This window comes from Coregonus clupeaformis, unplaced genomic scaffold, assembly GCF_020615455.1.
Source record: "Coregonus clupeaformis isolate EN_2021a unplaced genomic scaffold, ASM2061545v1 scaf0175, whole genome shotgun sequence".
NCBI lineage: Eukaryota > Metazoa > Chordata > Actinopteri > Salmoniformes > Salmonidae > Coregonus > Coregonus clupeaformis.
Window position 1 is genome coordinate 206,539 of NW_025533630.1, and position 124,963 is coordinate 331,501.

Below are 124,963 nucleotides of genomic sequence, written 5' to 3' on the forward strand. Positions count from 1 at the left end.
CTTGTCCTCCTTTTGTTCGACTGATTCCTTACATCTTCTCCTGCTTCGACACAATCTTGAAAGTTTCTCCAAATGCTCATTTGCACCAGCATAAATAGTTATTTGAGAGATAAAAGCAAACATGTTTGTTTTTAGTTTTTTCTTCGGATAAATCCCCAAAGGCATTTATGAGCACTTTGGTAATAAGTACCAGAGAAGGATGTAGCCGAAGCCGGAGCCGAGAGATGCTTTGATGTGCTCTTAGATTAAGTGAAGTATACAGCGATGTCTCCAAAAATACATACTGGATATACACTGAGCACAACTCAACCATTCCTCTCTGTTGGTCCTTCCTCTATGGTCCCAAAAGTGTGAAGCATGAAAGACCGACTGGCCGTCTGTGCGCTCCATGGTAGCTGGAGACTAGTACAGACCTCGTCAACTAGTTCTGACAGACCAATCCCCAAAGAAAAGCCAAACCGAAGACGGTCTTGTGGGAGAGATCTTTTTCTAACTTGTTTTCTCCCTACAGAAATGTATCCCAACAAAATATAACTCAACTTTACAGTAAAAGATGGGCTCAGAGCGATACTTCTCATGTTGCTCCGCTTAAAAGAGATTCATCAACTAGCCAAAGCTCTGAGGAGAAACACTGCACGAATGTACTCTTACATTACCAATGTTTTGAGATCCAGCCATTACCACCAACACTTACAGAACAGACCTGGGCCCCTAGACACACAACGTCTCAGAGTAGGAGTTCTGTTCTAGGAACAGTTTTGCCTTTAATGAATAAGATTATATGGACAGATCGTAGATCATTACTCCTGCTCTGAGACACTTTTGTGGACACAGGCCCTGGTCTCAGTCTCCAGGGTGAATCGTTTTATTTAGGAGGATTTTTTGATGTTTTATTATTCTTAATTTTCACCTAATTTACAAGGGAGGTCTGTTCTGGTCATCCTTTCCTACCCAAACAGCACTGGTGCGTATGTTTACCTGTCATGTAGAGTTTGATAACAAACAGGCTTGTGAGAACACGATAGGCAGGACTACACTTTTTAGACTCGCTTGAGTAGGAAAAATATACAGTAGCCTACACTGTAGTCTATCACAAAACACAAGACAGACATTTTCTTGTAGAAACACCCTTTTGGATTTGTCTCATTTACCAATGTAAGCCAATGTAAGCCTACACTGGCTGGCACCGAGTGTTACTGCTTTGATTCCCCCAATGCTGTGCATTTTGTATTTGTTTAGAGTGTTAATGAAAGGTTGCAACACAATTCCAACATAAACAAAGCATGTGATTCCAACATACTGCAGCAGCACACACAATGAGAAGAACCCTATAGAGATAGACTCTGGTTCATTACTGACCTCTAGTGGAGGTTTTAGATATAGCATGTTAATCTGGGGTACTAAGTAATAGGGAAGACTAGGACAAAATGAAACACCCGATTGGATTTGTTATTTTACTCTTAACACTGATTTGATTCATTTGTTCTCTGTCTGTGATTTCACTTGTCTTGACAGAGTGGTGTTCTTCTATCAGAGTTGCTCTCAGAATCCTGCTGAACATCTCTTGATTTCATTCTCACTTCACCCCATGGAGAATGTCTGAAAAAAAAGCAGTGTAGTTCAACCCTGGTTCTGAAGACACACTGGGTTTGCAGATTTAGTTCCAGCCCTACTAGAGGCCTTGATAATAATTAATTAAATGTGATGCGTTCGTGCTGAGCTAGAACAAAACAGTGGAAGTCCCCAGGACCAGGATGGAAGAACGAATATCCCCATATACCTACAGTGTTTATGTCAATGGTGGGCTATGTTCTATTGTTAGTGTAACTGCTTTCTCAACAATGACCCCTTTACCAAAACAATAAGCCAAAAAACAACCCCAAATCATTGGCTTCCACCCACCACACTTCTTCACTATCTATCCAAGTTCATCATCTATCTACCCGAGCTCAATTAACAGTAGCTCTACATACCACACACAGCCGCCTGCCTTTCCATGGTGTGAATTATTTAGCTGTGAATTATTAATAAATAATAACAAAGGACTCGCGGGAGACGCGGGCGGTCAATTAGTCGAGGAGCAGAGTGAGCGCGAGCAGCGGGGGGCACCGCGCACTAGGGGCAGAGCAAGGGGATCTTCAACACTGATCTGAACAGCGTCTCTCTGCGCCTCATCATTATCACCACTGCCCGTCAGACATAATTACCTCTGCAGCCCGCGCTCCATCTCAATGTCGGTGTCTCTCGACTTCAAACAGCAGCCCGTCCCTCGATCTCATAGCTCTATCCTGACTGGCACTGACGCTTTGACATCCCTCCATTTTCTCCTCCTCCTTCTTCTCGCTCTCTCTTTTTTTTTTCCTGTGTGTCTCTTTTACTGCCGATTGATTCGGTGTCAGTGTTTTTGTTTTTCGTGCTTTGCCGCGTGTCGCCCTCTCTCTCTCTGTGTGTGTGTGCGTCTGGCCCCCCCTCGATCCGCCCTCTGTCGTCTCTCTTTGATAATTAATAAGAATTTGACTATCGTAGTTCTCTGTGATATTCCACAAGCCTTTGATGTCTCCCACCTCAGCTGCCCCTTTCTAGATATAATTAGACATTTCTGTGTTCACTCGCTGTGTGTGCGTGTATGTGTGCATGCGTTAGTGGGCATTTGTTTGTTTGTTTGTGTGTGTGTGTGTGTGTGTGTGCAGATAACTAATTTCAACCTTTCAAAATGTAAACCCTGTCATTTGATTTTAATTGCATATTTGCTGTGAAGCCACAGCATTAGTGATCGTTCACTGCCACATTTACATCCATTAGAATTATGGAAGATAGTTTATTATTCAATTAACGTTGTCCTTTAATGTGTTGGCTCTAATGTATCCAAACTAAGAAAAACATCCCTCTGTAATAGGACTTTAGAATACAGTGTTTTTCTGCTGAAAAGGAGGAGTATTTTATTTCACACCATCACTCACTTAACTTGTTAGCTATAGTGTTAAGAAATAAGAACACATTGGACACTGATTTTCCACGTTTCAATTGATGCAATAACATGCCATATATGATTATGGGAAGTAAGGAGCAATGAGGAGAGGAAACCACTAGATGGAGCTAAATATACACGTGCAAGTGGGTTTATTAATGTAGTGCCTGCAGATCCAATTTTTCTGGACCCCTCTTCCCGAAGCTTCTGCGGGATTCTCTACTTAATGCACAGTCTCTGCTCTATGTGTAGAGAACCGGCTACTCTGGCGAATGGTGCTGTTCAATAATGTTAGATCAAAGCTGAATCAATGTCTGCAAGATCACATAATGAGAGCATTCTACATATTAGAACCTAATATAACAGGGTAGTATAACGTTACTGTAAGACAAAACCACCACCTAATTTCTTATAAGATTTTAGGATGATTGTGAAAATGGTCGAATTTTTCTATAATATGGCCACAACTCAACAGCACCCGCCACTAGGCAAAGTATGTGCTTTGATTGAAACTAAACACAGGTAGGCTATGTTACAGATTGTTTTCGCCTTCTGCTCTAATGATGCATTCATAACCAAGTGGGAAGGTGGTATTTACCACATAGGACTGGGAAAAATCCATCTGAACGGCCCTCTTACTGGTAATTATTAGTGGGGAACTCATCTAACATCCTTGAGCTCCGACTTCTCCCACATGCTGAACACTGACGTCACGTATTAAGGAAATTACCTGGATAACAGCATTTTTGGCAGTTAAATGCAACAACAAAACATTATTTATAAAGAGCAATCTATTAATAAGGTTTTTGAACACTATCATTTGTTTGTGAGCATGATAGCTGTACTTTTTAATTTGTGGTTGACGCAACTTCAGCCAATCGGCATTTCTCAATTAGTTCAAAGCACATGAATGCATCCAACTTGTACTTACGACTTCACAACTGGTAATTACCACCTTCCCACTTAGTTACGAATGCAGCATAACATTCGCTCAATGTACATCATTCTAAACAACACTGTAGGCTATTTCGAAACAACACTGTATAACTCAACAAGATCTAAATCAGGGATGGGCAACTCCAGTCCTCAGGGGCCGGAGTGGTGTCAAACTTTTTCCACATCCCTAGCAAACACAGCCGATTGAACTAATTGCATTCTAAACTGAAGATCATGATAAGTTGATTATTGGAGTCATGTGTGTTAGCTGGGGCTGGGGCTGGGGCAAAAGTGTGACACCAATCAGGCCCCCGAGGACTGGAGTTGTCCATCCCTGATCTAAATGCATATCCCCATTGAAACTGATTGAGATCAAATGGTTGGTATGCAGATGTATTATCGTTCACGATTGACAGTGAGAATATGAAGGGAGGGTGACCACAAAAATGTGTGTGTAAAGTAGAGGTAAAGAACACGTGCACAGAACTTGATTCAGAACTTCATCTCTAGGGAAAAGGGAACAGCATGGGCGGGACGCGGTGGGAAGGTACGGTTACCTACGGATACGCAGCCTCAGCCGTTTGTATCAATAATACATTCATTATATTGTCATGTTTATCTGTGTCCACAAGACGTCACTGTAGGCTTCGAACCCGTTTTAAATGGTGGGGAAGCTAAATAACTGGCATATTCACTACGCGAGGTATTCATTTGTCGTATTACCAATTGGGCTATACGCATGATGGCTAATTTCAAGCATCATAATATAACTGTTGAAATGTTGTGGCGACCCCTCACTCAGGGCAGGTGGGGCAGAGCACCACATTTTAAGCTAAAAAAACAAAAAATTATATAATTTTGAGTGTTTGATGTTATTTTGTCATTAATATGTGTCGCATATCAGTTTGCAAACAATGTAAAAAAAAAAAAAAATACGTAAAAACATGATGCATACAAAAATAGTATATTTTTTGCTTTCTTGAGTAAGGCAGCTCCAAAATGAAAGGGTTTCAGCTTAGCTCAGTGCTTTCTGTGGTGGTGGGGCAGCCAGTGGAAAATATGGAGCATAGGTGTTGGTAACGTTCTCTAGTAGCGCCGTGATTGGCTCAGTGTTCTGTCACTCACTGGACACTATGTCCCCGCCAAATCTAAGGGTAGAGCTCGAAAATTCAAGCCCCTTGGGTGCTGCCATAGAGTTACATTAGAAGTGCCCATCCAAGAAGGCCTGTATTAAGATAAAATTACGTAAATCAGCAATCTACAGTGCAGCTTTGATTGGACTGATCATGTTAACATCCTACTTTCAAAATCTTAGTAGCAGTATATCATGAATCATGCCGACAATTTATAGCAAATCCAATCCTGTCATATGAAGGAAATAATGAACTAGCTTGGGCATAAATATATCAGCCTTTGGGCATAAAGACAAGCAAGTTGGAAATCGTAATTAACAATGAGTGGTTTGGAATGAATCAGTGGCTGAACCCCAATAATACCATTTTGAATGCTATTCAGTGGAGTTGCTGTGTGGTCCTAAATCTGATTAAGGGATTTTTCCAAGCTTAAAATGATAAACATTCAATGTTGGCCATGCTGTCAATGAAGTATGATTTAAAGCGTTTTCAAAACAACTGTTAACGGAATTGCGAATCTGATTGGAGTTCAAGACAACTCTTGAAATCGGGAAAGAACTAGCTCTGACTGGGAAAATACGTTTTGTAGTGTACCCAACTCAAAATCTAAATCCGGAACTCTGGCTCTTTCTAGAGCTACGACGAAGATTCACTGACTTCCATCATGTTTAGACCTTGGTTTTTCAGAGTTCTAGAATAGTCTTGAAAGCACCAGAATCAGAGAATGCCAGACTTTAGATGACAAAGTTTGATGACAAAATTTGCCTATGAAGGAGCCACCACCTTCCTGTTCAAGTGAGCACAGCAGCCAACAAGGTGATTCCAAAAATGTCGTGAAGTGTTGCTGCATAAATGATGTAATAACATGCCAGGGAGATATGTATACTGTAGCCAAGGTTAGTAATATTCTTAAGTGTATGTTGTGTAGTAAGCGTTAATACCTATGTGCCCTTACTAATTTATATATATTTTCCCTAATTTCATAGTTTGACTAGTGCACATAACAACCCGTTTTAGAGAAATTTAATCATCAATGTAAGAGTTTATTGTCTGGGTTTACATGCCCCATTTATTTATCCTATTTGCTCTGACTCTGTGTACAGGAGAATACTGCAAGAACGGCCCATGTTCTGAATTCTGTAGCTGTACATTTCAAAAGTGCTGAAATAAATAGTGATATTGACTACACGCCTGTCCTAGCATAATAATGTTTAATTGAAATTATGGATTGCCTCTTATCCGCTGTGTCCCCTTTATGCCATAGTTTGTACATCTCCAATTGGGTTGGGTAGAAATCATATTTATTTAAGCAAGCTAAACTAATACTGCATATTTTTTAAAGGGAGTAATTTAGAACTGTTTAGTTGTAAACAAGGCTCAGCGCTGATAGCCAGGTGTAGCAGTGGTAAGGTGTTGGGACTACAGTTGGGACTCTGCTGCTGGGACAGACTGCAGGCCCCAATAGTTTAGGGCACCATTTGTCACCGTTATAGTGCAATTACTGTATTGTTTAGTGTTGTGTTGTGTAGTGGCAAGGTTGGCATGTATCCCACATTGTTTATTTTTTTGCCCTAATTAAGATTTACATGCTAAAATCAGCACTGTATAAGGGACATGATAACAATTTAAGCATCATAAATATAAATGTTAAAATGTTTTATGAATGCATGAAATGTAATTCTTTTCAATATTGAATACATTTAATAGGCTCACATTATTGTCAAATATATATATTCCCCTTAATGTAGTGAACTGCTGACTATTGGCCTCTTGAATAGTAATGCAATTATATAGAAGAAGAAAAACACTGGGATTTACACTGTTCCCTCTCAAAGCAAGCTAACAAATTATAATTAAAAAATGGTTTTGAAATGGTTAAATCTTGCTGTCTGTCTGGCTTCAAAATGCGCAGTCAGGACGCCAGCATATGTTGGGAATCTGAAATATTGTGTTGGGTATTTAGGATGAGAAACGCATATTACAACCTAAAGGTGATATAAATGTATTTGATTTCAGGCCTTCTGTGATGGTTTCTGAAATAAACAGCACTGGAAATGGAATTGCAGTGCTGAACGAGTTTATAAGGTGGAACAGAATCACCATGGCTTCAGGGATTGGCCATTGGCCGTGTATCCCATTACTCTTCCTGGCCATTCCTCTCATCAGTGGACCCTGATTGCCATATAACCCATCATGTCAACGACCAGTGGTTACCTGGCTATAACACAACGTTCCTTGAGAACCATATGTTTTGGTAAGGGTGAGAGAGGCTCAATATCTGCTCACGACAACAGAGATTTATTTCACAGTATCACACAATTTTATTTATTTTGTTTAACCCTTATTTAACTAGGCAGCCAGTTAAGAACAAATTTTGTATTTTTCATAATGACGTCCTACCAAAGGCGCGCCTCGCGGAGGAATATAAGATAAAAATATAGGACAAAACACACATCACGACAAGAGAGACACCACAACACTACATAAAGAGAGACACCACAACACTACATAAAGAGAGACCTAAGACAACAACATAGCATGGCAGCAACACATGACAACACAACATGGTAGCAACACCACATGACAACAACATGATAGCAACACAACATGGCAGCAACACAAAACATGGTACGAACATTATTGGGCACAGACAACAGCACAAAGGCAAGAAGGTAGAGACAACAATACGTCACGCGAAGCAGCCACAACTGTCAGTAAGATTGTCCATGATTGAGTCTTTGAATGAAGAGAGATGGAGATAAAACTGTCCTTGGAGTGGTTTTTACAGCCTGCTCCAGTCACTAGCTGCAGCGAACTGAAAAGAGGAGCCACCGGGGATGTGTGTGAGGGGGGGTTGGCAGAATGTGACTGGCAGAACTGGGTGGTTAAAGGGGGAGGATGATAGGTGCAGTAGGTATCCTTGTGATAGGGGGAGTGAGGCCTAAGAGGGTTATATAAATAAGCATTAACCAGTGGGTATACAGAGATGACCAGCTATAGAGGAGTATAGAGTGCAGGATGTGTCTCATAATGAGCAATGGTGGCAAAATCTGATGGCCGAATGGTAAAGAACATTTGCCGCCGAGAGCACTCCTTACTTGGCCGGCCCATAAATTACGCCTTGTAATTCTGCAGGATGGCCATCTGAATAAGGGTTAGTTTGGCAGCTGAGGTGAAAGAGAGCGAACACATAGAGGAAACCAAGTCTAGATTTAACCTTAGCCTGCAGCTTTGATATGTGTGAGAGAAGCACAGGTACGTCTAACCACATACTCCCGAGTACATGAGGTGACTACCCTCAGTTTCTAAACCCTCAGAGGTAGTAATCACACCGGTGTGAGAGGTATTTTCTGCACAAACCACATGACATCTCTTGTTTGATACAGAACAAGGTTAAGGGTAGAGGACACTAAGCAAAGCACAGACGTCACCACAGAATCCGGGAGCTGCAGCTTAATATAAGACTGTATAATCTGCATGTAAAATGGATGAGCTAGCCTTACTGCCTGTGCCATGTTGTTGATGTAAATTGAGAAGAGCGTGGGGCCTAGGATCTCGCCTTGGGGTACTTCCTCAGGACAGGCAGGCTGAGACAGCACATGTTCTGACTTTATACACTGCACTCTTTTGAGAAAGGTAGTTAGCAAAACCAGGCCAAAGAACCCTCAGAGACACCAATACTCCATAGCCGGCCCACAAGAATGGAAATTGTTCACCGTGATCAAAAGCTTTGGCCAAATCAATAAAAATAGCATCACAACATTGCTTAGAATCAAGGGTGCAATGGTGACACTATTTAGGACCTTAAGGTTGCAATGACAAATCCATAACCTGAGCGGAAACAAGATTGCATACCAGAGAGAATACTATAGACATCAAGAAAGCCAGTCAGTTGATCATTGACAAGTTTTTCCAACACTTTGATAAACAGGGCAAAATATAAATTGGCCTATGACAGTTAGGATCAGCTTGATGTCCCCCTTTTAAATAAAGAGACCACAGTGGCTGCCTTCAATAATGGGAACCTCCCCAGAGAGGAGAGTGATGAGAAGGAGTCAGGCGCAGGAGGGCAATCACCGAATACAGAGTTTATTCCGTCTCTATTGCTGCTGCGCTGGAGAGCGACAACAAATTGCAGCAACAGGAACACCCACCCCGAATACAAGGTAGAGCAGCTCCACCGAGCTACACTCAACTACATAAATCAATCACCCACAAGGACAAGGGGGCAGAGGAACACGTATACACGGACTCAATGAGGGATAAGAAACTGTGTGTGTAATTGACAAGACAAGACAAATGGAATGATGATAAATGGAATGCAGTGGCTAGCAAGCTGGGAGACGCACTAAGCCTCCCAACAAGGAGGAGGCAGCCTCAGAAGTCGGACAGAGAGACAATAAAAGTAGAGACAGGCTTGGTGATGATAGGGCTGCAACCTTAAAGAAGATAGGATTCAAACCAGGACTGGAGCCGCCCTGTTCCCGGAGAAGCTTCCGTCCTGTAAATGTGCTCTTGCTCCAACTCTAATCTAGCACACCTGATTCTAATAATTAGCAGGTTGATAAGAGGAATCAGGTTAGTAACACCAGGGTTGGAGGGAAACTCTGACAAGGTAGCCTCCAGGAACAGGGTTGGCTGAACCTAGCTAAACCATCTGACCCAGATGTTTTTTTAAATAAGTTTAAGGAGCCTTCAGCACCTCAGACTCAGTGACTGGCCTGCAGGAGAAACTTTGTAGGCGGCGCAGGAAGGGAGCGCCGGGGCTAGCGCATTAAAGGTGGAGATGGGAAATGTTGACAGGCAAAATGAGGACACAGAAATAAAACAGGAATCCTGACTTAATGACGTGGTGATTAAAGAGCTCAGCCATGTGCTCCTTTGTCAGAAAATAACACATCATCAACAATAATAGACATGGGCAAATGGGAGGAGGAGGGTTTTTGTGAATTTCTTGGGGTTAGGACCCACAGAGAGAGAACTGGTCTTTAGTACAGGTGTTTACTGACTAGACATTACGAACACAGGCTGCAAAACAGTACTCACTAAGGTCACAGAAAACACCAGACTGATACCTAGGCACACTTATTTGTGAGTGGAATATGGAGTAGCTTTTTCTGGGTGTTTGTAGTCATAATTTTTTGTGGACTGGTAATAAGTCATTGGTTTTTAGGATGGTCAGGTGGTTTAAGTGCATGTGCCTGTTTAGGTCACCTAGCAGGACAAATTCAGCCTAGTGTAAGGGTTGCAAGTAGGGAGGTAGGGTAAGGCTTGTGCTGATGGAGGACGATAACACCCAGCAACAGTCAACAAATAACTATTTGAAAGTTTAACGCTTAAAACCAGCAAATCAAATTGTTTGGGGACAGACTTGGTGGAGACAACCGAGCACTGAAGGTGTTCCTTGGTAAAGATTGCCACTCCAGAAAGGTTAACATCAGTGTTCAAAACACTCTTTCTTAACCACTTCTCAGTAATGACCAACACATCTGGATTGGAGCCAACCCACACTTCAATGATCAATTTGAGGTGATTTGAGTGTAAAGGCAGAAAACCCAGGCTTTTAGAGAGACCAGGAATCAGTGTAGTTAGATATCAGAGCACATGTCAGAATTGGGGCTAGCAACAGTAGAGATGGGCTAGGTGTAATGCACATTTCCAGATATCATCAGCAGTAACACAAGCACGGCAGAGGACAAGGAGAGCTCTGCAGTGTTGATTTTTATGACATTTGAATGTGATAGATGGAATAAGACTGATATTGCACAACAATTCATCAGGTAACAAGAATAAGCGAGAGGTGGTTAGAATAGGATAACTTGTTATATAGTGTTAAGAACACTTTGGACACATATTTTGCATTTCAATTGATGCAATAACATGATCTATAATCATTCAAGTAAGCATTAATGAGAGAAGAGACCAATAGATGGCGCTATAAATGTAAACAAGTGGGTTTATCAAATATATTATATATTGTAATGCTTATCTGTGTCACAAGATGTCACTGGTAGGCTTGGAAACTTATTTTATTAATATGGGGAAGCAATATATGACTGCACTACGCATGAGGTGTTATTTGCTCAAGTCTATTACACCAAGCTTACATGCATGATGGCTAACTTCAAGCATCATAATAAAACTGTTAAAATGTTTATAGCATCGGAAAAGCACTTCTTTCTATCACTGAATACATTTATTGTGGCTATTCATTTGTGGTTAGGCTATTTACAGTAAATAAATTAAATAGATCAATCTTCCCCATTTGAGGTTCAGGCAATTGAGGTGCTAGCATAATATCGCATAAAAGAAGAAACAGTTCATGGTCACTCCAGTTAAGTCTTTACGATTAGTCTTTACAAGTCTTTATGATACAAATGCACCTCCACATTCAAGTAAACAATATCCATCCTTTCAGGCCTAAAACGATTCTGATGTCTGCAGTGGTGGGAATGTGATTTAAGTTTAGATAATGCAGGATGGTCTTGACAGCCTTCACAATGATACATCTCACACGCCTATTGACATCAAGCAGAAATCACATCAACTGAGTTTTATAAGGCCTTATTTGGACCGATTTCCCAACAACAACAAACTCATTAACTGCAGTGGGCTAAATCACAGTCACACAGAATGATTCTACTGTGAAACAAAAGTATAACCACACATGGTTGCAAGTATTTTTTTAAAGAACACACCTTTAGCATGTCAGATATAGAGCTGAAATGTATTACATTTGAGTTTGATCCCAATATTAAACTATATAATCATAGATAATTGAAATATAAATAAAATTGCTTTGACATAGAAACACCGGATTTTCATCTGTTGTTTTTTTAATAATCGCTATTACCTCATGGAATTAACAAAAATATTAAATAACATTCTGCCCATGAGGCCACTAGAGGGCGCTTTTTGGTCATTGACTGCAGGGAAGGGCCACAATAATGTTGTGATATCAGAGTTCATAATAAAAACGTCAATGTTTGCTGAGGCTGAGCACATTCTCCCACTCTGCCCACTTACTCTATATATAAATTGGACAGTGAACAGCTGGGCAGACAGCGCACAGCAGGCCGACCATGGTGCGCTGGCCCCACCTCTCACATTACTTTCTGTAGGTGTCCCAAATGGCACCATACTCCCTATGTAGTGAACTGCTTTTGACCAGGGCCCTGGAATAGTAGTGCACTATATAGGGAATGTGGTGCCATTTGGGATGAACCTCTCTCTCACACACACTCTCTGTCTCTCAAGGCAAGGTAATGAATGATGGTTTAGAGCTGAAATGGTCGTTAATATCAAATTGAAATCCCTTGTCTGGCTTCAGAATGCACAGTCAGACAACATATGTTGGGAATCTGAACATTGTGTTAGGCGATTAGGATGAGAAACGATCTATTACTGACCCCATGCCTAAAGGGTGGTATCATTTCATTTGATTTCAGGCCTTCCGGGATGGTTTCAGTCAGTACACTGAAATGGAATGCAGGTTGATTGAGTTTCCTATAAGGTGGAATAGAATCACTATAGCCTAGGATACAGAGTGTATCCATTACATAATTACTGTTTCTCTCATCGCACCACGCTTAACCCAACTTGTCAGTTCAGTTCAGTGATTGTAAAGGGATAGATTATATATGAGGCAGGAGAGGAAGCTTCTTGTACTTTGTGTATGACATGTTTTCTTTTTGCCTCTTTTCTAAGCCTTTCTAGTTTACAATCTGGGAGAGTAGCCTATCTCCAGAGTGTCTCTGGTCCTGTTTTTTAACTGCTGACTGAGCTCAATAGAGAGAGAAAAATATTTGTTGCCTTGTGATTCCTTTGTGAGGGATAAAAATAAGCTTGGTGGGCCTCCCGAGTGGTGCAGCGGTCTAAGGCACTGCATCGCAGTGCTAAAGGTGTCACTACAGACCCGGGTTCGATCCTGGGCTGTATCACAACCGGCCGTGATCGGGAGTCCCATGGGCCGCACACAATTGGCCCAGCGTCGTCCAGTTTAGGGGAGGGTCGGCCGGGGCGACGGCTCATCGCGCCTTAGCGACTACTTGTGCCTGCAGGCTGACCTCGGCTGTGTGCTGAACAGTGTTTCCTCCCGACACATTGGTGCGGGGCTGGCTTCCGGGTTAAGCGGGCGGTGTTAAGAAGCACAGTTTGAGGGTATGTTTGGAGATGATGACTCCGACCATGCCTCCCGAGTCTTTTTGGGACGGTAGCGATGACACAAGATCGAAAAAGGGGTAAAAAGTACAGGTAATAATGTGGTTGTTTTTTTACTGGGCACCGTAAATTTAATACTATTTGATAACAAGTGATAGACTGAATGTATTTGTCCTACTGGGCGTGTCAACTGCTCCTCATTTGCATACAGTATGTTCCAATTAATTTAAAGAAGTTCTCCATAGCATCAACTGCTGCTGGTCCTGAAGGTGAGTATCTGTCTGATAAATGACATCACAAAATAATTTGTAATAAGCCTACATTCTAGGTATAGAGATTGCATTAGCTACACACACATACACTTCTTGCCTTCACGCTCCACACATAACATACACACAAACACACTAACACATACACCGTGATGGTAAATATTCATGAAGCACCTGCAGTGGCTGGGATCAACAGCTGCAAGTAACTTGCCCAGTCTCTACAGGCTGGCTGTGCGCAGCAGATTGCCAATTTTGTACCACCTGACCAGATGGATGACGATATTAATAGTTCATATAGCTGGGCTTGCAAATGACTCTGATATTGACAAACACACACACACACACACACACACACAGAGAGAGAGAGAGAGAGAGAGAGAGAGAGAGAGAGAGAGAGAGAGAGAGAGAGAGAGAGAGAGAGAGAGAGAGAGAGATACCTTTTTGTTGGGTAATTTATATTATCCCAGCAGGTTTGAAATATGTATTTTATACAGTTGAAGTGGAAGTTTACGTACACTTAGCCAAATACATTTAAACTCAGATTTTCACAATTCTGACATTTAATCCTAGTAAATTCCGTTAATATTGCAGGATCACCACTTCATTTTGGGAAAGAATAAGTGAGAGAATGATTTATTTTAGCTTTTATTTTTTTAACTACATTCCCAGTGGGTCAGAAGTTTACATACACACAATTAGTATTTGCAGAAATGCCTTAAACTGTTTAACTTGGGTAAACGTCGTGTCTTCCCACAATGGGTGAATTTACCATCTCCTGACAGGTGTAACTGAGTCAGGCTCTAGGGCCTCCTTGCTCGCACATGCTTTTTCAGTTCTGCCTACAGATTTTCTATAGGATTGAGGTCAGGGCTTGTGATGGCCACTACAATATCTTGACTTTGTTGTCCCTAAGCCATTTTTCCACAACTTTGGAAGAATGCTTGGGGGTGTCATTTGGAAGACCCATTTGCTAATTAAGCTTTAACTTCCTGACTGATGTCTTGAGATGTTGCATCAACATATCCACACACTTTCTCTTCCCATGATGCCATCTATTTTGTGAAGTGCACCAGTCCCTCTGGCAGAATTCCCACAGCATGATGCTGCCCCACTCCTTTTCCTCCAAACATAGATAATAAATATGAAAAACTGTTTAGATTTTGTTTATAGACCAGAGGACATTTCACAAAAAGTAGATCTTTGTCCCCATGTGCAGTTGCAAACCAGTCTGTCGTTTTTTATGGCGGTTTGGAGCAGTGGCTTTTCCCCTATTTGAGCCACCTTTCAGGTTAAGCTAATATAGGACCTGCTTTACTGTGATATAGATATTTTTGTACGGTTTCCCTTGGCATCTTCACAAGGTATTTGCTGTTGTTTGGGATTGATTTGCACTTTTTGCACCAAAGAATGTTATTAGGAGAAGAACCTTCCTTCCGGGATGGGTATGACGTTGGGTGTGGTCCCATGGTGTTTATACTTGCATACTATTGTTTGTACAGATGAACGTGGTACCTTCAGTTTTAATTTACATGCCGTATGGCCTATCGTTGATCACTCAGACGTCCACCAATGGGAAGAGAATAAATCAGCACGCCCGCTCTGCTTGTCACTGATCGCGTATTGCCGGGAGGAAATGGTGGTCGCTGCGTTCGGTTGAAGTAGGCCCTATCTTCTTATCATCTCATCCGCCCTCGGTCTGTTTACACGCAAAACAGTGTTGTTAACTGAATACGATACGAAGATCCTGCGTGTAGGCAGATTTTCTACAAGTGGTTCTACTGCTCAGCATGCCAGAGCGCATGGATCAATTTGACAACGATGGCTTCTGCTGCGAATGGTCGCCAAACCCTGGCTGGAGTTTTCGGATGTACTAAACAGTTCCACTTCAGCACTTCAAACAACCTGGATCTCCGGTGAAATTACTGTATACGGTAAACTGAAACTACTGTGTGGGAGTAGTGAAAGGAGAGAGCTGCCGCTGTTGCAATAGTTATAGATGGGAGGTGGTGTATGTGTAAATATCCAAACTAGTGTTTTGTCTTTTCACAAGTTTGTAATAGTGGTCTGTTATATTGTCGCCCTGCACTGCACATGCTCTGTTGGTTTGAGAAACCGGTTGTAGAGTTCAATGAACTATCAACAGAGATTGTTGAGATGAGGGGCAGGATGTTTCAAATATGTGTGTTAGCATTCCAGTGAAGAACACTAGATAGTAACAGAGTTAGGATCCTTCAATCAATCAATAGGCTCACTCGTTCATTTTTAATCATGAAAATATATATTAGATAAGACAGTGGATGTATGTATATATGGATGATGAGAGGTTTTTATTATTCATCACGTCTAGACATGTTGTTAAATGAGGAATAAATAACCTTCCTCTCTCGGAATATAGTAGTGAAACTGAATGCAGAAGACAGGTGTGTGATGACACACACACGCATCAACACTTTAATTGAATCATTCTCTCGATCGCTCTCCCTCTGTCCTATTTTTCCCTCTTGGCATCACTCTCCTTAGCTTCAAATTACTGCACTAAAGTGCCACCTCTAGCACATTATATCAGGGGGCTCATCCTATGCGTAATTACAAATCACATAAGAACTTCAGTCTAGGTTAATTATAATCCTAACTAGAATGTCAGGCATCTACATCACACAGTGTTGGCATGACAACAATGCATGAATAACAATATGTAGTCTATTGTGGTAGGCTAGTGGTGTCTGACACTAATGACATTCTTCTCCAAGTTAATGAAGATTGCAATGTGAAGTGTGTGAAACCTCATCTGTATGTGAGATTAATATAATCATCATGCATTACTGAGCAAACTGTGTGTGTGTGGTGCGCATGCCTGCCTGCGCATGTCTGGCCTTCCTTCCCCTCCTGACTGGATGGCAGACCATTTTATTTACTGTGCTGTCATAGCACGTGCAACATCGTACTGTCTGTCACCTCAAATTTGTCTCTCACCCAGTAAGAATTTACAGTGCTATGACTTTTTGCATATTTGTATGAATGTTTAGATTTAATCAGAATCTCCAATATTAGATAAAGGACATAAGTGACAAATAACACAACAAATACATATTTATTTCATAAAACGTTAGTAATTTCACGCCCCTGTGAAAGACTGCCCCCTTACACTCAACAGCTGGCTGTGCCACCTTAGCTGCAATGACCTAACCAAATGCTTCCTGTAGTTGTTGATCAGCCTCAAGTAGCTGTGGAGCAATTTTGCCCACTCCTCCATGCAGAACTGCTTTAACTCAGAGACATGTGTTTAAGCACAGTATAAACACATCGTTTAAAGTCCTGAGGACATCTAATGGGATTAAGGGATTTTGATAGGCATTCCAAAACTTCCAATTTGTTGCATTTAGCAATTTTCATGTAGACTTGATTGTGTGGTTTGGATATTGTTTGCTGCATGACCCAGCTGCGCTTCAGCTTTCCAGCTCACAGATGTAGCTGGTTGACATTCTCCTGTAGAATTCTGATACAGAGCAGAATTCATGGTTCCTTCAATTAAGGCAAGTACCCAGGTCTGAGGCAGTAGATCCCCAGCAAAACCAACACACCACTGACACTGAGTGCTGACTTGCATGATATGTTACTGTGGAATGCAGAGATCGGGTTTCGCCAGGCATTATGGAACCATGTATCCAAAAGAGATAATTTTGAATATCTGTCATAGAACGTTTTTCCAAGAGTTTGATGAGATCATCCAGGTGCGTTTTGGAAAACTTGAGTCAACGTTGGACGAGATGGGTCCCATTATGCCTGGCGGAAACCAAACCCCTGCATTCCACAGTAAGAACATCATACCAAAGGTCAAGTATGGTGGTGGTGTGATGGTTTGGGGATGATCACCAACTGCAGGAAGCATTTGCTGGAGTTATTGCAGCTAAAGGTGGCACAACCAGTTATTGAGTGTGGGAATAAATTACTTTTTCACACAGGGAATTGGGTGTTGCATAACATGTTTATGAAATAAATATGTAATTGTTGTGCTAATTGATCACTTATGTTCCCTTTATCTAATATTAGGTTTTGGCTGAAGATCTGATAACATTCAGTATCACAAATATGCAAAAAGTAGAGAAAATTAAAGGGGGCAAATATTTTCATAGCACTGTATGTCAGAAATCATTCATAGGCTAAGTTGTGGCAAACTCATGATGGGTACAGGAAAATTTGAGTATTAATAGTAGCCTAAACCTATCACATGTTACATTGAACTGGGTGAATGGAATATGAATGACAGTAATCCAATATGCGTAACAGAAATAAGGCCATGCTCAGGGAAAAAATAAAAAATCGCCCTCCTCATCTTTAAACGGTATGACGGCCATGGTGTAAGATGAAGGGAGGAAACAGGTTAAAGAAGGAATTTAAGGTGAGATAATTGAAACATGGATTAGGTAATGCGGTGCATTCAGATGGTGAATGGGCAAGACAAAAGATTAAAGTGCCTTTGAAGAACGACACCGGTTTGTAAGTGAAATGCAAAGTTGCTGGGTTTATACATTTCCGTTGTATCAAGAATGGTCCACCACCCAAAGGACATCCAGCTAAATTGACACAACTGCTGGAATGAAACATTGGAGTCAACATGGGCCGGCATCCCTGTGGAACGCATACAACACCTTTGATTGGAGGCTATTCTGAGGGAAAATGCGGTAAAGAATCAATATAGAAGTGTACTAATGTGATAGTACAATTACCCCACGTTGTCTACACAGCACCACACATCACTGTCAGCCAGAATGGAAGGGGAGTTGAGTTTTAAAGTACACGTAACGACTATCACCATGAGAACATCTGGGTGGATTTTGATATCAGTGAATGCAGTTCATTGGAGTGGGGAAGGTTGGCACAGAAGCAACAACAGGACACTGATAGAACATGTATTGGTTGTCACGCAGCACCTCCCTCCCAGACACCGACAGACGCACACACAGTGTTTTATCTGCTCCTGACAGGCCTCTTGTCTGATGAGCCAGTGTGTAACTAAACGTGAGGCTTTTATCCATCTAGAGCCGTGCATTGAGGGAATTACTGGAGCCAGTCGGCCCAACTACCAGACCTGACTGGCTGCCACATCGTTTGTAGGGTGTGGAACCGTATGCATAATTAATGCTTGGATAAGCTTATTTACTATTATGTATTGATTTATTTGTCACTTTGTACTGCACAGAACACCAGAAGAATGATCACTGAATTATTATAATGTTTGTTTATGTGTCAATTAATCCCGTAAGGGATGGGTTGCCAACTGGTGATTTGACACGAAAATAAAATGTAATTCATTCATACATCAAGTCTTCAATGGACTAGACGGGTAGTAGCTTATACGTGTCCTCTTTCTCTAAACATATCCACCAACTGAATAGGATCCCTGATGCAATCTTCATTAATGGAACGCAGACTCTCACCTTAGAGTGGTGAGTATTAAAAGAGTTTAAAAGAGGATTTGAGAGGATATAGTTAATAAGGGAGGTTATAATATTTAGAGCTTGGTTTGGGAACGTTGATGTAATTTCACAAAAGCTGCATTCTGTCTGTGACCCAGAAGTGCATTATTAGCTACTGCAGTAAACGGATGGAGTGTTTTGTTAATGAAAACCCCTCTGGCTATTTTGAACTGTATGTATTAGTCATTGTGGCTTGCATGATTCCAGACTGGCTGATATACATCTCTATCTGCCTTTGTGAAATAAGAGCACTTTGGTTTGACTTCCAGAAAGCCAACACAGGGTCGCCGCTGACTTGGGCCGAGCTGAGGAGCAACGGGGTTATAATTTCAACATGTATGAACCATACATCAAATATGTGCTGTATGTCCTTTCAATATGTCTAAATGTAGGGATAAGTAACAGTAACAGTAGGAGGCTAGGAGCTTGGTTCTACTCAGCTCCCCTCTCTCTCTCGTCGTCTCTCTTCTCTCTCTCTCTCTCTCTCTGTCTCTGCCCTCTCTCTCTCTCTCTCTCTGGTCTCTCTCTCTCTCTCTCCCCCTCGTCTCTCTCTGGCCCCTCTCTCTCTCTCTCCCCCTCTCGTCTCTCCTCCGGCCCCTCTCCGGCCCTCCTCTCCGCCCTTCCCCCCCCCCCCCCGGGGTTCTCGTCTCTCTCGTGTCCTCTGTCTCTCTCTCTGTCTGTCTCTGTAATGCATTTCAAAAGGCATTATTGACATGGAAAGTGTTACCACATTGCCAAAGCAAATATATAGACGCATATCAAATCAATGATGACTCAGATGGATAATAATAGGATAAATAATAATATCAACGAGTAACAAATTAACAGGACAAAACAGTAAGAAATGAATGAGACAACAATTAAATAGTGAGAAAGACAGCTAGCAATGTTATCATGGGTGTGGCAATAGTTACATATTTTGCAGGTACATGGCACAGAGGTGTCTCTCTCAGCACACCCTACACTGCAAACAATGTGGTGGTTTAGCAACACAGGTACATTTCACTACAGAACAATAGAGTATTGGGAGGTATGCAATGGGTATAAAACCACACAACACTCATCCATCTGTCATTATTATAGCCATCCATGCTGCCTTTTAACCATTTGCCTGAGGGTGAAGTATATTCACACTTTTATCACACCTAATCATGGCTACCCGGACTATTTGCACTGCCCCCCACCCCACCCCATCCTTTACGCTGCTGCTATCATAATTTATGATAGTACTTTAATCAACGCGTTACCATATTACTAAACTAGCGGTGCCCCCCTGCACATTGACTCTGCACCACCCCGCTCACGTTATTTTAATTTACTTTTTTTTTTTCAACACTTTTTTGTTTTATTCTACCTTTTTTATTAAAAAATAAATGCACTGTTGGTTAAGGGCTAAGTAAGCATTTCACTGTAATGTCTGCAACTGTTGTATTATGATGGCTAATAAGATTTGATTTGGATTTGACACCTCAATTGGATAAAATCAGCTGTTGTATAGTGGTCTGTCATTTGTGGGTTACGGTATATAGCCACTGCACTCCTATACTTGGTTTATGACCAGGGCCTATTGGGAATGGACTCCTGATTTAATGGACACATCCTCCAAACAGGAGAATGGAGTGTAATTTCACTCATTGGCCTTAACTGCTGGCCCACAACAACAACAAACCGTGAGGATGGTAATGATGATGTTATTAATCTGTACAATTTGTGCTTATTTTGAAAAAGAATTTCCTACGGCCCTTCCTTTCTCCATAGATCTTCTTGTTTTTTTATTATTTACCTTTTCTTCCCAATTGAAGTTATAGTTTGTCAATCGCCTGCAACTCCACAAGATCGGAGAGGCGACAGTCGAGAGCCATGCGTCCTCCGAAACACAACCCTGCCAAGTCACTCTGTTGGACACTGCTCGCTTAACCCGAAGCCAGCCGCACTAAGCCGTGTCGGAAGAAACACCGCCCAGCTGGCGACCGGGTACGGCAGGCGCCCGGCCCGGCCACAAGGAGTCGCGAGATGATGGGACAAGGAAATCCCGGCCGGCCAAACCCTCCTTAACTCGACGATGGGCCACCAGGTGTGCCCCATGGGTCTCCCCGGTCACGGCCGATTGTGACACAGCCTGGGATCGAACTCCGGGTCTGTAGTGATGCTCTCAACACTGCGGTGGTGGCGGCGCCTTAGACCTGGGCTGCACCACTCGGGATACCTCCCTTTCCTAATTTAATAATTGACTATTCAAAACAAGTTTGTGACAGATAAAAGTTTGCGGTTGTCCTAAGACATACAATGGAATCATTTTGACGGGCCTGAAAAAGACATGAAGGACCTGATAAAGATAATTGGAATGCTTATCTTCTGCTAGGTTCTCCATCTCAGTGCCTCAGAACTATCTTTATCACCCTCTTATCAAGCAACCATTCCATTTTCTAAACCTATTATGGCTGTATTGGTAGAGGAGGTTGGTGCAAGGAGCTATAGGAGGACGCAAGCCTAATTGTAACTGCTGGAATGGAATAAATGGAACAGAGTCAAATGTGGCTTCTAGATGTTTGGTTTTACTTTGTTGCCCAGTACAGATGGAATGATGTACTGGTTAGCCACCCAGTAGTGTGAGAGTGTGTGTGTACATGTGAGCTTCAGGCCCACGAGTATGCAGATCAAGAACTAGCCAGCTCACTGTCACTAATTCACCTCCAGCTAAAACCAGACTTGTCAGAACTCAACAGTTGTAGCATCCAGCCTTATCTCCACACTCAATGTAACCATCATTGCTTTCTTCAGTCTGACACAGCCTCCTAGTCAAGTGTCATCCTGCTATTCCATTTGTGTAAACATAATTGTTTTGCTCAGGTCTGCACCACTAACTTCAATCACTTAGTCTTAAATGCTTTTGTTAACGGCCTGTTCTGCAAACTGCTTCAAAACGTCGGTTAACTGCCTTCTAGTAACAGAAAATCCATAACAAACTATTAGTCTAGGCTTAATTCATCACACCCTGGATTTTACAATACCTAGGAATCAATGTCCGCTTAGGAGACTTCTTTTCATTAATATTCATCCAGAGGATAATTATTATGAGTAGATGTGTAAATACACTCCTATTACCTATTTAGTGGTACTACTTGACCAGGCCTCAATGTTTAGCAGTAGGAAGATGGATGGTGGGACACCACTGGAGGTGCAGAGGCTTACATGTCTACTGTGCTCCCATTCTGGGTGTGTCAATACCATCTCTGTGACTGCATCACTACTTGTCTTTGTGAGAGGTGTTGAACGTGACCGAACTGTCTGTCTGGAACAGCTAACACACAGCTCAGACACCACATACCCCCACAAGACATGCCACCAGGGGTTATCACAGTCCCTAAGTCCAGAAACAGACTCTGGGAACCGCACAGTACTACATAGAGCCATGACTACATGGAACTCCTTAAGTAAAGTAACTCAGAGCAGTAAAATCAGATTAAAAAACAGATAAAACAACAACTCACTGCACAACGCAGACTGTGAAGAGACACACACACACACACACACACACTGTGATATTGTTGTATTGTGGATTTTATATTGTAGTATTATATAAGATCTATCTGAGTGGTGCAGTGGTTAAGGCGCGTATCGCAGTGCTAACTGGTGTCACTAGAGATCCTGGTTCAAACTAGCCTCAATGAAGGCCGCGACGGTGAGGCCCATGGGGTGGCACAATTGCTCCCAGCGCGCCCAGGGTAGGGGAGGGAACAGCCGGCAGGGATGTAGCCCAGTTGATAGGGGCGCTTGCAACGCCAGGGTTGTGGGTTGAACCACCGTGGGGCCAGTATAAAAATAATATATATATATATATGGGTGTATTCACTAACTGTAAGTCGCCTCCGATAAGAGCCGTCTGCTAAATGACCAAAATGTAAATGTGAATGTGACAGTAAAACTGGAGTGGTGATATCCCCCTGAGAGGCTATTTGCTGCCAGTTTCATAGGATTTCAGTCCCAGTATCCGGGTAGAGGCTCAGCAATCTACGAGAGATTCTCTCAGACAAATGGAGTTCAAGAGTTGAAAGGAAATGTTTCTGCCTTTTTAGAAGTTTTTACCTTGTGAATTAAAAGATGGCAAAATGTGGGGTTTGCCTTGTATATTCTAAACCTTCAGCACAGAACGGTACACTGGTAGCAAAGACGAACAGATATAGTTAGCCTACAAAATAAATAGAAATTACAACAGCCGTGACATGCAACATACTATTTTCAGGCAAATGTAAGTAGGCTTGAAGTGTTATGTGATAAATTTAATGTATGATTTTTAATACGCCAATTAAACGACGTGACGATCCACTGCTGACAGCACGAGAGGTGATCAAGATACACACTGAAATTAAATACTAATGTTTGCCTACCAAATATCTTATAGCGTGTTACTATCTAAGATGTGCCAAATACATTTTCTCCAGCTCAGGTCCAGCTATGCATTTGGTTTGCTAACTTGCTAGCTATAGTGGCCAGCTTGCAAGATCACCCTGTGCTATAGAAGTTCACAAATCCCTCTCTTCAAAAAGTTGGCTAACCAAGTACCCAACAGAGACGAATGTTATTGCCTCAGTGTCAGATTGCCGTCCGGGTTGCTCTGTCTGATGTTTGGGTTATTGGTTGGTACGCGTAGGGCACCTCCAATTTTGGGGAGCTACGCACCGAATCCTTTATAAAACAAGGTACTGGCCCGATTCGGCCAAATGGCACAAAAAGGTTGATCAAAGCGACGAAGGATTGAATAGCAATGTTAAGCTTATTTCACACTAGTTGGAACCATGCGTGAGCAGTAGACCTGTTTGAGTTTGAACGCAGTAGTTCATGTCAAATGAGTGGTTCTTACGGCCATAAATCCTGAAAAGTAATGGAATTTTTAAGCATGATTTTTAAATATACTGAATAAAAATATAAAGGCTGATGCAACACTTCAAAGAAATTATGGAGTTACAGTTATAAAGGAATAATCATTTGTAATAAACGCATTAGGCCCTAATCTTTACGATTGGGCAGGGAACCTCTCCTCAGACCATCCCGCAGGGTGAGAAGAAGCCGATGGAGGTTGGGCCGGTGGTTACACGTGGTCTGCGTAAGTCAGAGGTCGGTTGAATACTGCCACCCCCCAAAACGACGTTGGAGGCAGCTTATGGTAGAGAAATGAACATTAAATTATCTGGCAACAGCTCTAGTGGACATTCCTGCAGTCAGCATGCCAGCTCCTCAGATTCCTATGAATCTGTGTTGTGTGACAAAACTGCACAGTTTAGTGGCATCATTGTCCCTTGGCACAAGGTGAACTCTGTAAATGATCATGCTGTTTAATCAGCCTTGATATGCCACACCTGTCAGGTTGATGGATTATCTTGGCAAAGGAGAAATGCTCACTAACAGGGATGTAAACAAATTTGTGCACACAATTTGAGAGAAATAAGCTTGCATAAGTGGATCATTTCGGGGATCTTTTATTTCAGCCTCATGAAACATGGGACCAACGCTTACATGTTGTGTTTTATAATTTTTGTTCAGTATACAGTAATCACTTAAAAATCTACATGTAGCCATGACCACATTGTAGCCTAAACTTCCGCTGCTCAACAGGACCTGATAAGCAGTGGTTTTAAGGGCTGATAAAAAGCCTGCAACCAGTAGCTCTCCAGATGGAGGGTTGATTTCATGTGTTTTATAAAGCAGCCTAACAGTGCAGGTTATTCCCACTTTGTGGAGTTAAGTGCTTGATCAATGTGGCACAATGACAGGAGATGGCAGGCCAGGCCCACATGTGACTATGAGAGACTAGCATCCTTCTAGTGTCAATACCACATTTATGTTGACATTTTCATGGAGGCTACATGGAGACGCCTACCAATATTGGTCATGGAAATTTGGTTAAAGGTATGGAGAAGTCAGTGAAATTCCATCGTAAAAATGTATGAACTTAACAGTGAATAATCAGAGGTCTCTATAGCATAATGAATTTTGGGAATATCTGAGAACATAGTCTAATGCAGGGCTTTCAAACTCGTTTGATGGGGGTACGGTATAAAGTTGAACTAAACTCATAAGGCAGTTATGTATATTTTCAAGAATCAATGGGTAATATCATTTAATTTATAAATCCAAAAAATGAAAGTAGCAACTGCAGATTGACGTTAACTATGATATCTAACTATTAATGGAACAACGACGAATATATTGTGAGGAGTGTGCACTGTGACACACGTCAATGACTCAATAAAGCTTTCACCCTGCACCTAATCAATTCCAGTTAGTCCTGTAAGACTGAATCAATGATTTAAGGGTGAGGAGTAATGAGTCTGCTCCAATTCCGTTTCAAATGATTGGCCAAATAAGGATAGAATCAGATTGAGACTCATCAGGTTCCCTCATACATGTAATCTTATTAATTATGATCTAAAAGTGAACTGATCCGAGATCAGAACTCCTGCTCTGAGACGCTGTGGTCTTTTTAAAACCAGAGTAACTTGGTGCTCTGTAGAGACCTTTATGTTCTGTCACCAATGGATGGACATTACTGTCGAGATTCAACTGACAGTTCTTATTATGCAGGTTGGTGGTTTGTGTTAAACACTGTTTAGCCTAACACTAAGGAGTTAAAAAGCCAAAGCTGGTTGTCGCACTATTAGAATGGAACCTTTCTGCTGGGAAAGTGATAAATAAAGTGTGTGGATTTGTAATACACTTTGGAATTAATCCAAACTGTTTTATAGAAGATCTTGGAACGCAGGCAAGATTATGGACAAGTATGCACACTGTTCTACAATGGTTATTTTATGCTCTCATATATTATGCTACCAACTGACTGACAGTCAGAATATACCTCAGATTACTTCAGGATAAAACACTGAAAAAATGCTGTATTTCTGCCTGTAGCTGTCATTGTGTGAGGTATGGACTGGCCATCCAATATGCAGTTACACATTTTAAGAGGATTCTCCTGAAAGAATATATATTTGTGAAAAACAAAAAAGTGATCTCTCTCTCAGTTTTTAAAGGAATAATTGACAGTGACATCATCAATGTGCTGAAGTATTTTATATATGTGTGGTTTTGGTAAGAAATGGTGAGCTGTTACGAAACCCACTTATCTAGGCTTAACTAACAGCCAGTTATTCACCACCCACTTACCCACCTCTATTCCTAACACACACTTAAGCATATTGTTGATCTACTCTGCATTTCAATGAATACTTGAATACAGCAGCTGGCCCTTAGCTACTGCAGCCGTTGTCTTAACAGTAACACCCATATAAAGAGTCATTCAAAACAATGAACTGCTCCAAATAGTATCAAAACCGAATTCAGACCAATGTGTAACATGTCTGTTGCAGGCATGTTGAGGAATAAAACCCTCTAGAAGCTCCAGCTCTCTCTCTCTCATTTTTGCTTTATCACCATGTCTCTGAAGGATGCAGAACACCCATTGAGTATGGGAAGGCCAGATATCCCTCACCACCCCATCTTCATGGGTTTTCTTTTTCCTTATGTTTGTTTCCTGGTTCCATAAATTCCCACACAACGCCTGTCCAATCGTTGGCCCTCCCTCCCTCTTCTCTCTCTGCTCCCCTCTCTCTGCTCCTTCCCCCCCTCTCTGCCCCCCCCCTCTTTCTGCCATAAGCCCCCACTCAGGCTGCCTGTCCAATCGTGACACCCTCCCCCCTCTTTCCCTCCCCTTTCCTCTAAGAGAATGTTGTCGAAAGGAAAGAGAAACAAATGCCTGATGCAAATCACTTACAGTCAGTGCAATGGGGAACTCAGTCACATGATGACAGCAGCCAGTAATTTGGTTTCTCCATCCATCTGTTTTTCATCCCTGGTCCCTGGAACTGTTTATTACATGGGAACCATTCAGGAAGGTAAATAGGTGCTTATATTTGGCCTGTTTCTACACGTGCAAATGTATAACCTGTACAGTGTGTGAACAAATGGAAATGTAATTTTTGCATATCACACTTCCTGAGACGCCCTTGAGTGGGCCTGCTGTCAGGGATCAGCCACTAATGACAGCAATCCTGGAGCAATTAGGGTTAAGTGCCTTGCTCAAGGGGCAGATCGACTAATGCTTTTTTTTTTCTTCACCTAGTCAGCTCAGGGATTTGAACTAGCTAGGGGCTGTCCCAACAACCAAAAAAATTGCTTTTTCTTTTCTCACAATCTATTTAGGAGATGTTAAAACGGGATTTTTATATAGAAATCAGTTTTAATCAAATCAACTATATGCACTGAGCTTGTCTGATGCTTTAAGCACACTGTTTGATTAAATAATTAAGATACACAAATGATAGAGGAGTCGACCACTGATTTGATTTGCCGCCTGGATCAGACTTGCTGCGCTTGTGTTAAAAAACAAAAAGACAGCTAGGCACTGTGACTAGCACCTGCTGTCTCTTCTCCCTACAAAGTACCACCACAGAACATCAACAAAAATTATCGCATCGTCCATGTTGTTGAAGCTGGCACATAATTACAGCCATTTCTGACTGAAAAAGTTATGTTATAAATCCCTAAAAGGAAAAAATCTATTAACTCCTTCTCTCTCTTTACGTGACATATGTATGCATTGCATGCACGTGATCAATAGGGTATCTCTAATTTTATAGCATATCATAACTACATAAATAGTCTGGTTATATAACAAACTCTGAACACTGTAACACATGTGACAGCAAATGGATGCATAAGACTTGGGTGCTCTTAGATTGAGCAAAGATAATTTTTCTGAACATTAGGAAACATGTAAACAACACTAATTATTTGACTAGAGAGTTGTTGTAATGGTTTTTTTGTGCTTTATTACAGCAAAAGACTAAAAACAGTTGCATTGATCAGAATTTCAATGGAGCGGTTAGATTTATTGTCTACGCTAATTATTATTAAATTTGTATTACATTTCATTTAAACTAAAAATGTTGGATTGCATTTCAAATAATGAATGACTCGTATGCTGTGTAATGACATTAACGTATCAAATGATTGATTGATATAGTAGCCTATATTAGTATTGAAATATTATTATTAATTATTATATATTATTATATTATTATTATAAAATATAGCCTAAATAAGTTAATATGTATTAAGACTAAAGAGGATGCGCCTAGGCTATAGCTAGGATGGTGGATTTGCATAAGGCTACATAAAAACCACTAATGTAATTTACTTATGATTATAATGATGAACTATAACAATAAGAAGGAGATCAAGAAAAAGAGGGTTATTATTAATATAAATACACTGAACAAAAAAAAAAATATAAAGGCAACCATTTCAAAGATTTTACTGAGTTACAGTTATATAAGGAAATCATAATTTAAATTCAAGGTATTATGGATTTCACATGACCGGGAATACAGATATGCATCTGCTGGTCACAGGTACTGAAAGTAGGGGTGGATCAGAAAACCACGTATTATCTGATGTGAATACCAGTTGCCTCATGCAGCGTGACACATCTCCTTCGGGGCATAGAGTTGATCAGACTGTTGATTGTGGCTCAGTTCAATCCTCTTCAATGGCTGTATGGTTGCTTGATATTGATGGAACTGAAACAACTGGCCATCCAGAGATCCCAAACATGCTCAAATGGGTGATATCTGGTGAGTATGTGCAGGCCATGGAAGAACTGGGACATTTTCTGAAGCACAGGATTTGTGTACAGATCAAGGGGCCGTGCATTATCCTGTTGGAAACATGAGGATGGCTATGGATTAATGGGACGACAATGGGCCCAGGATCTCTGTCATGGCATTCTGTGCATTCTAATTGCTATCAATAAAATGCAATTGCATTAGTTGTCCGTGAGTTTATGCCTGCCCATACCATAACCCCACCACTCACCATGTGTGGGGCACTCCCTATTCACAACTTTGCATCAGCAAATCCACGTGGGTCTGCGGTTGTGAGGCCGGTTGGAATACTGCCAAATTCCTCACAAAATGACATTGAGGGGTGTATATGGTGGAGAAATTAACATGAAATTCTCTGGCAGTAGCATGCTATCTGGCACACTTCTTCAATCCTGAGACATCTGTGGCATTGTGTTGTGACAAAACTGCACATTTTTACAGTGGCCTTTTATTGTCCCCTGCACAAGGTGCTGTTAATCAGCTTTCTGATATGCCACACCTGTCAGGTGGATGGATTATCTTGGCAAAGGAGAAATGCTCACCAACAGAGATGTAAATAAATTTGTGCACACAATTTGAGACAAGCGTGTTGTGCGAATGGAACATTTCTAATTATTTTATTTCCAGCTCATGAAACATGGGACCAACACTTTACATGTTAAGTGCTTTTTATAGTTAGTGTATAATGTTGGAAATTTGGAAACAGTGTTAACAATACTAAATAATACCAGAGAGGTTGGTTAATGTAAAGAATAATAATAGTAAAAAGCCTTTTATTAGCAGCATAGCAAAGATAAAAACAGACACATCTAGAAATAGGGTTGCATGTGAGGTTGAACACGGAGTCAGTAGGCTATTAAACAAACAGTCAAACAGGCAACAGAAGTGTCGTCTTATTTGTTTATATAGTTAGGCTATTGATTATAGACGTAATTTGTGGTTTTTCTTTTCTCACTTTCTTAGACAATTAAGACAAGGGCTGCTTCTCGTTCCTAACTCCGCCCTCTACCCGCCACATTGCTCTGCACACCAACATACTGGTTAACCTTTTTATTATGCCACAGCAACATGGTCTAGGAAAAGGTGCCAATTAAACAAGCACTGATGTTTCAGAACCGCGGCACTCCCTGTCCAACGCGGGAGAAAGCAGACGAAGCAAATAGTTGACCATGTTTTATGTAATATAACCATATACAATTTCAGTATCACATGTCTTAGTGATGGACTACACAATGGATCAGTCACTCAAAGACAGGCGTCAATCAGACAGGTGTCTTGTACACCATGATTTATTTCTCATATAAATTTTGCTACTGCTCTACTAAGAAATCTCTGTCCACTAACAGCCTATCATAACAATTGACCAGTGCAAATGGGGTTAGCCTTGTGAACTAGCAACCTTTTTGGTTACTGGCTCCAATGCGCCAACCGCCAGGGGCTACCTAGCTGTTAGATAGTCTTTGTTTCCCTGGGCCGTGTCAGCTGCACCCATAAACATAACCCCCCCCCTTCTGGTCATTGATCAATCAGTCAGGGCTGGGTGGACCCAGGCTGGCTGGGCTGCATTGGGTTTCTGAATTCAATCCAAATCGGCCCACAGTCCCTAGTAATGTACCACCTAGACACACACACATGTGTCAGGGCTGGGGTGGGGGTGACCCAGACTGGGCACACTATTGGTCTGTTGGCGCTGAATTCCAACTAAACACCAAGCCCCTACCCTTTAGGCACTCCTGTAGATTGGAAAGGATTTGATAGGTTTAAGCCAAAATGCAATTGTTAAATCATTCCTTCTTGATAGGTTGGTATGTTGTTTACACTATCAGAGATGTTCAAATCTACAGGAGAGCCTATTGGGGAAAAGTGGCAAATGCACTCATTCAGAATTCAGCATGAGATGGTGTTCGAGCCCTGGGTGGCGGTGGCACAGTGGGGGGTGGGTACTGAAACAGAGCTCCCATGCAGGGCCCCCAGCACGAGGCCATAGCTCAGCCTGTGACAGGAGCCATATTAACTGGGTCTGGTCCTGTCTGCCTGCCTGGGTGTTGGGCCTAGGCGGCCGGTCACTGGGGGAAATTAACCAGCCAGAATGTGACTGTCTGTCACCAATCAATCACCATGATGTCCCCTGATCAACACTAGGGGATATGGTCACATTACTAAGGAGGAAAGGACAGTGTATCACCAAAGCTGCTGTAATGGAACCTCTGCAAACCAACTGTATTTTCTAGGCCTGGAATCCAAACTGATAGTGGTGAAACAGCGTATATCACTTGAACTCCAGGTTGACCGGGGATACACTTGAAGGAGGAAAGGACAATTTATCATGATGCATGATTGTGTCTGGACTCTGAGAACCAACCACACTCCTGCAAAATTAATATAGTTCCTCTGTCCCATCATGCAATCTGTTTTGAGATAAGGAAATCAGTATTTTGGAGATAAGAAATGAGAGCTGGAGTGAATATAGAAAATTGAGAAATAACTGCTGTGTGGCTAATAGCTCTGTTCCCTTGAAGGAGTCACAAAATGTGAATGTAAATGGAGGCCAGGGGGATGTGGTTGCAGCAGTTACCTCACACCGACATTGATTGATGAGGGAGGCAGTGGAGAGGGGGCAATTTGTGTGTTTTGATTTCACAGGGTGCTAGGATGTGGGGAAGAGTGCAGGTCCAATTGAACGCCGCTGATGGAGTGTGCCTCTGTTTTGAATTGCACATGACTCGGGTTCGAGGTAAATGAGTGTTCCCATGTTTAGATGTAAGTGAGGATAGCCTGTGGCTTTATTTGTTGATTCCTGATTTTCAGACATGAAGAGAAATGATCTTGTTGTGCAGCCATTGTTGAGGTATTAGATTTGTGTAGTTTCCCTATCACACTGAGGTTATAAATGTTATACTGCAAGACTCTGCTTTGACCTCTGAATCATGGTCATCCATCCTCCTTCAGGAGAAAGTGCAAGGTGTAAATTGAAATGTATTGACAGTATATTGACATGGGCATTCAATCTAACCCTGTCCCAGATCTGTTTGTGCTGCCATACTAACTCCTACTATGGTCATTGTAGACCAACTCTCTTCTTAACAAGCATATGTGCTATACAGAGATGGGACCAGACTACATTCCAACCCCAGGTGCTTGGCTGGGAAGTGGGAAACGCACTGGATTATTCATACTATAGCTCTAAATGAAGCAAAACATTCTGCCACCCCATTGAAATATGAAGGGAATACTGTATTACGGTATTCATTTTATAGCACTGACAGGACCGCGATAGTTTGTAACCCATTGATATATGAAGGGGAATACTGTTTCACGGTATTCATATCATAGCACTTAGTTCAACATGACAGCTTTTCATATCCCATTAGATGTTTTGTATGATGGGAACAGTGCAACATGGCATTAAACCTGACTGCTTACATATTTCCAGGTGTTAGCTGTGTCAGCGGTTAACCACTACTCACTATGTAATGACGGATCTTCACCCCAGAGATAAATTGCTTCTGCCTCCGAGTTTGACGTCTTATCATGCACATTTCATATGTATAAAACACACACACACAACAGACAAAGGCATGCACATACACGCGCACACACACACACACACACACACACACACACACACACACACACACACACACAGACAAACACAGTGACAAACACAATAGACAAATGCGCACACACACACCACAGTCACGTGCGGGCACACAAACAATAGGTTTAGTCAAATTACTGGTCAAATAAAATAATGATTCTGATGAAAATATGGTGGGGTTCTTATCAAACTAATGTTTTTGCATATTTTCACTGTGGAACCTGTCTATGTTCAGGTGGTTCTAGTGTTTTCAATCAGGAACCCTGTCTATGTTAGGGGGTTCTAGTATTTTCACTGTGGAACCTGTCTATGTTCAGGGGGTTCTAGTGTTTTCAATGTGGAACCTGTCTATGTTCAGGGGGGTTCTAGTGTTTTCACTGTGGAACCCATAAGTTCAGGGGGGTTCTAGTGTTTGCACTGTGGAACCTGTCTATGTTCAGGGGCTCCCAGTGGTTTCACTGTGGAACCTGTCTATGTTCAGGGGGTTCTAGTGTTTTCACTGTGGAACCTGTCTATGTTATTAGGTGTTTTCACTGTGGAACCTTGTCTATGTTCAGGGGGTTCTAGTATTTTCACTGTGGAACCTGTCTATGTTCAGGGGCTCTAGGGTTTTCTTACTGTGGAACCTGTCTATGTTCAGGGGGGTTCTATTTTACAGGAACTTGGGTCTGTGTTCAGGGGGTTCCCAGTGTTTTCAACGTGAACCTGTCTGATGTTAGGGCTCCTAGGGTTTCTACTGTGTAGTCCTGTATGTTCAGGGGGGTTCTAGTGTTTCCACTGTGGAACCTGTTCATGTTCAGGGGGTTCTAGAGTTTTCACTGTGGAACCTGTCTATGTTCAGGGGGTTCTAGTGTTTTAATCAGGAACTCTGTCTATGTTCAGGGGGTCTTTGTGTTTCTCACTGTGGAACCTGTCTCATGTTCAGGGGGTTTCTAGTATTTTCACTGTGGAACCTGTCTATGCTCAGGGGGCTCTAGTGTTTTCACTGTGGAACCTGTCTATGTTCAGGGGTTCTAGTGTTTTCACTGTGGAACCGTGTCTATGTTCAGGGGGTTAATTCACTGTGGAACCTGTCTATGTCTGTGGGGTTTAGGCAGTATTCACTGTGGAACCTGTCTATGTTCAGAGGGGTTCTAATATTTTCACTGTGGAACCTGTCTATGTTCAGGGGGTTCTAGTGCTTGAGCCCAGGCCGATATTGGGGCCCGCCTTTGTAGGCCCACCATGTAGGCCCGCGACGCTTTATATATATCATTTATAATTTTGGAACTCAGTCGGGGTCTCAATTTACTAGATCTTCCGCTCAAGTACTGTATTACTTCATACCCATCCTTATATGCAATATAATGAGTTTGAAACTAACAGCCAGTAGAGTTGTGTTTCTACCGAAACCATTGTTTACTGATTTGCGAATCCACTCATATTGAATTGGATTACGATTGATTAGAATTTGGACAGTTAACTAGTAGGGCTGATGATGCCAGTATCAGTCGTGATACTCGTTAGTATCACGCGGCAAATACTCCCGAGCTGCCAAAGAAAGGGGTTCAAGGCACTGCATCGCAGTGCTGGAGGTATCACTACAGACCCGGGCTTGATCCCAGGCTGTGTCACAACCGCCATGACCGAGTCCTATAGGCGGCGAACAATTGGCCCAAAGTCGGGGTTTGGGGAGGGTTAGGCCGGGGGTGCATTTAGGACTCCTGTATGGGGGGCGCTGCAGGCTGACTGGGCCGCAAGTTGTACAGCGTTTCTCCGACACATTGGTGCGCTGGCTTCCGGGTTGGCAGTGCGGCTTGGCAGGGTTGTGTTTTGGAGGACGTGATGGTTCGACCAGCCTCTCCCTTAGTCCACTTCACGCAAGGAAATCGGATTTAACTCCTTTAGGAAAACAGCCCTAATGTTAGAAACAAACATCATAATGTTGTATCAGAGTCACATTTTATTTATTTTCCAAGCTATAGCACACAATATATTATGCCTACAGCAGGGGTTTTAAGGACCTTCGTGTTTATTTTGCCATGGGAAATATATAGATTTGCCGGCCCTAGTAACTGTAACGGTATATTTAGAAAAGTAACCTACCCTGCTTATTGCTGGAGCCTGCCCCACTTAAGGCCTGGATGTCTCTCGCCTCATCAGTGTTTCCTGCCTTCTCACTTGGGTTGTGCACAACCACTGGTGCGTAAGTCTACAGATCCCCCCTTTCCTCTGGCGGATCCCCTGTCCTTTCCTCTGTGCAGTGTTTGGACCCATAGCTATAGCATGTATGGATGGATAGTACTCCTCTCTTTTAATGTGATATTGATTGGCTGATACAAGGACCGCCTAGGACACGAAAACCAGACACATTGTCAGGTCCCTGGATGTCACTGGGCTGCTGAGACAAGACTGCCAGATCCGCTCAACCACCAAGACTCCTTTTACATTTAAATAACAGAGACAGAATCAATTTTGACAAAATCAATTTTTCACTATTAAGTATTCTTCACCATTCTTTAAGCTCCTAATGCTGACGTATATGGGTCAGAAAGTAGTGTTAATTTTAGTGTAGTAGATATTGAATTTATCACTTTAAAGTCACTATGATGTCACACTTTAGGCTTCTTCTAATAAGAAAGGAATGTTTTATAATTTGAATAGTTTTTTTGCATTTGATCACATTAAAGTAACTCAATGCAAACATGCTTCTTATAGGCTTAATTCAAGGGGGCCCAACTTGTTGTTGCTGGCCAGAAGGTAGTGTTTATATGTTACTTCAGGGCATCGTTGGTAAACCCTCCAAGTCTCTTGTATAGGATGGAGTATTTCATTTGAATGGTGTGGAGGCAGGTAATTAATCATTAATTCAACAGTTATGACCTAAACTTTGATTCACCTCCCTCTACATTTAACACAAACCAGTTTTACCCACTGTGGTTGTGCGTAGAACATGTACAAGAGGGGAGTTCGTGGGTGAATGCATGTGTATAAGGATCACAATACCTCTTGGGAGTTGTGTGGTATAATTTGTAGTACATACAGAATTCTTAACACACTCACTCACACACACACACACACATTCACACACATTTATACAAGTGCTTCAATTATACACACACACACACATTTACACTATTACTCTATCGTCTTATCTTACAGCTTTTCATTGCTTCCAGGTCCAGTGCCAGCAACATATTCTCAACCATTAAACTTACTACGCCAAATCATTGTATATTCAGCAACAGATTAGTAGGGGATGAATGATGAATCCGTAATAGGGGCGCTGATATGGAAATGGGAAAACCTTGAGGCTTTAGCACCATTCTGTGTTATTTCTACATTCAAGTAATACTAGTGTTATGATCTAGCCTGGTTGACCAGACTGAATACGCTGCGCTCACCATTGACAAAATCACCCTTCAGTCTGGTTTTGATAAGTCTCTGTGGCTTCGTGTCATGTGTGAGGATTGCATGTGAGAGCCAACTTTGGCTCATTACTCAGTGAAGATTGGATAGTGATGGTGAGAGGGAAATGATTGTGCATATTAACACGGAACAGTTTCATCTTCCATCCAAGCCAAGAAGGTAGCTGAATACAAATGGAGAAATGTTGCGTCAGCAGAAAGTTTGACATGTAGTCTGTGTAAAAGTCAGTTGGCTGTAGGCTGTATCTGTGGTTGTTAATTAATGACAGCAAGATAGGCTATTTAAGGTAGTTATAATGATACAGGGTCTTGGAAATGAGATTCTGGAAATATGTCCTTATATATATATCTCAATGTTTATATCACGCAGTATCTCAGTAAAAGGACTTTACTGCAATGTGGCTGCATAATTTTTTTTATAATCGAAAGAAACGTTGTCTCCAGACGCCGCCTGGGACAAAGAGATGGTATGAAGAATAGAAGCTGGTCGTTTGCTGACTCTAATTTTTATCATGTAGAACTTCAAATGTTTGTCTTTCTGTCTTTGGAGCATGATAGTTTGCCAAGGGATGGCTTCTGGTGATTTCTGTGATATTGAGCTGATAAGCCACTAAGACATTCTGTTTTCTTTGCAATCCCCATGTATAGAAGATCTACAGAGTTCCTAAAGGATGTTCTGGTGCCCTCGGGCTGTTCAAAATGTAGAATGGAGACTCTTTTTGCTGATTTTAATGTGATTTGTTTTTCTTAAATGTACAGTATTTGTCATTTTATATATTTGTGTTTTGTAAATTGTGAATGCAGGGCTTCCTTGTGAAGGAGACCTTGGCCTGAATGGGACTCCCTGTTAAAAATAAAGGTAAAATAAATACCTCTTCTGTAATGTGTTCTCTCTCTCATTTCAGATCCATCCCAGACAGCCCAGTGGATATGTCCTCCCAAGTGGTCTTTCTGCAGTACCCTAGCACCCTCTAGTGGTTACGAACTGTCACAGTACACCTTTCCTAGAACTAATGCATTACTCTGGCTGCCTTGACTTTACACACAGTGTATTTTATTCTAAAGTACAGCCTTTGATGAATGGCTTTAGAATTGTAATCTTGGTAGACTGTTCATATCACTATTAATAATAAACACAGAGTTACTGCGACAATCCATATTTGTGCATGCAATGAGCTCAGTTATGTGGCAAAACGGTGAGAATGAGCTTGCAGTACCATTTCTAAACACAAGGCCATTAACTGCCCATTTGACCTGGTGTTTTTCTCTGTCTCCGGTCTAGATGTGTGGTTGCGAGTATAAACATGGACGTCCGGTGCTGTGGCCGCTACGCCTCCAGGCAGGAGCGCTTGTCTGTTTTTCCTCAGGCCCATGTTGATGACTGTAGGAGACCTCATCCCACGACCTACAGAGAGAAGACCCGGGAGTCACCTCTGCCTCCGTGCTCAGCCAAGGGTAGGCGTACACACACACTTGTAGACACACACAAATGTGCACAATGGCCCGGATTCATAAAGCATTTTAGAGTAGGAGTGCCTATCTAGGATCAGTTTAGCCTTTTTAGATAATAACAAATATGATTTTAATGGACAGGGCAGAACTGATCCTAGATCAGCACTCCTACTCTGGAGAGATACTTTATGAATATGGTCCTGTGTGTGTGTGTGTTCTGTAGACACCGCCTCTGTAGACACCGACTCTGTAGACACTCGCCTCTATAGACACCGGCTCTGTGAACCACCTCTGTAGACACCGCCTCTGTAGACACCGCCTCTGTAGACACCGCCTCTGTAGGACACCACCTCTGTAGACACCGCCTCTGTAGACACCGCCTCTGGACACCGCCTCTGTAGACACCGCCTCTGTAGACACCGCCTCAGACACCGCCTCTGTAGACACCGCCTATATACCGCCTCTGTGGACACCGCCTCTGTAGACACCGCCTCTGTAGACACCGCCTCTGTAGACACCGCCTCTGTAGACACCGCCTCTGTGGACCCCTGACCGCCTCTCTGTAGACACCGCCTCAGTAGACACCGCCTCTATAGACACCGCCTCTGTAGACACCACCTCTGTAGACACCACCTTTGTAGACACCGCTCTGTAGACACCACCTCTGTGAGACACCACCTCTGTAGACACCACCTCTGTAGACACCACCTCTGTAGACACCACCTCTGTAGACACCGCCTCTGTAGACATTGCTTCTGTAGACTCCACCTCTATAGACACCGCCTCTGTGGACACCACTCTCTGTAGACACCACCTCTGTAGACACCACCTCTATAGACACCGCCTCTGTAGACACCGCACTCTGTGAGACACCGCCTCTGTAGACACCACCTCTGTAGACACCACCTCTATAGACACCACCTCTGTAGAGACTATCCATCTGTGATCCTCCTGTCCTCAGATGGAACGCGGTGGCTAACACCACCTCTATGGACACTCTCCTGGACAAAGACTTCCAGCTCCTCTCAATGATGCTGTATACAACGTTTCCACTCCCCTGAAAGATAAAGCAACTATTTCCCAAAGCATAGGAAGTTTAAACACTTTAAGAGATCATGATGATATAATAATATATGCCATTTTAGCAGCTGCTTTATCAGAGTGACTTAGTCATGCGTGTATACATTTTAAGTATGGCGGTCCCGGGAATCAAACCCACTATCCTGGGGTGGCAAGCACCATGCTCTACCAACTGAGCTACAGAGGACCATGATGATGATGATATCAATTGATCTTTATCAGTCATTCTAAAAAGAAACATCATTAGTCATTTGAGTATCAGCATGATCCTCCTCCTCATCATCAACCTCCAGTCTGAGGTGGAATTGGTGGAATAGTGATGCATGTTCCCAAAGTGTAATCATTTTGACATGAGTTCCCAAAGTGCCTGTATTGTAATGAATTCCACCCATGTTCTGCTGTGTCCAGAGGCGTCCAGTGTGTCCAGTGAGCATGTGGCGGACGTGGAGGACATGAAGCACATGGTGCAGCTGCTCCCTCTTGGCCCTCCACCTGCCTGACCACCACCTGCTGAAGGAGAGGCGGCTGATGGAGAGACTGGATGAACTCAAACAGGACCTCTCACCTCTGGAAGAGGTACTGGAGGAGGGGAGCACTTCTGACTCAGTGTCTCTCTTGTTCTTTCTCTTTCATTCCGTCTGTCTCTTCTCTCGCTCTTTTATTTCTCTTTCTCTCTCTTGAATAGTCTTGTCTCATCTCTCTCGTCTCTGTGTAACTCCTATTACCTACTCCCTTTGGTCGACAACCATAAAGCTGTCTCGGTAAACCTTCAAAGATAAGAGATTGCGTGAGTGCGAGAGCCTGTTTTAGGATATCACTAGTAACCTCTGTCATCCCATCGATTCCCTATACAGGTGAAGGCACAGCTAGCGCGCAGTGCAGAGTTCCAACTCCTCCAGGACTCTGTGGACAGGTGTGGCCCTGCTGTCTGTGCAGGGGTGGGGCCTTGGCCTGGCTCACCTGGTGGGTGTACTCCTGGGACGTCATGGAGAGCCCGTCACCTACTTCTTACCTACTGCACCGGCATCGGAGTCTTCGCCTACTATGTCCTCCCCAAGCAGGTATAGGCCAGGGAATCTAACCATGCTATGTCCTCACCAAGCAGGTATAGTACAGGAACCTAACCATGCTATGTCCTCACCAAGCAGGTATAGTACAGGAACCTAACCATGCTATGTCCTCACCAAGCAGGTATAGTACAGGAACCTAACACAAGTCTATGTCCTCACCAAGCAGGTATAGTACAGGGAACCTAACCATGCAATGTCCCTCACCAAGCAGGTATAGTACAGGAACCTAACCATGCTATGTCCTCACCAAGCAGGTATAGTACAGGAACCTAACCATGCAATGTCCTCAACAAGCAGGTATAGTGACAGGGAACCTAACCATGCAATGTCCTCACCAAGCAAGTATAGTCATGATAACCATGCTATGTCCCTCACCAAGCAGGTATAGTACAGGAATCTAACCATGCTATGTCCTCACCAAGCAGGTATAGTACAGAATCTAACCATGCTATGTCCTCACCAAGCAGGTATAGTACAGGAATCTAACCATGCTATGTCCTCACCAAGCAGGTATAGTACAGGAAATCCTAACCATGCTATGTCCTCAACAAGCAGGTGTACACTGTCTCAAAACAAGTAGCCAAGGCAATGTCTCCCCCTTGTGTACACAAAGAGTACTGTGCACTACAGGGCACTTTGAACAAGAGGCTTTCATTTTCATTTCAGTCACGCTGGTCTCTTTACAATAACTTAGAGCTGTCAGAGTAGTCAAGTGCCCATATTGTGACCTACTCCTCCATTGCCATACACTGTACAGTATGAAGGATTTATTGGGGTTAAATTCTAACTTTAGATAACTGTGTGCAGCTCAAACCTCTACATTGATGTCAATGGTAGATGTAATCAAAACACAGGTGATATGCACTTAGAAGTGTAACAGAGGAAATGTCCACTATGTCTGCCCTCTTGTGGCTGCAATGTGTACTGCAATGTGTATAGGATGCACTGTATGGAAGAAGCCCCCAGGTATTGATGACACGGAGAGTCTGGCCAATAAACCATCCAGTTCGTCCCAAACAGCACCTGTGTCCTACGTCCATATTATTTTGTAAATTCTATCATCAAAGTACAGTAAGAACTGTATAAGCATCCATGCTACAACAAGAAGGCTGGCACACACCAACCTTCCTCTATTACAGCTGCTAGGTGCATCACCTGTCTTTTTGATCAAATCTCTAATGACATCGGTGCATGATTTACGTAGAGGTTCGAGTTGCACACAGTTATCTCAAGTTAGAATTCAAACCTGATACTTATGAGCAGAAGTGATACACAAGTCAGTATGTACTAGATGGATCAAGGTGGTTGTGTTCAGCTGGATCAAGGTGGTTGTGTTCAGATGGATCAAGGTGGTTGTGTTCAGATGGATCATGGTGGTTGTGTTCAGATGGATCATGGTGGTTGTGTTCAGATGGATCAAGGTGGTTGTGTTCAGATGGATCATGGTGGTTGTGTTCAGATGGATCATGGTGGTTGTGTTCTTTTGCTCTGTAGGATTATGTCTATCCAGACGCCAAGACAGGCAGTTCCTGTATTCTTCCGCAAGGGTGCCAACAAGGGAGCGCTTCAACGTGCAGAAGTACAATGATCTGAGAGAGTTGGCTTCGGTACTTTGCTATACTTATACAAGGCACTGCAGAAGTGTCTGATCACTGCTTAATGGACTTTCCACTGATGTATTGAGTCTATACGGGGCTTCTGCTGATTGTGTGTGTCATCCTTAGGTGGAAAGAAGATTTGAGACGTCTAAGGAATCAACCGCACTTCAGCTCCCTGTAGAACAGATCAGCGCAAGCCATGAGGAGTAACCACACACACACCGTGTCAAACTGAAGGACTACTGAGCAGCAGCACTTCTACGCCATTTCTTCCCGTTTATTTTGATAATTGTGCCTTTTTCTTACTAACCCTGCAGATCATTCTAGAGTTTTGGTTTACACTGTTTACAGTCTTGGAAGTGATACCGAAGTCATTTGGAGTAATATAAGTATTGAAAGAAATATCATATGAGAAAGCATTTTCCTGAATACTAATCATATTTTTTTCTGCAATCATGGCGTTGCAGGTAATTCAATATAGTAGCTAGTGTCATTTCTTATAGAAGAGCAAAGTTCTGAATATGAAATAGGTAATGACGTGTGTGTGTGTGTATATAATGAGATTATCCATTCCTAATGTTTACAAAGATTAAGAGAACTGAGACGAATTCACAAATTCAATTTCATTATTTTATTGCACCTCAATTGACTTTAATTTCAATCATAAAAACCCTAAACATATTTCAAGTTTTACAACTGTAATTGTATAAATGAGAGATTCTAATTCAATAGGAGCCCCCCGCACCTCTCCAAATGCTAGTAGTGCAATCCCCATCTCCCAAAAGCTCAGAGCCAAATTTCCCTGGTAGACCACATAACAAGAAAAGTATCTTACCAACGGTGAATAAAATGGTCCCCGTGTTCTTATACACCTCAGAAATAGAAACATGAATTGGTGTCCAGCACTCAGGTTTACATACAAATAAGCAAGTACCTCGTGCATTGTCATTGCTTTATTAAATATCTCCAAGTGACTAACAATGATAAAAGATTTTTTTAAAACATGAGATCGTTGATTGGTACCCTGAGTTGTCTTTTCTGAGCTTATAGATGCCCACACTAGCATATTTTCTGGCTGAAGAATATGCCTGTAGTCATGTGGTAAAAAAAGAAGATTGGTACTGTTAAAAGTTGTACAAAATGAGGCAGCAGGTAGCCTAACGGTTAGAGCCGTGCGCCAGCAATCGGAGTGAGTTTCAATCCTGGGCCCAATGTGTAATTAACCAATAAAGTGATCTTAAGATGAAAACAGTTGTCAAATACCCTCAATAAAAAAGAACAATGGTAAAAAGCTTTTTTTTAAAAATATATATAGTTAATTAAAAAGGCCATTGATTTGAATTCCAAATGATGGCACTACCATAGTGGCAGTAAACAATGTATATGACTTCTTTGGTCTTCCTGAGTCAGTAGTAGTACAGTGGATCATGTGACCAAACTTGAAGCGTTTACTTAACGTCTTTGAAACACTAGACACTTGACTCCCTGAGACACTTTAATAATAATAATATGCCATTTAGCAGATGCTTTTATCCGCGACTTACAGTCATGTGTGTGCATACATTTTAGGTATGGGTGGTCGGGATTGAACCCACTACCCTGGCGTTACAAGCGCCATGCACTACCAATTGAGCTACCACTTTCCATACTGGAGTTGTTTGTTCACATTTAGCGTGCCACTTTAAAAAACATGCAAAGCTAAATTTGAGTTGTAAAGGCTAAGCACATCAAAGTACATAAATAGGAAACAACACAAATTCCCTTTTTGACAGAGCAAACTCAGAGGTCTAAGTGGGAGAGGCAACATATTTGAGGCACGTCATCGTTAGCTTTAGGCCCAGATTCACTCATCTTTTGCAAAGTTTTCACCAGTTTTTTCCCAAATGGAATGAAACATTAAGGACAGGAGCAGGAGACTGCATCGGCAATGGAGGACCCGCAGCTGTGGAAGTCTAACGTTCATCCTGTCGACTACAGAGGACCAGATGGGGGGCATGGAGGTAAGGGGTTTGGTCCCTGCCTTGAAGTTGGAGGTTGTGGGTTCAATCCATATCTCTTGTGGCTTGATTGACAGTCTCTGTAACTGTTGATGTCAAACATACAAAGAGAAGCGCTTCAAGTGAAGGATTTGGGGTTAAATCCCAGCCTTGCAACCAAGAGGTTAGTGGGTTCAATCCTCATCTCTTGTGATTTGAGTGTACGTTTCCCCAATGTCGATGTCAAACATACGAAGAGATGTGTTTAAAGTGTGAAGCTATCGGTGGCACAGATTGTAAGGCTTGTGCCGTGAGATTGTGGGTTTGATCCCAGTCACTTAAGTGTGGTTCCGTTGACACTGTAGTGGTTGGAGGACTGATGGGGGGTTAATACCTGGGGTTCCCATTCCTTACCAGGCCAGTGGTTCTGGGAAAAATCCTCAAGAAAGATTTGTATTTCAAGAGAGGACAGTCTACTTTTTTCCAGGGATTTTCCCCAAAACCACTGCTGAGGAACCATGGCAGGGGACCCCAGGATCTAACAGCCCCAGCTTAATGCACACTTTGTACCAACGCCACCATTCTCCTGCCATCTTGATGTGGCAGCCACTCCTAGTGGCCTTGACTCGCTCTGCAGCAGAGTCCCTGTTGTCCACACAACCATGCTTCAGAGTCATGCAGTAGGTTCAAACCTACAACCCTGTGCTTTTTGGGTGAGATCCACAGACTCCTTCACAATATTAACCCTTCTCTTAGTAATTTTTTTTGAAAGCACGAGATGAGAATCGAACCCACAACCTGTCGGCTGCAAGACAGGGATTCAACCCCAGAGCCACTGCCTTCTTCATGCCAAGGATATATCTCTTCCCCCTATATTTGACATCGGACAGTTTTGGAAACCATCAAGTTATGAGGTTAGAACCATCATCAACTTGTGCAACACTGCCAAAGGCTGTATCACATGGCTCTGGGACTGAGGAAGTGATTAAGTAGGGCAGAAGTATTTATATGGTAGGAACCAACATCCTCTTGGTTGCAAGGAAGGCATTCAACCCCAGAGCCACCCAGCTCCTTAACACAATCAGCACTTTTCTTCCCATGTTGGACAACGCAGTTGCAGAAACTTGCACAAGAGATGAGAATCAAACCCACAACCTCTTGGATGCAAAATAGGGATTTAACCCCAGAGCCACTGCCTCCTTCAAACAATTTGCAAATGTCTTTGTATATTTGACACAGATAGTTGAGGTAAACAAATCAAGCCCAGGGAACCATTACTCAATGATAAGAATTAGCAGTATTTCTCTCAAGAGAAAGGCCTAAAGGCACTGGTGTTGCAAAAATCATTTACTGAGAATCCCCTCTCAACAAATAGCTATCGACAGACAGAGAATAAAAGTCATTTTAAATGTTAATGCTCAACTCTTTTACCTGCCCTGCAGGTCATTCCCCATGACCTCAGTCGGCTACCAACAGGAAAAAGCCTGAAGCCGATCAGCCAAGCAGGTTTCCACCAGTATAGTACGTGCTTTGTTTTAGGGTCAGGTTTGCCACCACAGAATGTGTAGTTAAATAGCACTACAAACACAATCATCAGCATATGACAAGACCTATTTGGTTTCATAGGGAAGAAGATTAGAATAAAGGAAAATGCACAGCTTGATTTGTGCATTTCATGATCCTCAAGACAAAAATCTAAATAATCTAGACAAAAGTTTAACAAAAAGAACAACCAGACATTATAGTCAAGGACACCCTTCTCCCCAAAAACGACAGCAAGATTCCAGCAAGATTCAGTACCACCGTTCTCCCAAAAACATTAAAAACAACTACAGCAAGATTCAGGAATGACGTAGTAGCTGCCCAGTGGATGGAACCCTTACTGCTTCTTGGGTCCGAAGTAGAGCTTCTTGGTGAGCATGAGGCGAAGCAGGGACCTGTTTCTTCCCGTGGCGGTCCGTTCGTTAAATTCCCGACGCTCCTCATGGACACCTTCCTGTTGACCAGGGTCAGGAGCTCCGTGAACTCCAGGGAATCCCCGAACTTGCAAACGGCCCCACACAGGTCCTGGATGTACCCAGGAGCCATTGATCGATCTCGCGGTGGGAATAGTAACCTGCACAAACACACAGGGGAGACAGGGAACAAGTATGTCGTTAGATCTGAATTCCATTAATCCAAGTGAGAAGCAAAAACATAATCAAGTGATCAAACGCCATAACACTAACACAAGGAAGCAGTTATTTTGGATATTGTCTAAACAGCAGTAACTATATACAAGTTACAGTAAGAAGGAGTTGGGTACAAAATAGTAACTGAGTCTGTTGATAAGGAATTAAAATAATGAATGTATGTCTTTATTCTCTCTGCATCACTGGCCTATGCATCTATCCTCGTACAACCACAATTTTTATAGTATTTATTTTGGTTTTCGGTAATGGACTATCTCCTGTGCCATGTCTTCCGCACCTTCAGCCACAGAGTAGCACATGATGAAGTCAGCGCCAGCAGGGAGGGTGTAGACCACCCCAGCGTCCACCACCACCTCGTTGGTCTTTCGACTTCGCTGTCCACCACGTCCATGGGGGGTCACTGGTTCTTCATGTTTCTCCCCCACGGACGCCTGTCGGTGTCAATCAAATCAGAAACATAAAACTGTCAAACACGTCCAATTAATAGGATGGTCGTGTTATATAGAATTTGTTTTGATTTAGCAGTATATATTTTTGGTTGTGTGGATTTCAAATGTTTACAAATAGAATGGAAAATAAGATAGTATGGCGTCTGAGGAAGATTTGCCTTCACCGCCCCCCACGCATCAGATATAGGTCTAGTGAGTCAACAGTACTGAATGTAAAGGGTTTCCATCTAAAATGGTTATATTCAAAGGCATCATCTGACTGTTTACCTGCAGTATGAAGATCTTAGGCTTGCCCACCAGGCTCTTACACTTGTCTCTCCTTTGAACAGGGCAGTGATGTCCTGGATGGAGATCTTGTTGTCTGCAAGCATAGACATAGTTGCTTTCTCCGTGGCTCAGAAAGACGCTACACGAAGCAGTCTGCATCTGCATGGTTGTCCTCAGCAGCTATAGAGTATCAGACGATGATTTATTATTCTGAAGTATAGATACAGACTGTGACTGATACACTGGTGGAATGAATGTTAAGCTGATTATTTGAGGTGGTATCGAATGACTTGAAGTGCTGCCCTCACTGATTTTATCCAGAACTTCCTCCACCTTCGATTATCATAGGGCCCTGCACTTCAAAGTTCAAGTCCCGAAATCTGAATCAGAAAAAATCAAGTGTCAAACATGTTTAGGCATGAACTTTTAAACAATTACATCAGCACTACAGTTGACTGAACCGGTCTATAGGGAGTTAGGAAGCACGGTCAATAATCTGATGCCATGTATACCTTTTGACCAGGTTGTAGCCGGTCAGCATTGGTCCCGTTGCGGTCAGGCATCCCCCAGACGCCAGAAGAAGCGCTCCTGGTTGAAAATGAGAGCCATGCCTCGCCTGCTTGTGGTCCATCTTATACTCCTCCGCAGGGTCCAGAGAAAGAACTGCTGAAAGAAAAAACCATGCTCCACTGTAAATACCATTTACCTTGTTATAGTGGGTGTAGCTGAATGAGAGACATTTGTTAACAGAAAGTGTCGATTTCTATCTGTTACCACAAAAAATGAGAACTATCTGTTCACTTCAACTGCCAACATACATGAACTTATTTCAAACACATGTTTATTACATTCAAGTCATTTATAACAACGTAATAAGTAATATTATTACTAATAGTTACCTGGAGAAATACCCATCTGTTTCTGTAAGGTTCTCACTAGGACCTGATGAAGAGATAGATGTTCAGATTGCATGTTCCTTTCTCTATGACAATCTTGCATGAATTTTTCTTTTATGACTTCTCAAAGCCCTCTCGTGGTTTTACAGCTTTCTGATATCTCAAAACTCCAGCAGGTTCGATGAAAATAGTCTCCAATGCTTTGGGATCAGATGTATTTTCAGGGGTCTATTGTTGCTTCTGCAAACCAAAGGTTTGTGAATTAGTAGCCTAGCCTACAACTCTGGGGTTAAGCAGCCATTGTTAAATAAACACCCAGTCCTGGTGGTTTTCAACAGGCTAGTTACAGGTGTTAAGACCAGTAGACCTGCTGTTGCAGGTGTGGGGGAAAGCAGGATTTGGACTATTCTTCCAATTGAGGACAGGGAAAAAGGTGAAAAGTCTGGAGTTCCATTTCCTTATGTTCCTTGTGTTAAGGGTTATTTTTGTGAGCACAAGAGGAGGGTAAATGTTTTGATTCGGGTGATTGCTGAGTGCAAACGCCAAATGGACAACAATTGAACTGCAGGTTTGTGTTAATCATTACATAATTAGCGTGTACTTTGAGTTACGTAAAAAAGGCAATTTCATGAGATAAGGTAGTTTCGTTATGGAACAGTACCTCAAACAGTCTTTCTGTTTTGGTTTTGAATGTACGTTAGCATATGTCTCTACAAGCATTGAGCACCTAGACCTACCTAACCTGATATTGCCCGTATGTACTCACCTGTCCCTCGGTGCTGTTTTGCTGTCTTTTTCAACGCTCCCTGTGACCAAAATCACATATGAGACAACACAGCAAGATTTGACAGAATCCAGTGAAACAAGTATTTTCACTGATAACATTGACTTAACACCTGATATAAAATCAGGTTACGTTAATTGAAGTCTGTGGTCTGTGCTTATCTGACAGTAACCATAGTCCCCAGGCTATTGCGTAGTGTCTAGCAACGCGATTCATCTGACAGTGAACAACAAACTTGGCTACTGTAACAGCGTACAAACAGAGACAGATAATACGGACATACACCTTATAAAGTTAAAGGGATAAATGGAGGGGAAATGGGAATCCCGACATATCATTCAGCATGTGATTTATTATTATTTTGTTCACTTTCTTTTTCCCAGGGAGGTCCGAACTGTCTTCTGAGATTTCTTTCATATTTGTCTTATATGAATTGATGACCCAACTTACATTAAACCAGCAAGACTACTACATACATACTATAAGTTAAAATATGACTTTTTATTACCTTTAGTAGTCTTCATTCCCTGGACACGACATGGTTGCGGTCTATACTCCCTTTGAACATGTACACGCAAGTGAATAATCGCTTCTCCTTTACTAACGCTGATGGGATGAGGAAACTTCCCGCCCGTTTTAAGCTGATTGGCTGAACTCCACATAAACGGGGATACAATTGGCAACTAGGCATGTCAGTCACGCGTTGCTCGTTACGACTTCCGTATAATACCACATTGTAGCCATTGAGGACCGTATAACAGAGTCAAATATATACTGAACAAAAATATAAACGCAACATGCAACAATTTCAACGATTTTACTGAGTTACAGTTCAAGGAAATCAGTCAATTGAAATAAATTCATTAGGGCCTAATCTATGGATTTCACATGACTGGGCAGGGGCGCAGCCATTGGTGGGCCTGGGAGGGCACACAGGCCCACCCACTGGGGGGAGCCAGGCACAGCCAATCAGACAGAGTTTTCTGAGCTGTCTGGGTGGCTGGTCTCAGACGATCCTTCAGGCGAAGAAGCCGGATGTGGAGGTCCTGGGCTGGTGTGGTTACACGTAGTCTGCGGTTGTGAGGCCGGTTGGACATACTGCCAAATTCTCTAAAACGACGTTGGAGGCAGTTTATGGTAGAGAAATTAGACATTAAATTATCTGGCAAAAGCTCTGGTGGACATTCCTACAGTCAACATGCCAATTGCACACTCCTTCAAAACTTGAGACATCTGTGACATTGTGTTCTGTGACAAAACTGCACATTTTAGAGTGGCCTTTTATTGTCTCCAGCACAAGGTGCACCTGTGTAATGATCTGCTGTTTAATCAGCTCTCGATATGCCACACCTGTCAAGTGGATGGATTATCTTGGCAAAGGGGGATCTGCTCACTAACAGGGATGTAAACAAATGTATGCAAAAAGATGAGTGAAATAAGCTTTTTGTGTGTATGGAACCTTTCCAGGGATCTTTTATTTCAGCTCATGAAACATGGGACCAATGCTTTACATGTTGCGTTTATATTTTTGTTCAGTATAATATAAAACATGTTTCAGGGTGTGGCATTATACAGAGGGATACTGTAAAAACAAAATGCATGTTTGCATATGTCTGTGAATGAGGCAAGCTCAATACATGTCAAATGTCAGCTCATAGATCACGCTTGACATCAATTTGCATGTGCACTGCAGGAGTCTCTCTGGCTGTCAATGTAGGGTTTACACCCCATGTACATGACAGCCTCAAACAGCAGGGTTGTAGTATTCTCACCTGTATAAAGAGAGACATGGTAGATCATCAACCTGAGTAGATCATGTTGTTTGTCACGTACACAGTTTACAGCAGGTATAAAAGGTGCAGCGAAATGCTTCTGTGCTAGCTCCCTCAACATTGCAGTACAATAATCAATCATCAATATCAATAATAAGTTAATCAAAAATTACAAGTAATAGAAGAGGGTAGTACACATAGTAATATGGATGAGTTGTATGATCTTCCACACCCAGCAAGTTGTTAGCCTGGTTAAACCAGACTGAAGGCTGCACTTACCAGTGAAGTGAAACAATTGACAATTGTGAGCGCAGAGTTCAGTATGATTTAACCAGGCTACAAGATGGTGTACACATTATTGAATTAACTGTGAGGAATGCTTGAGTAAAGTCCTGCTCTGTGTTCAACACTGGGAGCATGTCAATACATGAATCAGGTTGTGTTCAACAGACAAACTACCTGGAGTTCTCTGATAAGAAACACTCATTTTCATATTCCGTTGTAAAACGTTTTCTGTTGCATGCCCTAATGAACATAACCCAGGTGCTATCTTACCTTGGACACTCTGGGCAAGTCCCAACATCTTCTGTAATCTCCTACAGATGGTCTCCAGGCATTCCGGGAACTCATCGTCACAGTCGTGTTTATCACGGTTATAGGTGTCATAGCAATGGTCGTGCTGGTTATAGAACTTGGTCAAGGACGGGATGTCAATGTCAACTTAGAGTGACAAAAGAGATAGCCATTAGATCAATGCTCACAAATATTAATGCAATATATAATATGACAGGTGTAATCAAATCAAATCAAAATGTATTTGTCACATATGCTGAATACAACAGGTGTAGACCTTAACGTGAAATGTTTACTTACAAGCCCTTAACCAACAATGTCATTTTAAGAAAATAGAGTTAAGAAATGATTTAATAAAACAAACAAACCAAAATAATAATAATAATAATAATAACAACAATGTGTGGGGGTACAGGTTAGTTCGAGGTAATTTGTACATGTAGGTAGGGGTAAAGTGACTATGCACATATAATAAACAGCAAGTAGCAGCAGTGTAAAAATAAAGATAGCCCTATTTGGTAAAAGACAAAGTCCATATTATGGGTAGAACAGCTCAAATGTACATTTAAATTTTCGTCATTTAGCAGACGCTCTTATCCAGAGCGACTTACAACATTGGTGCATTCACCTTATGATAGCCAGTGGGATAACCACTTTACATTTATTATTATTATTATTATTTTATTTTTTGGGGGTGGGATAAGGGGGTAGAAGGATTACTTTATCCTATCCCAGGTATTCCTTAAAGAGGTGGGGTTTCAAGTGTCTCCGGAAGGTGGTGAGTGACTCCGCTGTCCTGGGTCGTGAGGAGCTTGTTCCACCATTATAAGCAAATAAGCAAAGAGAAACGATAGTCCATCATTACTTTAAAACATGATGAAACTGGCTCTCATCAGGACCGCTACATGAAAGGAAGACCCAGAGTTACCTCTGAGTTACCAGCCACAGAAATTGCAGCCCAAATAATTGCTTCACGGAGTTCAAGTAACAGACACATCTTAACATCAACTGTTCAGAGGAGACTGTGTAAATCAGGCCTTCATGGTCGAATTGCTGCAAAGAAACCACAACTAAAGGACTGTCAGTAATTTATTTAGAATTCAGGCACACTTAACCAGCATGGCTACCACAGCATTCTGCAGCAATACGCCATCCCATCTGGTTTGCTCTTAGTGGGACTATCATTTGTTTTTCAACAGGACAATGACCCAACACATCTCCAGGTTGTGTAAGGGCTATTTGACCAAGAACGAGAGTCGACGGGTGCTACATCAGATGACCTGGCCTCCATAATCACCTGACCACAACCCAATTGAGATGGTTTGGGATTAGTTGGACCGCAGAGTGGAAAAGCAGCCAACAAGTGCTCAGCATATGTTGGAACTCCTTCAAGACTGTTGGAAAAGCATTCCAGGTGAAGCTGGTTGAGGAATGCCAAGAGTGTGCAAAGCTGTTATCAAAGGAAAGGGTGGCTACTTTGAAGAATCTAAAATCTAAAATATATTTTGATTTGTTTAACACTTTTTGGTTACTACATGATTCCATATATGTTATTTCATAGTTTTGATGTCTTCACTATTATTCTACAATGTAGAAAATAGTAAAAAATAAAGAAAAACCCTTGAATGAGTAGGTGTGTCCAAACTTTTGACTGGTAGTGTATAATATGACAGGTGTAATAACATTCCTATAAACAGTGGTCTTTCGTTCCGTAAGTTCTAGACCTCAGCTGAATCTGGCAATGAATGGTGTGGCTGTTGAACAAGTAGAGGACAATAAATTACTTGGTGTTACCTAAATTGTAAACTGTCTTGGTCAAAACATAAAGATTCAAAGGTTGTAAAGATGGGGCGAGGTCTGCCCGTAAAAGAGATGCTCTGTTTTTTTGACACCACACTCCACAAAGCAAGTCCTGCAGGCTCTAGTTTTATCTTATCTTGATTATTGTCCACGATTATTGTCCACGGGGCCCGTGTAGCTCAGTTGGTAGAGCATGGCGCTTGCAACGCCAGGTTGTGGGTTCGATGTGCTGCAAAGAAAGACATCTTGCTCTTCATTGTGATCAGAGGGCTAATATTAATACTCTGCATGCCAGTCTCTCTTGGCTAAGAGTTGAGGAAAGACTGACTGAGTCACTTCTTCTTTTTATAAGAAACAATGTGTTGGAAATTCCAAATTGTTTGCATAATCAACTTACACACAGCACTGACAAAGCTCACACTTACCCCACCAGACATGCTACCAGGGGTCTTTTCACAGTCCCCGGGTCCAGAACAAATTCAAGAAAACGTACAATATTATACAGAAATGAGTGCATGGAACTCCCTTCCATCTTATATAGAGCAAGTGAACAGCAAACCTGATTTAAAAAAACAAATAAAGCAACACCTGATGGCACAACGCCTCTCTCCCCATGTTGTGTGTATGAACTGAAATGTATGTAACTGATAGATGCACACACACACACACACTACATGTTAATGTTTTTAAATGTATGTAAATTGTAAAAGTATTTTGTCTGTAATGTCTTTTCTCGTTATGTGTCGGACCCCAGTAAGACTAGCTGTCGCCATTGGCTTCGGCTAATGGGGATCCTAATAAATTTAAAAAACGAATCAAAATTCCTGGTCCTGAAGCGCCGCACGCTGTAGCTATACATTATAGTGTGTGCAAGATTCACTGTCTGAAACACAGGTCTCCGCTAATCATCAAAACCATGAGGGTTTTGTCACAGCCCAGCACTCTCTGACACAGCTGATAATCAAGACCATGACTTGCTGAATCAGGAGTGTTAGTGCTGGGCTGGGACAACAGCCTGCACACACTGCGCCCCCTCAGGACTAATAGGGAAGACCACTGCTATAGATCAAAGTCAGACATGACACTAGCTCACCTGGACTCCGAAGAGGGGCGTCCCACATCCATTGGGTGGGGATGGTTTGTAACCATGCCAGGGTTCTGGTTTGTAACCTGCAAGGAAACAGCAAAGGTAGAGGTGTTCTGAGTTATCCCACCTTCTTTTATCTTGTTGAGAGAGATAACCTGTTCAGAGAGACTACAGATAGTGTTAGGTCGCACTGTACCAGTTTAATGTTTACAACCCAAGATAGCTAAAGTGGTGCTCATCTTTTTGTATGTGGATCATAATCACTTTCACAAGGGTGGCAACCATCCTCCAGGATAGCTACTGTGTGTGCAGGCTTTTGCTCAATCCTGGTCTAACCACATTGTAGCCTAAACAAGAGCTGCTCAACAAGACCTTGATAAGCAGACTTGGGTGTTTCGGGGCTGGATCAAAAGCAAAGCCTGCACACACAGGAGCTCTTCAGATGGAGGGTTGACCACTAACAGTGCAGTTCTACTTTGTGGGGGTTAAGTGCCTTGATCAAGGGCACAATGACAGGAGGTGGTAGGTTTACATGGGATCAGAAACAGCACTCCGGTTAACCAGAAGTAAAATTCTCTCGCGAAAACGTGTAATTTCCTGTTTACTTCTGGGGGATTACCTTTGTGGAAAGGAAGGAAGCGAAATCCGAGAGGAAGAGGCGAAGCGAGAGGACCAACTCGGCCAGAGATCTGTCTTCTCCAGCAGGTGGCGGTTTTGTTTCATTCGCTCACCAAGCGAGAGTTTTGTATGGAGGTCAATGAGAGTGTCGAATTTGGTTTTAAAAAATAATGGAATGGCTTATTTGCTACGTGAGGTTTATTTGATCTTATAGAAGTTTCGTAATGCATAGGTTGTTACGGAGTGTACTGATATAAGTAGGACACGTGACATCAGGGCAACTTTGAGAAACAACACTTTATAATGGAGTTGTTTCGAGATGTCAATGCATATTCATGATAATGAGGCTAGTAGGCTTGCATAGCATATCTCTCTGTTGAATACAGGCGGTTGAAGTCTACAACCCTCATCGAATATTCAAAAAGTATTAAAATAATTAGATGTATCCACCAATCTAAATAAAGGATAGACAGGAGCTAGACAGCCCACCGTGCAGCTTTGTGGGTCAACGACTCCCATTGTTAGGGAGGAGAGACAAGTAGGCTATCTTGTCAGTATATCCATCATCTTTGGCGAAGTCTCGTCTCGCAAACGGAAACTTGGCCAAAACCCTCCTTCTGCTAATTTCGCCCGTGTTTATCATGGCCAAAAAAGCATTTTTTTCTTTTACGATACAAACTATTTTGCTTTTGTGGCTGTTGAATCTAGTGGAAACCGTTTATCATCCGCACAGGGGCTTGAAAACCACTGCATCAGTTAAAGCAGTAGAAACAATAACATTTACATTGACATTTTAGTCATTTAGCAGACGCTCTTATCCAGAGCGATTTACAGTTAGTGAGTGCATACATTTTCATAACAAAGCGGTTGTCGGTAAAAAGCTGAAGGGATGGGGCTGGAGAAATGTAACCACTCTCAAAATCATAGACAGAGCTATGGATGCAAGGGACTGATCAGCCATTATATCAAAAGTATAGTTTAACCATGTTTTGAGGCTGTAGTAGGCTATTTGTTTAAATTTTATTTGATTACAAACATTGTAGTAAAACACGTTTTTGTAACTGGGGTTCTGATGTTGTATGCCAGTTGAACTAAGTTCGCGAGGCATTTATAAATTATAGCCTATTCTTCAAGAATCAATGGGTACATATCATTAATTTATAAATCAAAAATGGATGTAACTGCTGATTGTCACTTTATGCACCGCCTTCGCTCAATCCTGGCAGCATGATCAATCGTCCAGAAACATGCATAGGCCTACATCTCTTTTCCGTGAAATATATTTTTGCATTTTCAAACTAGTTTTCATTGTGAAGGCAGATGCTTTTTTATATCAAAAGCAATCACCTTTGCATGTGAAAACACAGAATCGTACTCATTACTCCACGTGCTAATTACGTCGACCTAGCGGTGGGTTTTGAAGCGGGCATGTCTCTCGCCCGGTTCCAAACAAACGCAATCAACTTTCACCCGATGCAAAACACGCCAATCCGGGCGCCCGGGCAGATTAATTGAATCCCCTCAATGCTGCTCATAATCGCATAATCCTACATGAGCCTGACAGACTCTCGCCGTTTCATCTGTCCACAAGAATCTGTCCCCGAGAGATTATGGTCTGGTCTCAATGAAATAGAGTAGGCTGCCTATGCATGGGCAGAGAATCAAGTGGCAGTCATTTTTTTCAAGAAAATTACATTAAATATGATTAGACTACAGTTTACTAGTGTCTGTAAATAAATATACTATTGATAATGGAAAGAAGTGGATGGCACTCAACCAACGTTAGTCAAGGTGCAATAAATAAATAAAATGATTGAAAAGGAAAAAGGCGTAACGCGCGCATAGGTTACCATTATTTTCAATCAATATGAATTACCCATTTATTTGTCTCCGCCTGCAAATCGTCCTCCTAAAAGGTAGGCTATATCCTATATACAAAACGTAGTGAAAATAAGTTCAAGAGAACGCAAGTGCTCTCAACGTTCTTGCTGCCTCAAATTCAGTAGCCTTACATGCGAAGTAGAGTAGATTTTAGCCTATGCATGGGCGGATAAACACGGGGCAGTTATCTTTCGAAGGCAATGTACTTCCTAAATATGAGTTGGCTATAGTTTACTACATTGCCTAGAAATATATATTGATCATCCATGTGTCACTGTCTGAAAATCGTCCCACTCCTAAAAGGTAGGCTATAAAACGTAGCTCAAGAGAAAGTGCAAGTGTCCCCAACTGTCTCTCAAACTGCTTCTAGTTTATTGGCTGATATAGCACAGTAATACCGATAGCCTAATATAATGGGCCACTTGAAAATCTCTTGAAATTCAACCTATTTCTTGGGTTATTTTTACACATTTTATATTGCTTATATAGGGCGCAAAATTGCTGCGACCATGGCTGGCAATGAGTGCGTCGCATTCGCCGAAAATAATTTTGCTGGACTTCGGTTGGGTTCGGGACCAGTTCTTGCGGTTGCGGGTGGGACTCGGACAGAAAGCCAGCGGATGTGGTGTAAAAAGCTGCGGGTGCGAGCGGATGCGGGCTGAATTAGTCAGTCCCGTGCAGACCTCTATTGCAGGGCGTGACAATGGGCCAGTTCGTTTTGCATGGTACGATGACCCGGGCGAGTGAAGATTTCAGTGAAGGACCATTGGAATAGTCTAAAATATTTAAACTCCTCCCCCCTGAGGCACCGGGCCATGCAAAACGAACGCCCACATTATCAACGCTATTTATACATATTTGGACATTATACAGAGGGATACCATAAAAACAAAATGCATATTTGTGTATGCCTGTGAATGAGGCAAGCTCAACAAAGGTCAAACTACAATACAAAAATAAAAGAAGCTGGGGTTTTCCAAACATTTGATTTACCTACAACATAACATTTTACATTTACATTTTAGTCATTTGAGACGCTCTTATCCAGAGCGATTTACAGTTAGTGAGTGCATACATTATTATTATTATTTTAGTAAAAAAAAAAAATCGTACCCCCTGTGGGAATCGGAACCCACAACCCTGGCGTTGCAAACGCCATGCTCTATCAACTGAGCTACATCCCTGCCGGTGATTCCCTCCCCTAACCTGGACCAATTGTGCGCCACCCCACGGGTCTCAGGTCAGGACCAGCTATGACAGAGCCTGGATTCGAACCAGGATCTCTAGTGGCACAGCTAGCAATGCAATGCAGTGCCTTAGACCACTGCACCACTCGGGAGGCCACAGGGTCAACACTCCATAGTGGCTCCATCAACAGGTAAACATGCCTATTTACACATTCAATATAAATAATTATAAAGTAACCAAAACAATACAATTACTGGGCAATATAATGTAGCCATTACCCTTATCACTGTATGATTATGTGCTTGTAGTCATACATTTGTCTTTCAATTTCTTCTTACCTTTTATAAACATTCATATTCGCTCTCTTAATTGATACTCCATATAATGTGTAGCAGAACAAACAAATTACATACACAACAACCACTAAACAACCTTTGCATAGGAGAACAATTCTACAAAATTATCAGCTCATAGATCCCTCTTGACTTCAAATTTGCATATGCAGGAGTCTCTCTGGCTGTCCATGTAGGGTTTACACCCCATGTGCATGACAGCCTCAAACAGCAGGGTCACAGTATTCTCACACGCTGTAGAGAGAGACATGGAAACACGAGTAGATCATGTTATACAGACATATGAACACACAGAAAAAACGAATCAAAATCAGTTTTTATTTGTCACGTGAACTGTTTCCAGCAGGTGAATGAATGCAAAAAAAAATTGGGTCAAATCACCAGTTGGCAACCATCCCTTATGGGATTAATTGACACATAAACAAACATTACAATAATTCACTGTGGTAATTAAATGATAATTCTTCTTCCGGTGTTCTCTGCATTATGCATCGCATAAAGAGTGAAAAAAATGTAAGGTAAAAAAATCAATACATAATAGTAAATAAGGTTATTCAAACAATTATATCCCTAGAGCAGTAAAATAATATACATACATACACACACACTGTATACTGATAGCAGGTATAAAAGGTGCAGCGAAATGCTTGTGCTAGCTCCTCAACATTGCAGTACTATAATTAAGCAATAAGGCCCGAGGGGGTGTGGTATATAGCCAATATACCACGGCTAAGGGCTGTTTTTACACACTGACGCAACACAGAGTGCCTGGATACAGCCCTTAGCCATGGTATATTGGCAATATACCACAAACACCCGAGCTACCTTATTGTTATTATAAACTGGTTACCAACGTAATTAGAGCAGTAAAAATACAAGTTCTCATACCTGTGGTATACGGTATGATATACTACTGGCTTTCAGCCAATCAGCATTCAGGGCTCGAACCACCCAGTTTATCATCAATAATAAGACTCAAGTCAAAATTACAAGTAATAGAAGACGTAGTACACATAGTAATATGGATGAGTTGTATGATTTTCCCCACCAGCAAGATTGTTAGCCTGGTTAAACCAGACTGAATGCTGCACTTACCAGTGAAGTGAAACAATTGACAATTGTGAGCGCAGAGTTCAGTATGATTTAACCAGGCTACAAGATGGTGTACACATTATTGAATTAAATGTGAGGAATGCTTGACACTGGGAGCATGTCAATACATGAATCAGGGTGGTGTTCATTAGGCAACACACGGGAGAAAACAGACAAACACTCGTCGTGTTCGTTTGTAAAACGTTTTCTGTTGCATGCCCTAATGAACATAACCCAGGTGCCATCTTACCTTGGACACTCTGGGCCCAGTCCCAACATCTTCTGTAATCTCCTACAGATGGTCTCCAGGCATTCCTGGAACTCATCGTCACAGTCGTGTTTATCACGGTTACAGGTGTCATGGCAGCGGTCGTGCTGGTTACAGCACTTGGTCAGGGACGGGATGCCGATGTCAAACTGTAGAGTAGACAAAAGAGATGGCCATTAGATCAATGCTCACAAATATTAAATGCAATATATGACAGGTGTAATCACATTCCTATAAACAGTGAGTCGCTGTACAGGGTCGCCACACTACTATGGCTGACCCTGTAACACAACACATTTCATTGCACCTATCCGAGTGTGCAGGGAAATTCCTGGTCCTGAAGATCCACAGCTATAGCTTATACACTATAATGTGTGCAGGCTTCACTGTCTGAAACACAGGTCTCCGCTAAACATAAAAACCATGAATTGCTTAATCAGGAGTGTTAGTGCTGGGCTGGGACAACAGCCTGCACACACTGCGCCCCCTCAGGACTAATAGGGAAGACCACTGCTATAGATCGAAGTCAGACAGGACACTAGCTCACCTGGACTCCGAAGAGGGCGTCCCACATCCATTGGGTGGGGGTGGTTTGTAACCAGGCCGGGTTCTGGTTTGTAACCTGCAAGGAAAGAGCAAAGGTAGAGGTGTTCTGAGTTCTTCTTTATCTTGTTGAGAGAGATAACCTGTTCAGAGGCTACATAGTGTGTTGGGGATCGCACTGTACCAGTTTAATGGTTTACAACTCAAAATACATACGGTGGTTCTTATCTCCTTTGTTTGTGGAACATTAATCACTTTTAACTGTGCTTTTGAGTAAACGGCTTGTCTGCATAATAAGCAATGAGCAAAGTAGTTATGGCCATGTTTATTTCCACTACCAACAATGATTTACGTGTGTGTAGCCTGAGAGAGACCTTACCATCGCTGCATTCATAGTGACACAATCCATCATGACCTCAAATAAGTCCAGAGCAACGTTGAGGTAGTTGTCAATGTTATGGATCCCATTGCGAATGGTTTTTAATGTCATTCGCCAGTCAGGTGTTTCTGGTTCAGGTTCCTTACTACAGGAAGACACACAGCTCAGAAATCCATAGGAACACAGTAAGCCCACGAGAAAAACCGAGATGCAACTGTTATGATGCATGACGACAGCACCGGATGCTAGAAAATAGTTGCAATTGGTCGGCATGTGACTCCAAAGTTAAATGACTCGACCAAACGTCGGTGAAAATCATTTCACACTTTCCCAAATGTTGTTTCAATATAAATCCTATTCGACGTCAACTGATCCGCTGTCATAGAATTCCCCTTTCCGGGTTGTGGGAGTAGTCACATGACAGCAATACGCCTATCAGTGACAACATTTACATTTGCACTTGTAGTACACGTGGTCACTCATAACGCATCAATGTTCAAAGTTCATGCATGCCAGCGATACCAAATGTATGTTCATGACTGATTTGATGTTTTTTTTAAACTGAGAAATTGACTTGGTTTCTGTTTTAAGGCAATATTAAATCAATAAAAGTGATTTTCACTGTAGGCCTATACTCTATGTAGTTTGCTACGGATTCTTCAGAAAACAAACCACACTACAATTCACATGTGGATTTACAGGAAAAAAACAGCAAATTACCCATTCTAGTAGACTTGTTCAGTTGCATTGCAGTTTTATGGATCACAGTACCGACCTGTTTGGGTACCAAGCTGGAGCATGTAGCCATAGAAATCCATGTCAACACATCTTTGACCAGCCTCATAAATATGGTGAGGCCATATTGGGTTGAGAATAAGGCCTCCTGCAAAATGAAAGTGAAACTGTATACAAACTACTAATAGAGTAAGGGATCTGTATGCCAGGAGACTATTCAGGTGTGGAAAGCACAGGCCTACACAGTCTGAAAGAGTGCTAATATAAAACATTTAAAAAGATGCAATATCCAGTCTACTGTTTAACCTGCACTACTATGCCATCTGCTTCATAGCAAAATTGCACACGCTCTTGTGCTTGGAACAAATTAAAACTGCTTCTGGTAACAATTTATCGTTTATTCAAATGATTAGTCGAGCAATGAAGAAAAAACCTTGTTTTTCTACTTAAATAACTTTCAAAACATTCAAAATGAAAAATGTACAACTTGATGAAGAAGAATAAGTGAGTTTAGATGTCCGTTTGATTATGGTTCCAACTTCACATTTTTCCCAGGCCAACAAAGTTCTCGAGTGAGACTGTGGTCATTTCTTCATCTGCGGAATGAACTTCAAGGTCCATGGAACTCTACACAAGGTTCCACTGTGGTAGCTAGGAAGCATTCTCTGGGTTCCTCACGATATTAGCACTGCTAATGTATGGATTGGAAGGAGGGCAGCATCTCCAGATGAGCCTAAACATCTTGTTAAGTCAAGCAGGTGAAGTAGTTATCTAAAGTGAAGAAGATTGTGATTTGCTTGTTACAGCAGAATGCTTGGCGCCTCAATACTCAGAGGCACCACCACGATGCCTTCTGCTTTTACCGTCAGTGTTCATTTCCAGAGTGGGTTCTTATTTCCGGAAAACACAAAAAGACAAGCAAAGAAAGAAGAGAAAAAGAGGTTGTGGTTCTCAAGTGTTTTGGGAGGTTGGTTGATCTATTGTTCAGTCGGTTCATTGAGATGCAGCAAGGCAGCTCCCAGGGAGGAGGGGGTGAGGAGGATGGAAGGACGGTACTGGGGGAGAGACAACTTAGAACTTCAACAGTAAGGCTAATCATTTTTATATATTTTTTCTCCTTTCCATCTCCATGGTTTTTCCTTAAAAAAAAAACATTTACATACATATATCTATTCATATATCTCCTCTAGCGTTCTGTGGGAGCCTGCGGGCGTCGGGCGGGCTCAGCCCCCCTGAACAGGTCATTTAGTCTGTCCAGCTCCCTGCAGTTATCCATGGTCATCAGCTCAGCTTTCTTACGCAGGCGGTCGTCCCTGTAGACCTTAGCAGCGTACATCAAGTCAGTTTCTGAGAGAGAAGGGGAGATGAACAGAGAAGAGTCAGTCAATATCAACCATATCACACTAAGCTACTTTGAGGGGAAAGCTTTCGTCAAAATAGAATGAAATGAATGCGTGTTTGTAGGGGTAGTTGTATTGCATCACATGGGGCTTATTTGATTGAAGTCATCACTGTAATTATACCCTGCGGGGGGTGACGGGGTGCGTGCTACACCACTGCTTTTAACTATAAGTTAAGTATAACTATAAAAAAAATCTAAGATGTGTCAAATAAATGATCAAGCTCAGGGCTCCAGCTATGCATTTGGTTTGCTAACTAAGTGGCTAGATGTCAAGATAAAGCTTCTTGGTTACAGCAGAGACATTCAATCTCCTCCTGGATCAAGATCCCTGTTGCCTAAATTGTTTATTGCACCCTCCCCATCATAAAAAAAATACTTCTGGTAATACCGTATACCCCGGTATGGTACAGGAAACGGTATGACGGTATGAAAATCTGGACACCGCCCAACTCTAATAAGACTCTTACTCGTCTGCCTCTCCTTCCAGCAGTTGTTTCTGACATTAGACACGTAGTCCTCCTCCACGTTCTTCTCCAGCTTCTGCAGATTGGAGCCCTTGTACTCGGACTTGAAGTCTCTGTTGACGTAGTAATCTACACGCAGGTTCTCGGTCTGCCGTTTCACCGTCTGCCCTGTGGACCTGGAGAGGACAGGCATCAGTCAGGTTACATGTCGCTGTTCTGAGAACAGCTAGATCCACAGCTCTTTTCATGCATCATATCTTTATACCAGGTGAAGAGAGGAGGCTATGGGCATGATCATACACACACCGAAATGTTTCAGTACTTTACTGAAGGTAAAGGTGTGTCCGTTACATACAGCATGCATCACTATTTGACAGTATTTTTCAGCACTGAGTGTGTGGAGCAGTGGTCCAGAATAAAAGGTTTGTGTCGTGTTCAGCTGGGAGAAAACATTTTGAAAAGGAGTGGTACCACCGAAATGCGTGATGTGTCCAATAGGAACACAGATTTTTGTTTTCCGTTGCAAAACCTTTAAGTACCGTGAGCCATACTGAACACGACCTAGTGTGTGTGTGTGTGTGTGTGTACGTACGGTCTGGAGTAGAGGCTGTAGGGGGTGTGGACACCATCAGTTGGCTCAGGATGGACACCAGGATCAGTACAACGATGGGTATCAGCTGGATAAACATGGAGAACCCTCCCTGGACAACAACACATTACAAATCATTAAACATATCAGTAAACATACACTATTTTGTCCTCTAGCTCAGTTGGTGGAGCATGGCGCTTGCAACGCCAGGATAGTGAGTTTGATTCCCGGGACCACTTATATGTAAAATGTATGCACGCATGACTAAGCCGCTCGGATAAAAGTGTCTGCTGAATGGCATATATTACTATTTAATATGTAAAGACATGTACTGTCCTGTTAGTAACTTTGCACTTTTCCTGCTTTCCTTGCATCACACTGAAATTAACTAGAGCTCATCCCAGTCAAGACTGGAAGAGTTGTGTCCTTCACAAAATTAGAGCCTGCAATATGCTGCCGAGACTCCCATAGCTGTAGAAGGGGGTCTGCTGGGGAAATCTGACCTGAAGTTATCCCCAGACTCACTAGGTATTATATTGACAGTCACAGTATTCAGCTGGCAGTGCAGATGCCAGACATACGTACCTCTCCCCTCTCCTCTGCTCTCTCCGTCTTTGGTCCGTCTGCTGGCTGTATCGTGCCCTGCCGTTGGTGAATGTGTGGGCAGCCGCTGTGGAGAGGAGTACCCGGTTAGTGACTCTGCTAAGACTTGCAATACAATACTAATTTAATAAGCGTTCATGTTTGAGCAAGACAATTGTATTTAATTAATGTAATGAATTAAGACTTGTTTATTAAAACATTGGAGACAAACTCTGGAACCCCGTAATGAAATTAACTTCAGGTGTATGTGTGTCTCTTACAAGAGGGGAATCCTCCTCCGAAGAACATGTTGAAGAGGTCCTCGGGAGTGATGTCAGCCTCGAAGCCTCGGTGGAAGTCAAACCCTTGGCCGTGGGCGTGGCCAGGGCTGGTAGGCTCCTCTGCTCCCGTGAGGTCATACTGCTTTCTCTTGTCCGTGTTGCTGAGCACGGCATACGCGTTGCCGATCTCTGTTAGAACCACAACGACACACCCTCGTGTCAATAAGTGTCACACTAAATCAGAGAAAAAGGACACCAGACATTGGCTCGGTTCCGACGCCCCATTTTACACTGATCTGCAAACTTCACATCGGGGAATCCCAAAGAGACCCAGACATGGAAACTCTGCCAGTCCTCCAATTAAATTAATGGCAGGTCAAATTAATGCTGCTAACAATGCTGTGGGGGGAGACCCGGTCCGATCAGTGAGGGGAAGCAGAAGAAAAGTAATTTTTAAGCTACTTTATTAACCTGAGCTGATAAAGCGTGAGTGAGAGAGCGGCGAGAGAACAGTGCCGCTCTAGCAGGCGGGAGAGGGGAGGGAGAGACAGCAACCAACCAAGCAGACTCGCTATAGAAGACTAATAGCTGCCATTGCTAGGTTATTTATCATCAAATATGAGTGCGTAGTGCCTGTCTTGACTGCATCAAACCGGGAGAAGCAAGTTAAGCTAGCTAACGTTAGCTAGCTAGGCTAACTGAGGCTGCAGTGCATGCACTTTCTGATCCTACAGTTACAAACAACTCCATTCAGAATATTAAGTAGCAGCCTGCCTACCTGTTGGTACTCGGTCATTGTAGCCTATCCTTCTCCTTTAGCTCCATTATTTTAATACCATTCGATTAGATAGCTCCTAACTTTAGCCTCGTGAGGCTCATGATCTCTCTCTCTCACACACACACACACACACACACACACACACACACACACACACACGAGACCCATGTCAATCATATCCGACCTGATACATTATTTAGAATTCTAGGTCCCGGAATCGGGTCTTGGGTACAGGTGGCTCTACACTACAGCTAAATGAGTGATTAGCCCCGCACTCAAAAACAATCCATGCAAAACATCTTACTTTTGAAGGCCTCTGTGGCTCCGGGGGCTTGGTTTTTGTCTGGGTGGAACTTTAGCGCTAGTTTCCTGTAGGCTTTCTTCAGCTCCTCCTCATTGGCCTCCTTACTGATGCCCAGGACTTCATAGTAATCCTTACACCGCTTTATCCTGGAGGAGAGATTGTAATAAACTATGGTGCTAGTAGTCCTAACACATCTTTATCCTTTAAGAGGTTACAGTGGGTCTGATTCATCAGGGCTATATTACACATGTAGCATACAGATATAGGCCTAGTTTATTACAATGCAGTGGATCTGATTCATCATGAGGGTTGTAGCACACAAATCAAATTTCGCCCAAGAGCAGGACAACAACCTCTAATGGATATTTTTAGCTTCAAGAACTAGCATTTGGAAAGTTTAATCAAAAGACCGTACAGTATGAAGATAGGCAGAAACTGCTTCTCCAATAGAAATCCTTGATCACACTTGTAGGTGATGTCATGGCGACGTTGGCTAGCTAAGCTCATGTGCAGAAACACGTCATCGGGTCTAGCCGGTTGCCTCGCGCGAACTGTGCATGTGCAGGCCGTCAAATCAAAAGGCACTCCTTCGATATAAAGTAGTTTTTGGCCGAAAATGTGTACATTTGTCACTTTCACAATGTTGGAGTAATAACATGGTCAACTACTTAAGACATTGTCTCAAATCTAGGTTGTGCCTTTAGATTTGAGAAAACGAACAACTAAGGAAGAATTTTCATTTCTGGTCTGTTGGTCTGTTTCGCAAGCGTTCCCGGAAGTCTCGCGATGTTGCGCCTCTGGGGCTGCGTTTCAATCTCAAAGTAGACCGCCCTCGGCCCCAAACCCTCAGCCCTTGAATGACGTTTTACATCGTCACATCCGAGTGTACCTTAAATGTCCTTTGCCCAAGCGAGGGCGAGTGATGATCGGAGAGGCAACGTCCTTGGTGGGAATTTTGAAGTTGAGCTTAAAAAACAACCAACCTAAAGCTATTAAATGTACCTAGTAAACTAACGTATCTTTTATAGTTTGGTCATTTATTCCAATACATTTCAGAATTCCAAAAAATATGTTTATGTATTTAGCTACGTTTTATAGGCTCCTCACTATGAGACTAAGCCAATTTGCCAATGCTAAAATCAATATATATATATATATATATATATATATATATATATATATATATATATATATATATATAAGCAAGCTAGCTTCATACTTTTTTTCTGACATGCCAAAAATGTAGCCTTGATAAAATTGGACACTTTGCAGCCACAGAGTTTGACATGTGACTACAGATTGAATTGTGGGTCATTTCAACCCCCACAAGTGACCAACATTGTTCACTCGCTCCCTCGAGCTAAATCGAGGGCTCAACGTTAGTGAATTGGACCTCCCCTTAAGATGGCAATCAAACTGCATCCGGTTTCAACAGGATTCCCCCGAGGGAAAGTGGCTAGAGCAAGGGCTGAGGGGTTTGAAAACTGTGCTCCTGGAGCACCATTTGAAACCACAAGAGGGCAAATCAACACTCGTGGCAGAACAGAGTAGGAGAGTTCAAACGCAATACACCGAGTCGATTGCATGACCTGCAGAAGAGATTGCCTCCAGTCTCAAGGATAACCACCTGAGATACTTGCCAGACATGTTACATTAGCATTCAATTAGAATAATCAAATATATAAACAATAAAATATGCTCTCGGATGTCACTCAGTGTACCTTTCAATTGAGGTTAAACCCTACGCTGCATGTAAGCCTGTTTTAACCCAAAATACAGGTTAGCCTCTGAACATATAAACAAATACAGCATCCTAGTAAACTAACATACTATCTGTCTAACGCTCTTCACTATGGGACTAGAAGTTGGTCAGGCCTACCAAGAACTATGTGAGTGTTGCCATAGCGAGATGTGTCACAGCTCTCTTTTGTCTCTCTCAGTCCCTCTCCCTTCCCCTCTCTCACTGGCCTCATGGGCACCTTGCCAAGTCCCAGAGGTTCCCATAGCGATAGCTGGGTGTGTAGAACACTGCGGAGACTGCAGTGTCCTCATTGAGCAGTTGAATAACGGTCCACACACACACACCATCAATGGGGCAAAGCCAACCACAACAAGCCATCCAAACAGCTCTGCCATGAAAGACTCGCATACAAATACACAGATAACTCTTCCGCTGTCATTAGCTAAGCAAACACTGCAAACCCAACTGCAAAATGTTGAGCTGAGTAAGTGTTTCAACAGCAGCCTTCTCCCATAGAACAGTAGAGAGAAGTTTAGCCTGAGTACACCACACTAGACTGGGGGATTATGAGTGCTACTGTAGGTCAACTGCAGGGTTAATTAAACGCAACATAAAGATGTTAGAGCAAACAAACATGGAGCCCAATAGAACCATCTAACTACAGTCAAACGACCTCGCTAGGGGAAGGTGGTGGAGGCCTAGGCTACACTTGGCCCAATATTAGAAACACTTCTGTTCACCAGAGACATCAGTCGCTCGGAGCTCCCAGTCCCAGCCACCTCCCTGGCCTATGGGGACAGCAGTGATGCAACAGTGACACAGAAAGAGATGTGTTAAACAAGAACTCTCAGGGGAGATCATTCTAGAACCCCTCCCCCAAGGTTGGTATGACCCAGTGTCCAACAATAATCAGTGTCCGTGTCCAAAGACCCATACTAGCTTACTACATACTATTTAGCACGTACCGTTTAGTAAAAAGTGTGCCACAGCCGCAACGCAGTAGCGGCTCCTGATTGGGTGGGGCAGGCCGAATGCGGGTGGCTTTTTCCAAATTCAACAGACATGCATCACATTAACCAGCCTGATAATAGTTCATTTCCAATTTGATTAATTTCTCTAAACAGGAATGGAGTTGTAGGCCTACTCAGGCTGGTTATAGGCAGACTATCACATTCAACCTATATCATAGTAGACCATGTAGCCCAGGGGTGTCAAACTCATTCCATGGAGGGCCTAGTGTCTGCTGGTTTTTGGTTTTTCCTTTCAATTAAGACCTAGACAACCAGGTGAGGGAGTTCCTTACTAATCAGTGACCTTAATTCATCAATTAAGTACAAGGGAGGAGTGAAAACCGTTTCCCATACAATAATCTGTACTCTTAATTGTTAGTTCCCCCCTCAAAAAAAGTTTGTTTTGGGCGACTCTCCACTGACCCAGACTTTGAATACCACTTCTTTAAACCAGGATGGTCATCTGAACACAATGGATCGGAGTTACATCACTTGCCTTTATATAATCCCCAGCAGGGATCTCCAACAGGTCGATCAGTAGCTGCAGCCCACCTATGAGTAGCTACGCCAAACAATTCTGAAAGTACATGCAATTTTCACGTGTTCCACCGCCAACTGTCATAAACAAATCTCACAAGTATCAGACACCACAAGCTCCCAGCTACTATTTAACCAACGCCAATATTGACATTATCCCACCCCCGGCTAGCCACTATTGGCTTAATTATTTTTTAAATTAAATGTCTGCCAATTAATTTCCAGCAATATTGCCTGTGTGGTGCCGTTTGTTTATCACTCAGTGTGTAGCCATTTGATGTGATATGATTTTTAAATGTTTTTTTAATGTATGCACTCACTAACTAAGTCGCTATGGATAAGAGCGTCTGCTAAATGACTAAAATGTAAACGTTGTGTCGTGCAGAAGAACAGCCCTTAGCCGTGGTATATTAACCATATACCACACCCCCTCGGGTCTTATTGCTTAATTATTTTACCAGGTATATTGACAGAAAACATACTGCACTACTTTCTCTTGTACACTAAGGACCCGGGGAAGAGTCACAGGGGAGAGGAGAAGAATGGGCCTATTTGAAAGCTCAAAAATAAGTTGAAGCATGCCATACGTTGATTTTTTTTAAAAAGTAGCCCTAATGCTAGAAAAAGGTTATAGACCTCTAATCCACAGGCTAGTAAAAGTTTGTGCGGACATGGATTTTAGAAACCCAGGCATAAGGGTCTTACCATGATAAAAAGACTAGGGGATTAGGCTAGTAAGGGTTAGCTACTGTCAGAAGGTCAAGCATAAAGCACTGACTAATGGTCCCTCGATTGAGACAGACTGACACTGAGAAAGTGGGTTAGTTATTTTTGGTGTGTAGGATACACTTTCAGTTTCATCTAAAATATATCTGATTTGTGTGTTCAGAGAGCATGCTCACGTGAGGTGAGACGGATCCTTGTCAATTTCCTGTTGTGGGAAGAACCACCATCAGGTTATCATGTAACCTATGATCTATTTACACACAAGCAACAGTGAGGGAGAGGTGGGGGAATTTACAATCCACCATTTCCTCATCTTCACTTAACAGGTAGCCAAACGAAAAAGAAGAACACCCAAATGTGTCACAGTGTCAGCCTCCTAAATTCCCATTGATTGTAAAAACTCAGGGTCAAGTGATACTCACAACAACCCCAACCAGGCTGAAAGTGGCCCTCCCTCCCTAATCGCCACATGAGAACGCACCAGAGTGAAGCAGCACAACTAGACACACAGGCCTGCCTGCTGCACACATGAGAAGTGGGACAGAGGGCCGTACCATATGGTTGTCAGGGAGGAGTGCAAGAGAGCGGAACAGACTTTTACACACAGATAGCCATTCCCAAACAGATTACGGGACTGAGCGATCAAGGGAAAAAAGAAAGCAAAAGGTTCCTGCTCACCTCTGCACTCCCTCCACCTGGTCCTTGGTGAAGCCCTTGGTGCTGGGCTCGCCCCCTCCGGCCTCCTGGCCCTCCCCACCAGGCCGGGCATTGGTGCTCTCCGAGGAGCTGTCTGTAGTGCGCTGTCTGCAGTGCGCGCCATTCCCCGCAGAGCTGCCGTTCCTCGTCAAGGTGTCCAACAAGGCTAGGAGGGAAGAGAAAGCGAGAGAGAGAGACAGAACGAGGCATGACGTGGCACATTCAGAAGGAGAGACAAAGCTAAGCATTTCGAAGAGAACTCACAGGGCCAATTTCCCAGAACCAGATTAAGACGGGTCCTCGACTAAAAAGCGGTCTCATTCTCAATCGAAAGTGTTTTTTTTAGTCAAGGACTAGCCTTAATCTGGTTCCGGGAAACTGGCACTCAATCTTACAGGGCAAAACACTAGGCTCTTGAAAGTCAGACTACCATGCGAGCGTACATCAGAGACACACACCGAAACTAAGGTTACTTTGTTCCCAGAATCCAGTTGGCTTCCATAGACGAGCTGTAGTGGAGATCTGGTCATGCTTCCATGAGAGCCGCCGGCGAATATATCCAGCTCTGGTTGCTCAATGAGAATGTGCTAAGCTTTTCCACCAACACAAAGCAGCTCTCTGTGTCTGTCTTCCCATGACCACTGCAGCAGCAGCCTAACCAACAGTCTGAGTATACTGCCCAGTGTTTCACTGTTCTCTCCGGTAGCACTTAAGCCTCTGCGATACATCGCTGCTATTCCTGTGAAAGCTTACACAGGTAACGGAGCACTATGTTTGATGGACACGGCGGAGGGAGAATAGTGACAGGTCGGGATAAGATACTCATCTTTAATGGTTGAATAAGTAAACTTATTAATGCATGATACTGAACTGAAGAGGGTGGCGGTTTTTCTTCAATCAAGATGCAATCTTCTTGAATCCATATATTCTTCCTTGAAACATGAGTTTTTAAATAAATAATGAAATAAATATAAAAACGGAATATGTCCGATCTGGTTTTCCCTGGCCCACTGTCCTATCAGACCTTACTGTGGCCCGAGCTTAGCCCTGGCTAATGCTCTACCATTGTTCCCTCAGCTCTAGGTCAATCATTCAATTAAGGGATTGAGGTGGACAAGCCTGTTCATCTCACTAACCTCGTCCTGCACGAGCCACGTTAACTCCTCTGCTCCGACAGTGGAATCCCTACAAACTCCTTACCTTGTCCTGCACGAGCCATGTTACCTCCTCTGCTCTCAGTGGAATCCCCACAAACTCCTTTCCCTATAAATACCCTTCTGCCGAGAGCGTGAAACAGCCACTTTTCTATTTCTTTCCTTGATATTGAATACTGCATTGGTGAGGAAGAGCTTGCAAGTCAGCGTTTCACTGTAGTGTTTACACCTGCTGTATCCCATGCACGTGACCAAATCAACTTTGATTTGAGTGAGGCAAATAGGCTACTATAGTCATCTCCCCGGTGACCATTATAAAAAACACTCTTGAATCAAACCTTGAGTACTCAGTACAACTAAATATGCCTAGTGAATGTAAATGGTCATGTTGAACTGTATGATGTGACAGTTAGGCTAACAGGCGAATCATTGCTGTCAATTGTCACATAGCCAAGTGTTTAGCTAACAGAATGTGTTCTGTTTTATAAGACAAGTGGTACGCTTAGGTTTTATTACAATATGGCTGCTGTGGAAATTGCCATCTACCTTGATAACAAGGTTAATAGGTACCCTTCTGCATGACATACTAGCATTGACATAGGCCTACTATTTTTTTTTATAACCCATGATATGTTACCTGTCACAGATGGCAAAAATATATATCATTTTAGAAGTTTTGAAATATGATTGGTAGCTGGCAGGCTGCACGATTGACCATAATGCAAGCAGCCGATTGCAAGCACACGATTAACTCACAAACATAAGTGTTTCATTACAGACAAAAACACTTTTAGGACAGACAAAGCAATGAATTACAAAATATCACGGCTGCTGTGAGCAATAAGCAGATCAATTGATTATTGCCTGAGGTAGCTGTTAGATCATCATCATGCATCAATACAACCACAACCAGGCATGGCTTGTGGCAGGCTAGCTAGCCAAGTCCCTTACTAAACTAGTATCAAGCCTATATTGATACCAATTTTAAATTACATTTCTCTCATGAGGACACTGGAGACAACCCCTAGTTGGCTAACTTACTGGTGCATAGTCATCACTTGCTTAGTCAGTTGACCTTGTTATTGCGAAAGAAAAATACCATAAATTAGGGGAGATAACATCCCAGACTGGGAGCTTGGCTCCACTGACCACATAATGCAAAACTGAAATTGTTGGCAATCCAACATTTAGCTAGCTCATACTAGGCTAGCTAACGTTAGTAAATTATAGCTAGCTAATTGTACAAGTTAGCAATAGCATTGCCAGTTGGCTAGTTAGCATAGCCAGTCCACATTCGTCACTGGGCTAAAACAGAACTATAAAATGAAACATAGCTTGTCAATTGAGACATTCAACAGTGGATGATGTCAACCTTATCAAATCAACAAAATTGGCTAAGAAATGGCTAACGTCAACTAGTTAAAGACCTAGTATACATACTGTTGGCATGCTAATTAGCAATTTAAAGAAACGTCACTCTTCCTTCGCCGTGAGCAGTTTTTAAAGCGTTAATTACGTTAAGTTAACCATTTCATAATTTATTCGTTTAGGTATTATCCGTGCACTGCAAGTGACAACATTACAAGGCAAGTTGCCAAATCGTATTTTAAATCGATGTTTAATGTGTAACGGGCTAGCTAGAAAACGTCAGCTACGCTAGCTAACGTGGCTAATGAACTAAAATCTGGTAACGTAGAGATTTACCTTTTGCTTTGTGGGTTGGATAGAGCTTCTCTGCTTTATTTAAGAATTTCACCGCCTTGTCTTTGTCCCCTGCTTCAAGAGCTTTAGTTGCTATATTTATACATTTTTCTGCTTCGTCTCTGTTCCCTTCCATCTTTCTTCCTCCCCCCCGGCTCTCAGTTGGCACTAGTAATGGGTCGTTCGCGAACGAACAGATCTTTTTGGTGAACGTCGGGAACCGAATCACATCGGTGAAAGAGCCGTTCATTTGGCTCCCTGAATTGCATACTGCTACTACTGCTTTTATTTTTTATATCAAGTTTTTATTATTTCAATTCACAGGATCCATACAATACATTTATAGATTATTTTTTTATCCTCCTTACTGGCAATCTGATAGCATTTGGCAATCTGATAGCATGTAAAATAAATGAGAGAAAAACTAATAAATATAATAATAATAATAATATAATATGCCATTTAGCAGACGCTTTTATCCAAAGCGACTTACAGTCATGCGTGCATACATTTATTTATTTTTTGTGTATGAGTGGTCCCGGGGATCGAACCCACTACCTTGGCGTTACAAGCGCCGTGCTCTACCAGCTGAGCTACAGAGGACCACTGAACAATACATCATAGAGCCTCAGAAATAGTGACAAATTATTGATACACATTCATGGATGTAAAGGCCCGTTGGTTAAGAGTTCAGAAATGTCCGCTGCTGCTTTTTTCCATGTGTCCAGAGTGGACACCCTGGCCCTGTGAATCCTGGTGCTGCTACTCCTTTTTGAGCTCAAATCTTTTTTTCTGCAGATAAATTACAAAATAATTATCTAAAGAGGGTGAATCTTCACTGCAGAAACAATAAAGTGGGAAGAGCGTGTCAATCTGGTCCACGCTGATTTGTTTCAGTGCCATCTAATAATTTGGCCAGGTAAAAATGTATTTGGAGGTGCGTTTCATGATCTGACATAATGGTAGCCTAAATTTTGGGCTTTACCTTGGAAATTAGCATTTTTTCATGGTTCTAGTTCGATTTTTAAAGGGACATTTCTAAAATGTCAAACTTCATATTCATCATGTCCAGCACCACCACAACATATGTAAAAACCGCACGTTTATATGTTTTGCAGTCAAAAAAGATTGAAACATCTTCCTATGAAGTCAACCAATTAGACAATTAGTAGGCAATGCCTTCTCATAATTGGTTAAAATCATGACACACACCAATGATGTCACTGGAAACACTTACCTTCCTCTCATTTTCCAATAAACATAGAAACGTGCTGCCATTTTCACATATGTTGATGTTGGGAAGGTGCTGGAGATGAATCTGAAGTAAAGAAATAAATACAAAAAAGTGACATTTCCCTTTAAACATTTTAACGAAGAGCCGTTTGGGAGCAAAATGAGCCGGCTCTTTTACGTGAACGGAGTCGAATGAGCCGGCTCACCAAAAACACTCTTGAAGCATCACCGCAAAACACTACAAACACATCTGAGCGTTCGGAGCAGCACTTTCGTCAGTGATCCTCGGATGCTGCAATCATTCTGAACGCATACAGTGGGATTGTTCTGCATTTTTCAATATTAGAGCATAACTTCCAACCCACTGAGATATACACTACATGACTAAAAGTATGTGGACGCCTGCTCGTCGAACATCTCATTCCAAAATCATGGGCATTAATATGGAGTTGGTACCCCCTTTGCTGTTATAACAGCCTCCACTCTTCTGGGAAGGCTTTCCACTAAATGTTGGAACATTGCTGTGGGGACTTGCTTCCATTCAGCCACAAGAGCATTAGTGAGGTCGGGCACTGATGTTGGGCGATTAGTCTTGACTCGCAGTCGGCGTTCCAATTCATCCCAAAGGTGTTCGATGGAGTTGAGGTCAGGGCTCTGTGCAGGCAAGTCAAGTTCTTCCACACCGATCTCGACAAACCATGTCTTTATGGACCTCGCTTTGTGCATGGGGATACTGTCATGCTGAAACAGGAAAGGGCCTTCCCCAAACTGTTGCCACAAAGTTGGAAGCACAGAATCATCTAGAATGTCATTGTATGCTGTAGCGTTAAGTTTTCCCTTCACTGGAACGAAGGGGCCTAGCCCAAACCATGAAAAACAGCCCCAGAGCATTATTCTTCCTCCACCAAACTTTACAGTTGGCACTATGCATTGGGGCAGGTAGCGTTCTCCTGGTATACGCCAAACCCAGATTTGTCCGTCGGACTGCCAGATGGTTTAACGTGATTCATCACTCAAGAGAACATGTTTCCACTGCTCCAGAGTCCAATGGCGGCGAGCTTTACACCACTCCAGCCGACGCTTGGCATTGCACATGGTGATCATAGGCTTGTGTGCAGCTGCTCGGCCATGGAAACTCATTTCATGAAGCTCCCGACGAACAGTTCTTGTGCTGACCTTGCTTCCAGAGGCAGTTTGGAACTCTGAGTGTTGCAGACTACAGACCTTTATTTATTTTTATGCTTTTCAGCTGTCCCGTTCTGTGAGACTGAGGCCTACCACTTCGCGGCTGAGCCGTTGTTGCTCCTAGACGTTTCCACTTCACAATAACAGCACTTACAGTTGACCGGGGTAGCACTAGCAGGGCAAAAATTTGCGAACTGACTTGTTGGAAAGGTGGCATCCTATGACAGTGCCACGTTGAAAGTCACTGAGCTCTTCAGTAAGGCCATTCTACTGCCAATGTTTGTCTATGGAGATTGCATGCATGGCTGTGTGCTTGATTTTATACACCTGTCAGCAACATGTATGGCTGAAATAGCCGAATCCACTGATTTTAAGTTGTGTCCACATACTTTTGTTTGTATTTATATACACACACACTGTACCAGTCAAGTTTGGTAAGTGCTCAGCATATGTGGGAACTCCAATACTTTTGAAAAAGCATTTCAGGTGACTACTTCATGAAGCTGGTTGAGAGAATGCCAAGAGTATGCAAAGCTGTCAACGCAAAGGGTGGCTACTTTGAAGCAAATATATTTTGATTTGTTTAACACTTTTTGGATACTATATGATTCCATATTTGTTATTTCATAGTTTGTCTTCACTATTACTCTACAATGTAGAAAAAAAAACAACCCTGGAATGAGTAGGTGTCCAAACTTTTGACTGTTACATATATATATATATATATATATATATATACACACACACACACATATGAAACATGTCAGTTGCATTTAGATTATACAGTAAACACGCTATAACAGAGCAAACCTCTGATTTGGATTTGTGTACAGTACTACCAAAGTCTGAATAGTAACAAAGAGAGTCCTCTGATAAAACTGACTGAACAGTTAATTTGCTGCTCAGGGAACATAACAGTAATGTGCAGTTTGTAGGTGTGATGCATTTTGTTATTGAGATCTGACAGTGACAATAAATGTGCTCATTGTAGGATCTAATTGTCAGTGAGTTAATGGCAGACAATTCATTAAAAAAAACAAAATCTCAAATTCATCCATTACAACGAATACGTTTTATTTGTCAAAATATTTTGAGCAACCCATCACTTAGTACAATGACAGGTAAAATGTTGCAATACCATTACACCTTCATATCTGCAGGTAATAAAGTACCATGTGTTCAAATGTAATTTAATTGGTTCAATATTAGCACACAATTAAAACAGAGCAGAATGTATAACAGCATAAACCATAAGAGAACAGACAAACCGTACAGGTACATGTCTTTAAAGACTCAAATCATAGGCTATTCAAAAAATAGAGGCCAAATCCTAACTTAAGACCAAGTGTGTAGCTCACTTTTCTTGTAAAGTGAGCTACATGCATCGATTACAATGGAAGATTTGTGCTTTAATGAGTTATGCGCTCAGATCTCAAGTCATGAGTCGGCCCTACAGAAAAGGGTCAAATTCTCATATTGCAACATTTACATTTTAAGTGCAGGCTTTTTCTAAGTGTACTCTACCATACTATAATCAAGGCTCTTACAAGTCTGTACACCTCCATATCAAGTTAGAATGGACCCAAGACATTCAGCAATTCCACGTTGGCAGTAGCTCCCGTTACCTTAGCGTCCTCAAGCTGACGTGCGCTGGGGTGGAAGTTTGGCCACCGAGGTCCCCATTGTGTTAAGTGCAGCATGGATACGGAAGTGAAGCCTCGACTCCATGCTATAACCCTTGTAGTTCATCCTGTAAACATCCAGATAAGTCTTAATAACATGTCTTCTTCATCCTAGGCAGTAAACAATGCATCTAAAGTAGTGCTGGTTTCAATAGACACTTACTTGGCATTTTCTATGGTGGTGGTAGCCTTCCCCAAGTCTCCTTGCTGCTTGTAGAGAAGACCCAGTTCATACATGCTGTATGGCACAAGGTAGAGGTCATGCTTGATCCTGTTTTCACTGTAAAAAACAAAAAGACCACCACAACAAATCAGATTGTAAGAAAGCAAACCGATCGATTACATTTGGGATGCATCTCAATAGTCTTAGAACATGGTGGCATCTCGAGACTATTGAGATTAACCCCTGGGCTGCACCCTGAGGAGCAACACTACCCACATTCCTAAATGATCAGTGAATGGCGATAATGGCCCCTTGTGAACTCTGACTGTCACTTAAGTGAACCTTTAGGCCATTAAAATGTAAACGTTTAATGGCTGCCCAGCTTCACCCCAAAAAATGGCACAATTAGACTAAATATAATGTCCTCAAGCTTGAAGTATAGAGATGCACAACTTCCTCTCGTATTATGGCTGAGCAATGCCTCCATTCTATTACTTTTTTTACACACAAGCTAACTATTAAATTATATGAATCTGTATTGTCCATGTACACCCCACACAAGAAAATGAAAACATGACTAATAAGATAGCCGTACCTGGAGATGACGTGTGTGAAGCAGAGCTGGGCCTGGTCCAGATGGCCCAGGTGTCTCAGACACAGACCCTTTAGCATCTGGACCATGCACTGGTCATCCACATGGTACTCTGATGGATCTGGGAGGGGGAAAAAAAAGAAAAACTATTATTCTGTATTAGACAGGGGCTGACGGACCAGAAATCGGCCCTGGCATTTCTACCACATCGGACCATAGATTAGACCTAGAGCATTGTGACGGTAATCTCACTTGGGTCATTCTTCAGTTGCTCCTCTGCTTTCTCGACAGTGACCAGAATGCTCTGTGTCAGTTCAGGCCTTTTGCCAACGATGGTGAAGCCGTTCCAAACATATATCATTTCCTGTTATGAGGAAAATGCATTTTAGACCTAAATAGCACATTTAAAAAAAAACATGTGAACATGTTTGCTTTGAATGAAGTAAAAATAATTAAATAATTTTTTTAAAATTAAGTGTTCACCATGGCAGGAATCAACAGCGTCACTGGGGTTACGGCACTGTACCGCAGAGCCTTCTTCGCGGCAAACTTCTCAGTTGGGATGGATTTCCCTGCAATCCGCAGCCGCAGGCTCTCCACTTGCCTATACAGACATTAAATTAGCCATAGCTACAAACCTTAACAACCCACCTTCTCATCAGTGTGACAGTGCCTTTGGTTCAGTTTATGATTCATGTAAATTACATTTATGCTGTCCTGAAAATAGAGTAATCTTTTTTGGGGGAGTGTGGACCTACTTTATTTTCAAGTTGTATAGTATCTTTGGGTGCCATACAAATAAAATGTGTCTTTATTGACAAAACATACCTGAACAACAGTTCCACATTCTCCCCGGTTTTCTTCACCTCCTCCTCTGGCATCATGCTGAGGATGGAAGCTTTCTGGAACACGTACATAGCCTGCCAAGAGAGACCAAAAGTCAACATTTCAAATGAAAAAAAAGGGGTAGACAGTACACAGACCTCCAGTTTTATAACATGGGGGAGCTGTAAAGAGCAGGGAGGAAAGACAGTAAGCGATGGTAAAAAAAAGAGGCTGGGGAAGAAAGAGGAGAGGAGAGTTAAAACTCAAATTACTGGAAGAGGGCCCTTAATCTGTGACCGGGAAGTCATTCCTAAATGTTTTAGTTAGGCTGCTAGGGCGGCAGGTAGCCTAGCGGTTAGCGTTGGGCCAGTAACCGATAGGTCGCTGGTTCGTATACCCGAGCCGACAAGGTGAAAAATCTGTCGATGTCCCCTTAAAGCACTTAATCCTAATCTGCACCAGGGGTGTCGTACCACTATGGCTGACCCTGTAAAACAACACTTTTCACTGCACCTACCCGGTGTATGTGACAAAACTACACCCAGGAAGTAAGTCCTAAATGGTTTTAGTCAGGCTGCTACAGGTGTACTATACCTGGGACCACTTGCTCTCTTTGCAGAGAAGGTCTGCATACTGGTAGGCCTCCAGCCAGTCCTGCTGGAAGGAGTAGGACCACATAAGCTCCCAGTAACACAGATGGTGGATCTGACGCCACTCCTGCTGCGCCGCTATGCACTCCAGGAACTTCTTCTGGGCCTGGGGGACGGATACACAAAACGGTGAGATATGGTTCTTGTTAGACAGAGGGCTTGATTTTATGACTTGTAGCATAGCAGACGGGGTCATATTCATTAGGGCACGCCATAGCAAAATGCTTTGCAACAGAACACAAGCGTTTCTCATTGGACAAGTTTAGGAAGTCTCTCCCAGTTTGTCGGTTTTCTTCCGTTTGGTACCTAATGAATACGACCCAGGAAAATGTATGAAGACACCATTCTTAAAAAGGGAGATTACTCACAAATTCAAAGTTACCCTTGAGCACAGCAATCCTGGCCTGGTAGAATAGAATGAGGGCCCCCTGGAGAACAACCACAGTCGATGTTAACGGGAGGGGGGGGGGGCAAGTGGGAAGACTTTGCAGGAAGGGGACTGTTCACTTACATTGGGGAACTTCTCAATGTAGGGCTCCAGAAGAAGTTCAGCCTCTACCAGGTTCCCCTCACCAGTACCTATAGAGAAGGAAAGACAAGGCATCACTCAACCCTAATGTCTGTTGTAAAGTAAAACCCATTATCTAAGGCTGTGTTTACTCAAGCAGTCCAATTCTGATCTTTCACTAATTTGTCTTTTGACCAATCAGATTGGTTCTGAAAAAGATACCACAATTGGGCTGCCTGTGTAAACGCAGCTAAATAGTCAATACAAATGGATGAAATGCTCGTCACATAAGAAACCAGCAGGAGACTGACTTTTTAAAGCACAGTGAAAGTGCGTGACTGCGAGAGTTGATGATCACAGTACTGCAGTAACAATGGAGCAGTTTAGACTTTTCACCACCAGAGGGCCTCCTTTATCCACATAAAACTCCAGTGGCCAGTGTGGCGTTTGGGGAGTAGGTCAATGTTGCGCCTGGACACAGGTCTTGGGACCTTTTTGGGTTTTCCCCAACTTACAGTTCCCAGGTTACGGTAAGGTTTCGGGGAGGGAAAGCTGATCCTAGATCTGTACCTTACCCAGTATGACGCTGATGTAGAGGTGGTACGTCAGGAGGCACATAGTGCTGAGGATGGAGCGCAGGCTGTTGCTGGCTGCCCCCTCCCTCAGCTGGGACAGACCCACTTCCTGCACAACAAGCCTCTGTCAACAACATCCACTTCATTGCATCGTCATTGGCTGAATTACGAGGCATAATGGTGAGTGAACTAAAGAAATTTATCATTTCAAACATTTACAGATTTATTATTTTCTGACATATGCAAGCACTCAGTCGTCAGGGGACAATAATTACTTTGCTTGTCTCTTGAAGGCCCGCTTCAAAAAAGACTCCCCACTGACTATCCAAGAGAAAAGGAGTATTTTGCAAGGCGGCCGGTGTGTGATGCGGCATAGTCTGTCAGTGAGAGAAGTGGTGAGACTACTCCTCGTCACCTACCCGGTCTCCAGAGAAACCCATCCACTCCAGTAGTCGGAGGACCTTGCTCGGCAAGAGAGACAAATACTGAAAGAGGAAAACCAAACGGTGAGGACAGTGACCTTTGACATTTGAGGAGCACAAAACAAAAACCTTCTGTGTCAAAGAAAAATGGCCAATAGAAGATAAACATTCATAATTCGTAATCTTACATTTGACCGCTTTAGTGACTCTTACTAATCTGCCTGTCCTACCAGCTTTGACCTCACCCATAGTGAGGAGGTGCAAACACTAAACACCAATGCGCTTACCAAGTTAAATGAACCAATGCCCATGTTCACGCCGCACCTGAAGTGAGTGTGTGTGCTCATCTGGTCAGACTGGTTCTTTGCCATGGTTGACATAACTTCACATTCCCTGGTAGAGGGGAGAAAACATACAGGTATTCTGTTCTTTTATTAGGATCCCCATTAGCTGTTGCTAATGCAGCAGCTACTCTTCCTGGGGTCAGCACCAAACATAATGCAGAACATTAATAGACAAGAACAGCTCAAGGACAGAACTACATACATTGAACTATGAACTTGAGTACAATATGTTTTTTTTTTTACATTTAAGTAATTTAGCAGACGCTCTTATCCAGAGCGACTTACAGTTAGTGCATACATTATTTTTTTCATACCCTGTGGGAATCGAACCCACAACCCTGGTGTTGCAAACGCCATGCTCTATCAACTGAGCTACATCCCTGCCGGCCCTACCCTGGACGACGCTGGGCCAATTGCGCGCCGCCCCATGAACCATGCAAGGTCCCCCAAAATACTTGACTGCCAAATGTGACCTTGCTAAAAACAATCACTGCTTGATAACATTTGATACATTTCCTTCTAGTGCATCAATTCTGTGAACACAGTCATTATTCTACTGGAAGCACAGGAGGCTGGTGAGGGGATGACAGTGGCTAATAATAATCATCATCTGGAATGGAGTGAATTGTATCAAACATATGGAAACCATGTTTGATACCATTCCAGCCATTACTATGAGCCAGTCCTCCCCAATTAAGGTGTCACCAGCCACCTGTGACTGGACTACCCAAACATAATACCCTTTTCACATTATCGAGTCAACCAGTTCATGCGTAACCAGGCCAGCTCTGTAAACTTGCTTTGGGTCAGTAGTGTAAAAAGCCCTTCAAATGTTTGTTTTATATAATAATAATAATAATAATAATAATAATAATAATAATAATAAAAACCCTGCCCACTTGTAGATCAGAAAGCTGTTGCGGATCTTGATGCCTCCTTTGATGAAGCTGATCATGCTCTCGTCCAGAAAGGTGAGTGCAGCCTTCTGCATTAGCACCTCAGCATAGCACAGCTCTGCATGCATCTCCTCTGCAGTGGGCAAGGAGCAAACCAAGAGATGCCCGTCAGTCAAAGACCAGAATAAACCCACCTACATTTAAACTAATGTGGATGTAGTATATGTACACAGTGCGTTCAGAAAGTATTCAGACCACTTCCTTTTTCCACATTTTGTTACATTGCTTTATTCTGAAATGGATTATCTACACACACCCCCATAATGACAAAGCGAAAGCAGGTTTTTAGAAATGAGCAGAAAACAGAAATACCTTTATTACATAAGTATTCAGACCCTTTGCTATGTGATTCGAAATTGAGCTCAGGTTTCCATCCTGTTTCCATTGATCATCCTTGAGATGCATCTACAACTTGGAGGCCACCTGTGGTAAATTCAATTGATTGGACATGATTTCAAAAGGAACACCTGTCTATATAAGGGCCCACAGTTGACAGCGCATGTCAGAGCAAAAACCAAGTCTTGAGGTCGAAGGAATTGTCCGTAGAGCTCCGAGACAGGATTGTATCGAGGCACAGATCTGACGAAGGGTACCAAAACATGTCTGCAGCATTGAAGGTCCCCAAGAACACAGTGGCCTCCATCATTCTTAAATGGAAGAAGTTTGGAACCACCAAGACCCTTCCTAGAGCTGGCCGCCTGGCCAAACTGAGCAATCGGGGAGAAGGGCCTTGGTCAGGTAGGTGACCAAGAACCCGATGGTCACTGACAGAGCTCTAGAGTTCCTCTGTGGAGATGGGAGAACCTTCCAGAAGGACAACCATCTCTGCAGCACTCCACCAATCAGGCCTTTATAGTAGAGTGGCCAGACGGAAGCCACTACTCAGTAAAAAAAGGCACATGACAGCCCGCTTGGAGTTTGCCAAAAGGCACCTAAAGGACTCTCAGACTATGAGAAACAAGATACTCTAGTCTGATGAAACCAAGATTGAACTCGTCGGCCTGAATGCCAAGCGTCACGTCTGGAGGAAACCTGGCACCATCCCTAAGCACACAGCCACGACAACGCAGGAGTGGCTTCGGGACAAGTCTCTGAATGTCCTTGAGTGGCCCAGCCAGAGCCCGGACTTGAACCTGATTGAACATCTCTGGAGAGACCTGAAAACAGCTGTGCAGCGACGCTCTCCAGCCAACCTGACAGAGCTTGAGGATCTGCAGAGAAGAATGGGAGAAACTCCCCAAATACAGGTGTGCCAAGCTTGTAGCGTCATACCCAAGAAGACTCGAGGCTGTAATCGCTGCCAAAGGTGCAACAAAGTACTGAATACCTATGTAAATGTGGTTTCAGTTTATTTAATAAATTAGCAAACATTTCTAAAAACCTGTTTTTGCTTTGTCATTATGGGATCTTGTGTGTAGATTGATGAGGAAACAATTTTTCTGAATACACTGTGCATATATTATCATTTTGTTTTGCTACAGCAAATAGTGTTTTATAAGCCCATGTGGGCTGGGCATCTGAAGATCCTGAAGATGAAGTATGATGACCCTAATAATAAAATTAATCAAAAGTCCATAGTCATGAAACATGTATACTTCAGTATGGATGACTCACACTACAGTGAGTTTCCATAGTCATGCATCATACTACATGTACAGATGTCCAGTTGTCGACATACTGATATCATCCTGCAAGCACCACAACAGATATGGTATGCCCATCTCACCTTCAGTTAAGTTGTCAGTTGGCTGCTTGTAAAACATCTCAGTGATGGCCTCCACCATGGTAGTCTTCCTCCGGAACCTGTGATGAGATAACGTACTGTGTTAAAGCTAGAATCCTTAGTTGCTACAGCCACCTTTGGACATAACTTAATATGTACACAGCGATTGATTTTTGAAGAATATAACTCCGATAAATGCCTCATGGGCTTAGTTTAACTGTTCATACCCCATCAGAACCAAAAATATAAGCTTGGTTTACGCCAACGTTCGTAAACAATGTAAATGTAAACAAACAGCCTCAAAACTTTAATTGTTATATCATGGCTGGTCAGTCCTTGCATCCATAGTTACATTGCTCCAGGTCCATCCTTCAGCTTTTTACCAAAACAGAGGCGGGGTGACCTCTTTGCTAATGTTTCGATTTAGGACTCTAGCTTTAAGTCCTGCCATGGCGCAACAATGTCTGAATCTGACATGTGAGATTAAGCTTCTTCAACGCATTGGCAATTGAAAATCCATAGAACTAGATGCCCTACATTCATGTCATTTCTGTGAGAGAAGCAAAACCGTACATCTGGCATGTCTGCAGAGACTCCTTCAGAGCAGTCATGGCCTTGTCAATGTCCTTGGGTTCAAAGGTCATGCCCGCCTGCATGACCAGCATGCTGCTGTAGCCCATTGCGTGGTACATACTCTGGCTCCTCCTGAGAGAACATGACAAAACCCTTCAGAAAGAGAAGAAACTCTAGAAGCAATTATTCACTATTATAGACAGACATGAGCAGTTATCTTAAAGGATGGGATGCCTCAGGTCCTCCCACACGCACTGTAAGCCTCAAGGCAAGCTATCATGATTGTGAATGGGACATACCAGGGTCTGAGGAGATCCAAGGCTTCTGAGAAGCGGTTGTTGAGGAAGAGGTCAAGGGCTTTGGCGCCATCCTGCAATGCAGTCTCTAAATCCATCTGGGATTTCCTGGGAAGGGAAAAATAGAAGTTTAAAGGGTTTTTGGAGGCCAATGGGTTTGGGTCAAATTCATTTTTGGCACACATTGGGCTAGCATGATTTATAAGGAGCTAGGGGGTCACCAAAGATTGCGTAAACTTGTCAGACCCTCCATCTGGTGCATTTTCATTAGTGGCAGACAGTGGACTTCCTAAGCAACAAGGGAACAAACTCCCAAACCACACCAAACTGTTCAAACCACTCTTGCTAGAGTTGAGAATTTAGCCATTTTAAAGCATGTTTCCTGTAATTCAACACACTCTTCCACATCTTGTGTGTTTATATGATACCAGGGGTCGAAGCACAACAGAGTTCCTAAAAAAAACTGGATTGCAGTCCACCAGTTGAGTATGTGGGCTATAGCAATCACAGCATGCAGCAGACAGTATTAAAGATCTATTTAGACAACACAATCTTAAATGTGCCTGCACCAGCTGAGATGTGTGCTGTAGGCATTAATACTGTAACTATGGTTACAAGGCTTATGGACTTCTGATAACTATTTTACATAAGAGGGAACATCTAAAGCAGTGTATAGCTTAGCCTCGTGAAGTAGGGGACTTACATCGTTTCAGGCACCAGGAGAAAGAGATCCTCTGGGTCCATCTGAAAGTCAGGGAAATCTAGTTTATCAGCTACGCAAGGAGCCATCATTTCCAATCCTTACACTAGCGCGCAATACCTGACTGAGAAGGGTACATGCAGAACTGTGCCTAGCCAAACTGCGCCTAGCCAAACTGCAAGCCCTCTGGCTGCGTTTTTAGGGGCAGCCCAATTCGGATATTTTTTTCTACTAATTGGTCTTTTGACCAATCCCATCGGAGCTTTTCACACCAGCTCTTTTTCAGAGCTGATCTGATTGGTCACAGGCCAATTAGTGAAAAAAATATAAGAAATGGGCTGCCTGTGTAAACGCAACCTCTGAGAATCAATCTAAACGCTACAGCAGTGCCTTTATTTATTTGTCTTCTTCTTTGGTATAGCAGTGCATTTGTCACAGGTGTGACTAATTTACCAATTTCACAAAGGAAATATAAGCAATGCCACCGATGTTTCAAGTCTTGAGGGAGCGTGCAATTGTCATGCTAACTGCAGGAATGTCCACCAGAGCTGTTGCCAAATAATTTAATGTTAATTTCGCAACCATTAGCTGCCTCCAACGTCATTTTAGAGAATTTTGCAGAATGTCCAACCGACCTCACAACCGCAGACCACGTGTAACCACACCAGCCCAGGACCTCCACATCTGGCTTCTTCACCAGCTGGATCGTCTGAGACCAGTCACCCAGACAGCTGATGAAACTGAGGAGTATTTCTGTCTGTAATAAAGCCCTTTTGTTGGGGAAAAAACTAATTCTCAAGTGGCACCCAAGTGGGTGGGTCCCTGCCCGGGTCCCTGCCCAGTCATGTGAAATCCATAGATTAGGGCCTAATGCATTTATTTCAATTTACTGATTTCCTTATATGAACTGTAACTCAGTAAAATCGTTTAAATTTTTGCGACCCAAAATTACGATCTGCTTCTCTGGATTGCCTTGTGGAAGTCTAACACTGTAAAATCGTATTTTGTAAATTAGCTAGCCATGTTGGCAATATAACACGCTTTCAAATGCCCACCTGACCAGATTGCGATTTAGAATTGACCTTTTTGGAATGCCTAAACAGCAGTAATTGTGTGATGGCGGGGATGCAAGGCTGTGTTCCAAACAAAACAACTACAAGTATTCTTGCTCTAGTAGTTCCTCAACAGCACAGCTAGGAGAGTCCTATTGGTATGAAAATGAACAACTGAAAAACTTGCTATTTAGAGCATTTCCCAAAAATACATGTCTTTTTTGGGGGCTTCGAAGATAATAACAATTGTAGGCTATAATAAATGTGCATTGTCATGCAGTGACAGAATGATAATTGAGATAATCCAAATAATTAATGATTACCTAGTTGGGCTAACTTTTTTAACTTCATGCCGTAGGCCCACATCATCATCCTCTGCCTTCATCCGTACTTGTCACCTACCTGCCTCTGGTATAATGCATTTTCACCTTTCACTCTATCAGTCTTGTTCGTCCATCTTCCTGAATTAATATGAGATATTCTAACAGATCAATCGTGCTTGCTAAACGTCATTAAATATTGCTAAGTTATTTAGCTATAGTGTGGATGTAGGGCTGTTTTTTCTATATAATGAGCACCCAGATGCTGCGTAGGCAACAATAATATCAGACAGAGAGACAAGCTGGCCTGGTGAAAAAGTTTCGCGGGCCGCCTCGGTGTTGGCTACTATATTGCAATATAAATCTTCTCGGAGCAGTCTTGTTGATACAACATTTTGTAATATTCGCATAATGTGTCCCTTCCTTGGCGAATAATGCAGACAGGCAAATACAAAAATTAGCTTATAAGGAACATCTCTGAATGCAGAGCAACAATTTTGGTGGGAAGCGCACAAGACAATGATGCTGTCATTGTACACGGTATGCGCCGTTCCGCAAGGGTGACTTCATGTAGCAGGTTGTCTGCAACCTTTTTCATATGCGTGACAATTTACAATGTATCCTACAATTTCTAAAGATCTGCGTGCCAGTTATGATTTTCATATAAGCATTGTAGGCTACTCAACTGTGCCCAGAAAATGTCTGACTTCCCACAAACTGAATAGCTTAATTCTAGCTGGCTACTGGACAGAGACGCTGTCCATTCAGCCACAACCCACGGAGCTCCACCGTGCCTACCTGTACCGAGGCGCTGTCCATTCAGCGGTGCTGAATCATGGGCACGGCCTTTATGTGTAGATTTTTCTTCATTCCTTGGACGAGTTTGTTTGTCTTTATGCATCCTTGTCAATTGTAGGCCTAAGTAATTCATTTGATGTATGCCTTTTATTTCAATTCATGTGTAGGATTTATCTGGCATAGTTTGCATTCGCAGTCAGATGTTTTATGCTCTGGTTCCTTTCACATTGATGTGAGTATTTGAAGTCGGCATTGATAGCGTGTATAATGCATCTATTTCATGTTGCACTGTATGAATTGTTCCATAAGTAGGCTAAATTAGTCAATGTAGCTTATGTATGATGAGGTTGAGTAGGATATTGTACACGCCATTCCACAGACCTTTAAACCTAATATAAACATAATATTGGGGTGATAATGTCTGGGGGACATTTGTGTTTGTTTTTGCTGTTTCTCCAAAATAGCATTTTAGAGTTTCAATGAGATTCAACTGGTGAGTGTATTTCTACACACTTCACTTTGCCATACCCTAGGTTAAGGGGTGCACTTTTACCACCCTGTGAAATTCATCATAACTTATTTCATCTGTAGCCTATAAACTGCATGGTTTACCGAGTGTTAGTGGGAGGACAACACACCATATCATCCCCTGACTCCACGTTTACTTGGATATGGTGGTTATTATATCAATATTTGCGCATAAAGGCGTTTCCAATGCCATTTCTCGCATAATGAATTTTATGACACAAAAAGATCCCACCATGTCCAACGAACAAATTAGGCCTATCTGTCTGCATTTATAAAATTGTACCGACACTTCCTATTTTCATCACAGCTGTCTTTTAACCAAAAAAATTATAAGGTAGCCTATGACTTTACTAGCATAAAAACTGGGGATGGAAACGTGGTTAGTAAGGTAGCCCACTTAATTGTTACGCAGAAATGATTTGATATTGAGATTAAAACGGCTGCATTAGACCTTTAAGAACAACAAAGCAATGTAGCTATTAGGACCAAATTACCCTTTCCAACTCTAAAGTAATGGGTGTGATGCTATACAAAAATAATATTTAATGCTTCTATAGAAAGTAGGATTAGGTTTAACATTTTAGATGAGTTTTTATGGTCAATCCCATGATAGCAGATTATTTTTGTGAAAATACACAAAATACCTAAACAAATAATATCATGACATTTTATCCATAGAAGGGTCCTTTGGACGAAGGATTGTTGACATGTATTTGAAGGACTGACCATCAATGATATCAAAATCCCAGATTTCCCCTTTAAATAAATGTAGTAGGCCTATTGAACGTTCAAATAAAAAATAAGTAAAAAGGCTAAAAGCGTCTCTACCTTTTGGATGTTCCTATTCTTCACGTGAGCCATGTTTGACACCTTTATAAAATAGCCTACTGAATTATGCCCGGTGGGGTTTCGTAATCAAGGACACACCCACCTAAGTCACAAGGCAAAACTCAGCCCCATAATTAGCCTATGCTAATGAGATGCTTCTACTGTTTGGCGTGTTTTGCCCCGGCTGAAAGTTGATTGCATTCAATTTGGAACCTGGCTGCTTCCCGGGGCTGAGCCCGGTACCCCATTCTGTCCAACCGCTAAATCGGCGCAAAACAAAAGTGACGTAATTAAGCACGTGTAGAAATGATTAGGATTCTGTGTTTTTCCATGCAAAAGGTCCTCTGTAGCTCAATTGGTAGAGCATGACGCTTGTAACGCCAGGGTAGCGGGTTCGATCCCCGGGACCACCCATACGTAAGAATGTATGCGCACATGACTGTAAGTCGCTTTGGATAAAAGCGTCTGCTAAATGGCATATTATTATATTATAAAAGCGATTGCTTTTGATAAAAACGCTTTATCTGCCTTCCCAATGAAAACTAGTTATGGAAATATATGTTGTATGTTTCTAGACAATGCACCATGTTGCCTTGTTGACAAAATGACCAAGCGGCGCAGATTACTGTTCGATTTGAGATGGGCGCTCCTCCCTCCCCACTTTCACTGGATGACGTAAGGGGTTTTTGACTGGGCCACGGTAAAATAACTCCCACAATCTGTAGTTTACCTGGTATTTTCCTATCTCGAGACACTACATTTCCCAGCGTTCCCTGGGTATGTTTACGTCATTTAGATGAAAAAATGGCGGCGGGCAGCAGCTCAAACGTGAACGAAAATATTCCCGTTTTTTGAATATAAAGACATAAACACCAAACCATTCCACGTTGGCTCATTCAGAACCGCATGGCTTGAGAAATTGAAACGAATTGACTATTCCTACGAGGAAAAATACGAAGAGACTCAAGATGCCGACTTTGCAAAGGAGATGGGAATCGCACCAGAAACGTTGGATGAACTGAAAGCTATCTGCAGGTTTGTACAGTAAGGGTTAGTTATACATGTATTTGGGACACTAGTTAGCTGGATAGCCATTGTGTCAGTCTAGTTGACAAGCAGTAACTTCTCAATATGCTAGTTATCGTTTGTCAATAATAAGATGTTTGGTGATGAACTTCAGAGTCTGTAGTAGTGGACTAGGGATATAATTTAGGGGGGCAGGAAGGATCTTCCCTTTGTTTTTGTTTTGTGACCCATTTTAGAATCTTGGTCAAAACTAATTGTATCAGAGATGTTTTTATAAAGTAGAGGTTCAGACTTTTTTGCGTCAAATTACCTATATTTTTTCCGTAATCTTCACATGGTCGATTTTTTTCCAGCATTGACAATCTTCGCTGTCAACCTGAAGAGGAGCCCCTTGACACCAACGTTGTGCCACCTGACCCCACTCTGCAAACACTAATGTCAAACATTACAACATTTTACTGTCATTTTACTATTCAAATTACATCCTAGACCATTTAGACATAATGCACCAATTCCATGTTCTGCAGATAGATACTCAATCACTGCATTAAAAAAGTGTTGCCTTGTTCGTGTTCTGACAGACAGAGAAAGAAGAAGCAGGATTACAAAGACACCCTGAGGATCGATAAGATAAGCAGAGTTGACCACTACCAAGATGAACTGGTGAGTTATACCCCGTGAAAGTAACCACCCCTTCCGCTTACTGTCGTGGGCTTAATCGATTATATAATTGTAGTAATTTAAGATATATAAACTTATATTCGTGTTTGAGGATGAATTTACTTCACCGGGTGTTTGCGTCTGGAGACCAGTGCGTAAATTTTGTCCATTGAATACCATTCAGCCTACAAAAAGTTCAAAAACTTCCAAGGCTACTTCTTGGAAAACCGCCCGCGTCACTTGCGTAAAAGAGTATAACCTGTTGATGTGACCTTTGACTTAGTAGCGTGACTGACACCCAACAGTCTACACACCCAGACCCTTAGGTCATATTCTTCAGTTTGGTGCCTAATGAACATGACCCACAAGAGCTAAAAGATGGGCTGTTTTAGGACATTTGATTGACTTGTGTGTGTGTGTGTTTTTGTTTGATCTTCTAGGAGAGCCTAGCAGTGGGTAAAAGGCCTGAGGACCTTGTTGACTTGGTGCCAGAAGGGAGATCATTTTGAGCATCAACGTTCTCTACCCAGCCATATTTGAGAGAGTACGTGCCGTTTCACTTCTTGCGATGCAAGTCTCTGTTGGAATTTTCAACTTTTGGTGATTCTCACAATCTCCATCATTAGACACAACAATATTGCCTATTAATATAATTTATACCCATGGCATTGTTGAATACTTGTTTCAGTTTGGCTTGAAAGGCATTCTAGGCGTGCATTATTTCCCTATAACGACGTTATATCAGCAAGTAGAATGTTTTTGTATCCATTGTGTGGCCCTCTCTGCTCTCTTCCAGTTTAAGTATGTGAGGGCCCCACATGACCTTTCAGATGCTGGGCTCCCATAGGCTGGTGGACCTGAGGATGCTATCTGCTGTATCAGCACCTGCAGTGGTCTTCGGAGAGTTCAGCAACACGCCCGACATGGCACGGACTTCATCAGCAAGGTGACACGCGCACACACAAAGAGATACTACGCTCAAACCATACTATTGTGATGGTAGGTGGGTGCTTATATTTTCCTGTTTCACACATGTGCAAGTGTGTATTATATGCATATGTGTGAAATGGAAATGTTTTTTGCATATCCCAACTCCCCCTGAGACACCCCTCGGAAAGTGGGGTCATGCTGGGGTCATGCGGCGACCTGGAGCAATTAGGTTTAAGTGCCTTGCTCAAGGGCACATCAACAGATTTTTCACATTGTGGCTCGAGGATTCGAACTAGCGACCTTTTGGTTACTGGCCCAACGCTCTAAAGGCTAGGCTACCGTCGGAATGTAAATCTACAGTCAGTGACAGTTTGTCTTAAATAGTCGAGCCCTTACATCACGGGCAGTGCACAACAAACTAATAAATCCAATTGTTAGATGCTACCACCCCTACTTCCAAATCAAAACCAAACATTTAGTAGATGCCAGTAGATTTCTTGTGACTGCTCGGTGATGTAAAGGACAACTTTTCAAGAAGAACTGTCTACTGACTATGGATATACAGTACATTCCGACGTGGAACACGTGCTGCTTCACAGGTACAGTCATTGATTGTGAGTCTTGAACACATTTGCTGTGGCATACGATTAGACCACATCTTATTCATACATTAGATAATAAGGAGGTGTACATTTGGGCTACTCAGCCACATACTCAGACACCCTCATAGAGAAAGTGTAGCCGTACGAATAGGACTTGATCATCATGTTGGTGTTGGGTGAACCTTTTCACTGTCTGTTTCAGGATCACTTCAAATCCGCCTTCTTCTACTTTGAAGGGGTCTTCTACAATGACATGCGTCACCCTGAGTGCCAGGACATGAGCGAGTAAGTGTCTTTCTTGCTCTCTCTTTCTCGCTTTTGCTTTCTCTGACATCTATCTGTCATCTCCATCATCCCCTCTCGCTACATCTACTGGACTGACTGAACTATCATCCCCTCTGGTATCTACTGGACTGACTGAACCATCATCCCCTCTGGTATCTACTGGACTGACTGAACCATCATCCCCTCTGGTATCTACTGGACTGACTGAACACTTCAGACTGGGCTAACTTGAACTCTCACCTTAGCTGATCCTGCTGACTCTACCGTAGACTGCCATTGAATTAAAATTGAGAGAGAACATCCGTGGAAATGGGCCCGTAGAGAAGCCAGGGGGTAACCTGAAAAAGACAAAACAGGCTTGTTATATTGCAGAGACAATACTGTGAGAGAGTGAGAGGTAGGGGGCAGATCCGCATATTAGGTTACATCAGGACTATACTTTTTTCAGCCATATAACTTTATATTGGACTGAGATGAGAATTTGGGGAGGTATTAGGTGAAGAACATTGCATTCGTTTGCCTATCTATGACCCAGACACAACTCTCTTGCTGGTTAACCTTCGGATGTGACAGCAGAATAAACAGAGATGTGTTAGATTATATTGGGCCACAATCCAATTCATTAATATGCCAAACCAGGCCACTACAAGACCCACTGGAAATTAGAAAAGTATTTCTGCGTGCTCCCCTCTCATCCACTTAGCATTCGATTGATGATGAACTGGAAACAACCTTTAAGCCAGAGTATAATCAAAACTATTTTCTCAGACAGGGCTAGTAAGAAAGCATACTGAACAAAAAAATACTAAACTACAGCATATAAAGTGTTGGGCTTCCCATGTTTCATGAGTGAAATAAAAAGATCCCAGAAATATTTCCTATACACACACAAAAGCTTATTTCTGCTCTAAAATGTTGTGCACGCACATTTGTTTACATCCCTGTTAGTGAGCATTTCTCCTTTGCCAAGATAATCCAATTGTTAGTTCTAAAATAAACAGAGTAAAACTCCGCAAGACTAGGAAAAGCTCAAACCAAGTTTATTCACCCAATGGGTGAAACCAGCTGAAAAAAGGCGTTTACAGTACCAGTCAAAGGTTTGGACACACCTTCTCATTCAAAAGGTTTTCTACATTGTAGAATAAAAGTGAAGAACATCAAAACTATGAAATAACACATATGGAATCATGTAGTAACCAAAAAAGGTGTTAAACATATCAAAACATATTTTATATTTGAAATTCTTCAAAGTAGCCATCCTTTGCCCCTTGATGACCAGCTTTGCACACTCTTGGCATTCTCTCAGCCTTTAGCTTCATGAGGTTGTAGTCACCTGGATGCATTTAATTTAACAGGTGTGCCTTGTTAAAAGTTAATTAGTGGAATTTCTTTCCTTCTTAATGCGTTCGGGCCAATCAGTTGTGTTGTGACAAGGTAGGGGGAGTATACAGAAGATAGCCCTATTTGGTAAGCCAAGTCCATATTATGGCAAGAACAGCTCAAATAAGCAAAGGGAAACGACAGTCCATCATTGCTTTAAGACATGAAGGTCAGTCAATACAGAAAATGTTCAAGAACTTTGAACGTTTCTTCAGGTGCAGTTGCAAAAACCATCAAGCGCTTATGATGAAACTGGCTCTCATGAGGGACCGCCTACAGGAATGGAAGACCCAGTAACCTCTGCTGCAGAGGATAAGTTTGTTAGATTAACCTGCACCTCAGAAATTGCAGCCCCAAATAAATGCTTCAGAGTTCAAGTAACAGACACATCTCACCATCAACTGTTCAGAGGGGACTGTGAATCAGGCCTTCATGGTTGGATTGCTGCAAAGGCACCACTACTAAAGGACACCAATAAGAAGAAGAGACTTGCTTGTGGTCCAAAACACGAGCAATGGACATTAGACTAGTGGCAAATCTTCGCTTTGGTCTGATGAGTCCAAATGTACAATTTTTGGTTTCCAACCGCTGTGTCTTTGTGAGGGCTTTGAGTAGGTGGCGGATGATCTCTTCGCGTGTGTGGTTCCCACCGTGAGCATGGAGGAGGAGGTGTGATGGTGTGGGGGTGCTTTGCTGGTGACACTGTCAGTGGTTTATTTCCAAAATTCAAGGCACTACTTAACCAGCATGGCTACCACAGCATTCTACAGTGATACGCCGCATCCCATCTGGTTTTGCGCTTGGTGGGACTGTCATTTGTGTTTTCAACAGGACAATAACCCATACACCTCCCAGGCTGTGTAAGGGCTAGTTGACCAAGAAGGAGAGTGATGAGTGCTGCATCTCAGATGTGACTGGCCTCCCATAATCACCCACGACCTCCAACCCAAGTGAGATGGTTTAGGATGAATTGGACTGCAGAGTGAAGGAAAGAAGCAGCCAACAAGTGCTCAGAATATGTGGGAACTCCTTCAGGGCTGTTGGAAACGCATTCCAGGTGAGGCTGGTTGAGAGGGAGTGCCAAAGAGTGTGCAAAGCTGACATCAAGGCAAAGGGTGGCTACTTTTGAAGAATTTCAAAATAAAATATGTTTTTGATATGTTTAACACCTTTTTGGTTACTACATGATTCCATATGTAGTTATTTCATAGTTTTGATGTCTTCACTTTTATTCTACAATGCATAGAAAATAGTAAAAAAAAAAGAAAAAACCCTTGAATTAGTAGGATGTGAATGTGTCCAAACTTTTGACTGGTAGTTAGTATATTTATACCCTCTTTCTAATGAGACCCCTCCTTGCACATCTGGACAGCCAATACATCTCTCTGTTGCTAGGCAGGAACTCGAGTGGCAACTGTTCCTTCTCCTCACTTCGTCTCTGACTGACCTTGCCGGCCACTTGCATTCCTCCTCTGCCTCCTAGCTCACGGCTGCTCCTACCTTATCAGTGACTGGCTCAAGACTGTTTCCCTTCTCTCTCCTCCATAGGATACATGAGATTTAACAATAGCTTATGTTCTGACAGAATGTATAAACTTTCTGCCCTCCTTTCTCACTCAGTAACTTTCTGCCACTTACACCTAGTTCTTATCCACCCCTCCATTGTTCTAATATGTGTGTTAACATGAATAAGGATATTTCCAAGTTAGAACCCAACACCATCCACCTGACAGGTGTGGCATATCAGAAGCTGATTAAACAGCATGATCATTACACAGGTGCACCTTGTGCTGGGGACAATAAAAGGCCACTCTAAAATGTACAGGATTTTTGTCACACAGCACAATGCCACATGAGCGTTTTGAGGGAGTGTGCAGATTGGCTGCTAACTGCAGGAATGTCCACTGCCAGAGCTGTTAGCCGAGGAATTGAATGTTAATTTCTCTGCCATAAGCCACCTCCAACGTTGTTTTAGAGAATTTGGCAGTATGTCCAACCGGCCTCCCCACAACACACGCAGACCACGTTAACCACACCAGCCAGGACCTCCACATCTGAAGCTCTCGGCCTGCGGGATCGTCTGAAACCAGTTCCAGGACAGCTGATGAAACTGTAAGGGTTTTCAACGAGGATCTCTGCACAAACTGTCAGAAACCGTCTCCCAGGGAAGCTCATCTGCGTGCTCGTCCATCCTCACACAGGATCTTGGCCTGACTGCAGTACGGAGTCGTAACCCAGTTCCAGTAGGCGGATGCTCGATGTGGCACTGGCGCACAGCTGGAGAAGAATCCTGGTTTCAACTGTATATCGGGCAGATGGCAGACAGCATGTGTATGGTGTCGTGTGTGGAGCAAGCAGTTTGCTGATGTCAGCGTTGTGAACAGAGTGCCCCATGGTGCAGTGGGGTTATGGTAGGAACAGTTATAAGCTATGGACAATGAACACAATTTCATTTTATCGATGGGACTTTGAATGCACTGTGAGATACCGGGATGAGATCCTCCAGGGCCATTGTCGTGCCATTAATCCGCCGCCATTACCTCATGTTTCCAGCATGATAATGCTGCGCCCCCCCATGTGGATCTGTACACAATTCCTGGAAGCTGAAAATCTCCCAGGTTCTTCCATGGGTACATACTCACAAGCCATATCACCCGGTGAGCATGTGTGGGATGCTCTGGATCGGCAGATATGACCGCGTGTTTCCAGTTCCCGCCAATATCCAGCAACTTCGCACAACTTGCCACAGAGTGGGACAACATTCCACAGGCCAGAATCAGCAGGCTGATCAACTCTGTGTACGGGAAGGAGATGTTTGTTGTATCTGTGACCAACAAATGCATATCTGTATTCCCCAGTCATGTGAAATCCATAGTTTAGGGCCTGAGTTATTTATGTCAATATGAACTGTAACTCAGTAAAAATCTTTAAAATTGTTGCATGTTGCGCGTTTATTTTTGTTCAAGTATAAATTAAGATTAATTTCCAAAGCGTGTTTTCTGGGTGTTGGAAGTTCATTTCTCTTCCTCTCTACTTTCTACTGTACTTTTCAAATTGGACAATAAAGTTGCATTGTATTTATGTTCCAGGACCACCATTGATTGGGCAAAGACTAGAAACTTCCCCCACGTTCCACAAGGCCAAGATGGAGGACACCCAGGTTCTCACGACCTGAAGGTGAAGGTGGGCTAGCCCCTACCTCTTCTGTCACCAGGAAGGCTGCGACACGCGTTGTCTCATCACCGACATCCAGGTCAGGGTCATGTTTTGTCATTCCTTATGTGTGATCATATTGATACCTGGATGTTGAGCTTTGACTTGGGTGTTGTTTCCCCCCTACAGTGATCTTCAAAGTATTGGGATAGCTAACGTTTGTTGTTTTGTCTCTGTACTCCGGCACTTTGGATTAGGAAATGATACAGCTATGAGGTTGAAGTGGAGACTGTCAGCTTTAATTTGAGGGTATTTTTATCCATATCGGGTGAACGTTAGAAATTACAGCACTTTTGTACACTAGTCCCCCATTTTAGGGGACCAAAAGTAGTGCGAGCAAATTCACGTAAAGTGGTAAAATGTTTAGTATTTGGTCCCATATTAGTGCGCAGGCAATGACCACATCAAGCTTGTGACTCTACACATTTGTTGGATGCATTTGCTGTTTGTTTTGGTTGTTTCAGATTAATGTTGTACCAAATAGAAATTATATGGTAATAATGTGTTGTGTCGGATTTTGGAGTCACTTTTATTGTAAATAATGGAGAGCTAGCATCAACATTAATGTAGAAACATATTATAAAATATATTTACAATAAAAGTGGCTCCAAAATGACACACGCATTATGTACCATTAATTTCTATTAGAAAAAGAAGCAATCTGAAGCATAACAAAACAAACACTTAACAATGTAAGAAAGAATAGTGGGCTATTTGCTGTCAAAAGAAGTGATTGATGTGCTTTGCTGTATCCTTTTGGTTGACCTCTGCTTACTGACATCCTCCGGATGGGCACTATATTTATTGTCATTAGGTAATAGCTTGATAGTGACCTATTTCTTCCAGAAGTAAAAAAATGTGTTTGGACTTGTTGATCTCTTAGTGACATCCTCTCCAGGTGATGTAGTAGTGAACTTGTTGAACTTAAAGAGGTGGAGTGCGGGGTTGGTGTCAGGTTACAAGTGAGGGGGGTGTTTACAAGAAAGCAGCTACAGGGTCTGCAAGCTCGGGACTTAATAAATCACCTCTCCTCCTCTCTAGGTGTCTAACAGATAACGCCTGTAATGCATTCAATAATGTGTGACCCTAGGTTCACAACATCAATGGCTTGGAGGTACCCCCAATGTACCCACCTTTAAAAAAGATAATTGTATATACTCTTATAATAATAATAATAATAGTAATAATAACTCTTTAACGATGTACCCTTTACTAATGGCTGAAACAGATAATTTTACCCCCTTAATAACCTTTCACTGCATGATGGGGCCTAAATCAGGGTCACACAAGAGAGGTTCTTGTAGTCTTAACAAGACACCAGTACCTATATCCAGATATAGAGTTTACATTTATTCAATTTTGAGTTTGCGTTCCCAAAATGACACTTTGTCTCTGAATGGCCTTGAGTGGCAAGCCCAGCTAGAGACCGGACTTGAACCGTGAACCATCTGGAAAGACCTGAAAATAGCTGTGCAGCGGCGCTCCCATCCAGCCTGACAGAGCTAGAGAGGGATCTGCAGAGATAAATGGGAGAAACTCCCCAAATACAAGGTGTTCCAAGCATGGCGTCACACCCAAGAAGGCTCAGGTGTAGTGTCGATGCCAAAGGTGTGTGTGGTGTTTGAAGCTTCAACAAAGTACTGAGTAAAGAGGGTCTGAATATTATGTAAATGTGATATTTCAGTAGTTAAAAAAAAAAAAAAAAATATATACATATATATATGTTGCAAACATTTCTAAAAACCTGTTTGTCATTATGGGGTATTGTATTGTAGATTGAGGGGGAAAAAACAATTTAAGGCTGTAAGCACGTAACAAAATATGGAAAAAGTCAAGAGGTCTGAAATACTTTCCGAATGCACTGAATGTACAAAGTGTTAATACGCTCAAATTAAAGGCGACAGTCTACACTTTACTTTTGGAACTTACCGCTGTATCTATATGAGGAATCAATGTGTGCTTCAGAAATCAGGTCACGCTCTCATATCAGTGCTGTGTGTCAATAGTCATTACTGTGAAGAAGGCTAGATTTCTGATAAGGCAGCAGGCCAGGGGAAAGTGCTGCCCTTTCTGAATGGAATAGGATCAATTCACTTCTTTGATCAATTCACTCACATGATAAAAAGAGCCTAGAGGCTTTCAAAATGTCATCGTTCTGAGACTGATTTGATTTGTTTTAAGTATTTTTAGCATTCTTCTGACTGGTTTTCTTTGCTGCAGCACTGTAATTGCATGAAGGCAGGTTTTTTTTTTTTTTTTTGTGGCATAAGGCGGTGTGATGTTTCCGGACTCTGCCTCAGTGCTGCCAGTGGAAACCAGTTCCCCAAACTGTGCTGGTTCAGATATCCCATCACTTTGTCCTTTTTCAGCGCGGTTTATTTATTTAGCCTTTATTTTTGACAGGGAGTCAATGCTGAGACCAAGGTCTCTACCAGATATGAGCCCTGTTTAACACAACAATAACACATATCAAAATACAGTATACACAAATTATGATGAGTGTTTTTGCTTTTTTATGTATTGTTTAGTAGTTTAGAGGCACATTCTTCCAGAAAAATGATCTCCAGGCCGTCCATATGCGCCAGTGTTTCCAAATCGGTGCACGGTTTTGGTTTTTTGCCCTAAGAACTACACAGCTGATTCAAATAATCAACTTCAATTATCAAGCTTTGATAATTTGAATCAGCTGTGTAGTTAATTAGCGTAAAAACCCAAAATGTGCACCGAGAATTTGAAGCTGTTTGCCCTAGGCCTCCAGCCACAGGTCAAGGCTCATTCCAAGAGGACAGTGTCTACGGGTTTCGCTCTCCTCCCATGTGCTCGATTGATTAATAATAATAATAATATGCCATTTTGTAGGCGGCTTTTATCCTAAGCGACTTACAGTCATGCGTGCATACATTTTCTTTGTGTATGGGTGGTCCCAGGAGTTGAACCCACTACCTTGGCGTTACAAAGCGCCGTGCTCTACCAGCTGAGCTACAGAGGACCACATTAATTAAGGTTAATTAAGGTTAGTAATTTAGTGAACTCCCTCACCTGGTTGTCTGGAGTCTTAACTGAAAGGAAAAACAAACACCCAGCATACCGTAGGCCCTCCATGGGATGGGGGGCACCAAGATTCTTCCCGTTTGTAAAGTGCATTGGAGATCATTCCACACGACCTTGAGGTGAAAGGTTCCAGCAACTATGGTGGATACGTAACAGGGCTAGTTCAGTACAGTTTTTGGCTCATTAGTGTGGACATGGTATGTGCGTTTTTTTATTTTTTCCCCTGCCCAATGTTTTCCTTAGACTGGCCCATAAGGATGACTGCTGGATAAGAAACTGTACCCCTCCTTACCCACAAGCACAGGGTCATGACCAGAAAGTGCGCCGTGTGTAAGCGTCTCCGGCAGGTGTGTAGAGACAAAATTCCCCACAATAAATAATAATCATTACTTGGGTTATGAGTTTTCCCTGTTTACATGACCTGGCCAAAAAAACATATCTCTAGTAATTGACTGTACATTAGTTTTAAAAATGATGAGTTAAAGAATTGTCTGGTACGGAGAAGTTGTCAGTGTACTAACTGGCCTTTTTTTGGTTTTCGTTCCAGATGGTTAACCACAAACCAGATCCATTTGCCCCAAGTAAACCGTGCTCTCTCTCTCTGCCTGTGGCCGGTGCTTCAGTCTGCTGCGCACTATGACAAAAGGAAGCAAACTAGGACGGTTCGCGCCACTACCTTATGCGGACCCTGGTGCCTTCCCAGCAACTGAGACTAGGTGCCCACATTCTATAACCTTTCTCCCATCTACTGCATGGGCAGTATTGGCACATAGGAGGAGGTTTTCTATTTTTTCTAGTTGGAATTAAAGCACTTTACCTACTGTTTTTCTACTTTTTCATCTTGGATTAGGATTCACGGTCACATGGAAATGTTCTGGTTAATAAAGCATTTTTGGGGGGGTACATTTGCAGTGATATTTTTTCTGTAGTCGTCTAGAATTGTAAAGCTCCTTATTTAGAGAGCGTTAGTTTAGGATTGATGAACCTTCAGTGGTGGACTGGTAGCGTCACGCAGTTCATGCTGCTCATGATGAAAGTTCACGCCCTATGGGGTGTAGCTTTTACGAGTATTGGTTTTATAAAATATAGCTTCTATGGACAGTGGGACAATAGCCTTCTCTTATACATTTAAAACCCCACATCTTTAAGGAATACCTGGGATAGGATAAAGTAATCCTTCTACACCCCCTCCCTCCCAAAAAAAAAAAAAATATACGTAAAAAGTGGTTATCCACTGGCTATAAGGTGAATGCACACCTGTTGTAAATGGCTCTGGATAGGCGGAAGAATCTGCTAAATAGCGTAAATGTAAATGTAGCTTACCTGTGTAGTGCTGCCTCTGGCTACAGGGAGTTGGATGGCACTGTAATATCTTGCCCTGCGACAGCTCAGGTGATATATTCTGTGTACTTGGAAAGGCACTTTAGCAACATCTTTATTCATTGAAGTGTTTTGAATAGTCTTAACTTGATCTGTTAAGCTAATGATAGCCATTTGTTTAGACCCGAAAGCTCAGATCTGAGGAAAAGTTGCTACTTAAATACCCATTTCCATGTGACTATTGTTGTGACCTGTGAAAGAATGACACTTGCGTCAAGGCTTGACACTTTTCTACAGTACCATTGATTGAAGCAGCTTCACTTGAACACATACAGATGAGGTCAAATTATATTGGCCCAGCTTGCTGTACTTTAAAATAGAGCAGAATGTTGTTTTCTCTTAAACATGTTGAATGGCTATTTTACCCTGTAGGCACCTGCAACTTACCACAGGTGAGACATTACTCTGTTAACCAGAATCATTGCCTCCAACCAAAATTTAATGCTGCATTTTGGATACCGTAGTCTAGGCCAGTTTTGATTTGGACACTGTGAGAGTGTGAACAGAGTTTTTAATTTAAACTTATTTTTTAGAATAAATAGTGAATCATGCAAGGGTGCCAATATATTTGACTGCATCTTAAAACTAATAATTAATCATTTGTTTCGATAAGCAAAATAACTGAATATCAATCAATTAATGTAGTTACTGACAAAAGGAATGTTATTGAACCATTGCTTTATTTAAAGGAGAGCAAAAACAATTTCAGACAGGCACAAAAAATACTCTTATTTACATCAATGTCAGCAAAATGGAGGACTTAAAAACACATTTTAATGTGGGTGTGTGCGAGAAAAAGAAAAGCACTTTATTGGCAAAATAAACTGTCACACTGGAGTAGTATTTCCTTTCTGTGCAAGAACATTCTGGAAAAAATATGTACACCTACTCTAGGAGTAATATTGGTCAGTATTGATTACATTTACTAAACTAACAAGTAATACAAAAAAAGACACTCCTCCACACACAGTAACTACCGTATGTGTAGTCTTACCATACATCATCACATCTTGTATAATTGGGAGAATTGAGTTGAACTGAAAGATATTGGGATGTCAAGCGTTAAGTGATTCTAAACAAAGACTGTATCTGGTCAAAATATTTCGAAACAGAATATACAACCCGTTGACCCACTCCATTTTTAATATGACCTTCTCAAACATGATATGGTCAACATTTCACTTCTTAGTAGAATAGTTTAAACAAACAATATGAGGTCAGGGATGGTTAGATATGCCTGTATTAAACTAGCAATATATCTTCCTTATGGAACCACTTTTTACTACCCATCCCAGTTTAAAAAACAGCCATAGTTAAATCGTTAAAAGAAATCTAAAATAAGACTATGGAAGACACTGCTCTGTAAGGTTTAGAAGGGCATTAGGTGTGTGCAAACCAGAAAAGAGCCTGGATTTGTACTATTTGAGATGGACATGTAGTCATAGCAACAGGAGTTAACCTCTGATTGGTGGTGTTTGGATAGTGTTGTGTGCAGGAAGTGGTGGCGGCACAGATCAGTCAGGACTCCAGGAGCAGTGAGTTCAACTACGGGTCGCGCGCTGTATTTATCAGTTCAGTCAGTCAGATAGGTTTCTTCATCATCAGGTGGATTCCTCTTGGGCCTTCACTACACTGCATGTAAAGGGATTATGAAATGGGGCGGCAACTAGCACACAGTGCAGTTAAGAACGTTTATAGAAGTTATACAAACACAAATGGGGATATAACTAGCAAACTGACAAATGCTGATACATTTATTTTTGTGTGAACATTTGCTTGGTTTAAGAATTCTTGTTCATTAAACCTACTGAGACCCTAAGAGATACAGTGGTTACAGTGAGATGGAGGACACATTCGTCAATGGCGTATGCACATGAGTCTGGTGGCTCTGGTTAAGTCTGTTGTTGTGAGCAAGCACTCCAAAACACTGCAGAACTCATTGGGCCCCGTCTGTCTGTATCCGTCCTACAGTCCAGCTCAGTCTGTCTTACCTGCTATTATCTCCTGTAGAGGCAGCCTCTTCAGCAGCAGGCTTCTCCTTGTTCGACTCCTGCTTCTTATCATCAGGACTGGAGTCACCATTAGTCTTATCTAGAGCAAGACACACACACAACGTGGAACAGACACACGCTTTTTCCCAGTTTCAGCCTGCATACATCATCCAAACACAGACACCCAGCCTCTTGCCCAGATACACATCATTAATTTTCTGAAAGCTCTCTCATTTCTGACCCATAACACTGAAATCTCCTGGAGCGGGAGGGGATGACATGTGACACACTCATGCCTGCACCTGGCCCAGGCGGAGACTAATCTGATATTCCATCCATTGGGAAATGCCTGATGAGTACGGATGTGGTCCCGACTATAACCCCTTTCCTCCTGATGGTATTAATACACTGAGCCAATCATAAAAAAAAGGGCATAGTGCCTGCAGACCAGTCTCTCTCTCTCATAAAAATTTATGGGAACCACAGAAATATAATTATATGGTGGTATTAAGACGCTGTGGCATCTTACTCTTAAGCCTTGTTCACATTGGCAGTTTTGAAATGACTCTCCCAATCCTATAAAAAAAAAAAAAAAAAAAAAAATTACATATCTGATTGAATCTGTAATTTTTCCTGCAGTCTCTGAACAACCAAAAATCACATTGAATCCAGATATTTCAAAGTCAGATTTCTGCAAACCACCTTGTATGTGGTTTGAAATCAGATTCAAATCTGATCCCTGGCCATGTGACTTGTCTGAACAGTCAAATCGGATGTATTATTTCCTTAGTGGTTTTAGACTGTTATTAGGCATGTCTTGTTGCTTGCTGCTAATCTGTTGACAGTTTTAAACAAGACCATGTGGCAACTAACTATTTTGATGAGTATTTACAAACAAATGAGTGAATGTGCTAGAAAGCTAAGCAGCTACCTGGCTGGCTAGTTAAGCTGCTGTGGCTAGCTTAAAGGACTCGTTTTTGAAAGTTGGATCATATGCCTTGCCAAGAGACTTTAAAAGGTGTTCTTCACTACTAGGTCACCCATTACCCCACACACCGGCCGTCATGAGTCATGACCGCAATTAAAATTCCATGTGACTGTCCATGGTAATCTCCTTTTATGCAATCTGGACATGCTTTGGTAGTACCTTGCTAACTACCATCAGGTCCTAATGGCCTGTTACTCAGGGCTCTGTTATTATTGTCCCTCTAACCACTGACATCGATACAAATGCAGCTGAAAATCATCAAGCACTTATCAAAACAGTAGGCCTATCTTACATTTTAAAACTCACTTCTACTGTGATGATCAATTTGAACAGTATTAGAAAAAAAACATGGTTGTTGGGATGTTGTTCCAAAGCCTAACAAATGAAACCTTGGCGCTTTCTAAGGTGAAGATGAATTCAAAACTTCAATAAGCATACTAGAGCTTATGCATATGAGCCCAGGCAGTGGTTGGTGATATGAGTGAAATAAGTCTTCTTATATTTATTTCTCAGCTGCTCATGTTAAAACACATGCTCCGCATATAAACTATAAGTAGCCCTACAAAACGGACTGGGTGGGAAAGCGCGAGCCTCCATTCGCTATTTAGTACATATGGATTACGGCTTTTCCCCCATGCCCATTTGATAATGGGCCATTCTAAATCTAAACAAATTTTCATATTAGTAAAGACAAGATTAAATTGGTAGTCTGATGTGTGAAAATATGACCACTCGGTAGAGAGAACAGCTGTGCAGACTGGGGCAAGGAACTGGCTTTTGTTTTTACCAAAATCCATCAATAGCCTGTAGTCACACCATGCAGCCGATATCCGTTTTGGTTTCTAAGACATTCTAAGGTTTGTATCTCATTTGCAATAAAGTTCCCAAATAACTATCTAGCATATAGGACCTGTTTCAAAATGATCACTTTTATATGCTCAACATAGCCACACTTCATATGCTTTTCGCTCCGTAATGGAAAAATATTCTTTATATTTTATTCAGCTAAGTTCAATATTATAGGTTAAGAACTTTTGTGAAAGAGCACAGTTTGAAAGATATGGCATATAAAACTAACCGGATGGACATCATGAAAATGATCAGAGAGATTGAGGTAGAGGGAAGTTCAGGGTAAAAACAAACAAAATAGAACTATTGTAAAATTGTGTACATAAAATGTATATAGTATGTATAAAGCTGGAAGTAAATTTTCAAGTATTGTTGTTCACTAGTTTACTCCCAATTAGAGGGGTGGTAGGGTTGAAAGTAATAAAGGAAAATATATATTTTTTAAAGGATATGTATGTATGTATGTATGTATGTATGTATGTATGTATGTATGTATGTATGTATGTATGTATGTATGTATGGCAATGTATGTGTGTAATGGCTAATATGTATGTACAGAACCAGTCAAAAGTTGGGACACACCAACTCATTCAAGGGTTTTTCTTTATTTTTTACTATTTTCTACAATACAGAATAATAGGTAAGACATCAAAACTATGAAATAACAACATGGCTGCAGCGGGGCCTTGCTGCCAAGCGGAAGGAAAAAGGAAGACAAAATGACTAAGTCACTCTTTGGATAAAATATCAATAGCATTTAACTTATTAAACTCCAGATTGGCAACAAAGAGCAGCATGTACATGGGGGAGATAAAAGTTTGCATGCACATAAATATTCACTCAGAAAAATAAACACAATAACATGCACCCACTGTTGTATACAGTTGGGGCAGATGTGTTATGTATCTTATAATGTGACTCCACCTAAGCAGAAGGCGAGGCTAAGTGGCAGCAGTGCAAGGCCTTTACAGTGGAAGCGCTACCCTCAACCATAAACCCCCAGCAGTCAGGGTCAGCACATGCATTTGGGACACAGCTTGACAGGGAATACCTTTTGAGTGTTGTTATGAGTTTGGAGTGTTTCTTGCAGGTGCTGGGGTGACCTGCAGCATACCAGCTATCAACGCCACCAGACACTTCTTCACATCCTACACACACACACACACACACACACACACACATTTAATTTTTAACCAGGTGAGTAACAGCCTACTAAACAAAATTGCAAAGTTGAAAAAAAAAAGTAATAAATAAACAAGAACCAAGATCGAGATCCTCAAACTCAACTCTGGACCTCAAAGCCAGTTCCACTGCACTCATGCCCCGCAATCAGGAGTGATTTAGACCTGGGACACCTTGTATGTGCAATTAATGATCAGGTAGACCAGAAAACCACCAGGCTCCGGACACTGGGGTTAGAGTATCCCTGATCAGGGGCAAACTTGAACTTACTGGGTTGTCAATCTTGGGTGAGATTTTGATTTCATGCAACCTCTGTAAGGATTCTGTGATATTCTGCGATGAAGCCAAGAAAAACAAACATCAGTCATGATTCCTCATGAAAGCCAGAGTTGACTCCACCCTCCACAGAGGATAACTAGGCCTAGTAGCAATGATCTTCACAATGTCACTTCAGAAAACACCAATAAATAATACTCACCTTTCTTCTTGTACCTTCTCCTTTCATCCACTTTTTTTCCCATCCTCTTTTTTTTTTGCCTGATAGAGAAACACATAAGCATCATTAACGCACTTTCAAATCAACTCAGGTACACGTCAATTCAATTCTGGAGTTCACATGCAAACAACTAACCAAAAACCTCTGTGTGTGTACACACAAATCAGTCCGAACTGCCAGTCGCGTTTAAGAGTAGCACCACTGGAAATTCCATCAACATGTCAACTGGAGATAATTTGAGATGGATGTACGAGAACAGGAACCCAATTTCCCCCCTATCCAGAACAAGTTGAACCCTGTTGTGCAGGCCTCTCTTGTGACTCATAGCACATGGAATGACCCTCATGTCTGACAACCAATTCTGTCAAGCTCCTCACTACCATTCAACATAAACCGACCTCATCTTGTCACAGTGACCCTGGACACATGGTGTTCTACACAAACGACCATCAAGGCCGGGCGCCATTTTTAGACGGAGCAGTAAAATATATCACTAGCCATTGAGAATGTGGAGGCCCGTGGGGTGATGGAGCCCCTGTGGGGTGATGTGGAAACCTGTGTAAGATGTGGAGCCCTGTGGGGTGATGTGGAACCCCTGTGGGGTACTAAATAGAAAGGTGAGTGTTGGGTGGGTGGACGGACAGACAGATACAGATAGAGCTGACAGACAGACAAATATACAGACAGATAGACGGACAGACAGGCGGCCAGACAGACAGGTGGACAGAGACAGACAGACAGGTGGACAGAGCAGACAGGTGGACAGAGGGTCACCTTACTCTTTTCTGATCGGCCTTGTCCTCCGCCTCAAGTCAGGAGTGGGCTGCTGCCGCTTCTTCTGATGGTTACATTGGTTAACGGGGTGGAGAAAGAGATGTTGATTGAGTTATACATGTAGATATGCTTGGCTGGAAAATCAAAGGTATGACATGGCATCACAAAAAAATCGGTATGCTACACTAGGGCTGGAGCAAATGTTCAACATGCACCATTAACCCTATGGGTACTTGGAAGGTACCAACTACGGAACCCCCCATATAGTTGAAACAGCATTCGAATTAGAATTTGCCAGCCTGTCTGGTCGGGGGATACCACCCTGCCCGCTCGGGACACCACCCCTGTCTGGCCGGGGGACACCACTCCTGTCTGGTCGCGGGGACACCACCCCTGTCTGGTCGGGGACACCACTCCTGCCCGGTCGTGGGACACCACCCCTGCTCCGGTCGTGGGACACCACCCCGTTGGTGTGGGACACCACCCCTGTCTGTCGTGGGACACCACGGTTATCGCGGGACACCACCCCTGCCTGGTCGTGTGGACACCACTCCCTGTCTGGTCGCGTGGGACACCACCTCGTTGGCTATCGCGGACACCACCTGTCTGGTCGTGGGACACCACCCCTGTCTGGTCGTGGGACACCACCCTGTCTGCACGGGACACCACCCTGTCTGGCCGTGGGACACCACCTCGGTGGAAACCACTCCCTGTCTGGTCGTGGGACACCACCCTGGTAATGGGACACCACCCCTGTCTGGTCGTGGGACACCACCCCCTGTCTGGTCGTGGGACACCACCCCTGTCTGCAGCCTGTGGGTCACCCTGTCTGGTCGTGGGACACCACTCCTGTCTGGTCGTGGGACAACACCCCTGTCTGGTCGGGACACCACCCCTGTCTGGTCGTGGGACACCACTCCCTGTCTGGTCGGGGACACCACCCCTGTCTGGGTCGCGGGACACCACCCCTGTCTGGTCGTGGGACACCACCTCTGCTCCGGTCGTGGGACACCACCCCTGTCTGGTCGTGGGACACCACCCCTGTCTGGTCGTGGGACACCACTCCCGTTGGGTCAGGACACCACCTCGGTGCGGACACCACCCCGTCTGGTGTGGGACACCACTCTGCCCGGTCGTGGGACACCACCACCCCGTTGGTCGGGACACCAATTCTGTCTGGTCGGGGGACACCACTCCCTGTCTGGTCGTGGGACACCACTCCCGTTCGGTCGTGGGACACCACCCCTGTTCGGTCAGTGGGACACCACCCCTGTCTGGTCGTGGGACACCACCTCTGTCTGGTCGCGTGGGACACCCACCTCCTGGTCAGGAGGAGTCAGAGGAGCTCTCGGCCTGTCTCCTCCGAGCGCCAGTCCTTCCTCCCTTTGCTCCCCTCCTCTCCTCCCCTCAGGCCTCTTCTCCTGCCTCCCCTCTCCTGACTCGTCTTCTCCGGCGGCCCTCTTCCTCTTCTCTCTGACTCAGCAGTGTCCCTGAACGGAGAGAAACGCCTTAGATTTTTTTTTTACCCAAGAAAGTCAAAGCAATGTTGTTCAACGGTAGCTACAGTAGTATTGAACCCGTTGTTTTCTGACAATGCATTTTAACAGCCCAACACTATGGATTATAGTGGATCCTTTAATCAGTGGATAGGTTATATAGAGATTCTAATAGAGATACATAGAACTGAAATTGTTAAAATACACCTGTGCAATGAAGACATTTATTGTTCCTTTTAAAAATGCACACTGCTTCTTATTGTATGTGCTTGTCTGTTGCTCTAGATAAGACTAATGGTGATGATAAGAAGCAGGAGTCAAGAAGAAGCCTGCTGAAGAGGCCTCTACAGGAGACAACAGCAGGTGGAAGACAGACGAACCATAAACCACATTATGCAACCACATGTCACTGCCTGAGCTCCTGGGGGTCCTGCTGCTAATAGGAGCATCTTCTCAGCTTTGGTCTTCCTGGCTCGCCGCTAGGGAGTGGGGCCTTCTCCACCTGGGCACAGGAACACACAGGAACACATATGGCACAAAGGATCCAAATGTTTTACAGGTATAATAGAAGGTAGTTATCAGTTATCATAATGAGAAGGACACTGCTGTCCAATACAGATAAGAGACTGGGGTGTGCTGCTTTTCATTACTGTGGTTGTTGTGTTGCCCTTGACAAAATAATAGAGTGCCTGAGTGTAAGACTGATGTCTTGCTCTCACACACACACATACACCTCACAACACTCTACAACAGCGGGAAAGGTCGAGGGTTGCATTGACAGACGCTGTACCTTGAGTGGCTGGATGTGGGATGTTGGCAGTGTCGGCTTTCTCCGAGTCGGCTCTCTACATCATTTCCTGGACAAAGACATGAACAAAAGACACCGAGTTTAGTTTCAAAGTGATCGACAAAGTTGCATTGTATGTAGCTGCATTATAGATTGGAGTTATTCATGTTATACATGAGGATATGGGACAACTTCTTTCTTCCTTCTTCTGGTAGGAGTTTGTAGATTTGGTGTGGGGTCCTAGACAAATAACACACACACAGATAGAACATATTGGCACCCCTTGCACTTACACTATACGTAATGGGAGGCTTCTCTTTAAACGGGGAATGGCTAGTTTTTACCTGTAGGCATCTGCAATTTACCACAGGTGAGATAAATTACACAGTAAACCAGAATCTTTTGCCTCCAACCAAATTATTTAGAATTTCCTTGAAGGCCATTTGTTGACTTAGGTATAAATTTCAGTTTATTTATATATATATATATTTTTTTGTTTGAGTTGTGCAGTTGTAAATCAAACAATGCACATGTAAACAATTCAAATGGTTTTTCAACGTAACTTATTTTAGAAGAAAGTGAGTCATGCAAGGGTGCCAACATATTTGACCACATCTGTATAGTAATAACTCCATCCCAACTGTCCTTGCTTACAAACAAGGGAAAGTTTAGCGTTTCATCCCCATCTAGTGGATTACTGTTGTATTACACCTACCAAGTCAGCCGGCAAGATATCAGAACAGTTTATCAAGAACGGTCAGTATTGGGGCAAGAGAGCACCTTACCTTTCTCCAGAGAGACATAGAATGCCATGCAAAAATAAAACATAAATACGTTGCTTTAACTGATAAGAATTGCTGTAGTTCAGCCCCCCAATTAAAAGCTTGATAAAAACAACCCAAGGAGCGAGGGAGGGAGCAACACATGCCACTGATCAACAAGCAGGCCTAGGCATGTCAATGTTGAATCAGAAAAACAGTCTAGGACATCAAACCTTTAGAGAAGTGTGAAGGGAGGGTATTATTCAGGTCATGCAAATTACATTTTTGAACATACCACACAATTCACCCCAAAAAATGAACAGATTTATTTCTATATTTTTTATGGTGAATGCCCACCTCACCAAACACAACATTTGCATGATCCCCCATAGTGGAGCCCAGGAGTTAGTTTAAAAACACAGTGGTTATTTTAAGGACACAATATCACCGCTTATCCAATCCATAGTAAAACTAAACTTACAGGCTTTAGACAGGTACTGAAAACTCTCTCTCTCTATGCCCTCTCACCATTCACTACAAGGAAATTACCCTACCTACCCTCACTCCATCCCCTGTAGTTCTGTGGCACAGTTCTAAAACACTTCCTCAAAATACTATTGTTACCAACAGAAAAACCAGGCTAGCTAAGAAACAGAGGGAGGATACGGAGCCAAACCATCACCATACACCTTTGCAATGCGAGTCCATGGTAACAATAGGGACAAAAACAACAACATAAAAATGAAAATCACCAGGTGCCACATCATGCTTTTCCTAGGGGTGGGAGGGTACCTATCCTGCATCATGCAAAAAAACAACATCCTGGGAGCTGTCTCTGTTCAGAGACCCAGATGGCCCCCATCCCCCCCCTCACCATCCCCCTCCTGTCCAGCTCACTCTCAGTCCCTCGACACCTGGGTAACCACACCAAACACACAGTGCCCAGGTGTAAAGAAAGAAGGACAGCTAGCCAGAGAGGAGAAGTTGGGCCCCCCCCTCGATCGGTCCTTTCGCCTCCTAGACACTTCCACACATAATTAGGTTCAGCTTGGGCAAACAATCCTTGGTCAAATACTAGTAATAATAAACTTCTCAAAAATGTAATATTTCCCAATTAATTGTCAATTCACAGCCGATGGTTTGCCTCTTGGGGTATTAAATGACAAAGCACGGTACCATTGGCAAAACGAGACAACATCAACAGCAGACAGACACATTGAGGCCAAGAGCGCACGCCATTCAATGTTACGTAGGCATGGTGCTAGTCAAGAAAGTGGGAGCCAGCCTGGGTATTCATACACGTGAATAACACAGTCATATAAAGCACTAATTCAATAGAAATAATTGATTCTACTTCTATGGTAGAATGGTTAGCCTACTTTGGGCTTTCTCATAATCTCCCCCTCGCCCTCTTGGGTTACTGTCAGAGTCACTCCAAGTCATGCTATCCGACAGCATCATTTGCTAATGGGAAAACCAAACATGTTGCCAAAAAACATTATAAATACAGACCTAGATAGACTACAATAACTCCAAAACCTAACCTTAAAGGGGCAATCCGCAGCAAACAATAACAAACTGGTACCCATCACTTGTGTTGGTAAACAGCTGAGGGATGGGGCTTGAGAAATAGAATATTACCACTCTTGCATTCATAGACAAGGAATACATCCATAATATCCAAATAATAGATTTAACCATAATTTGAAACTATAACAGTGTTTGGTTACAGTTATATTGGGTTTGATGGGGTAGTTGTGTTGAACTAAATCATGAGGCATTTATAAGTTATATTTTCAAGAATCAATGGTTATATTGTTTACGACAACAGTCCAAAAATGATGTAGAAATAAGCAGATTGCCCATTAACCATTAGTAAAACCTCTCCACCTCCATAGAACCTGAAAAGTACGTTATTGCACCAAATGGAAGTAAATTGATTAATGCATTACATTGTTGAGGAGCTAGCACATAAGCATTTCGCTGCACCATTTATACTGCTGTAAAACTGTGTACTGACAAATAAAATTAGTTAAAATGCTACAGTCCTGGCGCGACTCGAACAATCAAACTCAGACAGTCACCGGATTAGGCCCGCCCCATCTCCCCGCGTTTGTTTCTGTCTAAAGTACCAGGACCATTAGTAGGTATCATACGCCTGAGGTGCTTAGAAACACTTAAAGTATTTGTATTGGCTCTAGCAGGCTGAACGAAATTTTCTGTTGCATAACGCCTCTGTGTGCCCTAACGAACACTAACCAGATAAAATGACAACGGTGACAAAAGAGAGGAGATAAAACAAACCTTCCTTCATTCAGCTCCACCTTCGGGTTGTTCTCAACCTCCCACAGGCCTTCGTTGAAGCCCTTTCTCTTGTTAGGCTTGGCATACTTCATTGGATATAATTTTGGGGCCTAGGAATGCACTGCAACAGAGGAGGAAAGTCAATGCATAGATGCTTTTCTGGTGCTCAAGCTGATGTTTGTATATTGGGTGGGCCACAATGCCAATATCAAGCACTGGGGTATTGCTGAGATAGAGGGTGTATTGTATTGAGTAGTGTAGTGTAGTGTAGTGTAGTGTAGTGTAGTGTAGTGTAGTGTAGTGTAGTGTAGTGTAGTGTAGTGTGTAGTGTAGTGTAGTGTAGTGTAGTGTAGTGTAGTGTAGTGTAGTGTAGTGTAGTATAGTATAGTATATAGTATAAGGTGAGACCGAGGGAGCTAGCTAACTTCTCCACGTTTCATGGGTACCAAAGAAGAAGATGGGAAACTTCATGTTGGCCTAAGCCACAGCTCATCAGAGTAGTCATTAATTCAGTAGCAAGAAAGAATTGATGAGCCTAGTCTGTACATATTATGCAATTGGCAGACAATTCAAAACACCCGTTTAATAAATGCCCTGTATGACAAATTATTCGTGTAACATGTCTGCTTTAAAATGTTACTATAAGTTTAGAATGGAAGTAAACAACTCTAGAATACCATGAAATTAAAGAAAAATTACTATATGTTAGCGCTGGGACGACAAACCGAAAACTATCGACACCGATCATACCCATCACTTATCGCAGGCATTTTGCTGATATCGCTCATTACGATAAGTAGCCTATACTAGAGAAATATGAAGTTTGAAATGAAGCCACTGTAAAGATGTTAATGGGAAATTGGATATTAAACCATCAAACTAGTAGTAGAAGCTAGATAATTTACACAAAATTGTGGTGCACATTAATGTTAGATATAAATGTATCGTTATTGTATACGTACACCATATGATTTTGTCATATAGACCAGCTCTACATACGTGTTATGATAACTGAAGTAACTTGTCTGTGTGATTGTGTATTGCCTTACCCTGGCAGGCCAGTGAGGGTGAAGCCCTTTCATCTTCGCAAAGATCAAGTCACCAGGTTTGTAATCCCGAGCCATTTCTTGCGACGTAGGGCACTCTGTTGACACATAATAATAACAAATGAAATACCTTTTATGGTGTCTGAAGGAGTTGACATAAATCCAGTTAGTTGCATTTTATGAAAACATTTTAAGAAATTAGGTTGTTCCTTTACATGGTGTGATAGCTTGGTACTTTGGTCTATCAAAATATATATTTCAAATGATGTTAATATTAAGTAAAATATTTGTGAAAAAAGTAGGTATCCCCATCTTTCAAGAATCCCTGACCTATATGCCACTAGAATATAGTACCATAATGCATCTGTTTAGCTTTGTCTCATGCTGTATTGGTTTAGATATTTCCTAAATTAGACATTTTTCAGTTAGGTTCTGAATCGGGTTTTGACTGGGTCAAATCCCTAAAATGTCAATGCACAATGTGTGGATATGTTATGTTACAATGTATTTCTTGCCATATCAATAAATAAAATCAGCTCTATAAATTTCTAGTGGCCTATCCCGTTTTGATTCGACTTAAAGCCTGAATTCCCTTGTGGAATTGCATTATAAATCAAGGCTATAAAACTGAACAGACCATACAAGAAGCAGAATTTCTTACACAATGTATATTGATCTACAATTATTCACTATGTATTTAGCAGTATGTGTCAAAACATAGCTGAATCAGTATTTTTGCATGGTGTTACTATGTATTGTGATATTTGTCAACATAGCCTGGGTCAAGTATTTTGCGTTAGAATCCACTGTAGAGCTTTCAATGTTAATTCCACTGAAACCCCACTAGCCCTAGCAGCAACACATGCCTATCTATCTATCCCTATCTGTCTATCATCTATCTAATATCAAATCCGTGTTGTATTGCTGCATCTCTGTTCGTTCATGAGCGCTGAGTGTATGTGTGTGTACATCTGAGGTGTGTGGGTGTGTATGTGTGTCTAAATCTGTGTCTACATCTCTCTCTCTCTCAGGACGTCCTCCAGTCCTCCCAGACCTGTGTGATGTTGACCTGTACCAGCCTCTGGCAGCAGGCAGTGTCTTAATAACTCAGCCCCTGGTCCTGCTGCTCCTGCTGGGATAGCTGTGTATCTGTGGCCCCTGCTCCACCAAGCTCCACTGGGCCCCACGGTGCCGGCCCCTAACGGTGTTGACCTCTGACCCTGTTTATGGCTAATGAGCCAGAGTAGGGCCGAGGTGGAGCGGGCTGGGGCCCCGGCAGCTGCAGCTAGGCTTTATACCGGTTCCAGGTGTGTGTGTGAAAATAGACTTGTCCTGCAACAACTGAAGCACTGAGGTGCGGACACATTGACAAGCATGGACACACAGTGAGGACTCCTGCGTCATTAATAATTCACCAGCATTAATTATGGCTTGTCTATATCTCAGTTTGATGCCATTGCTGAGGGCATGTTAATGCGACTGATGTCTGCGAGAAGCCTTTCTCTCTTTTGTAGTCTCTCTATCTCTTTCCCACTCTCTTATTCTCTCTCTCTCTCTGTCACACACACACACACACACACACCTCCCTTGGTGTGAGCATGAAGTCACCGCTAGCAGCCAGGCCCAACCACAGGGACCTAATTAACACAACATAAATGATGGGATGCTGACGAAGCAGTCACTGGAGCCATCTCAGGGCAGACCACTGATGCGCTGGCTTTGCATTGTCCACACAACAGGCCAGTGTGGGGGAGTGCATTAGTGTGTGTGTGTGTTTTTCCTAGGTGTGTGTATATTTGTTTTCTTCCCTTGCAGGGGTGTGTGTGTGTGTGTGTACAGAGCCAATGCCACCACACCGGGTGTGTAATTAACTGTAGCCTGGTGAGCCCGTGCTAATTAGCCTGGCGGCGGCTGCTTCTGTGCCACTCCTGTGTTTTTATTAATTTAAATGTTCCTCTCTGTCTGCATTTGACCCTTAAATGCCCAGTGCAGTCAAAAACGTGAGTTTCCTGGGGTGGCAGGCAATGTTCCCTCTAATTTTTGGGGGCACTGAGCAGATTTCTTGTCTGATGAGCGCTAACTTGAACGTTGTGAAAATTCTGTGCAACTTCCGGCGCGTGTTTACTGTGAACACTGAGGCTGTACGCGCTTTAAGTTACCGTTTTAAGTGGCCAAGTAGGCTACTGTGGCTATTTGACCATAATGTAGACCTATCAGGTCACTAACTAGCAAAGAATATGAACAAATATGCACATGTGCAGCTCTCGCTTTGATCTCAAAACAAGCGCATCTACTCAAGACCACTCATGCTGTAAACAGTCCAGTTCAAAGTGAATGGCACAGATCCATATATGGCAATGATCTATTTACATATAGGCCTACTGCAGCTCTGATTGGTTATGGTGCACCGGTCTGTTTACAGTATGGGCCTGAGTTATGCCTGTCACTGCAATAGCATCCTACTCCGATGCGTTCTGCCTACAACAAAATCTCTTGCATAGTTAGTTTTGCATACTAAGTTTGCATAGTTCGTTTTGTTTAGATATGTTGCATTGAAAGTGGGTAATATTGCGTTGATTCGATCACAATTGATTCGACCACAGTAAAGGGGAGCGATGATAGTGTTAACTAATGGGGAAAACTCTAGAAAGTAGAATGAACAGGCTGATATTTTTTTTGTGTGGCAGTCGTTGTGGAGCTGTGCACTCGTGTGCAGCTTAAAGGGAACATTGGTGGCAGGTAGCGTAGCAGTGCATTTCCTGAGGTGGCAGGTAGCCTAGTGGTTAAGAGCTACGGGCCAGTAACTGAAAGGTTGCTGGTTCGAATCCCTGAGGCAACTTAGTGAAAAGTCTGCCGATGTGCCCTTGAACAAGGCACTTAACACATTGCTCCTGTAAGTCGCTCAGCATCTGCTAAAATGTTTTAAAAATATATATATCCTGTCTTTTATATATATTTCCACAGTATGAGGTTGGAATAATACTGTGAATTTGTGAAAATTATGATAATGCCCTTTTAGTGTAAGCGCTGTTTGAAAAAACTGCCTGAAATTTCAGCCTGTTTTGATTGGATGGAGCTTTGGGCTTTCCATGGTGATATCACCATGCGGTAAATTAGTTAACAGACCAATAAGAAAGAGTTCCAAATCTCTCTGCCAATAACAGCTAGTTTTTAGTTTCCCCTCAGCACTCTGCAGTGGCGACCCGTCATTCAGGGCCCCACCTGTTCAGCTAAAAAATAAAATACTTCTGTTTTTGCCTGCTGTGCATGTTATTTTGGCATTAATACGTGTCACATATCAGTTTGCAAACAATGTTAAAAAAAAAGAAAAATCATTGAGTTAATACAAACGGTCTCTTTTTTGCTTTCTTGAGTAAGGCAGCTCCAAAATACAAGTGTTTCAGCCTAGCTCAGTGCTTTCTGTGGTGGTGGGGCAGCCAGCGGAAAATATGGAGCGTAGGGGTTGGTAATGTTCTTTAGTTGCTGCATGGCATTGATTGGCTCAGTGTTCTGTCACTCATGGGGACACTCGTCACCGCAAAACCCTCTGGGAGAGCTCGAAAATTCAAGCCCCTTGGGTGCTGCCATAGAGTTACATTAAAATTGCCCATCCAGAAGGCTCAAGGTCATTGTACAGATATAATTACGTCAAATCACGTTATATCTACCGTAGCTTTGATTGGACTGATCATGTCAACATCATACTTTCAAAATCTTAGCTAGCAGTCATCATCATGAATCAAGTCGACAATTTACTAGCAAATCCTTGTCATATGAAGAGAAATTATAGATAAAACTGCAAGCATTGCAAAGCAATCACTAGCCTGGTATTCAGTGGAGTGAGTGTGTAGTCCAAGTCTGGGTTTAAGGGTCTCTTTTCCTAGCTTAAAAGGATAAACATTCAACCTTGGCCATGCTGTCAATCCAGCATGACTTCTGCCTCGTTCAAAACAACTGGAAACTCGGAACTGGGAAATCTCAGACTTCAGTGAGTTCAAGACAACTGGGAACTCTGAAAAAAATTAGCTCCGACTGGGAAAATACATTTTGAACGGTCATCCATTGGATACCAGTGGAACTCAGGCCTCTTTCTAGAGCTCCGACCTGAAGATCACTAGCGTCATGATTCAACCTTGTTTTCAAGGAGTCCCAGTTGTCTTGACTTCCTCAGAAAATCCAGAATGCCAGACTTTGATGACAAAGTTTGATGATAAAATTTGCCCACGAAGGACCATCAGCACCACCTTCCTGTTCCAAGTGAGCACAGCACAACCAGGTGAGTACAAAAAATGTATTGTATGTTGGTGCATAAATTATGTAATACAGTGATACATTCAGAAAGTATTCAGACCCCTTGACTTTTTCCACATTTTGTTACGTTTTAGCCTTATTCTTAAATGGATTTCGTAAAATCCTCGTCAATCTACACACAATACCCCATAATGACAAAGTGAAAAACAGAAATACACTTATTTACATAAATATTCAGACTTTGCTATGAGACCTCAAATTGAGCTCAGGTGCATACTGTTTCCATTGATCATCCTTGAAGATGTTTCTACAACTTTATTGGAGTCCACCTGTAGTAAATTTAGTGCTTGGACATGATTTGGAAAGGCACACACCTGTCTATATAAAGTCCCACAGTTAATAAGTTCATGTCAGAGCAAAAGCTTCAAGCCATGAGGTTGAAGGATTGTCCTTAGAGCTCTGAGACAAGTTTGTGTCGAGGCACAGATCTTGGGAAGGGTACAAAAACATTTCTGCTGGTGAAGGGTCCCCAAGAACATAGTGGCCTCCATTGCTGCCAAGGTCTTCAACAAGTACTGAGTAAAGGTCTTGTTTTTGCTTTGTCATTATGGGGTATTGTGTGTAGATTGATGAAGAAAATAAATATGAGTCCATAAGGCTGTAATGTAGCAACAAAATGTGGAAAAGTCAAGGGGTCTGAATACTTTCCCAAATGCACTGTATGCCAGGGCGATATGTATGCCTGTAGCTAGAAAGTAATACTAAGTGTATGTTGTATTAAGCTGTTAGTAGCCCATGTGCATCTCTAATCATTTGGTCCCTTTCCCCCTCATAACCAGCCTACTGTTCTGACCGTGGTGCACATGTAGCTTATAGCCTGTTTTTAGAGAAATGTAATCATTGAATATTGTAAGAGCTTTCATTGTAAGAGCTTATATGGGCCCTTTATTTTACCTATGGTTCTGACTTGGTGTACAGGGAGAATGCTGTAAGAGCGTATGTTCTGGTCTGTGTGTACATTTCAAAAATGTTGAACAAATAGTTATATTGACTACATCAAATATCTCAAGCTCATTAATGTATTAAATGAGGTACCGGATTGGCTCTTATCCGCTAAATCGTCCCCTTATGCCATAAGTTGTACATCTGGTGTCAGTAGGGCTTATACATTTTTGTTTAAGTAAGTCAACAATATCAGCTATGTGTTTTTAAGGCAGTAAATGGGCTGAATGTGAACTATTTCCTGGCTGCCAGACAAGGCTCATGGTGCCAGGTGTAGCAGTGGTAAGATGTTGGGACTGCTGTTGGGTCTCTACTGTTAGGACAGCTTTATGCAGGCCCCTAACAGTTTGTAGGACTTTTTCGTTTGTCACGTTACAGTGCAATTACTGTATTGTGTTGTGTTGTGTAGTGGCTATGCTGGCATGCATCTAAAACATTTTTTTTCAGTTTTCCCTTATTGGGATTTACATGCCTAAAATCGCCAATACCACTCTGATCCTAGCAAAATTCTTGCTTGAGAAATTGCTCTTTGTTAGAAGCTATTTTATTTTAAACATTTTGCCCATTTTAATTGAAAACAATCACAGTAAGGTATTTTATTGTTACCCAGAAATGATTTGATATTGAGATAACAACGGCTGCATTGGACCTTTACTCTAAGAATGTAACTAAATGTAATCAAATGTAATCGTAATTCCCAATGTATGACCTATCATGGTGCCATAAACAATAACTAGTAATGCTGCATACTCCAAGAAAGGTTAAAATCTCACCTTTCTGGTAAAAATAGTTATAAATTGCTGAGTGTAGTCACTTTTGAGGACACAAGCTCAAGTACACAGTAGAAATATGAAATATTTGATATTTATTTCCTATTCAACAAAAATGTATGAATATGGCTTGAAATTACATATGCTTTCTAAATATAGTATAATCCAATAAATATAGTATAATCCAAATATGAGATTTCACCTTCCTTATAACTGTAAAATACATATTTGTATGTTTAGATAGAGAAAATGTGCATATTTTCTAAAGGTCTCACTTGATCAAAACTTCTGCCTCCATCGCTGTCAACGTCTCACTGAGCTCTAGCTTGGCTTCCTGAACTCGTTAGGAACTCGCCTTTCATCTAATATTAACAGTGTCCGTCTATGACAAAGAGAAAGTGTTTTGTTTAAAATCTATGAATTATTTTAGATTACTGGCTATAAAACGACCTCTGAATGTGCTACAGCGACGAAACCACTCTCTCCTGCTGCGATATGATGTAAAGATTCCAGGCATCTGTTAGTGGTTGTGATGTAGGGTTAGCCAGGAGTTGATGGACAGTCGGAAGAGCGAATGAAATGGTAGGAGGGACATCCCAGCTTCACAATGTGTCAGATTTCACATCCAGCTTCACACAGGCAAAAGAGACATACTCCTGTGTCCGTGAGAATCAGGGCTGCCGCTCAATGCAAGCCATTTCGACCTATGGTGTCCACAGATCGATTTACAAGCGAACATGTTGTTCGGAACCGGTACCAGAACCATGCAGGTCCACAAAACAAGATACTTTACATCTAAGAGGTTATTAAGGTTTTATCATATTTAGGGCTGGATTTTCACTCTTCAGTTTTCAAAACATGAGCTGACTATTAAAGGCCCAATGCAGACGTTTTTTTTTATATCAATATCAAATCATTTCTGGGTAACAATTAAGTACCTTACTAGCTAGGTTTCCATCCAATTGGCGACAGATTGTCATGCAAATATTCTAAAATCTGCATAAAGAAAATATTTTCCTATTTTCTACCAAACTGACTTGTTGCAGATACATATCAGTGTGTGATGATGTAGTGCACACAAAATGTCCTTTCAGCTTAAGTTTTCATGTTCGAATAGAAATCTAAAGTTGAATATGTTTCCCATCACATTTTCAACTCTGCGATAGTTTTGTCACAAAAAGCTGTTTCGTAAAAAATCTAATGTGCCTACTCTGGTCTTGGCACATGAGCTCCTAAATAACAGCTCGTGGATACAGTGCGGGTAGGCTGTGCTTGAAGTTAGTCAACAGTGAGATTATTATGGATAAGAGCAAAAATATTTATATTTGTCAAACGGCAGTCAATCATCGATCATCATGTCACCAGAATCAGACCCTCGATATTTATTGGAAAGGAGCATCAAGCTCATCACTGTACACTTTCACCACCCTGTGAAGTTCATTATAAATTATTTCATCTGTAGCCTAATAAACTGCATGGTTTTCCGAGTAGTAGTTGGAATCACACACCATATCATCGCGTGACTCAGTTTACTTGATATGATGGTTTTATATCAATATTTGCGCATAAAGGCGTTTCCACCACCATTTCTTGCAAATACATTTTACAGACACAAAAAGAGCGCACCAAGGTCCTGTAGATTGTATTTTCAACCAGCAACCATCAGGGAATAACACTGATCACATTTATTTCATACTTTTACATTAGTTTCATCAGCTGTTGTACAATTTGATACAAAACACAGGAAAATAATACTTTTGATTGCACTAGGCCTTTAATGCTAGCAATAGAGGATTGTACAGTGGGAAAAAGTACTTAGTCAGCCGGTGTGCAAGTTCTCCCACTTAAAAGATGAAGAGAGGGCTGTAATTTTCACTCATAGGTACACGTCAACTATGACAGACAAAATGAGAAAAATAATCCAGAAAATTCATTGTAGGATTTTTTAATAGAATGTATTTACCTGAGATTATGATGGAAAATAAGTATTTGGGTCAATAACAAAAGAAGTTTCTCAATACTTTGTTATCTGCCCTTTGTTGGCAATGACACAAGTCAAACGTTTTCTGTAAGTCTTCACAAAGTTTTCACACACTGTTGCTGGTATTTTGGCTACATTCACCACATGCAGATCTCCTCTAGAGCAGTGATGTTTTTGGGGCTGTTGGTGGCAACACAGACTTTCAACTCCTCCAAAGATTTTCTATGGGGTTGAGATCACAGGATTTTAGCTAGGCCACTCCAGGACCTTGAAATGCTTCTTCTGAAAGCCACTCCTTCGTTGCGGGCGGTGTCTTTGGGATCCATTGTCATGCTGAAAGACCCAGCCACGTTTAAATGTGTGCCCTTGCTGATGAAAGAGGTTTTCCTCAAAATCTCCCGCATTTGTGGCCCCATTCATTCTTTCCTTTACACGGATCAGTTGTCCTGGTCCCTTTGCAGAGAAAAACAGCCCCAAAGCATGATGTTTCCCACCCCATGCTTCACAGTAGGTATGGTGTTCTTGGATGCAACTCAGCATTCTTTGTCACTCCAAACAGGACAAGTTGAGTTTTAAAAGTTATATTTTAGTTTCATCTGACCATATGACATTCTTCCAATCCTCTTCTGGATCATCCAAATGCACTCTAGCAAACTTCAGACGGGCCTGGACATGTACTGGCTTAAGCAGAGGGACACGTCTGGCACTGCAAGGATTTGAGTCCTGTAGCGTAGTGTGTTGCAGTGGTGACTCAGTTGCTGGTCCCAGCTCTCTGCAGGTCATTCACTAGGTTCCCGTGTGGTTCTGGGATTTTTGCTCACCGTTCTTGTGATCATTTTGACTTACGGGGTGAGATCTTGCGTGGAGCCCCAGATCGAGGAGATTATCCCAGTTGTGTTGTGTCTTCCATTTTCTAATAATTGCTCCACAGTTGATTTCTTCAAACCAAGCTGCTTACCTATTGCAGATTCCAGTCTTCCCAGCCTGGTGGGGAGTCTACAATTTCTGGTGTCCTTTGACAGCTCTTTGGTCATGGCCATAGTGGAGTTTGGAGTGTGACTGTTTGAGGTTGTGGACAGGTGTCTTTTATACTGATAACAAGTTCAAACGGGTGCATTAATACAAGGTAGCAAGTGGAGGACAAGAGGAGCCTCTTAAAAGAAGAAGTTACAGGTCTGTGAGAGCCAGAAATCTTGCTTGTTTGATTGACCAAATACTTGTTTTCCACCATAATTTGCAAATAAATTCATAAAAAAATCCTACAATGTGATTTTCTGGATTTCTTTTTCTCAATTTGTCTGTCATAGTTGACGTGTACCTATGATGAAAATTGCAGGCCTCTCTCATCTTTTTAAGTGGGAGAACTTGCACAATTGGTGGCTGACTAAATACTTTTTTCCCCCACTGTAAGTGGATAAAGGGTGTTGTAATTGTGAAATCATTATATTTTGATACACTCTTGATCCGGAGATCAGTCATTCAAAGTAACAACTGACGGACATTAAAAACTAAACGTAAACATGTTGTAGTATTTATTTCAGTTAAGCTCCTCTGGTTCCAGGGGAAATATGTGGCAGAAGACGAAGCACGCCACTGATCTCTGGGTAAAGGAAAACAGCTGATGTAGCGTCTTGTTAATGAGTTATTATTACCGTCTCTGAAAAGGGAAGGGGAAAAAAATGAGTGATTTCTGTCCTCCTTTTCTCTGGAGGGAGAGAGAGAGAGAGAGAGAGAGAGAGAGAGAGAGAGAGAGAAGTAACTGGGGCAGCAGCAGTGTGTGTATGTCGGAGGTGCTGGCAATGGTATTAGCAGGGTCCGCTAGACCGATACTGTACACTCTTCTAATCCTTCTGTACACACACACACACTCATCTTTTCTGTTAACGGCCTTGAATAACACTCAGCAGATGCTTGACTTTGATTAAACAATGGCGTCAAGCTTCAGATTGGTGTTAGGCTGTGTTGCACTTTGCGGACCTTGCACACACAGGCACGGTCCCCACTTGGTTTTGTTTATAAGATTCCATCTTGTGTGTAAGGACAGTATTTGTACTTAAATAGACACAAGCCAGGTAATATCTAAGACAAATGTTCCCATATGGTTGTCAGGGGCTCACCAGTATCCTTACAGGGTCTCGTCAACTGTCCTTTTGCAGCTTGACACTCTAACAGTCTAACCTTTAAAACAAAAGCCGATTTCACCCCGCAAAATGTAATGAATATTGCATGCGGCAGCAAACAGAGGGGAGTGGAGTGAAACTCCCGAGAGAGGAAAGTGGACAACACAAACCCCACCCTGCAAATTCTTTTAAATTGATGTTCAGGAGTTTAGGTCCAAAAGAAACATGTTACATTTCTGCAGGTCGGAATCCCCGGACGAGAGAGAGAGAGAGAGACAGAGAGAGAGAGAGAAAGAAAAAAAAAGAGAAAGCGAAATTCATTGGCTGGTAAAATGAACAACGCCTCTAAAAAAGTGATTTTTCTTCCCAGGGACATAATGCTATGCTTCTGTACAAACCCGACCACATCAGAAGACCTATTAAACCCGTACACTTTTCATGTCTGTCGGGCCGGGGGAAATACAGTTTAGAATACGAGGGCCAGGGGATTGGCCAATGATGTATTGTCAAGTTGTGTTGAGAGCCGCACCTCCTGAGGACTACTCGACACAGAGGAGCTCTGTCTCCCTCTCTCTCTCTCTCTCTCTCTCTCTCTCTCTCTCTCTCTCTCTCTCTCTCTCTCTCTCTCTCTCTCTCTCTCTCTCTCTCTCTCTCTCTCTCTCTCATGGTGTCTGTGAAAGCTGATGTTTTGCCAGCTTACAAATACTCAGAAGCAAGTACAAGTCACTGCTCATGGAAGTGCAAAAACCCAGAGGAAAATAAAGATACTATATCAAAAGATCTACTGTATGAAAACACACCTGGAAGAAACCCCCAAAAATTATCCTTAAAAAGTACCTTATATCTGTACCGTGTCTCTGTGTATCTGATATCTGTACAGAATAGACAGAAGGTGAAGAAGGACTGCCCCTAGATGTGTCTCAAAGCTGTTAGAATGTGTATATTATTGAAAAGAGGCCCTTAACTGAACAGTGACTTCTCAAGCCTTCTACAACTTGGCCATTCTCAACACCAGCCAATGAACACTCATTCCTCAGAGGTGGCAGAATTATGGACTGTTGTTGGCGCTATGGCGACCGTGGGCCACCCAGGGCTATGGGCAGCCGTCCCAGAATCCTCTGTGCCTGGGGCAGGACCGGGGTGACCTCTCTGTGCTCCCTGTCAGTGACAGCGGGGAACAAATCAGAGAGCTCGTCACTGGCTGACCCTGTGCTGTATCCTAGCAGAGAATCAGGACTATGAGGTTGGTGAGGCCAAACATGGGGGGAAATGAACACACAGCACATTTAAATGATGTTTTTGTGAATTTGCCATTCTTTACAGCATCAATTCACCAATGTTTTGGGTTGATTCTATCTCCCGGGTAAAACAATTTCTAAGAACTTTTCTAGGATATGTTGAGCTGATCTCCTACTGGAAGTATCCAAAATGGTCTATGGTCTACAGACAACAGATGAGGAAGGTGCAGGAACAGGGAATAAAGAAAGTGAGAGGAGAGTCAGTCAGCGGTCGACAGTAAAACAAAGACTAGATGAGATTCAGTTCCATCACACTGGCCATAGGAGAGAAGGGAGGAAACCATTCATGTTCTAGCTAATCATAGACATTTTGGGGACTTGCACACACACTCACAGAGAGTGGAACCACAGAGGAGATATAGGAAGTCTAAGAGTAAAGTGGTTGAAAAGGTAATGAGCCATGAACATATGGAACCCAACAACAACAGACCAACAGCTCCTGGCTCCAGAGGAGAAGCAGGAGAGTCAGCCGGTGCTCAGTTAGCCCATTTTCTCTGTTTATCCAGAGAACAGTAGAGAGGGGGCTGTGGTGAGGCATGCTGCTGCTCTGCTCCAGGTGCATTGTGGGCCTGGTTTGCCCGTGGACGCGCTGTTTGATTCGCTCGCCGTTAGGGCTCGGCCTTGCTCTTGTGCTTGTCTGGCGGCCTCCTGACATGTGGGCTGCACCATGAATTGGTGAGGCTTCCCAGCTGCAACACAGCCAGAGGTCAACAAGCACAGCTCTACCCTCTCTCTCTCTCTCTCTCTCTCTCTCTCTCTCTC

The 124,963-nt window shown here is 42.4% G+C and overlaps 2 protein-coding genes, 2 long non-coding RNA genes and 3 pseudogenes across 5 annotated transcripts; 2 read left to right on the forward strand and 5 right to left on the reverse strand.

Annotated features, from left to right (window-relative positions):
• Window positions 1-44,662: 44,662 nt before the first annotated feature.
• Window positions 44,663-47,546, reverse strand: LOC123483983 (annotated as a pseudogene).
• A 2,125-nt stretch (window positions 47,547-49,671) lies between these two features.
• Window positions 49,672-53,301, reverse strand: LOC123483988. Its single transcript, XR_006658368.1, has 3 exons — window positions 53,223-53,301; window positions 52,610-52,686; window positions 49,672-49,863 (listed from the first exon to the last, which is right to left on the reverse strand). It is a non-coding gene; the product is annotated as an uncharacterized LOC123483988 (long non-coding RNA).
• A 3,070-nt stretch (window positions 53,302-56,371) lies between these two features.
• LOC123483987 lies at window positions 56,372-59,228 on the reverse strand (annotated as a pseudogene).
• Window positions 59,229-60,846: 1,618 nt separating this feature from the next.
• On the reverse strand, window positions 60,847-71,784 carry LOC123483984 (annotated as a pseudogene).
• A 3,332-nt stretch (window positions 71,785-75,116) lies between these two features.
• On the reverse strand, window positions 75,117-87,685 carry LOC121580798 (tetratricopeptide repeat protein 39B). 2 transcript variants are annotated; one of them, XM_041895850.2, is made up of 18 exons: window positions 87,579-87,685; window positions 84,056-84,096; window positions 83,356-83,460; window positions 83,057-83,188; window positions 82,487-82,563; window positions 80,704-80,833; window positions 79,748-79,853; window positions 79,458-79,523; window positions 79,039-79,147; window positions 78,467-78,534; window positions 78,324-78,383; window positions 77,900-78,061; window positions 77,309-77,400; window positions 76,964-77,084; window positions 76,733-76,844; window positions 76,484-76,601; window positions 75,889-76,005; window positions 75,117-75,793 (listed from the first exon to the last, which is right to left on the reverse strand). In XM_041895850.2, exons 1-18 carry the CDS (start codon window positions 87,609-87,611, stop codon window positions 75,679-75,681), a joined length of 1,764 nt encoding a protein of 587 aa, XP_041751784.2. In that variant the 5' UTR covers window positions 87,612-87,685; the 3' UTR covers window positions 75,117-75,678. The 2 variants fall into 2 exon arrangements, with proteins under 2 accessions (XP_041751784.2, XP_041751776.2); XM_041895842.2 differs by lacking the exon at window positions 87,579-87,685 and having other exon boundaries at window positions 84,056-84,242.
• A 747-nt stretch (window positions 87,686-88,432) lies between these two features.
• Window positions 88,433-89,773, forward strand: LOC123483985 (snRNA-activating protein complex subunit 3-like). Its single transcript, XM_045213937.1, has 4 exons — window positions 88,433-88,613; window positions 88,958-89,041; window positions 89,186-89,267; window positions 89,705-89,773. The coding sequence occupies exons 1-4, from the start codon at window positions 88,567-88,569 to the stop codon at window positions 89,771-89,773; spliced, it is 282 nt and encodes a 93-aa protein (XP_045069872.1). The 5' UTR covers window positions 88,433-88,566.
• A 420-nt stretch (window positions 89,774-90,193) lies between these two features.
• Window positions 90,194-95,578, forward strand: LOC123483989. Its single transcript, XR_006658370.1, has 3 exons — window positions 90,194-90,210; window positions 90,999-91,081; window positions 95,551-95,578. It is a non-coding gene; the product is annotated as an uncharacterized LOC123483989 (long non-coding RNA).
• The last annotated feature ends 29,385 nt before the right edge of the window (window positions 95,579-124,963 follow it).

Bases quoted from the DNA above. Each gene is read 5' to 3' on its own strand.
- LOC123483985 (XM_045213937.1), top strand. From the start codon at position 88,567: ATGGGAATCGCACCAGAAACGTTGGATGAACTGAAAGCTATCTGCAG. The intron at 88,614-88,957 runs GTTTGTACAGTA...ATTTTTTTCCAG, and splicing joins GAACTGAAAGCTATCTGCAG to CATTGACAATCTTCGCTGTC. The intron at 89,042-89,185 runs GTCAAACATTAC...GTGTTCTGACAG, and splicing joins CCCACTCTGCAAACACTAAT to ACAGAGAAAGAAGAAGCAGG.
- LOC121580798 (XM_041895842.2), bottom strand. From the start codon at position 84,144: ATGATGGCTCCTTGCGTAGCTGATAAACTAGATTTCCCTGACTTTCAG. The intron at 79,854-80,703 runs GTGGGCAGGGTT...CCCCTCTACCAG, and splicing joins AACAGCTTTCTGATCTACAA to GGAATGTGAAGTTATGTCAA. The intron at 79,148-79,457 runs GTAGGTGACGAG...CTTGTTGTGCAG, and splicing joins TGGGTTTCTCTGGAGACCGG to GAAGTGGGTCTGTCCCAGCT.